The sequence below is a fragment of the Rhinolophus sinicus genome, linkage group LG10, assembly GCF_036562045.2.
Source record: "Rhinolophus sinicus isolate RSC01 linkage group LG10, ASM3656204v1, whole genome shotgun sequence".
Taxonomy (NCBI): Eukaryota; Metazoa; Chordata; class Mammalia; order Chiroptera; family Rhinolophidae; genus Rhinolophus; species Rhinolophus sinicus.
Window position 1 is genome coordinate 71,007,560 of NC_133759.1, and position 140,856 is coordinate 71,148,415.

Here is a 140,856-nt window from a genome sequence, read left to right on the forward strand (position 1 = left end):
GGACATAATTGACATTTATAGAGCACTTCATCCTAAAACATCAGACTATACATTCTTTTCTAGTGTACATGGAACATTCTCAAGGATAGACCATATATTGGGACATAAAATCAGTCTCAACAAATTTAAGAAGATTGAAATCATACCATGCATATTCTCTGATCACAAGGCTTTGAAATTGGATATCAACTGTAAAAAGAAAGCGGGAAAAAACACAAATACATGGAGATTAAACAACATACTTCTAAAGAAGGACTGGGTCAAAGAAGAAATTAGAGGAGACATCAAAAGATACATAGAAACAAATGACAATGAAAATACATCCTACCAAAATTTTTGGGATGCAGCAAAAGCAGTTTTAAGAAGGAAATTTATCTCATTACAGGCCTATCTCAAGAAACAAGAAAACTCCCAAATAAACAACCTCATGTTACACCTTAAAGAACTAGAAAAAGAAGAACAAGTAAAACCCAAGGTCAGCAGAAGAAAGGAAATAATAAAAATCAGAGCAGAACTAAATGAACTAGAGAACAAAAAGACAATAGAAAAAATTAACAACCTAGAAGAAATGGACAAGTTCTTAGAAACATATAGCCTTCCAAGGCTGAACCACGAAGAACTGGAAAATCTAAACAGACTGATCACCAGTAACGAAATTGAATCAGTCATCCAAAACCTTCCCAAAAACAAAAGTCCGGGACCAGATGGCTTCACTAGTGAATTCTACCAAACCTTCAAAGAGGATCTAATACCAATCCTGCACAAACTCTTCCAAAAAATTGAAGAAGAGACAGTACTCCCTAACTCATTTTATGAGGCCAACATTACCCTGATACCAAAACCTGGTAAGGACAGCACAAAAAAGAAAACTACAGACCAATATCTCTGATGAATACCGATGCAAAAATCCTAAATAAAATTCTAGCAAATCGAATACAACAATGCATTAAAAAGATTATTCATCACGACCAGGTGGGGTTCATCCCCGGGGCACAAGGATGGTTCAACATCCGCAAATCCATCAATGTGATACATCACATAAACAAAATAAAGGACAAAAATCATATGATTATATCAATTGATGCAGAAGAAGCATTTGACAAGATACAACATCCATTTATTATAAAACCACTTAAAAAAATAGGTATAGAAGGAAAATACCTTAACATAATAAAGGCCGTATATGACAAACCATCTGCTAATCTCATAATTAATGGTGAAAAACTGAAGCCATTTGCTCTATGTTCAGGAACACGACAGGGCTGTCCCCTATCACCTCTGCTTTTCAACATAGTGTTGGAATTCCTTGCCAGAGCAATCAGGCAAGAGAAAGAAATAAAAGGCGTCCAAATTGGGAATGAAGAAGTTAAATTATCACTCTTTGCAGATGCCATGATGCTATATATAGAAAACCCTAAAGACTCCCCAAAAAGCTAGTAGAAACAATCAACGAATACAGTAAAGTTGCTGGCTACAAAATCAACGCACAAAAGTCCATTGCCTTCCTATATACTAACAATGAAATCTCAGAAAAAGAAATACAAAAAACAATTCCTTTTGCAATTGCAGCAAAAAGAATAAAATACCTAGGAATAAACTTAACCAAGGATGTGAAAGACCTATATGCTGAAAACTATAAGACATTTTTGAAAGAAATTGAAGAAGACACAAAGAAATGGAAAGACATTCCATGCTCATGGATTGGAAGAATCAACATAGTTAAAATGGCCATATTACCCAAAGCAATATACAGATTCAATGCAATCCCCATCAAAATCCCAATGGCATATTTTAAAGAAATAGAACAAAAAATCATCAGATTTGTTTGGAACCACAAAAGACCTCGAATAGCCAAAGCAATCTTCAGAAAAAAGAACAATAATGGAGGTATCACACTTCCTCACTTTGGCTTGTACTACAGGGCTACAATAATCATAACAGCATGATATTGGCAGAAAAACAGACACATAGACCAATAGAATAGAATTGAGAACCCAGAAATAAAACCACATAAATATGGACAGATAATTTTGACAAAGAAGCTAAAAACATACAATGGAGCAAAGACAGCCTCTTCAATAAATGGTGCTGGGAGAATTGGATAGCCACGTGCAAAAGAATGAAACTGGACTGCTATTTGTCACCATGTACCAAAGTTAATTCAAAATGGATCAAAGACTTAAGCATAAGACCTGACACAATAAACTGCATAGAAGAAAACATAGGTACTAAACTTATGGACCTTGGGTTCAAAGAGCATTTTATGAACTTGACTCCAAAGGCAATGGAAGTAAAAGCTAAAATAAACGAATGGGACTATATGAAACTTAAAAGCTTCTGCACAGCAAAAGAAACCATTGACAAAATAAAGAGGCCACCAACTGAATGGGAGAAGATTTTTGCAAACAGTGCCTCCGATAAGGGGCTAGTATCCAGAATATACAAGGAACTCATGCAACTCAACAACAAAAAAACAAACAACCCAATTGAAAAATGGGCAGAGGACTTGAAGAGACATTTCTCCAAAGAGGACATACAAATGGCAAATAGACATATGAAAATATGCTCAACATCACTAATCATCAGAGAAATGCAAATCAAAACCACAATGAGATATCACCTCACCCCAGTCAGAATGGCTATCATCAACAAGACAAATAGTAACAAATGTTGGAGAGGCTGTGGAGAAAAAGGAACCCTCATACACTGTTGGTGGGAATGCAGACTGGTGCAGCCATTATGGAAGGCAGTGTGGAGGTTCCTCAAAGAATTACGAATAGAATTGCCATATGACCCAGCAATCCCTCTCCTGGGTATCTACCCAAAAAATCTGAAAACATTTAGAGATAAAGACACGTGCTCCAATGTTCATTGCAGCTTTGTTTACGGTGGCCAAGACATGGAAAGAACCAAAATGTCCTTCGATAGATGAATGGATAAAGAAGTTGTGGTATACATACACAATGGAATACTATTCAGCGGTAAGAAAAGATGATATAGGAACATTTGTGACAACATGGATGGATCTTGAGAGAGTAATGCTGAGCGAAATAAGTCAGACAGAAAAAGCAGAGAACCATGTGATTTCACTGATATGTGGTATATAAACCAAAAACAACAAAAGAACAAGACAAACAAATGAGAAACAGAAACTCATAGACACAGACAATACTTTAGTGGTTGCCAGAGGGTAAGGGGGGTTAGGGGTGGGAGATGGGGGTAAGGGGGATCGAATATATGGTGATGGAAGGAGAACTGACTCTGGGTGATGAACACACAATGGGATTTATAGATGATGTAATACAGAATTGTACACCTGAAATCTATGTAATTTTACTAACAATTGTCACCCCAATAAATTTAATAAAATAAAATTTAAAAAAAAATAAATGAGAATCAAAGGAGATCACATAAGGAAGGTGCATGGAATTCACTGGTGGTAGATTAAGGGGTCGAGAGAAAGTAAAGCAGGGGATCTCCAGGATTGGATAAAAAGCAAAATGGAGAGAGACATAGTTTTATGTTGACGTTGGTGGGTATAGGATAGTTAATAATCAACATTTTTGTTAACTTTTATTTATTTTAAGTGTGTTTTTCCAGGACCCATCAGCTCCAAGTCAAGTAGTTGTTTCAATTTAGTTGTGGAGGGCACAGCTGGACCATGTGGGGATCGTACCAGCAACCCTGGTGTTGCGAGCGTCTCGCTCTAATCAATTGAGCTAACCAGCCTTCCCTCAATAATTAACATTTACAGTACATGGACATGGTATGTCGGAAGAGATAACAATGAGGGTCTCTGGTGGTTTCGTGCTCTGATGGTCTCCTGATCTAGTGCTAGAGGTTGCGCCTTTCAGGGATCTGGAGAAGATTACTCTGATATGTCAAAGTATGCTATCCTAGATGCACACAGACAATGGACAGAGCTCACTTAAGGTAAACTCTGACCTTTGCTATGGAAGATATATGGCTGGGGCATGACTACCCACGATAGCCTGCCCACTTAGGATTTTGTGATCAGACAACCCTGTATGGTTTCTTTCTGTCACTGAGTTTGTCGGACCGACCATGAAGTCCCCTGAACTTGTCAGTTTTATTGCATATCTTCTTTTTTGTTCACACTGTTCTATTGCTTTGATTGTCAACTTGAATGAAAAGCAAAAGGTTACATATTATTTCTGAAGAACTATGATGAGGAAAACTATGCTGACACAACCCAAATTTTGCAAGCATTGCAGAGTTACAGCATGCTTCCCGGCTCACAGATTTTTTGGAGAAACTAGAAATGACTGGATCATTTCCTGATGGGCTCAGCCCACCATCCAGGGAAGACCCCAGACCTACATTTGTGACAACCTCCAGCCGAGCAGCTTACCCAGGAGAAAAAAGACTCACTGTTTCAAAACTGGCTTTCTCTTCTCTTTCTTTTATAAATCCTACGTTTGCCTTTATTCAAGAAAATCAGCCAGTGGAATCTAAAGAACAAAATCAATGAACAAACAAAACAGAAAGAGACTCATAGATACAGAAAAAAACTGATGCTGCCAGAGGAGAGTGGGGTTGGGGGTCTGAGTGAAAAAGTGAAGAGATTAAGAAATACAAATTGGTAGTTACAAAATAGTCACAGGGATGTAAAGTAAAGCATAGGAAATATCGTCAATAATATTGTAATAACTATGTATGGTGCCAGGTGGGTACTAGACTAATCAGGGAGATCACTGAATAAATTATACTAATGAATAATCACTATGCTGTACACAGAAAATTAATAGAAAGTAATACTGAATATCAACTGTAACTGAAAATAAGTAAGAAAATCAGCCCGCTGGTTGGGCTCTGTCACACTGATGGACATTCTCAACGAGCCTGGGAGCTATTCCTTGACCCTTCACACAGCCCCTCATTTTAACTGGTTGCAGTAATTCCTTAGACTGCCTTCTGTGGGTACAAGTAAAAGGAGCTTTTAAAGCCATCTGACGTTTCTTAGAAGGAGTTCTGGACAACCACCCAAAAGTATGTTTAAATGAGCTTCTTCAGTTTATTTCTTAAAGGCTACCTCTACACCACCCCTGTGGCCTATTTATTGGTCTTGGTTTAAAAGTCCATGAAAGTGGAGGGAATTATATGGAAGGAATTTATTGACATGAGAGTATGATAATCACATTTGTTGAGTATTTTTACAAAGCGAGTTACAAAACACAATGCAAAGTAGCTTTGCTAAAACAGTGCAGATATTAAAATGAGCATGGAAAGAGTCTGGAAAACTCTAAAGCAAAATATTAACAGTATGGGTGGCATGCTTAAGGGTGAATTTCATTTCATTTATGCTTATTTATGCTCATTTTTCTTCTTATGCCTAATTTGTTTAGGTAAGCATATATTAATGGAGTAATTTGTAAGTGTCTAAACACACAAGTAGGGAGTCCTAATGTTACCAGGCAAAAGGTCTGGCTGCTCACTGCACGAAAGCCAAAACTCAAGAGCCGAGGTTGGTGGAAAGAAAAGCAGGTTTATTCCAAAATGCCAGCATTAAGGGAAGACAGTGGACTCCTTATCACAAAGACTTCCTTCCTGCTCTTAATACCGCCAACAGGTTTTATAGGCAGTAAGGAGGGGCAGAACCAAGGAAAGAAGTTGGTCAGGCAGGAAGGTAAGGCCCTTTCCAGAGGCTGGTGTGCCTCAGGGTTAGGAGCGGATCCCTTACAAAGGCAAAAACCTCTCCCAAGTCACCAGGCCTAGCATGCACTCAGCCTGAAGTAAACAGAACCATTGGAACTGGTGGGTGTGCATAGTAAATGCATAGCAAACAGAGTTTGTGGTGGGGGAGCAAAGAGAAGACAAAAAACTTTCAAAGAGTCCCAAGCCTTTCTGGGACTTTTGATTCGATACTGTCAAATCGAATTACATCAGAGATTTAAATCTCAAAATGAAAGGTACAGGATCACTGTTACAGTGGCAGAGATAGCTGTGTGGAAGGTCATACAATCAAAATAACAGAGCGTGAGGTCCTGTGTTTAAAACACAAAATATTCAGCGTGAGACCATCTCTGCAGACCCATGAGGCCTGAAAGACACACACATTGGCTTAAAAACAGACAGCTAGAGATAGTTATAAGAATCACCCAGCAATCTTTACATTGAGAAACTAAGCAGCAAGAATAAATGTACCAGGGTACAGTGGTAACCCCAGTGTGCCCTGCTCTAGCACTGGGTACCCTGCTGTCTTCCAACTTCCCATTCAAAGTCAGGGCCCGAAGGACACAAATCAGACTACTTTGGTCTTCTAGAATTTGAGCCAGCTATTCAAATAGGGTTTGTGTAGATTTAATGACATAAAATTGTGGACAAAAAAATCCAGCCTAAGAGAAAATGTATAAAAGTTTATTTGAGCCAAACTGATGACAATTGCCAGGAAGCAAAATCTCAATGGATTGAGAAAATGCTCCAAAAAATGACCATTTTACAAATTATTTTATACATTAGAATCAAAGGAGGAGAGTTAACGTGAAATCCATTGGTGGTGGATTAAGGGGGTGGAAGAAAGCTAAGTGAGGCAACCTCTGGGATTGGATAAAAAGTAAATTGGAGAGATACTTTCTTTACATTGGTAGGTACAGGGTAGTTAATAGTTAGCATTTTACAGCACAAAGAGATGGTAATCAGGGGACAAGAATAACACTGAGGGATTCTGTAGTTTCCTGCTCTAGTGTGACAGGTTGTATCCTGTGGGGTCCAGAAAAAGAGATTACTCTGACATTCCAAGGGCATGTTATCTTAGATGCAAAAAATACAATAGACAGTCTCACTTAAAGTAAAGATTGACCTTTGTCAAGGAAGCTACAGGCCAATGATGTGACTACTGGCCTTGACCCACTTCTAGTTAGGAATTTTCATGTTCAGACCATCCTATGCGGTTAATTTTGGTCTCTGAGTTTGTAGGTCCTACCATGCAGGCCTCCCCTGAGCTTGTCAGGTTTAGTATGTGGCCCCTGTTTCGTCCACAAAATCTAAGTTTGAAAAGTATGATTCAGAGACAACCAAGAGGTGCAGTAGGTAGACGCTGTGTTTACCTTCTCTCACAACCACGTCAAAATTACAACTAATCTGCAAAACTACCATTATTGAAAATCACCTAAAATCAAGCTGAACTGAAGCCTTTCAACTAAGGATGTACAGAAGAAACCACCTCCAGACTGGTAGGAAGGTCAGAGATTCAGAACGGGTTGGTCCCACACAAAGATCGGGAGGTCTATTTCAGCTGTGGGGGTCCCCCCAACCCCTAAAGGAGTGAGAGATACCAGCCCCACCCCAGCCCAGGATTCCAGTGCTGGGGAGAGAAGTCCCCATAATTTTTGGTTGTGTAAAACAGCGTAGATTTTGACTGAGTGAGACAGTGCGGTTGCACTCACAGGTGCTCCTCCCGCTAGGTCGCCCCGGGTGGGGCACGGGCTGTGGCTGAACTTGACCTACAGTGGATCCCCTCCAAGGTGGTCCTGGGGCTGGCACCCCCAGCAGTGGCCAGCTTCAAAATGAGCTACAGCATCACGTAGCCACTTCCAAGTACGACACAGCCAAGGGACAGATTGGGCAGGCACCAGAGTCCTGCTGAGGCAGATCCTGCTCTGTAGGATCAGCCCCAGCACAACTCTTCCACTGTAGTCAAGGCCAGTCCTCACAAACAGTGAGCCCGAGGGTCAGCCCCTCACATTGATGTGCAATTATCAACCAAGGCTCAACTACAAGGGGAGGGCACACACAACCCACACAAGAAACGCACCTGGAATGCGTGGCTCAGGTGACCAGAAAGACTGTCACTGAACCCCACAGCAAACCTACTACATAAGGCCACTTTACTAAGACCGGAAGACATATCAGTCCTACCTAATATATAGAAACAAACACAGGGAGGCAGCCAAAATGAGGAGACAAAGAAACATGTCCCAAATGAAAGAATGGAACAAAGCTCCAGAAAAAAGAACTAAGGGAAACAGAGATAAGCAATCTATCAAACGCAGAGTTCCAAACGCTCAATGATCTCATAAAAATGGAGATGGAAACCATAAAAAAGAACCAGTCAGAAATAAAGGAAACAAAGAATATATTTCAGTAAGAAATAAAGGAAATAATGGAAATGAAGACTATATTACAGGAAATCAACAGTAGACTAGATGAAGCAGAGGATCCAAACAGCGATGTAGAAGATAAGGTAGTGGAAAACACTCAACCAGAACAGCAAAAAAAAGAAAAAAGAATCCAAAAACTTGAGGAGAGTTTCAGGGGCTTCTGGGACAATATCAAGTGTACCAACATTTGCATTATAGGGGTACCAGAAGGAGAAGAGAGAGAGAGAAAGGAATTGAAAACCTATTTGAAGAAATAATGACAGAAAACTTCCCTAACCTGGTGAAGGAAATGGACATACAAGCCCAAGAAGCACACAGAGTCCCAAACAAGATAAACCCAAAGAGGCCAACACCAAGACACATCATAATTAAAATGACAAAGCTTAAAGACAAAGAAAGAAGCTTAAAAGCAGCAAGAGAAAAGCAGTTAGTTACCTACAAGGGAGCCCCCATAAGACTGGCAGCTGATTTCTCAACAGAAATTTTGCAGGCAAGAAGGGAGTGGCAGGAAATATTCCAAGTGACGAAAAGCAGCAACATACAACCAAGATTACTCTACCCAGCAAAGCTATCATTTAGAATTGAAGGACAGATAAAGAGCTTCCCAGATAAGAAAAAGCTGACCCCAATAAATTTAAAAAATAAATAAAAAATAAAAAATAAAGAAAAAGCTGAAGGAGTTCATCACCACCAAACCAGTATTACAAGGACTCTTAGAGGGACTTCTTTAAGATGGTGGGGAGGGGGGTTAAGGATAGGTGAAATGGGAAAGGATCAAGAAGAACAAATTGGTTGTTATAAAGTAGTCATGGGGATGTAAGGTATACCATAAGGAATATAGTCAACAATATTGTAATAACTAGGTATGGTGCCAGATAGGTACTAGATCTATCAGGGTGATAGATGGGACTGTGGTTGGGGTCAGAGTGAAAAAGGTGAAGGCATTAAGAGATATAAATTGATAGTTAATATAGTATGGGAAATATAATCAACAATGTTGTAAAGATCACGTAAGGTGCCAAATAAGCACTGGGCTTACCAGGGTGATCACATCATAGAGTGTGTAGCTGCCTGACCAACGTGCTATACACCTGAAGAGCTGAAGTAGAATAATATCGAATGTTAAGTATAACTAAATATACAGGTATATACAGTCACGGGATGTGTAATACAACATACGGAAGATAGTCTACGTGGTATTGTAACAGCTATATAAGATGTCAGAGGGGTAGTAGCTTGGGGGAGGGGGGTTATCACTTTATGAGGAGTTTACATGTCTAACTATTACGTTGCTTTGTACACCTGAAACTAATTTTTAAAAAAGTATGATTCAAATCTATATCAACAGCAATATCACAACTAAGGAAACGGACATATTGGTGCAGGGCAAAAATCAACAGAAAAACAAAGTGGAGATTAATTCACCAAATGTTGGTGGTTATCTCTGAGATTTTGGCTTGCAGGTGAACTTTTTTCTATATGTATTTCCTGGATTTTGCTAAATTTTTAAAAATGGTTTTGATACATGCCAAATGAAAGCCTTCTCACTATAGAAACTCTAAGTTTTCTTTTCACTAGTGTTTTGGCTCCGTAGTCCCTGGTTAAAATCATTTTTTCAAATCAGTTTCTTAATCATAAATAATAGATTGTTTTTGACCTGAATCATAGAAATCTCCTACCTCCTGCTTTAGGTAATTACCCTAAAGCTTGTGATTAATGTCTGTTGACTACAGGCATTGTATCACAGTGCTCTTTCCAGGCCTAGCTCCCAGGTGAATAATAACTGAATGACCGGTTAAACCAGAAGAAAGGCCAGGGTCCATGAAGCTGAACAAATTTTCACCCCACAATCACCCTGTGCCAGTGGCTTTGAATCCTGCTTCTTGGGCCAACACTTTTAATTCAGTTTTAAATCTGTCTCTTCTCGTCTAGGGGTGGTGGGATACAAGCAATGCCCCACCAAGACTTCCTGACCAAGGAGGTCAACATGGTCCTCTAGGTGGATCATCTTGAGACCCCTTCCCCTTATCTAAGATCAGATAGGGTGAGAGTCGCGTGAATCACCAATAGGTCGGGACAACTGCCACATTCAGCAGGAAGCAGATACAGAAGAAATCTCCTGTCCTTCAACTTCCCATAGAGATTTATGGGGATCACGTCACTCAAGGGGGACATAAGGCAGGCAGTTAGAGACAGGAATTGGGTCTTCAAGACCCCTGGATACATCAGGTAGCATTCCTGCACGTCCAACATAGTCCATCAGAAATGACCGCCCAAAAGACCTCCCCTCTCTTCCCAGACTTGCCCTCGTTTACCATAACCATTGGACATTATCAATCACAGGTATCAATCAAGCAGCTCCACAATTGGAGAGGAGTAGCCCATTTTAGAAGAGAAGGAAATAAAAACTCCAAGTCCTGACCAGTCAGAGCCTTTTTGAGCCTTACTTTTGCTCGGGGCAGCTTCAAACCCTTGAAGTGTACATTTTCTTCTGATAATGAGCGCTTTGAGCTTTTTGAGCCACTCCTTTGTGCTCTGACTGCTCCAAACTCTTTGGAGTGCACTCTCTCTTTTAATAAACTTCTCTTTTACCACTTAACCTCTGTGTCTCCTTCAATTCTTTGCTCCAGACGCCAAGAACCTGGACAACGCGCTGAGGAGGGCCCACCTTGGTAAAGTATCAGCTAAGATTCCCAGTGTTCCTCCCGGAAGCCAGGATTCACCCCCAATGTGGGAATCTAGCCCAGACTCCGCTGGGTTGGACCCCGGGTGTAGGAACCAATCCCCTGCACCACCGGGAAAAGGGCCTGCTCTCCGGTAACAGTTTTTTTATAAAAGGGGGTAGGGAGAATTCTCACTACAGTGTTTGAGCAAACGAGTCTGATCAAGACCGGATACCAACAGCTGAAATACCTCTTTAAAGGGTGGAAATCTCCGGCGGCAGAGTTCCACCAATGGAGACCTGTGAAATCGCAACCACTAAAGAAACAGTTCTGAATGTGTCGGTGTTAATTTGCCAAAACAGTATTATGAGGTTTAAAACAAACAAACAATGGAGAGAGATAATTGAGGTTCTGTCCTTCCCTTTTTTAATTTGTAAAAACAATATACACTCACAGGTATTTTTCTGTTGTTTTTGTTTGTTTGTTTTAAGTGTAGAAGGTGTCCTGGGGTAAAATTAACCCCTGGTCCTTTGCAGAAGGTGAGAGAATTCAGACTCAGAAAAGTAGGAGAGCAAAGAAAGGTTTTATTAAAGGTTGGGCAGAGAGGGAGACTGCCCATGGCAATGTCTAAAGATGATGGCTGCCACCCCTTCTGTTTGGAAGATAAATGAGTTTGCCAGGGTAGAGTTTGATAGGGACCTAACTTTAGGTTAGCTATAGGAAAGGGGGGGGGGGGGGTCAGGCAGATGCAGATCTGAGGGCTGATAGCTTTCTTGGGGCCTGGTCTGTTTGAAGACAATGTTATCCCCAGACTTAGACCCAGCCACCGCCGCCTGAGACTATGCGTCACCAGTAAAAACTGCAAGGGAGTTGCAAATTGGATTCTGGTGTCGGCGCACCTGAGTATTAGAAAATTGCTCTTTTAAGGTTAGGATTCTGTTAATTAAATGGATTAATGAGGTACAGGTAACCTTGAGAAAGAGAACAGAATAGAGTTCTTAAGTTAGTCAGTGAGGGGAGAAACAAAGAGGAAATGGCTGAATATCAGGATGGATCAAACGGCAAACTAGCTACGTTTAACTGCGTTATTGATTTACCGAATTTCACCCTTACAGAAGGCTTCCTGTATGACCAAGCCCATTCCCCACCGGTGAATGGCAGGAGTGCATTCTTTAATGTCCTTCAAAACCAGGGCGGGGTCTGCGCCTAGCCTGGAGCTCAGATTCCACGCGTGGGCCTCCTGCCAAGTAATACTGCTGTTTGGGATGTACTTCTGCGCTGACCTGCAGACTAGCTCCAGCGCTTGGTTTTCCTGAGGCCACTGGAGTCGTTATCTCCACTGAAGTAAAAGACCCAGATTTCGTTGTTGGCAGGGTAGCGTGGCCGAGCGGTCTAAGGCGCTGGATTAAGGCTCCAGTCTCTTCGGGGGCGTGGGTTCGAATCCCACCGCTGCCAAGCTTTTGCAGTACTCCAGATTTTATCCCATGAATCACAAAAGAACAATCGTACGAAGTTGGACTCCAGCAGGCGATCCTGACCTTCCTCGGGTTTTAGGACTCCTATTAATGCGTGCGGCTACGGATTGGCGAGCTCAGTGCGCACTGGTGACCACCTGAAGGGTAGAGGCTTCAGATCTTAACACGTGCGGGTTGCCTGAGGAGGGGAAACCAGGGATTTAGATGCTATTTTCCTCCACGGAAGACTGCACATCTCTGTAACCAGGTGGAGATGTTGATGTGATGTCCTAGACTGGAACCATGTTTGTCCTAGAGTTCAAATTTACCCCCAAAAAATAAATTTTTAAGTAAAACAGGAAGACCAGATACACTGTTCCCGCCCGGTTTCGAACCGGGGACCTTTCGCGTGTTAGGCGAACGTGATAACCACTACACTACGGAAACCTACACTGTGTTGCTGTCGCAGATATACTATTAATTGTTAAGAAAGCCTCTTATGCCTATACAGTAATTCTACAATTTTATGGCAACGAAAGCGTGGGCTTCATGACCCAGATCAACGGAATCAACACGCTGGAGTTTCTGCATCCAACCTCTCAGAGATGGCTGTCCGTTGTGGGATCGCTCACTCATTCTCCTCCATGTTCTTCCATATCTTCAGCCCTTCCGGAACTCTTGGTAATTCCCTCTGCCCGTTCAGGACCAAAACTGTCCTGGACAAGGAATGTAATGAAATTTAGTTAGAAGATGAGTGGGGTGAAGGTGGAATAAAAAGCGGGCTCGTCCGGGATTTGAACCCGGGACCTCTCGCACCCAAAGCGAGAATCATACCCCTAGACCAACGAGCCAGCTGGTGACAGAAGCTTTCGTTTACTCCTTGATCAGATTCTCCGTAGAGTCATTCCATACCCAAGAAAATGGACTTTTATTTTTGGTATTGCAATGTTTCGTGATCTCAGAATTTTCCATGCCCATCCTATCCTATTCCTTTCAGTCATCTCGCTTCCGCCGTTACCTCTCAGCCGCAGATAGCTCGCTCAGTGCTCGGTACCGCATGGCCAGTCTGAATGTCCTGGAATCTAAATGAGCGCCTCATTGCTAGGGCTACTCAGGAAACTGGAACCGTCATCCTTCTTCTTTCGGCACTGGAAGCCCGGTCCAAACGAAGTCCGAATACGGTGCAAGCCTGGAGGCCCAGGGACGGACGTAGAGGCCGGGAGAGCCGGAGGGCTCCTGGAGAGAACCCGGCTCCGGGCTTGGAGAAGACGCGGAACCGACTGGGTCCTCAACCGCGACAATGGAAATGAAGTCCGGGTAGTCCCTTCATGTGGGGCGCCTGGTAAAGGAGCTGGGGTTTTTCTTCATTGTTGTATGAAAATATTAACAACACATACTTATTTGCAAAGTGTTCAGGAAATGTAGGGAAGTGCAAGGCAGAAATGAGGTGACGAAGAACCAGGCTCCCCGAGGCTGGAACCACTGCGCGCGCACCCGCGGTGCTCAAGGCAGAGGGGGCCGGGATCTTCAACCTCTCCTTTTTCTTCCAGGACTGTCCTGTAGCAGCTACCCGCACCCGGCGAACCAGAGGCCCGGGCTATGCGGGCGTTCTCTTCCGCGTTGATCTCGGACCTGCTCTCCACAAAGGGCTTAATTGCACTTCGTTATTTAGGAGTACAAAAGTGATTCTGCTACCCTGCTGGAAAATTGACGAAATTCACTGAGCTGGCCCAAAGGTTTATTTTTGTGCCACCCGCTGGCTGTTACAAAACAGCTTGAGAGACGCGAGTTGGCTGACCTACTCCGAGGGGAAAAGTACTAATTTTTCCGTTGCCACTCTCCGCGATTTTGCTCAGCTTTCTGAGCTGACGGCTCCACTCTTTGCTCCCCCTCTCGGCCTCTTCCTTGGGGACTTTATCACATTCGCAGTCTGTTTTTTTAACCATTCAGTTTTCCTTAAAACACACACACACACACAACCAATATATGCTGACCTCTGACTTTATTTATTCTGTTAAGGGAAATCAAATGTACAAATGAGCCTAAGTCCCCAGTGAACAACGGCGGGGAGCTCTGCCCGTGGGCAGAGCAGGCCCACTGGGGATCTCGGGCGCCCACCCAAAGCGACCTTCGCAGGCGTGACCAGCCCGAGCGGCCTTGTCAGAAGCAGAGGCGTGACCATGCCCTGCCGCGCCGTCTCAGACTGCAGGAGACCTCTCACCAGTCAAAGGGGATCCTCTGAAAGGCCTGAGCGAGTCGCCGCCCCAGGTGGGGACCTCGCTGACTCCCAGCAGCACAGAACCCGCGCCCGGTGCACCAGAAGAGAAATCACTCGCAGAAAACTGTATAGACTCCGGAGAAGGAATGAATGGAGTGGGTGGGGTGCGTGGCGAAGGGTGACGCGCTTCCCTCCCCCACACAGGCCTGCTCCCATCCAGAGTCAAAACTTTGCCTCAAGACAGGAACCAACTTGCCTCGTATAGGCCAGAAGCCCGCCGGCACGTTCCGGTACTTGCGCGCCGTCTCTCGCCATTCGTCGACTTCTACGAGTCTGCCTTAGCAGAAGGCCACCTCACTATAGAAGCCAGATTGCAGGGACCATCTACGAGCTATGAAGACTTTTAGTCTCCCTCTCAACTAAAACAGTAGATTCCCAGGGGGCGAGGGAGGGGGCGTTTACAGGTGGACCCCACGCAACCAAGAAGAAAGACTGAGACGAGGACCCGCCCCAGGAGGGGAACGGAAAGCTCTGCCTCGAGCTCCCTGGGAGCGGGCGCAGAAAGGAGCGAGCATGGGACCACGGGGGAGAAAGGGCGCGGGACTAGCAGAGCCAACGATCGGAAGGACTAGAACGCAGTGGGTGCGGCTCTTCGAGAACAGGCGACCGAAGGGAGGGGCCGTTGGACCACGAACAGGCTTCGCCAGGGTATACACTACCAGAAAGGAGAAATCAGTGTCGGCTTGCGCATCTTAAAATCTACCACCTTTTAGAAAAGTATTTTTAAAAGTGAGGTGGGGGGGAAAAAAAAGAACAGTGATGTAGGCCCCAGCGAGATTTGAACTCGCGACCCCTGGTTTACAAGACCAGTGCTCTAACCCCTGAGCTATGGAGCCTACTACAAGTCCTCTTTCTGCGCAAGAGTAGTTGACGCCGCAGCCGTCTTTGCGCAGTCGCAAACGAGTAAATTAAATGACCAGAGGCGTGGCCAGCGTCCCTTGGATCTTGAGGGCTCCGCCTCACCGCCACCTCTTAACCTGCGGCGTCTCGTCCACGCAGTAGGCGGAACCGCAAGTCCTGGGAGAGAACTCAGCTAGGAGGAAGCCGGCATTTCGCGCGAGTGTTCGGGCTGGAACTGTGAAGGACTGGGTGAGGGCCCTGCGCGTCCAGGTCGGGCGGGGTGTCAAGGTAGAGGTCCGGTTGCGGGGGGTGCGGGGCTCTTGGTATTCGAGGATCGGAGTGCCAGGTCTCGGCTGCGAGGGAGGAGTTAGGGAAAGGGTGTCAAAAGGTCTGTCGGTAGCGGAATCCAGGTCAGGGCTGGTAAGGGGTTGGGCCTCAAGGGAGCTGTTGGGGGATCAGGAGAGGGAAAGGCGGATAGAGTGGTGGGTTGTCCCGTCCAGCGCAACACGGGCAGTGAGGGAGCGAGAAGGGGCGGCATTAGGTTAAGATTTGAGAAAGAAACAGACTTAATGCAGTTAAATCTCAGAGGGCGAAGGGGTCTCACAGCCTGGCAAGAGACTGGAGCGCAGAATCAGGCCAACTGGTGGCTTTTGATAATCATACAAGGAAGTGGTATTGTTTTTTACAGTCTGTGAGACTCATTCATGTCACAAAAGTGAATCAAACCAATTATCCCTGTCCACCAGCAGCCAGAGCAGAAAGTCCTATGATGATTTAGGTGAGGTATGCACCTCCCTGGGGCTCATGTTGAAACTGTTCCGTTGAGCTAAGCGGAAAGAGCTGATCTTTATCGCTCTCATGACTTCTCTCACAATCAGGTGAGAGAGGAAAGCCAAAGTCAGCAGCGGCTTTTCCCAGGCAGGGGGAAGGGGAGGCAAGGCCCCTTCCCAGATCTTCCATGGCAGCTCATTGGGGTTCCCCACACGGTTCCACCTGGCTTGAGTTTCCCCCCCCCACCACCCGTAGGGAATCTTGTCATTGGCTGCAAACCATCTTTTGGGGACCAGACAGAGAGACATGAGGTGTAAACATCATGATAAAACAAAGTTCCCAAAAGGCACAGTCTCACAAACTCTTCATTCCTCAAGGAAAGACACGGGGGGGGGGGGGGGGGGGGACACAGTCAACTAGGCTGCTGTGTGACAACAGTGGGTAAGTCAGAAGGTCCGAATGTGAGGAGATGCTGGGCCAAGGACTGTGTCAGAGCACCTTTAGGCAAATTAGGAAAAGGCAATCCTTAGGGGCCCGCCCTGGAATCTTGGAGAGCTGGTTCTTTCAGGGCCTCCAAAAGGGCCTTCGGGATTGAGGTAAGGAAGACAGAGTGAGAGCCCAGGTGAGGGACAGGAGCCTTAGCCTGTCAATGGTCAGAAAGTGGCAGCTGTAGGTAGACTTTGGTTGGTGTCCCAACCTGCCCTATGGTCTCTATAAGGCCAGATGACTTAGGTCACTGGGTGGCCAGGCCAGAGGCAGGCCTTTCACTCTGGATACTGAGGAGCTGAGCGTCTGGTTGGCAGGGACCTAGGTTCTCACCGCTGTGCAGCTCACAAGGATCTGGGACTAATGGGTGGGGTGAGAAGGACCCAAGGTAAGCCAGTCATTGCTCTCAGAGGCCCAGAGATCTGAGCGGTCTTATGTTCAAAAGATGGGAGAGGAAAAGGCATACATGCACACACTGTCACACAAGCATTGTGAAATCCAAAGTCACCATGCTGCCCTGGTGACGGAGAGAACATCTCTCTCACTCTCCATGTGTAGTGTTATATAACTGTTGTTACATCAGATAGGTATCTATGTAGTTATTCTACAAACTCTAATAAGACATACAATCACAAACACAAAAGCTGAACATACACAGCAACCCCAGGAGTCCGCAGGCCTGGCCCTACAGGGCTTCCACCAGTCACTCTACCTTCTGTGACCTGTAACATGTTGAATACTTTGGCATAACTGCTACATGACACAAAGGGTAATTGTGATACTCAATTCAAAAGCCAGACAAGCCCAGATAACATTAGGACTTGATGATAACATTAGGCAATTTAAGTAGCAAATGAATTTTAGAAGTGGATTATCCTTATGGAAATCAGTGGTAGTCAAAGACATGGATTGGCTACAGTACTCTACAGCTATATTCTGTCGGAACAGGGCATAGAATTCACCCTCTGGAATGCTGCTGAAGGCTGGGCTCTTAAATAGTCCTGTCCCAAGCTCGTAGGACACTGGGTTGATTGCCTGGTGCCGTGTGCACTGGGTCTGTCTCTAGAGTGTTGTGCCTGCCCTACAAGAACCTTGATGCATGTCATGGGACAGAGCACAGCTCCATGACTTTTGCAGACTGAACTATTTAACTGTCCCTGTCTCTGCGTGCCAATACATGTCTGAACCTGTGCAGCACAGAATTAGTTCTAAAACTGGATTTCATCTAGCCCAGCAACCTGTTAGTGGGGGAGGAAACCTATGGCCCTCACCTAAGCATGGGGTGGCTAGTATTTCACAAGTTGGTAATAGGGTTACCACACTGACCTACGTCTGTTTCAACACCTAAACCCTATGCATGTGCTCACAAGTGCCCTCTCCCGAGACCACACACCCCTGGTCCCCACAATATGGTATCAACAATGTGTGCGTGTTCCTCACACACAGAAGCTCACATGCTCACCCAGCCTGGAGAAATGCTTGTTCACACTTGTGCTCTTGCACACAACTGGGTGAGTCAAGAATGAGCCAAGCCACCCTACAAATGAGTTCAGTCTATATTTCCATCTCCATCTCCCTTCCCTGGGGGACACTAAGCAAGGAACAGCCTACCACCAACCGCCCAGAAGCCCAGCCATACACAAGCCAGGGGAATAATTAGCCAAGGTGATAATGGCCACCAGGGTACAGGCTGAGCTGGCCTTGGCACCAGGGTCCGCTGTTCCTGGAATACATTTGGCAAATTCCAGAATCTGTCAGGGGTGTTTGTGCTCTGTGCATTTCCATGCTGGTGTTAGTTGCATCTGTAAAATTGTGCTGTCTTGTGTTTCAAAATTCCAGAATCTTTGGTCTCCTTCCTCAAAGGAGCCTGTACTTTGGCCCTTGAAAGGGATTTAGGCATCTGTGAGCACACATGGCTGTTACTGAGGCCAAAGATGTACATATCACTCTGTATCAAGTTAAGGAGGGTTGGAGGGTAGCCATGCCTATATACTGTTGTCCTAGGCTTGTCCTCATGTACAGGTCAAGGGTCTCCTTCCAGTTCTGGCCCAGACTATTCTCTGAGCTGGGAGTACAGTGCTCCTCCCTGAGTAGACAATTTGATCAGGCCACCTGGATTCAGGTCTCTGAAGGCAGAGCTGGCAGCTGACAAAGAAGGCAAAGCAGACATGATCATGAACCTGGCTGTTCTGGCCAGAACATGCCCCCCTGCAACTGAGGACAGCACAGGACCAGGGTTTGGTGTTGTTCCAGGGAGCCAGAGGCCCCGCTGAGTCTGGGCAGTAAGCCCCAGTGACAGAAAGCACCTCTGTCAACAGCTGGACTTGTCTTCACCTATCTCCACCTCTTCACAGCTGGGCCAAATCCACATGGGACCAAAAGGCAGGGGACAGGCCCTGAGGGTCCAAGGTATCTCTTCCTCTGCTCAGTTGACCACAGAGTCCCTTTCCCCTATCACCCAATTTCATTCCTCGGATGCTGTGGTCTCCAGAAACCCTTTGCAGGCAACCTGGGGCAGGAGAGTGAAGGGCAGACTCAAAGTCACCAAGAGGCTCCGAAGGAGAACATCCCTTCCCACTGGCAGCCAGGAGTTCACCCTTAACTGACCCACTCCCTCTGGGAGGCCCAGCAAAGCCCCCTCAAGGCCAGATTCGCAAGTACGTGCCAGTGGAGCAGACAGAGAAAAGGGGGAACACGCGCTCATGGAAGTTGACACGGAAGGTGTAAAGATGGCGCATGTCTTCCACGGCATAAAAGGACACGGCCCCCACCTCCAGGTCCAGCGCCACCCGCACACGCGACAGGTGCCCACAGCTGAGGGGTGTCCGCTCAGGGCTGGTGACAGCCCAGTACTGTCCGCTGTTGAGCTGCAGTGCCCAAACACCCTCCTCGGGGGTGAAAGGCGTGAGCCCCTTACGGCGCACACTCTCACGGGCCACACCGAAGGCCCAGCCGTCCTGGGAGCCCACTTCCACCTCCCAGTGGTGCCGCCCTGAGGAGAAGCCGCAAGACGCCAGGACTCGCGTGTTGGTGTCGAAGCGATGCGGGTGGCTGGGCAGGTCCTGGGCCCGCTGTCCCAGGCGCACGCTTTTAAGATCCAGAGAGAGAATGAGGCGGGGGTTGGCCGTGTCGGGGTCCAAGGTCAGCTCCACTGCAGTGGGGGAAACAGGGAGAGACAGCCCCTGCACCTTATTCCTGGGGCCCCGACCCTGCACCCCAGTATGTGTTGAAATCAAACAAATGCAATATACCGACCTCATTTGGATCCCAATTCAAACACATGGACAAAATCCAATTTAAAAGACAATTGGGAGATATCAAAAACTTAGATCCTGGAAAAACCATCAACTTCACTAATTATAATTTTGTGGGTTTTTTTTTTATCTCTGATATTTATGGACATGATATTATCTGTGATTTGCTTCAAAATAATCCAGTGAGAAGATGTGGATGGGGTATTTATGAAAAATATTAGCCATGAGTTTATCATTGTTGGAGGTGGGTGTTGAGTACATAGTATTTGCCTTGCTCGCCTCTCTACTTTAGTGCATGTTTGAGATTTTCCATAATGAAAAGCTCTAATATGCACAAGTACTACTGTGTTTCAGGTCCTGGGAATCCCAACCAAAGTTCCCTGCCTTACTGCAGCTTCCTTTCCGGGGGCAGGAGAGGCGAGACAATTTAAGTGATAAACATAGAAAATGAGAGGGATGAGGAGAGCAGGCTGTAATAACTACAGGGCCCAGGGAAGACCTCACTGAAAAGATACATTTGAGCAAAGACATAAAGGAGGTGAGAAGCCAGCTAGGCAGCTGTCTGGTGAAGCACTCAGGCCCAGGTAGGTGTTGTCAGGTTGGTGTATTCCTGGAGCAGCAGGAGGGTGTGGCTGCAAAGTACCATGGGGAGTGTGCAGTGAGGCCAGATGCCGTGGGGCCTGGAAAACCAATGAGGACTCCAACCTTTACTGGCTGAGAGGGGCCGGAGCAGGGTTCTGAGCAGAGGAGGGGCCTGGTCTGATCAGCTGGTTTAGATCCTTCCCTGGCAAAGTCTGACTTAGCTCCATCATCAGTATCAGGAATAAGTGCCCCTCCCCTCACTGTGGGTTGGATCCCACTCACCCCAGAGCTCTGCAGGAGTAAGAACCATCTCACTTCCTGTCCTCAGTCTCCTCCAGCTTCCCCTGACCACTGCACACAACCCTGTCCCAGGAGAGGCTTGTCCAGGTGAGCGACAAGCCCTCCCCAATCTAAGTATCCCGAGGTGCAGGGTACTTTTGCTCTACAGCCCTACAGGTCCCACTGTGGCCTGAGGGAGTCAGCACTGTGAGGTGAGGATGACAGGGAAAGGGGAGCAGATGGCAGAGTCACTGAGCCAAGCAGGCAGAAGAACCAACCATGCACAAAGCCCAGAGAGACAGTCACTGGCAGGAAGTGAATTCTCTCCATGGCCATATAAGGGGCACTCACTATCACCACCACCATCTTACCTTTCTCCTCTTTCTCCAGCTCTCCACGAAGATCCTCTGAGAGGGAGAAACAAAGCAGGATATGTATAAACCACACAGGAGATTGTCTATCTAGCAATGACAGTGACACCACCTACTGGCTCACTAACTCCCCAGATATACCAGAGGCACTAGGCCCAGTGTCTGAGGGGAAGAGGCAGTATTCTGACTCTTGCTGTCCTGCTTCCCCCTTTTGCCTGGAGCTAGTCAGAGCTGAACTCTCCTTTCTCAGCCCTTTCTGTCCCTGTCTGTCCCCAGGGGAAGCTTCGTACCCTGAGGGAATCTAAATAAATTAGCCACCATACACCCCAGCTCGTTTTCTCACACAGTTCTGGAAAGGCACATCCTCGGTACCCAAAACCACCAGCACCACAAGACCCAGCCCCTACCTTTGAACTTCTTGAGCAGCCCCTTTAAGACAAAGGTCTTGAGAGAAACATTCCAGACTTTATTCTTCATCTCAGAAGAGACTGTGCTTGGCTTGGGGGCAGGCACATTGCTGCACCTGCAGGACAAGGACCCTGAGGAAGGCCCACACCAACACTGTCCCATTCCGACAATTAGGACAGTGAGGTCCCTTTGGTGGGGAAAGGTGGGAAAAGGAGAGCCTGATCTCATGCCGATACCCATAGCCAGGCAGGTGCACATCTGCCTCAGAAGGCACCCAGGTGAGGCATTGGGAAGTTAGAGGTGAAGTCAGGGGTGGGGAATGAAGAGGGAGAGTACAGTGGAAAAAGGAACAAGCTTAGAGAGGCCCAAGGAACTATTAAGTCCACTCACCTGCTTAGTGTGTTTTTGAATTCCTGGAAAGAACAATGAAAGAAAACCAAATCAGCACTGAGTAACTTCCATTCACCTTTGAGAAAACAGAAGTGGCCCCCTGCCCTGCTTTCAGAAGAACAAGCAATAAGCAGGTGTACCACGTCCCACCGCCTGCATGGCCATGGGTGCCAAGGGCTTCCCACTGTGGCTGGCAGCTGGGCGTCTCATCAGTGTGGTGGGTCCCTCGACTCTGCCCACAGCTCTGCAAATGCTCCCCTTGTTAAAGAATTGTCACTGAAGCCTTCTTCTGGGACCCAGCATTCCCTCTGCTCTTGACACCACCAAGACAAAATCACAGCCTTTATGCAGCAACTGCTCATTCAGACCAGTGTCTTTTGAATGACTGTTCTTGAGCCATTTGTGACTTGTAACGTTTATTTAGCGGACAGTGATTATTTTTAATGAAATAGAATAGAAAACATCAAAGTGCATCACATGTAGTAAAGGTGTTATTTTCTCAAATTTCTGTCTCAATTGTGTATATACTGGAAAATGATATAAGATATATTATTGTGATTCATGGTCAAGGAAGTTTTATTCCATCCCTTTAGACCTCTAACCCTGGGAGAATGAGGGCACCTCTCCAGTTCCCTTCACAGGATCTGACTGTTCTCACTGCCTTTACCAGGCCTTATGATAAATGACTCAAAGCCCTGGGAAGCCAGACTCACCTGAAGAAAGTCAAGGTCAGGCTTGCGAGCTGTCTCCTTGATCTGGCTGCTGAGCTTGGAGAGCTGGGCGATCTCGCTCCCAAGCTGAGCCAGGTTCTCATTCTGCTTCTGTGTCACCTCCCGGGACAGCTCCTCCAGGCGGCCCAGAAGTCGGCCCTCCTGCTCCACCAGAAAGGCCCTCAGTGCCTGGAATTCCGCCCCCACCTTCTCTCGTTCAGCTGCCATCTGCTTCTGTCCCAGGAGAGAAGTTGGAGAGGTGAGGGGACATGGGCATCAAGGCTTGGCATTTAGACAGGGGCCTTTGAGCCGTCCCACAGGGCAGGCTCACTGCTCAGGAGTCAGAGGCTTACCCAGATGTGCCCACCCCATACACACTCTAATTTAAATATCCCAACTCTAAGCACACAGCAGGCTCAACACATGCTCTCCCTTTACCTGACACAGATGTGCCCGTGTGTCTCCTTACACCTGGGCTCTCCCACCAACATAGGATAATGTCAAACTCACCCCAGAACTACTGAGGGCTACAGTGTTCTCATTTGCAAAGCAGGAGGGATAAACTGAGGTCACTTTTTCTTCCCCAAATATATATATTCCGTGTTAAACACAAGAAAATAGACAAAATACTCACTTATGATAAGCCCCACATCACCAGATTTCATTCCAGTTTTGCTCTCCCAGAAATGGAGTCTTAAACCAGCTAATTGGGGATTGCCTTTGTTCAGTAATCTGCCTGATAAGCCTCTGCCATCCCCTATATGGAAAGTAACCTTGCAATAACCAACCTGTTTTTTTTGCCTTGTACAATTTCCTCGTTACCTCCCACTGCCTATAAAGTCTCTGCCTATAAAAAGGATAGAGCTCCTTTCTGTCTGCTAGACTAGATGCTGCCCAATTCATCAATAACTGAATAAAGCCAGTAAGATCTTTAAAATGTACTCGGGTCAATTTTGTTTCATAACATTCGTCAGCCCTCCAACTTTCACACCTCACTTTACTTCATTTTAAAAAGCACCATTTATGTTTAGCAATCACGAAGGTAACACATGCTGGTAATATAAAATCTGGAAGATGCAGAAAAGTAGAAAGAGAAAGGAAGATCAATGCCAGTGACCAGAGGTAACAGCACACCCACAATGACCCAAGTGAGAATATGCTGTGTGCAGGCTTCATATTCTATTCTTTCCATTACCATTATCCACAGGATTTACACTCCTGTGTTTTCAGACACAGACTCATGCTCCTGACTCTTTACATGAACATGTGGGGGGGCTGTACATGACATAACAAGCAAGACCTCTCTCTCATATAAAAGCATTTACTTTCTTTGTTATCATGCAGCAAGAGTCCTCTACCTCTGTTGTTTCATTAAGCAGGTATTTTGTAATTCTAAAGAATGTGAGGGCCAGAGGGGTAGTGGATTGGCAGAGGAAGGAGCGGAAAGTGCTAAGCAGTGTCATGGCCAGTGAAAAGTGAGAAGGATTCTGTTCCTCTATGACAAGCTCTACTGTCAGTTCCTCTTCCCTGAAAAACTCTAAGGAAGAGGAGACTGTGGATGGGTTTTGAAATCAGGAGACCTGGGTTCAGGCCATGGCTCCCCCAGGACCTTCATCACCTGGACACTGGGCAAGCAGGCAGCAGCAGCATGGGGCTTTTACAGGTGTTAACTCACTCACCTCTGACAACAACCCAATGGTGTGGTTGTACTCTCATCCCACTTAACAAATGAGGGGATAGAGGCATGTGACCAGTAAGTGGAAAGCCAGTATTGTAACCCCCGAGTCTGACACCAGAGTCTGAACTTCTTGCAACTATACCATATGGCCTCCCAAAGAAATATCAAGTAGAACAATATTAGCCAAAATACTCTAAATCAGGGTAACCCTGGTGCTATTGACATTTGAGACCACATAATTATTATGGAGGGCTATGCTGTAGGATGCTTAATCAGCACCTTGGCCTCTTCCACTAAGTACCAGTAGCCCACTGCCCCCAGACAATGAAAAATATCTCCAGACTTTGCTAAATGTCCCGTGGGGGGCAAAATGCCCCATTGAGAACCACTCCTCTAAATGCTAAGAGCATTTTCAAATAAAAGCATTTACTTTCCTTGTTATCATGCAGCAAGAGTCCTCTACCTCTGTTGTTTCATTAAGCAGGTATTTCGTAATTCTAAAGAATGTGAGGGCCAGAGGGGTAGTGGATTGGCAGAGGAAAGAGCGGAAAGCGCTAAGCAGTGTCATGGTGAGTGGGGTCAGAGACTGGAAGCTGCCCTCACTGTGGAAGTTCCTCTGGGTCACAGACGGAAGAGTCACACACTTACTCCTATCTCCAGTAGAGGAGGGCTGGGCCCTTCCTTACGGAGGGAAGTGAATGATCAGATGGGAAAGCTGGATGCACACTGGAGGCAGGTGCACCAGACCCAACTGAGGGTCAGGAAAGGACCCTGGGGCATCTGAACCCAGGGTCTTCCCCTCCACACCACCCCCTACCCACTGTGAGGCTAGGAGGGTCCTCAAGTTCCTCTTCCTCCAATTCCCAAATCCAGAATTGAATGGGCCCTGTCCTAACAGGCTCTAGTAAATCCTTTCATTCTTTTAACACCAATTTACTGAGCTAGGAACTTTATTTGCGAGGTAGAAAATTACAGACCGTGACCCAGGTTTGCCCTCCCTAACCAAAATGAGCCCCAGCTCACTTTCCTGTTCCATTGTAAAGACGACAAAAATATCGTCCCTACCAACCAGGGGGCGCTATGCACACAAAGCTGCTGGAAACCAGTCCCCAAATCTTTGCTCAGCTAGACCTTTAGCTAGACGGGAAGCAGCTGACAGCCACAGAGCCGCCTGCCACTTGGCCTCAATTTCAAAACTTCAAAACCTCTAAAATTGAAAAAAGGTTTTTTCATAACTCTTTTGGTGGCAAAACATGCCCTGGACAAACATGAGGCTATTTTACTGTATTTTGTCTCCACTTAGTATGAACATTCACATGTCTCTACAGAAACATTAATGCGTTCAAATACAAGGTGCTACCACAGGCCTTCATTGAGGTGTTACCTAACATTAAGGTAACTATACATCCTGATTCACTGGGATGGTTCCAGTTAAGCCAGCTATTCTAGAACGATTATTTTAGCACTTCTTTTCACTCTCCAAAGCTTTGGCTATAGAATCAAGTGTACGGTCACCCTATATAATATGAATCCTATTATCATTCTAAAGTCCACCTCTACTGTTTCACAGGCACACACTCCAACACACACCAAAAACAGCCAGGGTGGTGGGAGGCCAGCCCTCTGTTGTTGTGGGGTGGCTGTGGGGAGGCACCTGGGGGCACCCGGCTCACCAGGAGCTCCTTGCTCTCCTTCTCTTCGGTGGAACGAAACATCTCATAGTCCTCCAGATCCTTCTTCAAGATCTTCAGCCTGGACTCCAGGAGCTCCTAGAGGAGGGTGAGAAGGGAGAATTGTGAGGAGAGGATCCAGGAGAAAGGGAAGGCCCTCATAGAGGAGGTCTGGATCGGATGGATACTGTCTGAGCAGACTGCACATAGGGGACAGGGCAACTTCAGGGTGACTCCAAACGCTCCTGGGTCTCACTTCTCCAAGACCATCTGCGCACATTCTGGCTGAAACACAAGCACCTCCCCGGCCCCAGCAGCCCAACGCCTTGTCCTTCCTGCTCTCCTCTCCACTAGAAATCCCTCTATGTGGAAGGGTTGGAGGAGTGTAGGGAGCAAAGAAAACAAAGAAAGACTGGGAACTGTGTGCCCGAGGCCTCCGTGCACATCTCAGTTGAGGCCCCAGCAAGGACACAGGAAAGAAACGAGCCCGGAATTAGCAGCTTTGACACAGCCCAGACGGCTCTCTCCGCGCTCTACTCAACCCTGGCGCCACCCAGCCTTGCCGGATGTCTTGGGAAAAGTCGTCTCACTTAAGTAAAGAGCCGAGAGTGGGGGCAGCCGTTGTGTGGGTGTGCCCAAAACGCCACTGGAGGCCGGGAATGGACTGAAAGAAAATAGCCAAATCTGGCGGTCATTGCGCAGGCGGTCCAGTATGAGGCACAGAGGAAAAGGTGAGGGGGGTTGGGGGTAATATTGGTGTGGGGGTGACAGAGGGAGAGCCACGCTCGGTCCCAGAGCCAGTGTTGGGCAGCATGGAATAGCTTGGGATTGGAGAAAAGAAGCAGGGGCTGACCTGGGCCTCCTACCAGTCGTCCGCACTGAGTGGGCGGACGGCAGGACCAGGACCCGGACCGGGGGTCGCGGGGTCTGGCAGAAGTGGGGCCAGCCGCTCACCTTAGCCTCCTGCACTGCCTCCTCGAGCGGCAACACCGCGTGCGCACGGTGCTCGCGGGCGCGGTCGCACACCACGCAAATGGCACGTCCGTCGTCCTGGCAGTAGAGCTTGAGCGGTTCGCCGTGCTGAGCGCACCCGACTGCCACCGCCTCTGGGGAATCGCGTTCGTTTCGCGCGGCCGCCGGCAGGCTGAAGCGCCGCAGTAAAGCGGCGACTGCGGCCAGCTGCCGGTTGGGCCGCAGATGGCCGGGCCGCGCGGGCTCGCGGCACTGCGGACAGGGCAGCGAGCAGAGCAGCGCGCGGGGGCCGGCGGCAGACCCCGCGCCCGGGCGCTCCCAGCAGCGCGCGATGCATGCGCGGCAGAAGCTGTGGCCGCACTCGACGGACACGGGGTCACGGAAGAGTTCCAGGCAGATAGAGCACGTCGCCTCGCCCTGCAGCTCCGCCGCCAATGCCAGCGCCTCGGCCCCGGCGCCCGGGCCGGTCCGCAGCCCCACTGCCGCCATGCGCGCCCTCGGCGCACGCAAATCGGGCGGCGCTTGGGAGAACAGGGACCAGATAGTACGCGGCTGAGAGCGCCGAGGCCAGGGCGGGCCTCCCGGCGCCCACTGGGAGGATGGGCGTGGCTGGCGCCGGCGGGCGGACACTGCCGCTAGGGGCGCGCCCAGCTGGAAAACCCACCCGGAGGCGCGCCTGTGGTCCAGGAGGTGCAGCGAGGTGGTCTAAGTGTGAGCGTGCGCGCCCACTCAGGACCCCTCAGTCCCAGGCCTTGGCCCGCAGCTTCCTCGGTCCCACGAGGCCCTTTCTCCGCCTCCCTCCTCGCTCAGCCCCTCCAGACCGCCCCAGCCTGACTCAGTCAGCTGTAGGAAACAAGCCGGGACAGGTGGGTACACACGCCCAGCTGGGCGCCACTCCTGGATGGCGCCCTACGCTGACCCAGCACGGCCCAGGCTAGGGCCTGGCGCCCGGACCACAGTGTCAGGTTACCGGAGTGCGGGTTTGTCCCCGCCCTGTACTGAGCTAAATTTGGAATCTGAAACCTGGCTCTTGCCTCCCCAAAGTGTGGCCTTAGATCCACCTCTGTACCTACCTTTTTTTCTGTCCCCTCCCCCCTTGTTTATTCTTTAATTTTTGTTTAAGAAGTAATACATTTACAATAAAATTTCCTACTTTACTAGGTGTTATCCCCCCGAAAAAACCCAACCCTCTACTGTCCCTCCAAATCATCTTCACAGCCCCCCTCCAGTATTATTTGCTTCCACACCCTCTCTCATGCCCTCTGGAGGCCACTGGGGTCAAGCTTTCGCCCGTACCCTCCTCAGAAATCGCTCTTATCAAAGTCACCAGTGACCTCCGCGATCCTAACCCAAAGGCAAAGGCCCCTTCTTGCTACCGTGTTAAAGGTCCGGCTGCTCGCCCCATGAAAGCCAAAACTCGAGGGGCGAGGTTGGAAAGAAACAAGTTTATTCCAAAATACCAGTTAAGGGAAGACAGTGGACTCTTATCACAAAGACTGCCTGCCAGCTCTTAATACCGCCAAAAGGTTTTATAGGCATGTAGCTACAGGCCAAACAAAGGAAAGGCGAATTGATCAGGCAATTCTTGAAAAAGGCACTTCCCAGAGGCTGGTTTGTTTCAGGGATAGGAGGGGTCTTCAGATGATGTAAAAACTTCTTTCAAGTCTTTGAGCCAGGTTATGCATGCGGTCTGGAGTAAATAGAACCACTGAAACTGGTATACATAGTAAATGTATAATAAACAGACTCCTGGAGGTTTGGCAGGAAGGGAGGGAAGCAAAGGAAAAAACTTTCAAGAAATCCCAAGCCAAACAGTGCTTCCTCCTTCCTCACACCTTCTTAGCGCCTCCCAGGCTCTCCCAGCTAGCGCCATGACCTGCTACCTCCCTCTCCTCTCCCTGCCCTGGCTCAGTCCTTGAACCTCTGGTCTGTACTCACTCCCTTGTAATCTCTTACACTTTCCGGGCCTGAATGACCCTCTCCCTGCTGCCACCACAATACACAACCCCAGCCCAGGTCCCCCTAAGATGCCTGGATCCCACAACCAACTCCGGGTTGCATCTCCACCTGCGTGTGCTAAGGGGCGTCACACACTCACTGTGTCCACAGCTGTACTTCTGATCTGCCCCACCACATGCTCCTCCTACAGCCTTCCTCATTACAGCCTTCCTCATCCCATCCTATTTAACAGCAATTCCATCCCTTCAGGTGCTCAGGTCAAAACTGGGGACTCCTCTGTAACGCCAAGAGGAAAAAATTGTGCACAAACTACCACCAGTCTTCAGCATGTCCACACCCTCTCACCTCCTCCATTGCACCATCTCCAGTAGGCAACAGTCTCTCCCCTTCTGCCCCACTCCCCTGCCCTATCTTCTCCACTCAGTTGTGACAACAATTATGTTTTAGTCAAATCATGGCCCTCCTCTGCTCAAACCCTCAAGTGGCTCTCACCTCTCTTAGAGTAAAAGTCAAAGTCTTTACTATTGTCTAAAAGCCCTACACATTCTTCCCCATCCCCTGCACGGGGCCTCTCAACTCTCATCTCCTATCACTCTCAACTGTTGGCTCCCCTCCTGCCACATGGACCTCCTTGCTGTTCTGCAACATGTCAGAAAGATCCTACCTTTGAACTGGTTGTTCCCTTTAGTTGGACCTCTCTTCTCCCAGATACATGTATGGCTCACTTCCCACCTCCTTCAAGTCTTGTTTTAAATATCACCTTTCTCAGTGAAGCCTGCCAGGACCACACTGTTTAAATCACACCTTACTACATTCTCTCCCTCAATGCTCTAGCACTCTAACTCCTCTGGAAAACGAGCTGTTAGAGGATGGGCTATGTCAGTTTTGTTCACCGCTGGACCCCATTTTCTAGAGCAGTTCTAGGTACCTAGTAGGCGCTCTGTAAACTTTTCTTGGATTGAATTTATTTGGACGTGGCTCAAAATTCAGATATACAGGGCGGTTCACATTGAAAAGTCTGCCTATAGCCTGCACACCAGTCCCCTCCTCATCTCAAGTGATCCTGAATTATTTTACAAATAATTGTAAATGATTATTTGTAACATAATGATTCTGAATTATAATACAAATATTATATATATTTACTACACTCCCCGTTCTTTTTGTTTTACAAAAGTAGCGCCCTTCACAGTCTTCTTTTTTTCGGTTTATAGTTCATTTTGAGAACCTCGTCAAAAGACCTCCCCTTTTTCCACCGCTGCCTCCAGGTTTTCATCCCTGCTTTGTCTTCTCCCGGGCGTCTCTCGGTCAAGGTCCTCTCACCTGCAGTCACTCAATAGAGGACTCTGGAACTCCTTGTGACGCTGCCGGAGGGGTTTTGCGTCCTCGGGGTTGCTGCACCTGACCGATGCTATGCACCCCGCTGCACCCTGCCCCAGTAAACTGCTAACAGAACGCAGGGAGGCACTTTTCCATAAGTGGGGATGTAGCTCAGTGGTAGAGCGCATGCTTTGCATGTATGAGGCCCCGGGTTCGATCCCCGGCATCTCCAGCGCATGGAAGCGTTCTTTTTTGTTTGCTCTCTCCACGTTTCGCAATGTTATTTGCACAGCCCTGGAGGAAAAACTCCGTATCATGGCGTTTGCAACCGATTGCAGGTATCCGCTGCGACTCTCACCTACTCCCATCCCCTGACTCTGCCTTATAACTCTGGATTTTAAATAAATCAAAGGGTGGCATCAGGATGCGCACGTTTTCATTCCGAGCCGTGAGCTTCCCGGGGATGAAAAAGAGCTAGGTCGCTGGCTGACAGAGGACAGCAAGCAGAAAACGGACGGAAGTGGGAAGGTCAGTCAGGTAGGATCGTCAGAATGTGAGTTTCTGGGCTGCCAAGAGCCTTTTAATGGCCGGATCATACTCTTAACTAAGTCGAATTTGAAACGTGGAGGTGGATCTAGTCCAAATCCCACCATGATGTAACAACTATTACTAACATTGTTAAAAATTTTATTTGGTCCGCCCGGCTAGCTCAGTCGGTAGAGCATGAGACTCTTAATCTCAGGGTCGTGGGTTCGAGCCCCACGTTGGGCGAGAGTTGCATTTTTGCCCTTAACCTAAGGTCGTAGGAAACAATTCCATTGCCTGACCCGATCTCCGAAAAACAAAGAAATCCCACAGTGGAAATTTCCTGTGTATGGCATTCGTTTTGCCTTTTTGTGGCTATACACAGTACCTTGTTTATTCACTAATCTTGCCTGTATCTGCTAACAAAATGAGTTTTTAAAAATTATGTAAAATATGAGTAACAAAATTTACCATTTTAACCATTTTTTAAGTTCTGCAGCTTTAAACACATTCACATTGTTGTGCAACCATCACCACAACCCATCTCCAGAATTTTTTCATCTTCCCCAAGTGAAACTACTCAATAAACTGTAACTCTCCATTCTCTCCTTCCCCCAGCCCCTGGCATTCTACTTTCTGTCTCTGTGAATTTGACTACTCTAGGTATCTCATATAAGACGAATCATACATACTTGTCCTTTTGTGACCGGCTAATTTCACTTAGGGTAACAACTTGAAGCTTCAGATCAACGATGATTCCCTCATATGCAAACCCCACACACACACACACACACAAAAACACACCACAACTTGAAGCTTCATCCATGTTGTAGCATGTGTCAAAATTTCCTTTCCTTTACGGCTGAATAATATTCCATCGTATGTATATACTATTACATTTTGTTTATCCATTCATCTATTAATAGACACTTGGGTTCCTTCCACCTTTTGGCTATTGTAAATAATGCCATTATGAACTTGGGTATACAAATATCTGTTCGAGTCTCTGCTTTCACTTCTTTTAGGTATACACCAGAAGTGGAATTCCTGATCATATGGTATTTCTATGTTTAATTTTTTTGAGGAAACTCCATACCATTTTCCACAGAGTCTCCACCACAAAATGTGTTTTTAACACATCTTTTGAGTAGGTACACTAATATTGCTCAAAAACTGAACCATCTAAAAAAATATTCAGTGAAAAGCATCTAACTTCCACTGTTCCTTCTTAGGTAACAACTTGTGTATCTGTGTACATATTCTTCCAGAGTTTTTTGATGAAAAAGTAATTTTATTTTCCTCTATTTTACACAAAAATATAATTACAACTCTTATATTTTGAAGATCTTTCAATCTCAAGACAGAGAAAATTTTCTCAGTCTCTTTTTGCAGCTGCGTACTATTCCTCTGTAGGTGAAACACGGTTTATTTAACACATCATCTACGGTTTCATCTCTTGTTATCACAATTAATGCTGCAGTTAATAAGCATGTAGCAGTCGTTTTGCACTTGTGCACTCATATCTGTGGGACAAATTCCCAGAAGTGAGATTACTGGGTCAAGGCATATATGCTATTGTAATTTTATAGAAATTGGCAAATCACCCAGCTGTGGATCCTACAGGCTGATATTTCCTTTCACCAGCCATGAATGAGATTGCCTGTTTCTCCACTGTTTTGGTCGCAATGGGTTATGTCAGCAAAAAAGCTACACATGTGACACCCCTAATCCCCATCCCCACCCCTGCCTCAACTGTTAAATTTACCAGGGTTCCTTACTGCTGGTCCAGAAGGTAATATCCATTACAGGGTCTGCAGGACACCATCTGGCAAGGGAGAGGAACCCTCTTTTTGTCCCTCACAGGAGCATACTCAGACAAAAGATTGTGGAGATCACAGTGTCACTCTCATTTATGGTCTGTAATCCAATTCTATAGGAAAATATTATCATTTCTATTTTCAGTTCTGTTTCTAGAGAGGCCATCATGTTTTCTTCACTTGCAAAGCCACAGCATCATTGGAAATACCTACACAGTTATTTCTTACTCTGCAAATTTTCTCTCTTGGACAGGAAGAATCCAACCATATATAAGAAATGCAATTTGTATATGATTTTCTATTTGGTTGGTGTCATGGAGTATATACAAATATGCCTGTAGTTTGTGAAGTGGTCTTACAATGATATGTAATTTATATATAAATTATTAATCAACCATCCACTTGAATATTTTCATTTAAAAACCTCACTTGAAAATTATCCCCAAGTTTAATATATTCATGCCTATTTTCTAATGAGTCTATAAAAATACTCCGGTATCCGCTCTTTCTTTAACAGTCACTGGTTTCCTTTTACTAGACTTGCCCAGGTCATTCTCCCAGGGTCTGTGTAGCATCAGACTAGATGGTTCAACTGACATCAAATGCTCACCCCGTTATTTCATTGCCATTTATATCATATCACATGGGTTTAAGGGTGCAAGTCCCCCAGATAAAAGACAAGTCTCAGTCACATGCTGGTGTCCTGGGTGGTGTGAATTTTGGGTAAGGAGGAAGACAAAATGTCAGCCAGAGCAACCTAATTCTGGAGGACTGCCTGCAAAAGGAACAGTGGCCAAAAAGATGACCCCAAATGACCTGCTCCTCCATTCTGTGTCAGGACCAACTGGCTTAAAGTCACTGGATATTTTGGGAAACCCTCTCTGCTGTCAATTAAGTGGTTTAGTGTCTAAGGGCAAAGGGGAGGCTTTTGAATGTGGAAAAGAATGCATACTTTTGTTTGTGATTAACATGCAACACATTATAGTTGTAAATGTTGTCGATGAAAAAACATCCAGCCTCAGAGAAAGCTTATAAGAGTTTATTTGAGCAAAACTGACGAAAATTGCTGGGAAGCAGTCTCAACGGATTGAGAAAATGCTCCGGAAAACGGCCATTTTGCAAATTATTTTATACATGAGAATCAAAGGATAAAGGTTAACATGAAATCCATTGGTGGTAGATTAAGGGGGTGGGAGAAAGCAAAGCAGGGAAATCCTGGGATTGGATAAAAAGCAAAATGGAGAGATACACACTTCTTTTACATTGGTGGGTACAGGATAGTTAATAGCATTTTACAGCACATAGAGATAATATTTGGGGAACAAAATAACAATATGGGATTTTGTAGTTTCCTGCTCTGGTGAGGTGGGTGGTGCCCCCTGGGGGGATCGGGAAAGGGATTACTCTGACATTCCAAGGGTATGTTATCTTAGATGCAAAAAGACAGATAGGCTCACTTAAGGTAAAGATTGACCTTTGTCAAGGAAGCTCCAGGCCAAGGATGTGACTTCCCATCGTAGCACACCTTAGTTAGGAATTTTTATGTTCACATCATCCTATGTGGTTATTTTCAGTCTCCTGAGCTTGTCAGATTTAATATGTGGCCCCTTTTCCATGCACAATGTTAAAGCCTAGTTATTCTTAAGCTTTTAAATTCAACTTATAAATGATTTCTTATAACTAGCAATTTTTGAAAGAACAGGAACAATCCCTTCCACTGGTTCTTTCATGAATTAAGGAGTTATCTGGAACATCTAAAGCCATTGGTGATATTCTCTTAGACGTTTCAAATGGCAATTACAGACTTATCTATCTGATCCCTCATTTAGTGGGAGGAGAGGGACTCACTGGTTAGGTCACACCACTGGAATGCAGAGCAGGTATCTAAACCTCCATTTCTGCTGCAGACTCCCTCCCTCCTGTAACCGCTAACCCACAGCACTTAGAAAACCCAGTGTATTGTTTAATTGCAGTCTTCTGAATGAACCTATGAACCTATGTGCTCATCCATATGTTCTTAAAAACTCTGCATTGAGGTCCTACTGTGTTCCTCATTAGCCTAGGAGTCCTCTAAGACTGCAGATCCATCCAGTGTCCTCCACTCACTTTTCTATCCACTTGCGAACAGAAACAGCAAATGGTGCAGATGAGTCATCAGGATGCAGGGCCAAGGAGGTATAGCTGTGACTCCTTACCCTCCAAGCCCTTGGTCTTGCCTCTGTCCTTGAACCCACCAACCCCCTCCTATTCTGCTCCCTCTTCCCAAGTCTTGTTCCCTAGTATCTTTGGAAGGCTGGCTCTTTCTTATCTTCCTGACTCAGCTCAGTGTCACCTCTTCTGATGCATCTTTCCTGGCCCATCTCTCTCTAATGTTGTCCTCTTTATCAGACACTTGACTGCCACTTTATCAGATCACCCTCTCTAATTTTTTCACAGACTTTATCACTTTCTGAGATTACTTCTCTATGTGTTTATTTTAATTGCCTATCAGGCAATTAAGGTAAACAGGAGGGAGTATCTCTCACTGCATAATGAATAAATGGATGAAGTTTCCTGTTAGTACTGGAATACTTTAGGTTTGTTGCAAGGATGCAAATGAGTCATTATGTTTCTGGGCTGTGGTGATTTTCCTAGGTTCTTGTCTTCTTGAGGGAAAGAATTCAGTCAAGAGACAGACTTTTGTGCAAGTATAGGATAGTAAGAAGTTTATTATTAGTAAAGGCGGATCCAAGATGTGGAGCGGACTGATCCCAAGACGGGGAAAGACCTCTACATTGTAAGGAGACTTTTACTATGGGTAGAATTGCCTCCCCCTCTCCCTTCTCCTTATCTTTCTCCCTGCTGAGGTGCCCAGTCTTCCCTTTTGGTTCTCAAGGTAGTTTCTGTCAATTTTCTTTTTGTGATTTGTTCGAGCAGCTCACTAAAATGGTCCTGACAAGTAGGATGTATATTCTGATAAGCGGGATGTCTTCCTTCCTTCTCTGGCTTTTAACAACACATTTCTTTGACTCAGGGGCATGTGTGAACCTGGAGTCCTGCTGGGCTAGTAAAGCATTGGTGCCCTGAGAGAGGGCAGCTGCAAGGGGTCTTGACCCAAGTAGGAGCAGCAGCAAGGGGCTTTCTAACCGGGGCTAGGTCTCTCCTCCTGTTTATTTCTATCGATCTGATATAGGATCCTGGTGAGACAGGTTAGCATGTCGTTAGGTAGACATGGAGGTCCCTGGTGGAATAAACAAAAGACAGCCATATCTTTAAACTCCAGGTTCTGGAAAGCCTCCTTCACTCCAAGACAAAGATATAAAAACATGCCTTGAGGTTAATAAGTTATCTCAAATCCCTTTTGGCCAGACAAAAGAGCAGATCTGATAGATAGGAATAGGTTATTTCGTTAATCCCTTCAGGATGGGCAAACACGACAAACCTGATAGATGAATTCCATTAGAAGGCTCCAGCCCCCTTCCCCAAGCAGGCAAGGGAAGGTATAAAAGAATTTTTGCCTCAGTCATGGGGCACCCCCATTCAGGACCCCCTCCCACTCGGGAGCTCTGACCCTTTGCTTTCAATAAACTATCCTCTTTTTAAAACTCTTTGCCTCTCCTGGGTCCGTGTTTCCATTCTTTGGCTTCACGAGACAGGATCCCAGCACTCACTCACTCAAAAGTCCCCTACATCATCTGGGGACTCACAGAGAAATATTCCTGCATCACTGGTAACTGGTGTGTTCCCGAGATCGTGATTTCTCAGTCGCTTCAGATCGGAGAGGCAAATTTAAGCAGCAGCACACAGTTTTATTGTAAAATGCAAAAGAAAAGCTCTCCAGAGAGACTGGGAGATCCGAAAATGGAATGCCCCACAGGCTAAGCTGCGCCGGGGACTATATATCCTTGAGTCTGCAATCTGTAAGTTGTTTAGCAGCTGATTGGCCCCCCTGTACCTGGGCTGTTGTCCTGGCTGACTCTGCAGTTTGATGTGGTAGCCCCTCCTGTCCAGTTCCCGTCACATTTTTCTGTCAGCTGCTTTGAAACTTTTCTTTGGCCTTGATGTCCTCCACCATGGTTCCATCCCTGACTGCCCACAATTTTTCCCATCTCACTTTAAAACTGTTTTCCTGGGCCTTGATGTCCTCCACCGTGGTCCTGTCCCTGACTGCCTATGTCTTTTTTATCTCATATCTACCTACCCTATCAAATGTATGCCCAGCACCAAGAATCATGCCTAGTCCATAGTAAGAGCCCAATTCGTACTACCTATACTGTATTATTTCCTACACCTCAAAGGTCTGCAGAGTACCAGAGCAGAAGGGGGATGTCAGTAGACCGTAGAAGGATAGTCTGTGAAATCTGAGGATCATCAAGAAAAGAGTGAGTGGGGTGGGAAGTGGTAGAGATGAAACAGGAATGGTGGAAAGGAGAAAATTGTTGCAGCTGGGTGATGGCTACTTGGGGTTTCAGAATACCATTCACTCTAATTTCCTAATAAAAATGTTTAAAAATATAACAAAAAGTAATACAATTACTTTTTAATGAGAGATTAAAAATTTAGGTGCACACTTTTAGGGAACAATGATTTGTAATGTTTATTTGAAAAAAAAAGTAATGATCTAGCAAAGCTACAATTAAATAGAACCTTCAATGTGAACTCACATCCTTTAAACTATTTCCCTAAGGTAACTCGTGAGTGGAGGAGCCAGGGACCGTCAGCCCATGCAAGACCCTGGCACCATCTTTTCTTTTACTCTTCACTGAAAAAAAATTCGAGCTCCCTGAACATTCCCCTGCATCCTTGGGCAGGAAAAATTATAGCGAGCTCGGAGTGTGAGTTGCTGCCAGGAAACAAAAGATGCTTTCAAATTGTCAGGGCAATGCTGAAAGTGCTACAGTGTAAAGGTCCCACTGCTCGCCACACTAAAGTCAACACTCAAAACTCAAGATGTGAGGTTGGTAGAAAGAAACGCAGGTTTATTCCAAAATGCCAGCATTAAGGGAAGACAATGGACTCCCTGTCACAAAGACTGCCTTTTTCTCCTAATGTTGCCAAAAGGTTTTATAGACACACAAGGACAGGCAAAACAAAGGAAGTTGGCCAGGCAACTTCAGGAAAAGGCGCTTCCTAGAGACTATTCTGCCCCAGGGTCAGGAGTGAACCCCACACAGATGCACACAAAAAACCTCCCAAGTTACCTGGCCAGGTGTACACACTGGTCAGAAGTAAACAGAATCCTTGGACCTGGTATGCATAGTAAATGCACAGTAAATAATCATCAATGTTTGGGGGGGAGGAGAGGAAAGCAAAGAAAGGGAAATAAAACTTTTTTCAAAAAGTCTCAAGCCAAACCATTTGCAAATCGAATTACATCAGAGGTTTAAATTTTAAAAATAGAAGATATAGGGACACTGTTACAAAAGGACAAAGTGTAAAGGGGTTCCCATTGACAAGCAGCTACAATTTCAGCATCAAAAAGAGAATAATAGCACTAATTGAAACAAGACAAGTCTAGAAAAGATATAAAGTCATAATCACAAGTTAGCATTGTCGATGAAAAAACATCCAGCTTAAGAGAAAATCTATAAGGGTTTGTTTGAGCCTAAATGACAACAATTGCTGGGAAGCAAAATCTGAACAGATTGAGAAAATGCTCTGGAAAACGGCGGTTTTGCAACTTATTTTATACGTTAGAATCAAAGGAGGAGGGTTACATGAAATCCATTGGTGGTAGATTAAGGGGGGGTGGGAGAATGCAAAGCAGGGAAATCTCTGAGATTGGATGAAAAGTATATTGGAGAGATAAATACTTCTTTTACAGTGGTGAGCACAGGATAGTTAATAGTTAGCATTATACAGCACATACAGATGATAATTAGGGGACAAGAATAACAATGAGGGACTCTATAGTTTCCTGCTCTGGTGTGGCAGGGTTGTGCCCTGAGGGTCCTGGAAAAAGGATTACTCTGACATTCCAAGAGTAGGTTATCTTACATGCAAAACGACAGTAATAGACAGTCTCACTTAAGGTAAAGATTGCCCTTTGCCAAGGAAGCTACAGGCCAAGGATGTGACTACCAGCCATGACCTGCTTTTAGTTAGGAATTTTTATGTTCAGACCATCCTATGTGGTTAATTTTGGTGTCTTGAGTTTGTGGGGCCTGCTATACAGGCCTCCCCTGAGCTTGTCAGGTTTAGTATGTGGCCCGTTTTTTGTCCACAGCATTAACTGCAAACCAAAAGAAATATGACTCACACAAGCCTGTTGCCCAGCCCAACTAGTGCTTTCGGGTTAATTGTGTTTTGGATTTGTTTACTGTCTCCACAAGGAAGACGATGAGAATTCTTAATATTAGTTGAGGCACAGATCAAAATCCACCAGAAGAGTGACAGGACTGAGGGAAGGTCCTGGCCTCCCAGAGTCCTGGGGCCACCAACGAGATCAGCTTGGAGAGTGGTCAGGAGATACTCTGGCAATCCACAGCCTGGGGTGGGGGGAACTGTGCTGATTCATTTCAAACCAGTCAGTAAAACATGAGGTAAACAAAAGAAATTGGGTCAGCAGGGGAACCTGGAGAATTCTTCCAAGTGGGGTCCGGAATTCTTCACTCTTCACTCCTCTTAATCTCTAAGTTCCATGGCTGGGCCATGGCCTAATAAAAGTGTACCTGAAGAAGGACTGCCCAAGCCTGCATCCCCTCCCCAGGAAGCGCCCAGGCTCATCCCCTAGAAACAAATCTAAAATGCCTAAACCCTCATAAAAAGTTGATAAAACCCAACTGGTATTAATTGGTTCTTTACACTTGCGGGAATTGCCAAAGTCCATTAGTTGAACTCTAGCCTAATTATAATGCAATTAGAATGGAATGAACATTAAGGCTTGCCCCCCACCCTTATTAACCCTCTTCTGCCTCATCAGAAATGCCTTCCTTCTATTGATGTAATTGCTCCCCTCCTCCTTCTCATAAATATCCATTGCCTCTGTCTCCTAATGGGAACACTAATTGGGTTTCTATCTGAATCAATGCTTCCAGAATAGTTATTACTATTGATCTCAATAAATGCTTGTTACCTTTCACACTTAAAAGGCCCTTTTATTTTTATGTTAATTCCCATCTTACACATAGGTGTGACAATTAAGTTCGTGAACTTGTTGCAACAATGTTGCTAACCTTTTTTGATATCAGAGGGATTATTCCTTATGAATTTGTACCAACTGGACGAACAGTTAACCAAGTTTACTATTTGGAAGTGCTGAAAAGTCTGCGTGAAAAATTTAGACGACCCGACCTTTTCACCAACAATTCTTGGCTCTTGCATCACGACAATGCACCAGCTCACACAGCACTGTCTGTGAGGGATTTTTTAGCCAGTAAACAAGTAACTATGGAACACCCTCCCTACTCACCTGATCTGGCCCCCAATGACTTCTTTCTTTACCTGAAGATAAAGGAAATATTGAAAGGAAGACATTTTGATGACATTCAGGACATCAAGATTAATACGACGACAGCTCTAATGGCCATTCTAGAAAAAGGGTTCCAAAATTGCTTTGAAGAATAGACTATGTGCTGGCATTGGTGCATAGCTTTCCAAGGGGAGTACTTCGAAGGTGACTGTAGTGATTTTCAACAATGAGGTATGTATGTAGCACTTTTTCTAGGATGAGTTCACGAACTTAATTTTCCAACCTTGTATACTAAAAATCAATGTCAGGCCCATTTCTTTATCATTGCTCTATCTACTTATTTGCATACCTTCCCAGAATTTAAAGATGCATTCACCCAACAAGGAAGGCCATGGCCCAGCCATGGAATTTAAGAGATTAAGAGGAGTGAAGAGTGAAGAATTCCGGACCCCACTTGGAAGAATTCTCCAGGTTCCCCTGCTGACCCAATTTCTTTTGTTTACCTCATGTTTTACTGACTGGTTTGAAATGAATCAGCACAGTTCCCCCCACCCCAGGCTGTGGATTGCCAGAGTATCTCCTGACCACTCTCCAAGCTGATCTCGTTGGTGGCCCCAGGACTCTGGGAGGCCAGGACCTTCCCTCAGTCCTGTCACTCTTCTGGTGGATTTTGATCTGTGCCTCAACTAATATTAAGAATTCTCATCGTCTTCCTTGTGGAGACAGTAAACAAATCCAAAACACAATTAACCCGAAAGCACTAGTTGGGCTGGGCAACAGGCTTGTGTGAGTCATATTTCTTTTGGTTTGCAGTTAATGCTGTGGACAAAAAACGGGCCACATACTAAACCTGACAAGCTCAGGGGAGGCCTGTATAGCAGGCCCCACAAACTCAAGACACCAAAATTAACCACATAGGATGGTCTGAACATAAAAATTCCTAACTAAAAGCAGGTCATGGCTGGTAGTCACATCCTTGGCCTGTAGCTTCCTTGGCAAAGGGCAATCTTTACCTTAAGTGAGACTGTCTATTACTGTCGTTTTGCATGTAAGATAACCTACTCTTGGAATGTCAGAGTAATCCTTTTACCAGGACCCTCAGGGCACAACCCTGCCACACCAGAGCAGGAAACTATAGAGTCCCTCATTGTTATTCTTGTCCCCTAATTACCAAAAGCAGCAGGCCTTGCAGGAGGGAAGGTACAATGTAGCTTCGAAGGCTTAAGACTTGTTAACCTTGCCCATTATTTCTATTTTTTCTAGGGAAACAACTGTAGAGCTTAAATTTTCACATGATTTGTGCTAGATTGATAGCTATGAGCTAAAGGATTAAACCAGCAAAATGCATTCAAAGTATATAATATTTGAATATATTTTCGTCAAAATGTAAATTAAAATATAAATAGGTAAAAAAAGGAAAAAATTTACATATGCTTTCAAAATAATTGTTTTTTATAAATTATGCAAAATTATCTATTAAAAATAAAGGGGAAATTGAAGTTAATGAATATCAAATTTTAAGTCAATGATATTTAAATAAAGCTGAAAACTTTATTAAATTTTAAAAATGTAATTAAACCTTTTAAGTATTTTATGAAAATGAAACTCATCAATCCAGAATTGGGATGAGGTTTAATGCACGTTATATGTTTATCTACATATGTGCAAATTTAAGAGTAGTATCAATGGTTTAATATTGCAAAATGTTTTTCTATCGCCAAGGCTGATTCCTGTAGACCTAGGGAGCCAGGAATTGGAACTTTTTTTTTTTTTTTAATTGCTGGACGTGACTGTTTTCACGGCCCACAAACGGGTCACACTCTGCAGTTTGACAAAATTTATTACCCGGGGATACCGGGGAATTTATATTCTGGGGCGGACAGTTCTAAAGGCTGACCTGACAGGGGGAAGTGGCAGATGTGAGCAATGACTAGGATTATGAATCTTGTAAGAATCAGGGAAGGCTACCAGGAGGAATCTGTTTCCATAGTGTAGTGGTTATCACGGTTGCCTAACACATGAAAGGTCCCTGCTTTGAAACTGGGTGAAAACAGATGACTGAGACTTTTCTTTATACACCTCAAAAGAGTTTCTAATTAATGAATTTGTGTGCATCAGTCATTTGTCATTGGAGTGTTTATGTGTACAGATGTGTGTGTATTTTATTATAGCTTTATCCGTACTATAGTTTTATCAGTGCTTCTCAGAATGGCGGACAATTTAAAACTTATGAATTATTTATTTGTGGAATTTTCCATTTACTATTTTGGGACCATAGTTGACTAAAAACCATGGATAAAGGGGGGCTACTGTACTTCTTTCTCCTCTCATCTAAAGCAGAAATCTGGGAGCCCCTCTTCTGGTGAGGGTACAAACCATGCATCCAGCTCCGTCATCGGCGCCTGCCTCTCCTGTCTTTTCCAATCCAATACCAGTTCACTTAACCAGGATACTCCACGTCTCTAGGTCTGTGGTGCAAAGAAGGTGGCCTATGTCATTAGAAACTGCTTTCAAAGGACTTACAATCATGACCAATTAAAAAGCAACAGAAAGGCGGGAATGCCACACAATGACAAATGAAATATTAAAAAGTGCAAGAATGAGTTGGAAATGTATGATGAAAGTAAGGCCAGGGAAAAGTGTTCACAAGCAGATAGGAGCCGGAGCAATATACACACCATCAAGAGCACGTGGTGTGACTGTGTCCTGTGGTAGGTGCCTCCTTCAGAGGAACCTAACAATCCTCCTGGTTCCTTCAGAGGAACCTAACAATCCTGTTTATGGGTGAGGCTACTGAAACTGACACAACATATAAAGTGAGGAAACGCGGGGTTGGGGAAATAGTAGACAAAGGATGTAGAAAGGAAAAGAAACAGGGCACGGGGGACGGGGTAATTACAGTCAGCATAGCGGGGAAAGTAGCTAGCTCTGCCAACGGACTGCTGGGGACTGGATGGTTAAGCAGTAACCCGGCCGCTCCCGCCCCCCCGCGGACAGCGATTGCAACACCTCCACAGGACAGACACCACCACGAGCAGGTCTAGATTTTTCTACCCTGACTGGTTTTCTATCCTTCTTTCACAGCGCTTCTGCCTAACTTGAAAGTCAAATAAATAAAACATCATAGTGGTAAATCAAATTCTCTTTACCGTTTCATACATGGAAAAAATTTTTACATATGCTTTCAAAATAATTATATATTTCTTATAAATTATGCACAATTATCTATTAAAAATAAAGGGGAGATTGAAGTTAATGAATATCAGATTTTAAGTCAATGATATTTAAATAAAGCTGAAAACTATTAAATTTTAAAAATGTAATTAAATATTTTAAATATTTTATGAAAATAAAACTCATCAATTCTAGCATTTAATGTCCAGAATTGGGATGAGGTTTAATGCATGTTATATTTTTACCTACACATGTACAAATTTAAGAGTAGTATCAATGGTTTAGTATTGCAAAATGTTTTTCCATCGCCAACGCTGATTCCTGTAGACCTACGGAGCCAGGAATTGGAACCAAGGCTGAGTCCTACCAAAGGACCCTTGATATGTCTGTGACCTGGGAGCCCCTCTCCACCAGAGAGCCCAGAGCAGGAGGCCCTTCTTGTCCAAGTCTAGTTCAAGGTTAACAGGGACTTGCAGGTGGCCCAACCCATGGATGTTTTACCGCTTTCCCTTACTAGGCCATAATTGGATTCTACCAATCTGTCTCTCCCTTTTTGTACATTTTGACTCCCTTGGCCTCTGTGGAATCTTGGTTGCTGGCTTTCCTTCTCTTCCGACTTCTTCTCCATCTACAGCTTGACACCCTCTATTCCCACATCTGTGGCTCCAACAATGACAGCTTTGTCCAAACTTCTGATTCATGTGTCTTGGCCATGTCCTTTTAGACATCTCCTAACCTCTAACTGATTGAACTCATTATAGTAGTCCCCCCTTATCCAAGGGGGGGTATGTTCCAAGACCGTCAGTGGATGCCTGAAACCAGGATAGTACCAAATCCCATATATGTTTTTTTTCTATACATACATACCTTTTCACTTAAAGGAAGCACTTTACATCTTCTCTGTGGCATATCTGAATTGCCAGCATCACTACTCTTGCCCTTTGGGGCCATTATTAAGTAAAATAAAGGAGACTTGAACACAAGCACTGAGATACCCCACCATGCAGTCTGGTAATCCAGATGGCTACTAACTGACTAACGAGCATATACAGCATGGATACCCTGGATAAAGGGACGATTCATGTCTTGGGTTGGAGGGATTGAGATGGCATGAGATTTCATCATGCTACTCAGAATGGCTAACAATTTAAAACTTATGAATTATTTATTTGTGGAATTTTCCATTTACTATTTTGGGACCATGGTTGACTAAAAACCAAGGATAAAGGGGGGCAACTGTACTTCTTTCTCCTCTCATCTAAAGCAGAAATCTGGGAGCCCCTCTCCGGGCAAGAGTACAAACCATGCATACAGGTCCTTCACGGGCTGCTGCCTCACCCCTGCACCAGCCACCTTTTGTCTGGACTACATCTGCCCTTCCAGCCCCTCTCCCTGACAGAGCCTCCCTTCCCTCACACCTCGTGCTCATCATTTCTGAAGGATCTCTCTAAAATACAAATGAGAGCGAGTCCCTTTGCTTCTGCGGCCTTTCATTACCACTCTTGATAAAGACCAAAGATCTTACCAGGGTCCCATGCTTTTCCTGAACATCTGAACTGATAACATTGACTCCTCTGTGCCAAGAGCAGTGTAGGTCACTTACTCAGAGGGGGATTTCAAACCGAGCCTGGCGGGCGAGGCTGCAGTGGCATCTGTGGAGGAGAGAAAAGCAGGAATTGTAGCAAAAAGCTCCCAGGAGCCCTCAGTTTGTTGGGAGAAAGGGAAGAGAAATCTGTCCACTTTGTTTTCCTTTTAATGAGAAAGCAGCATTTTTTTGGCAATGTTTCCCAGTCACGATGGTGGAAAAAATAAAACAAACAAACCCTGAAACTACAATTTGCAAACAAATCCACAAGCATTTGTGCAAGAAGAAATGTCAAAGTTCACACTCTTCCAACACCAGCTTGTTAGGTCCATATGGTCCAAGATAAGACCTTGGCGACAATAACTCCCCAGAGACGCATGAGCCAGGACTGAATTAGCAACTGTCTATTTTACAAACTCTGACCAATTCCTCAGAACTCCCCTGCTTCCACACACTTCTGAGACTGAAGGCAATGCTAGCTTAGCAAGGTTAATAAACCAGCTTTATATGATCAGCAGAATTCTCTTAGGGTCTGCTGTGTATGTGGGGAGACTTCTCCAGCTGGAAAATAGAAAATGGGCTGAATTTTTAGGACTAAAGAAACAATCAATAAGAGGAATGAATTTCAACTGAAGTTAAGGAAAAATTTCGTGACAAGATCGGTAAACTGAGGATGTTTCTGTTAGGGTGTTACAAAACAAAGGATGTTTTTACATTCCTTTATGTGTGGGGGGAATGTAGAGGCTGGAATGTGTGGGGCAACATTTAGCAAAAGATCGACGGCTTAAAAATTGAGCATAAAGAAAACACACTGAAGATGAGGGTCGCACATCACAAAAGGCATTTCTTTCTTTACCCAACATCAGAATCAGGCAGTGGCGGTGAGAGCGCAGAATCCTGACCTCCACCTACACTAAGGTGCTACCACATCAGAGCTACGGTTTGGACACTCACGAACGTTCAGGACGGATTTGCAGTCCCATCACAGCTTTGGGAAGCTACCTGTCCAGTGCAACTCGTGGGGGCACCCGGGAGGGTTGTCAGGTAAAAAGAAGACGCCTCATCATTGGGCAGTAGTAGGTGGATTTTAGCAAGTGCAATGGCAGGAATTTGTTCCCCTCACTCCTGCCCTTGGGCTGGGTGCATTCCAACAAGGAGTCCTGTAGTTCAGCTATTGGCAATCACCTGTCTAGCTCTGACGCTTTCCTTAACCAAAGGAAGGAAGAGCACAGGAGATGCCTTTGTGTCAAAAGTTCATTTCTCAAAATGACCATCGCCCAACGTGGGGCTCGAACCCACGACCCTGAGATTAAGAGTCTCATGCTCTACCGACTGAGCTAGTCGGGCAACTCCCTGAGTACTTCTATTCTGTCTCAGACAAAGATTCATACACAGTAATATGGGCACACTTTAAGAAACGATTGATTCTACAAGTATTACGGAGCGCCCGTTGTGCGCCTGCTTTGTCCTAGTCACTAGGCCCCTCGACGTGGGAAAGATGGCCGAGAGGAATTTGAGGGGAAGAGCAAAAGATTAGCTGCGGTTCAAGACCGCATTTACATTACCAGTACTTATGAAGGGTCGGCTGTGAGCGCGGCTCTGCTGCCGTCCCACTTCTCTATCTGATTCCCCGAAACAGAGATATCGAGACATACACACGCCCTTCCCTCCTTGTGAGGACCACCTCTCCGGATGGTGGGATGAGGAAGCGACTGAAGAACTGAAAACTAGGCCAAAAAGCTTGTTTCCGCCCGGTTTCGAACCGGGGACCTTTCGCGTGTGAGGCGAACGTGATAACCACTACACTACGGAAACCGTTGCAGCTAAAGATTGACTGACACCACCCTGAATCTACACATAGCTCCGAATGCCGGGGCTGGGCAAACCCTGTTGCAGTGGGACTGTGGGCTCCTTACGCCGGCCGGCTGAACTGTGCCGCACTTCGCCGCACTCCTGGAATAGCCTACTATAGTTCACCCACGAAGTTTTGGCACCACACCCCTAGAAAGCACAGGTCCACTTGGAGTTTCCCCACGAGGCAGGGGGAAAATTCTGTGTGCCCAGCCCTGGCATCACACAGCGCCGGCACTCACTGGGGATTCTGAACAAGAATTACGACCCTATAACTTCCTCCGCAGTTTTTTTTTTTTTTTTTTTTTAATGAAAGGACATATTTTTAAAAAGCATTATTTCTATCGCACAAGTCTTTACTAATAAATTTCTATCTACATCCCGGATACGATTCTCTCAAGTAAAATTAATACCACAAACACAGTCTGAGCCCCTGCTCTTACATTGGGAACCCAAGAAAACAGATTTCGAGATATTTTCTTCACGGAGCAGGCGTAGTGCACAACTCTGAAAGTGTTGAATTAATTATGGCATTTAGAAAGTTTTTTTTCCCTTTAAGGTAACGTTGATTTGGTTCAAAATTCAAAAGATATAGAATATCATATACGAAAAAGTATCCTTTCTATCCCGGGCCCTGAGCCTTCCCAGAGACCCTCTGCTCCTACGGCATAGCATTCTGCCAGAGACAGATGGCCACGGTGATCATAATGGGTAGCTGAACCTTCTATCTACGTGCTAAGCAACATTCTAATCGCTTTGCATAATATTAACTCTAATTTCACAAAACCTTCTGAGATAGGAACTATTATCCTTATTTTATATAAGTAAACTCAGGATTATAAAAACATCAAATACACTTAACATCCTCTCATTCTTTTTAAACAGATGGTAGTATACTCTACACACTGTTCAGTACCGTGCTTTTTTCACTTAAGAACACAGCTTGAAGAGGATTCCTGTTGACAGCTAAAGCATGTTCCACTGTGTGAATGTGCATGCAGTGACTTGTCACTATCCCTTTACTGATGTGCAGTTAGGAAAGTTCTTCTAAATAATGAGACACTGACCGGACGGCAGTTCCTGAAATAGGTGTGGAAATGTCAACTATAGTGCGGAGGAGGGGGAGGATCTCCGGTCCCACTCCACCACACTTCTTCAGGCCCCTCCCCCGATCGTCTCCGAGGGACGTTCCGAGTCCTTAAACAACAAAGTCGTCCGCCTAGAAGGGCCGGAAATACTTTAGGGCGCTCACCCGGACCCGCCCCTCCGCTTCCGACACCGGCTGTGGAGAATCGCTGCTGCAGTGGTCCGGGTCCGGGCGGTAGGATGGCGCCAGGCCGATGCGGTCATAGCACCGAGAGCGGACGATCGCAAGGGCTTCCATTGTCTCTCAAAGTTTATCCCCGGTGGTGGGGGACGGAGGGGGGGGGCCGGTCCTTCTGTTTCGTCTGCGTTCCCCGCTCCCCCGCACCACAGAGAAGTGGGCCACTATCATTCTAGCCCTCCTGTCCTGTTCCCGAGTGTGTGCTAGAGCGTCTCCTCGCCGTTTCCTTTCATTCGTGGGCCTAGGGCGGAAAGGGGGCATTGGCGCGACCGTGGAGGGAACGCGGGAGCTTGAGTAGTTCGTAGGCGCCGGAAGTGTTGAGAGGGAGGCCGGAAGTAGGGGGCGGAGCCAGGAAGTAAGGAGGGGCGGGGTTTATGTGGAGGCGAAGGGAGCGTTGGGGCAAATTTGCACTCAGGGCCACCTGAGGGACTTGGCGGTAGCGCTCAGCTCTGTCCCCTCCCCTGGCAGAGACACGATTGTCGTCTGGGAGTGGGAAACCGTGGAGGGGTGGGTTGTCGGGAGGACATTTCTCTGGCTGCGCTTAAGGCAAGGTGTGAAGAGGCAGGGCTGGGGGTGGGACCGGGTCGCCAGGGCGTCTGAGGGAAGAGCCCCCGCCCCTACCCCCACCAACCATCTACACTAGCTGACTGGAGACTAAGATGGCTGCCGTTGCCATGGCACCCAACCCTGTGCAGACCCTTCAGGAGGAGGCGGTGTGCGCCATCTGCCTGGATTACTTCACGGACCCCGTTTCCATCGGGTGCGGGCACAACTTCTGCCGAGTGTGTGTAACCCAGTTATGGGGAGGGGAGGATGAGGACAGGGACGAGTTAGACCGGGAGGAGGAGGAGGAGGAGGACGGAGAAGAAGAGGAAGTGGAGGCTGTGGGGGCCGGTGGGGGGTGGGACACCCCCATGAGGGATGAAGACTATGAGGGCGACTTGGAGGAAGAGGTCGAGGAGGAAGAGGAGGATGTATTCTGGACCGGTGGCATGGGCGAGTCCAACTGGGACAACATGGACTACGTGTGGGAGGAGGAAGACGAGGAGGAAGACCTGGACTACTACTTGGACATGGAGGAGGACCTGAGGGGGGAGGACGAGGAGGACGAGGAGGAAGTGCTGGAGGAGGACGAGGAAGAGGACCTAGATCCCACCACGCCACTGCCCCCGCCTCCAGCCCCTCGGAGGTGCTTCACCTGCCCCCAGTGCCGAAAGAGCTTTCCCAGGCGGAGCTTCCGCCCCAACCTGCAGCTGGCCAACATGGTTCAGGTGATTCGGCAGATGCACCCAGCCCCTAGTCGGGGGAGCCGTGGGAATGAGCAGGGCGTTTGTCCCAAACACCAGGAAGCCCTGAAGCTCTTCTGTGAGGTGGACGAAGAGGCCATCTGTGTGGTGTGCCGAGAATCCAGGAGCCACAAACAGCACAGCGTGGTGCCATTGGAGGAGGTGGTGCAGGAGTACAAGGTGAGAGAACTAGAAGATGGGAATTTTGTGGGGGAGGAGAGGGAGGAAGAGGAACTGGGAAAAGGAAATGTCTCCCCCCAAAGAGCGTCATGTTCTAGTGAGCTGATTCTCCTTATCTAAGCACTTACTGGCACCAACGAGGGTTAGAGTGAGAAGGATCCTGTACACAGACAAAGCAGACGCAGTGAAGACCAGGAAAGATTGGCTTTCTCAAAGGAAATTGTGCAAAGCTGGCGATGCAATGTCACTGGACTGTGTGTCTCCTGGGGGAAAAGCCACTGCTGTTTCACACTTTCCAATGTTCCTAAGTGTAGGAGTGCAGGTGACAGGCCCACCGGTCTCATTTTCCTTTTGGTGAATCTTAAGCCTTTGACTGAGACCCTAGAGATGGGAAGAACTTGGGATCTCAAAGAACAAGAAAGGGCTCTGAGGAGCAGGAGCATAGTAATGACTCCTAGTATACACCCACATGCTCTGCATTTGCCTACTTTTGGGTTCCCTACCTTATGATGTGGCTTGGTTCTCTCCCTGAGGACTTTTGTTGGATCTGTGTCATTCAGATGTGCTGGCCAGAACTTACGACCTTCCTGGGATTTTAGAAAAAAGGGAGAGACTTTTAAATCATAAGTCCTGGCTCTGCACCTATTCACTTGGGCAAGTCCCTGAATGTCTTTGAACTTTAATTTGTCCATGATTGAAAGTTAGTATTTACTGAAATATACTGTGTACCTCTGGCACTGTACTAAGTACTTTTCGTAGACTGTATTATTTAAAAGAAAGAGCGATCCTGTGAGTTTGATATGGTTTCTATTCCCATTTCACAGACTGGGAAGTAGAGAGAGATTTAAGTAATATACACAGGGCCGCACACCTACTAGTTATGACACCCCCGTCACACACACAGTTATGACACCCCCAGTACTGTTAACGACACCACTCTTTAGATGTCTGTTAGTTTGACTTTTCTGACATGTAACTTCTTGGAGACAGATTCTACTTTGGTTAATATCTTGCCCCCTACTTCTGATCCTGACTTTTTGGACACAGATGAAGGAGACCTGGCTGTGAGACAGCCAGCACGAATAGCAATGCTTAGCGAAGTAGTGGGACCAGGAACAGGAGAGAGTAGCTTCCATGTGGTTGGTGTAGAGCTTTTTTGTTTTGTAACTTCTGTTTTCATACTTGTGTTTTCATACCTTCTCCTGATTCCTACAATAACCTCATTTAGGTATTATCATTACCCCAGTTTTAGAGAAACACGCCTAGAGCCTCTGATCTATGAAAAGTGCTATAGCTAAGACAGATCTACATCCCCTCATGACAAATTCACTAGACAATGATTGTCAAACTCGGCTGATTGTCTGAATTACTCATGGAGACAAATGAGTCTACAAAACTACAGTAGACCCTACCACTAGAGATTCTGAATCAGTGATGGGGAGAATATCTTTAGAAAGCCCAGCCTAGTATGGGACTCAGTGCATTGGAAATATTGCCCTTCATTATTATGAGCTCCTTTTGTCCTTCCCTTTTAATATCCCCTCAGTTCCTAGTTAACTGTACCCATCAAACAATGTGCAGTCACTTTGTTAACTCGATCCCAGGGTGGAGTATCCATGGGCATCCCACTCCTCCACGCTCCCCCAGCGGGACTCTTTTAAAGAACTTCTGAAACTGGATTTTAATTTGTGTTAGCCACATCTATTGAATGCCAGTCCAATGGGGAGGTCACATAGACACAAATAATCCGACACTTAACTGATCAGCAAATGTAAATACATAAGCTTTATTATATAGAACTAATTTGAGTGATTCTCTTTCTAACTTACAGGCTATTTTACAGTCAGATACTTTATTCCTTTCAGATACGTACATTGTACATACATTAACTAACACCAGCTTGGCACAGTATTTTGTAGAAATATTTCTTTATTGAATAGGTAATAAAACAAATGATGTATAAATAAAGCTCCAAAAAAGTGAAAGGTCCTTGAAAATTTCACTTAAATAGTACTCTATTTGGATTTGTACTGATGAATTTTTTGTCAACAATTTAGGAAATTTAAATGGGAAATTTAAGCATCATAAATTCTGTATCAATAGAGTTGAAATTATTGACACTACTAGAGAAAAATAGAAAGTAATATCAAAAGGCAAAATTTTACATAATTTGTTGTTTTCATGTTGTGGATTGGTTGTAATCTTATTCTTACTGTAATTTTTTTCTACAACCACTTACTCTTTGCAGCAACTGCCTTTTGTACCCTGCGTCAGTAACCTCTTTCGTTCAAGGGTCATCAGGCTGTCGTTGGCAGCTTAAGGCCTAGGTTGGAAATACTAGATCACATTTACTGATCTTTTGCTACGTGCTAGACACTGCTAAGCATACAGTCCATGAGGGAGATTGTGTGATTCCCAATTCCCATTTTTAGATGAGGAAACTGGAAGCATGATTTGGTTTAGGTCACCTGGCTGCATTCAGGTTCAGATTGGAGTCTAGGTTTGAGCTCTTCTGTCCTGTGTTAACCCCTCAAGGAAAAGGAGTGAAAACATAGACGTCATAAAAAAGAAAAGAGCAAACAGGTTGGGCTTATGTTCTGGTCTCTCTAAGAGCCCTTTAAAGAAAATGACTGCTATAAATTATTGGAACAGAGCTCAAGTGCATATTTGCTATGAAGGTTCAAACCTTAGGAGGAGAAGGTTTTTGTTTTCCATTTAGCAAGTAATTGGGAAAGACAGATGGAGATAGAGAAACATAGAAATTGAAATAAGTAAAATGGGGACCCTGCCTGGAGGCATCCCTGTGTCCTGCCGAAGGCACACTTGTAATGATTACAATGCCTGGGGATTATCTAAAAGCTGGTATTCATGTTCCTTGGGATTCCAGGGGAAGTTGGGGGAAGGGAGGATCAGGGCCTTGGTCAGATGGCTGGATTTTAAATTAAGAATGCCTTGGGCCAAGCAGAGAAGGGCATTCCCAGGCAGAGAGAACAGTGAGGATAAAGGTATGGAGTTATACTCAGAAAAAGACAAATTTTATTTGGCTAAAACTAAGAGTCTAGGTAGAAGGGGTAAGTATAGGAGGGGAAACTAGAAATGCAGGGCCAATGAGAGCCTTATATTTTGCAAGTGGTAGAGAACCACTGAAGGATTTTTATCATACGCACAAAATCATCAGAAGAGTATTTAAAGATGAAAATTATGAGGAAGATTGCTTATTAGGGGGAAAGGAACCCTACGTAGGGTCATATGAAAGGACTCTGAGATGAGGTGCTCAAGCCAGGCCCACCCCAACTCTGGGGCTCACTAGTCATCAGGGTCCTACCTTTAGAAACACATCATGGCTGTGGACATGAGTGCAGGTGGGGGGTTGGAGACTTTGTCATCCTCTGAAGAGAAGGAAGGGGAGAGGGAGTATGATACCTGTGATGGGGCTTAGGCTTTGAGCCCCAACTGCTGCAGGGAGGATAGGGGAGTGGATTCTGAGGGCAGGTACCTCTTCTAGCCCAGGCCGTTCACTTTCCTTTCTCCATTCCTTCAGGCCAAACTGCAGGGACACGTGGAGCCTCTGAGGAAGCACCTGGAGGCTGTGCAGAAAATGAAAGCCAAGGAGGAGAGGCGGGTGACAGAGCTGAAGGTGGGGGCATGTCCTTGACTAGGGCTGGCAGGCTCTGCAGTCAGGCAGGGAACATGGGCTGCTTGCTCTCACAGTGGTGACTAGATCTCCTGAAGAGGGGTTGCCGAGGCCTGAGCGAGGGCGGTAGAGGCTCTCCCAGTGTCCTGAAGGGAGAGGGGTGTTAGAAGATCCAGAGGTATGTACATCCCCAGGTTCCAAATGGGCTGAAAACAAGCCTGACTTGGAGAAGTTGAGTGTCCGGCTCAGTGCTGCAGAGCAGGCGTACCACCCCAGATACCTAACCCCAGAGGCTGTGCCCACCACACTAGATAGCACAGAGCAGAAGGGAACACTGCAAAATCCATGTAGCAGCCAACAGAAGCTCCACATCCCAGGATAGGGGGCAGGTAGCACAGCAGCCCTGAGCATGAGAGGGGGCCAGGGTATTTAATTGGAGGGGAGGAATTAGTGAATGTTAGTGTTGCAGAGACCTAATATCTTCTAGTCCAGTGTCTCTGAGCCGTTTTCATCATTGCTCACCTCTCCCCAAGAAGTAGTTTAAGATACATTTTTCCCCAACTCCCATCCCTCACCCCATCTGTATTTGTGAGGGCAGCGGGCACTGGAACGCCCTGGTGCTGAGCTTTCAGAGACCCAGTCCAGGACAGCCTTCCTGTCTGGCCTCTTCCCCATCCTCCATGCCTGCCTCCCCGGGCCTTCCAGTGGCTGGGCCTTGCCCTTCCCCAGGGCCTGCGCTTGTTGTCACCTGCACTTTAGGGACTCTGCTGCTGGCAGCTGCCAGGCACTGAGTGGTGGAATCCCTGTCTGGGGTTGAGGAGTCAGCCTGCCTCAAGCCAGCTGCCCAGATTGAGACTTTTGGGCTCCTGGGGTGCAGAGAAGGTGTCAGGATCTGAGTGTCACTGTTACTGGGGCATAGAAACTGTTTACTTCGCCCACTTGGCCAGTCAGGACTTCCCTCTCCACTCTGGCCTGTCATTCTTTGTCCCAAGAATGTCTCCAGCTACTGATACATGAGCAAAAAGTGTGATTACCATCCAGGATTGCCCAGCCCAGGCAAATGGGGTGGGACTGGACGGACAGAAGTTCTCTCTCGTTATACATAGAAGTACCTATAGAATAATAGCCTTGATTTTGCCTCTTGTTCCTTAAAGTGTAAAATATTATGTGGCCCTTGACAAGAAAAGTTTGCTGGTTCCTGATCTAGAATTGGGTCTTTTACAAGGTCACTAGTGATATAGTTAGAATCCTACCTTCATATTTTGATTCCTGAATTTTTTGTTTCAAAAAAATAAATTTGTTTTTCCCCTTCTTCCGCCTCCCCACACCCACTCCGATTCAAGCCGTTGTTTCTCAGTCTAGTTGTGTAGGACACAGCTCCCTGGCCCATGCTGGTATTATGAGCCTTGCGCTCCCACCGGCTGAGGCAATCGGTCACCGGTTGTCGTTCGGCCACTCACAGCAGCTCATGGCAGCTCTCGCCGGCTGCTGGCCACTCACAATGGCTGCCGGCCACTCACACTGGCCACTAGCTGCTCCTGGCAGCACACGGAAGCACACGGCAGCACGCAGCAGCCCATGGCCTCAAAAAATTCTTAACCAAGCACCTGCTCTGTGGTGGACACTGTACCAAGGTCTGAGGACCCTATGGCAAAGTTTGTGGTGCAGTGGGGAAAAGGATGTTAAAGGTACTCCAAGGGAAACGTAACATTTCAAATTGAGAACTGTGCTGTGAGGTCCTGACCAGACCTGCAGGCAGGGAAGATCTCTCTCAGCGAGTATTTAAGCTTAGACCTGAAGAGCGAGTCAAGTTAGGTAGCCAAGGTGGTGGTAAGTCCTGCAGCAGAGGTCGGTGAGTTTGCCAGGATTGGGGGGAATAGTGCCTGGTAGAGCTGGGAGGCAGGGAAGGGGGCAGGAGCCTTCATCCATTCGGGATGTGGGGCTCCTCTACCTTGGATTGGGGGCAAGCCGTTGCAGAATTGGAGGTTCATGCTTCTGTGTGTTGAGGTGTCCACCGTCCCCTTTGCATCATTCCAGAGCCAGATGAAGTCAGAGTTGGCAGCTGTGGCCTCAGAGTTTGGGCGGCTGACACGATTTCTGGCTGAGGAGCAGGCAGGGCTGGAGCGGCGCCTCCGGGAGATGCACGAAGCTCAGCTAGGGCGTGCGGGAGCTGTGGCCAGCCGTCTCTCGGAGCAGGCTGCCCAGCTGAGCCGCCTACTGGCTGAGGCCCAGGAGCGGAGCCAGCAGGGGGGCCTGCGGCTGCTCCAGGTAAGTAGCGTCCCCTCCCCTTCTGCTCCACAGCACCTTGTTTGCTGTCAGGCACTGCTTACAAACACCTGTCCAGGGCTGCCTCTTATTGGGAGGAAGCCACAGTGATTTAACCCAAAGACCAAAGGTCTTTTGAGGCTGGAGACAGTTATTGCCGAATGTGGGGTGTGTGTGATTATATCCAATGAAAAGAAAGAAGTTGTAGAAGGGTTTTAAATGAGTCGAGGAAAGTGACATCCTGAAAAATGACCAAATCATACTGTGAAAATTCTTGAATTGCTGTTGAAGTGTTCTGGGCTTATAGCAAGATGAGATGAGTTAGGTGTGCTGAGGCTTGGGGATGACTGAGATGGATGCAAGTTTACTGAGCGCCTTGAGGTGCTTTTTCTCACTCCCTGTTCAAGTTCAGTCCTTCTCTGGTTGGAATCAGACTGGGAGAAAGGAGCCGTCCCTGCACAGCTGACTCTCTGTTTGTCTCTTTTTCCCTTTGTGTTTCTGTTATTCCCAGGACATCAAGGAGACTTTCAATAGGTGTGTTTTCACCCTTTATCCTGTGTGACCCAGTGGCATTTGGCTCCCCACCCCTGCCTCTCTTGGCTATCCTGCCCATCCTTCCTTCCCCAGGACCCGTTTCTACCTCTTGCACCCTCCTATCCTTCCCCTTAGCTTTGGCTCTTCCCATGGGAATATCATGGTCCCACCCCCTGCCTGGTCCCCTTCCTCCAGGTGCGAAGAGGTACAGCTGCAACCCCCAGAGGTCTGGTCCCCTGACCCGTGTCAACCCCATAGCCATGACTTCCTGACAGATGCCATCGTGAGGAAAATGAGCCGGATGTTCTGTCAGGCCGCCCGAGGTAGGGAGGTCACCTGTATGACCTTCCTTTGCCTTTCCTTTCAGACCTGAGCTTGGGTTCTGAGGGAAGATGGGCCCCAGGGGCAGAGTGGGGGCTGAGATGGAGCAGGATACAGATAGGTCACCTGGGGCTTCAGGCCAAGAGTAGCTTCTGTCCTACCCCAGGTTGGTGTTGGGGGTGCAGGTGGGGTGGCAGAAGAGCCAGGGCCAGAGGGAAGACCTGTCGGGTGTCCTGAAAACGAGTGGGGAAAGAGGTGGTGCCCATAGGAACCTGAGCCTGGACTCTAGGATTGGGTGTGGAGCTGTGGACAGTTGGGGGTGGGGCAGAGGGGAGGGTATTAGGAAAGGCCGAACCTCAGAGTTGGCTGCTGACAGGGAAGTCAGTCCAGCCCTGGTGTATTTGTCCTCCCCCTCCCAAGTGGACCTGACGTTGGACCCCGACACGGCTCACCCGGCCCTGATGCTGTCCCCTGACCGTCGGGGGGTCCGCCTGGCAGAGCGGCGGCAGGAGGTTGCTGACCATTCCAAGCGCTTCTCGGCCGACTGCTGCGTCCTGGGGGCCCAGGGCTTCCGCTCTGGCCGGCACTACTGGGAGGTAGAGGTGGGTGGGCGGCGGGGCTGGGCGGTGGGCGCAGCCCGCGAATCTACCCGATATAAAAAGTTGGGCTCTGGGGGGTCCTCTGTGGGCATCGGGGATGCCAGCTCTTCCTCGCGCCATCACCACCGCCGCCGGCGGCTCCACCTGCCCCAGCAACCCCTGCTCCAGCGGGAAGTGTGGTGTGTGGGCACCAACGGCAAACGTTACCAGGCACAGAGCTCAACGGAACAGACACTGCTGAGCCCAACTGAGAAACCACGGCGCTTTGGCGTGTACCTGGACTATGAGGCTGGGCGCCTGGGCTTCTACAACGCGGAGACTCTGGCCCATGTGCACACCTTCTCAGCTGCCTTCCTGGGCGAACGTGTCTTCCCTTTCTTCAGGGTGCTCTCCAAGGGCACCCGCATCAAGCTGTGCCCTTGATCTGCCTGCCACCCGCAGGGGCCCCTCTGGTCAGCACTGGGGGGGCGGGTGGTAGTGGAAGGTGGCCCATAAGTTTGGGGGCTCAGAGGCTCCTGTGTGACTGCATTGCTTCCTGCTCCCCCTTGACCCCAGGGCCCTGCTTCTCCCTCTAGGAGTCTAAAGAACCCTCCTGGCTTCCTCTCACCTACTATCTGTCCAACAGGTCTGCATGGGTCCCAGATTAACAGCTTCCTGGTCTTCCCTCCCTCCATCTACCCAGGGCCTGAGTTGGAGTAGGGGAGGGCATATCATATGTCATTTCATTCATGTCTCTTTCCCCACCACTGCTCTTGAACCTTCACATCAGTTCCCAGGCAGGAGGATTTGGGCCAGACTCATGACTACGCCATTCCAATTACATTTTCTGATACCTTTTGCTAAGGGATTTGGGAGATTTTGCAGGGAGGCAGGCTCGAGTAGGGGCAAAGGTAGAGCTGGGTAATAAAGAACCATCTACTTTCTGGGGGAATGAGGAATTCTTAACTTTCCTTCCATCCCCAATTTCTACCTCCATAGACTTCCTAGAACTTAGCTTCAGTGAAATATCTGGGGTGGTCAACACGATTGCAACTATGTAACATTATACCACCCCCCCCCCCCCTTAAATTATTTTCTTCTCCCTTTTTCCAGCATTCAATTTAGGAGCAAAGCTCACCCTACTCTTTTCACTGCCAGATTTGAGTTCTTTCGTCAAGTCTCCATTCTCACATGGCCATGTCTTTAGTTCCCTATTTGGGTGAGCACTGATGGGGAATCTGGGAACCAGTCCAAGTTCCTAGGAGGAGCGCCTTGGGTATAATCTATTTTTCTAGTAACCCCTTGCTTTCTGTCACCAGCTTTAGTCCTGTGCTTTGATGGCCCAGGTCAATTATGTTCCTGGGGAAAAGGGAAATTGGGTTGTGTTGTGGAAATAAAATTTATTTGCTTCTTTTGTGGAGTCTGTTCCTTTAGGTGAGCAGAAACAGAATGTAACTCAGAACCACCCACTTGAATATCCTAGTTTCTCACTGACACTTCAGACTGTGTTTTTACAATCTTTTGCCACTTCCTATTACTGCTTTGAGGCTTTAGGACTAATTTTCCCAAGAATCTCCACTGTCAAGCCCACAGTGACTACATTTTCAGTGTTTTTTATATGCAAATATATCTAGTTGAAGCCCTAAAAAATTGAAGCCCAGGGAGGAAGAAATGGAAGGTACATACAAGCTATTTCAATATGCTGTTTGTGATTTAGCCAGCTGTGATTAGATTTAAGAATACCCCCAGACCACTCTGCACAATTTTTAATATCCAATTATGGAAAAGAGCAAAAAAAATTAAGCAGCAATTTTGGTGAGTTGCTTTTCCTTAAAATTTAAAACCTCAATTTTAACAAAATACCCAATTTGATGTACACTATTATAATCTTTTTGAAGGAATGATAAAGTGCATTTTTGTTCACTTCTCATGTATTGAGAGTTGGACCAGAGGATTCAGCTAATTATAAATCGACTGCAACCACTCTGGAATAATCAGTCTCTTTCAAGAACTACTTTTTCAGGCTTAAGGAAGGCCCTGAGACCTGTATCTGAAACAGGATTGTGATGAGGGGAAACCAACACGCTGACATCTTCCCCCTTCCTCCCAAAGCCTGTTTACTCAGCCCATGCTTTCTTTGCCAGTATCTTAACTGAGGACTTGTGTAAACCTGTAAGCAATACAGCACAGGAAGTGGCTTTTTGCTTATCAGAGAAAGTCAGAAAACCACTTTATTTCCAAAGCTCTGCCGTATATTTCTAGCGGGTACCGATGGTCACCTGCCACACTCGCACCAGGTTGTCTGTGTAGCCGGCAAAAAGAGTCTGCAACGGAGAAATGATAGTGATAGGTCAGACCAGCGGAACTTGGTATCACCAGCGCAACAAAGATGGTCCTCCTTAAGATCCCCCACTACCTGGTTGGGATTATGTATTCCTAGAAGAAGCGACAGCTGCTAATAAGGATTCATATGCTTGTAAACTGGTCAAGTCAGTAATTGAAGACAGGTAAACACTGCCCTCCAGACCAAAATCTTCCTTCCAATGCAGGAACACGTACTGTGTTCACTGACAGCTAAATAGGGCCTCCCAAATCATCCTGGCCAACCCTGTCATTTTGCTTTATGTCAAATATGCCAGTCTTGTTAACTAGCAGGTGATATGCTCACTTACCTGGCCATCAGCAGACCAGGCCAGAGAGGTACACTGAGGTGGCTCTGCCTTGCTGCTGGTACTGATAACTTCTTGCTTCAGTTCATCTACAATGATCTTGCCCTCCAAGTCCTGGGGAAGGAACAAACCAGGGTAAGGAAACTCTTAGTACTTTAATGCCACCGACACTAAAAGAACTCAAATTCCCCCACTCCCTCCACCCAAGTCCCCTTTATAACTCAGTAATCAACAGTACATATTTTTGCCACCCCACCATGTGGCAATGACTAGAGGCATTTTTGGTTGTCAGTAATGGAAGGTGTTTGCTATAGGCATCTAGTGGGGAATAAAGACCAGGGATGTTGCTAAACACCCTGACACGCACAGGACTGTCCCCTGCTCCTAAGTTATCCAGACCAAATGTCAACTGAGCGCAGGTTGAATAAGCTGCTGTAGCTGGCCATCCCTTTTTAGTAGGCAAAGATCTCCCAACCATTGCAAATTCCAGTCTCAGAAGTTTTGACTAGCTCTTTCTGAGTCTCCAAGGACAACCTGACAGCAGTTGTTCAGGAAGTTTGGATCTCAGCAGTAAGTCACATGACATACCAACCACAGTGTTACCAGGGCTTGCAGAGAACAGCTAGGTACTTGGCCTCAACTGTAGCCCACACTCACCCAGATCTTGATGCTGGGGCCGGTGGCCGCACAGAGCCAATAGCGGTTGGGGCTAAAGCACAGGGCATTGATAATGTCCCCACCATCAAGTGTATAAAGGTGCTTGCCTTCGTTGAGGTCCCACAGCATAGCCTGGCCATCCTGGGCAGACAGGAAAGGTGAGTTAGGGCAATGTGACCTCTTCCAGATGTTAATCCCAGCTGTCTCCAGATTCTGTCTTAATTCTTTACCCTCCCCCGCCCCCCATCTCGAAAGTCTCCCAAACTAATGACAAGTACCAATGTCTACCTCTCCCATACACCTTTCCTTTAATGCACGATAGATACCCCACCAACCCTACTTTTAAGTATTAAATCACACAATCAATTCTGAAAGCAGGATCCTAATCCCACCAACAGCTTTAAGGAACCAGCTTCACAGAAGACCATCATTTTAAACAGCGTGCTTTATCTATGTTGTTTTCAGAAAGCGACCTTCAGAAACATTTATTCTTGGATTGCTACCTCATTGTCTTAAGTCTTCTCTATAACAGTGTCCCCCACTGAGTAAGAGACTCCTAGCCCGAGTACCTTGCCTCCAGAAGCACAGAGGGACCCATCTGGGGAGACAGTCACAGTGTTCAGGTACCCTGTATGACCAATGTGATTAGTCTTCAGCTTGCAGTTTGCCAGGTTCCACACCTAAGACGGGGGAAGAAGTGGTCCATAGGTACAGAACCTGGCCCTGAATCCACAGAGATCAGGAGGGCTCAAGCCAAACAAAGTGCACGGAACCTTGTTTAAAAGCATTACTGGATAGGGCAGTCATTTTTTATTCCATCAATAACCAAAAATAGTGTCTTGGTCACTTAAGGATAATCAGGATTAAAACAGGTAACAAATGCTCTGTATGCTGCCTTACGAAGGACTTGAATTCATTAATTAGCTACTTCAGACCAACTAGCAAGAGAAAAAAGGTAAACTGAGGTACAAAGCTTAAATACTCATAACTAGAGCCTATGACCACTGGGGAGGCAGTGGGAACACATTCCGGCCTGCAAAGACCACGCACCCTGGTTCCAAGCTCACCTTGACCAGCTTGTCCCAGCCACAGGACACAATGATGGGGTTGCTGCTGTTGGGTGAGAAACGGACGCAAGACACCCACTCCGAGTGGCTCTCATCCTAGAGGATGGAAAGGATATTAGAGAAACCATCTCGTCCCACGAACCTCTAGACACCCACCCCTCCCGTTATGACAACCTTGTATTCACACCCCTGAATCCAAACCGTCAACATCAGTGGAACCCCTTTAGATTCCAGATGAGACTTGAAATGACCACGTAAGGCCAAGGTTAAGAAGGGTGACTTCAGTTTACCTGGACAGTGTATTTGCATACACCCAGAGTATTCCATAGCTTGATGGTTTTATCTCGGGAGCCAGAGACAATCTGGCGGTTGTCAGAGGAGAAGGCCACACTCAGCACATCCTTGGTATGGCCCACAAATCGGCGTGTGGTGGTGCCCCTAAGTGGAAGGACTTGGTCATTCTCTAGACAGACTTTGCAAAGTATTCTTCGTTAGACTGTTTCCTTGGCCTTGTTTTTGTCCCAGTGGAGTTGTATGTACTCACACAATTCTGTACATGGTTCTGACCACAGCAGGCCCTTGGCTGAGAATACACCAGAGGATTCCTTCAGAATTGCAGGACATGTCCTCACTCCCACGTGGGGATTGGCTGACAATGTCACCTGTCATCACCAGGATCCTCTATTATGCCCGACCACACCATGACTGAGCTCCTAAGATGAACCATGTTCAAATTCTCACCTACTACTGACCGCGCAATACCTGGTGAAACTGTTGAAACAGACCACTCCTCAGCAATTCAATTAAAAGCAACAAAGGAGGAGGCCAAACAACTGCATCTACCCTCTCTAGGTACTGACTTACGATGCCCACAAAAGACCTGACGGCCCCTGGGACACCACCTCCCAACAGTATCTACTTCATTTCTGCCCAGCCTTCTCCCAATGCCCCAGAGCTAAGTGAGCAGCTACTTGCGTTGTGAGATCCCAGAGGCGAAGTGTTCCATCCCAGGAGCCAGAGAGGGCAAACTGGCCATCTGAGGAGATGACCACATCACTGACAAAATGGGAGTGACCCCGAAGAGCACGCTGTGGGATGCCGTAGTTGGTCTCATCCCTGGTCAGCTTCCACATAATGATGGTCTTGTCTAAGGGTTAAGTAAAACAGGAAACACAGTGAGGAACCCCACAGCCCACTTGCTGACCTACCAGATAATCCAGGATGCCTCCATGTCTTTGGTGGGTTTACAATCTAACAAATTAAGGACATTTAAGGGGAGAAAGGAACTGCAGGCTATGAGAGCATTACTAGCCACGGCCAAGTGACTCACTATTCAAGCAAAGAGCCAAGTAGAGCTAAGTAGTACGGTGACAATATAACTCAGGTGTGCAGAACTTAGGGATGCCATTTTCTAAGATATGGACCAATTCAAAGTCTATTTCAGTCTGTCTGACACCTAATGCAAAACACAGCAGCTTGTGTATGAGACTAGTTATACGTCTCCTGCGACTACTGCAGAGAGCAGCCACAAGTGCTGTAATTAGTAAAATCGCTTTATATGCTACAGAATTGGACGCTTTCACTGAAACGTGTTCCACTGAAGTTTTCTTATTAAAAAACCTATTAAAAAACTGATGTTAGCTTCAGACGATCTTTAATCGCGTTGGCACAAACTAAAGGCACAAAGAGCCTCCAAACGCCGTCATGCACACAAGGATAAGAAAACAAAGGGCATGAAGGGTAGGGTCGGACCAGCCGGGAGGTTTGGGTTATGCTGTCCCCTTGTAGTCCACCCACTTCCCACCGACCAGAGGGCCAGGCGGCAGCTCAGAAACAGCCTCTGGATCTCAGCAAGGGCACTCAGATGGCATGTTGGTGTCATCATCGCCCCGCCAGACCCATACGATCCTAGGCACACTTAAACACACCTGCGGGTAGAGAAACAAGAAACAGAAAATCCCCAACCGTGCAACCCTCCTGGTTGCCACGGGTTCATCTATACTTCGGTGTCAGCACCGCACTGAGGCCTAGGCTCTGGTCCACATGCCCAACTCACGCCAGGAGTCTTCCGGGCCGCCAATGCGCGTGCCACTGGACAAGGGACGCGACGCGTGCAAGCCCCTCATCCTCCATTCCTCTGCCACACACCCCAGCACGTACCTCGGGAGGCGGACAGTATCATGTCTGGGAACTGGGGAGTGGTAGCGATCTGGGTCACCCAACCGTTGTGGCCCTTGAGGGTGCCACGAAGGGTCATCTGCTCAGTCATGGTGGCGGCGGGTGCGGGTGTCGCCAAAACGACGAGGATGGACCTGGATAGCTCCGAGAGACTCACAGAACAGCCGCTACCGTCACAGCCCTGCAGCAGAAAAGAGAGAGCAGCCCCCAGCCGGAACCGGAAATACCCGCCCTCTCGTGCAAAATGGCGGTCCCCATCATGCAACTTTCAACAAGATGGCGGCACCATGTAGTACGGTGGGCGAAGTGAAATAAGACTTCATGGTCCCCTCCGCCACGCAACATAATTTGGCAGCGCTGTGCGAATACATTCTGAAACTATATTACGACCGAGGGCTTAAAAAGCCTCTTCAAACGTTGACTGGGGCATGATGTCTAAGAGGAGGAAAATAGAACGTGCACGACAAATTCCCACGAGAACTGCCTAGCGACTTTCACTGCCCCTTCGTGCTACAGTGCGAGCCCCGCCCTTTCCGCTTGGTGGCTGGGCTGGCAACGCGGAGGGAGTTTGATTTCGAGGTCGTGACTGTGAGTAACGGTGGCAATATGAAAAATACAGTATTACATTTTTAACATAAACTGTGCCCAGGAGAATTAGAAAACTCTAAAAGATTTCCATGCTCAGTGGGCTGCTCTCCCCTCAAGATGTTTATGCTCTGATGGTACTGGTTGTGGCACTCTGTGTCCGGAATGACTTAGTGCCGCACTAAGGCAAGAATGGGTTACGGAGCAGAAAACCCGGGAAGAACGAAAAGTCCGTCTATGGGCTGCTGGGCAGCCACCCGCTCCGCCTAGGCAAGAGTGCGGAGCGCTCGCAGAGACTGAAAGGCCCCAAGAGGAGGGACCTCCGGTTCCTGATCTCTGGGGACCGCGGTGGAAAGCCGGCTCCGGGCTTAACCAACTCACAGAAAGGCCTGAGGATCTGGGCGACCAGACATGCTCTGAAAGAAGTGCCCCTGGACAGGGAAGCAGTGGAATATGGCTACCTGGCTGGCTGCCTGCCGGCCTCCCCTTGAATCGCTTGGTGCGCGAATTTGTAGCGCTTCCCACTCCAGCACATCCCTGATAAAAGAAAATGTTGGCAGCGCCAACCCAAGTGTTTTTTAAAGTGGGGGGTAGGGGGGTGGCATAGCTCAGGATGATAGCAGCCTCAATCTATGCAAAATAAAGGAAGGATTATACATAAGTTTGTTTTTTTCTTTGTAACATTAGTTTTTTATCTGTGAAATGAGATTGGAAATTATACTACCTCCCTCACATTGTGTTGTGGAGAGTAAATGAGTTACCATAGGTAATATGCCCAGAAGAAGGACTGGCAGAGGAAATGCACGCAACTTACTTAGCATCTTTTGGGGACCAGACCCTGTTTTAGGTCTTGGTGATACAGGACTCTTTTGGAGTTCCATAGGGAGGAGGGAAAGGGGTGATGTTCCCCCATTGGATCAAAGACCAGCAATTGTGGGATAGGCCCTTGGATAGAAGAGAAATAATGTTTCACTTAGAAGGAAGGTATATGGGGGGAGGGGGGGAATGTGTCTCTCAGAAAGAGCTGAATTGTTGGAGAAGCTGAGAACCAAACAATGAGATGGAGGTGGGTGGCCTCGCAGCCTTGGGGAAGGACCTTGGTAGCGCATGCTGGGAGGCTGCAGGAAGGAAGGCAGAATTTAGGTGAGGGGTGGTGGCAAAGTTGGCACACGCTGTGGCCACCCAGGTGTATGGAGAAGGCCACGATCCCTCCCTGGAGAACACCTGCGCTCCGGGGGTCTTGCAGGCTGTCCACCTATGCTCCTCCACAGCCTGATGATTTACCGGTTTGTATGCCACCTGCCTCCTTGGCACCCCCAACTAGCTGTCCTTTCTCTTTTCCAACATTGCACTCCACCCCAACCCACGTATCTTGTTTCTCCTGTGGTCGTGGTCCCTGCCTTCACCCACTGCAGTACCTGCTCACTGCCCGTGACTCGGCCAGGCCAGCGACTCGATGCATCTGGGTTTGTAAATGGGCTGTGCAAGCACTTCCCTGGCTGTTGGCCTGTAAGACAGAGTATTTCCTCTCCGCCCTCAAGCACTCTACCACCTCCCTCTGCTTCCCAAAGACATCAGAACTCAGTCACATTATTATATTTTTGCCCCTCTTTCAGCTATTTCTTGAACTTTGCCCAGGTAGCTCCTGTGGAATCAGCATCCCTGAGGTAGGGCTAGGAATCCAGGATTAAAAGGAGCCTTGCAGCTCCCTCACAAATGCATCTCCAGGAGCCTTTCCAGAAGCTGGCAGGTCCCAGGATAGTCCCTACCTCTGTGTCTTCCTGGATCGCTTCCTGAGAGCTGGACTGCAACCTCAATACATGCCTTTTGCCTCCCGTGGGTCCATGGGCCTCGCCCCACATGGGTCCCTTACTCAGACATGATTCTGGCAGTGCTCTGCCTATGGGGCCCAGGGAGTAATTCAGGTTTTGCTCTGGAGCCCACCAAGTCCGATCTGGCGATGCCAGCAGAGGAGACGGACAAATGGAATATAGTGGACTTCCTAGACAGTCAGAGCCTGCAGGATTTGGGCTTTCCATCTTCACTCCAGGGTCTAGAATTGGACTCTATATATGGAAGCTCTTTAATGATTGAGGCCTAAAGAATTAACTTCAAAAAGGTTGGAGACAGGAAACATGGGAGTATAATTATTGGTCTGTTCCATTCTTGCTAGTGAGGTGTAGGAGTGTGGCATTAAATGAATGCTGGGAACAGATCTTACAAAGAAATCACATGTCCTTTTTTTGTCTCTTGAAAAAGATTCAGTGTACATCATAGGCAGAAATCTGAGATCTAACGGTCCCCCAGAAAGCAGATCATAAGGCATTTGGTTTGGTCTTCCCTGGGAGATGGACTATGGGATTCCCCAGGCCTTGGTTGCTTCAGCAGATGCGCAGAGTCAGAGGCTGTGGAAGTGGGCATGGTCCCGCCAGGTGGCCTTAGCCGAGACAGGACTATAAGAAATGCAGGGAGAAGGCAAGCTTCTGGCCTTGATATTAAAGAATTGAACACAGCATTAGGTGGTAGGAAAAAATAAAAGATGACCCATGGTGTCTTTTCTGAGGTTTTTACCGGGAAGAGAATTTCATATGAACTAGGGTCGGGAGAATATGTTGAAATGGAACTTTGAGGCGGGCTAGCATACAAGATACGAGGGTTGAAGAGGAGACTGCCCTGTCTGCTCACACTTGGGCTACATAGCCGGCCTGCAGAGAAATTCCATCCTTTGCTGTAGGGGGAGAAGGGGGTTCTATGTGCTTAAGAAAAGGCAGACAAAAGGATTGTGTGTGGCCTCCAGCGATCCTCTTCCAGGCCACCTGGATCCCCCTTGATCTTTGTGGGCCCTGCTTTGGTGCCGAGTGGAATTGTCAACCAGAAGGCTCAGTCCAACTCTGGATCCGAGGCCTTCAGGATGAGGGAAAGGCGAGGAAGGCCTAAGGATGAACCTCAGTAGGGATAGCTATGGAGGAATGAGCCTCCCTGTTCTTTAATTCAAATCCCTGAGGTATCCATCCTCCCCCTTTGGAAGTGGAAGAGGTGGGGAGAAAAGTAGTAACTTAAAGGGACGTTTCCTTCTTTTGCAGGTCTGCTGGTAAGAGCACCTGTTGCATCTCCTACACTTTTCACATGGAGAGATGAGCTGTTTCCCCAAGCCCAGAAAGTTAATTTATCACCTCCTTTAGCTCTCCCGGTCTCCTTTTGGCCTTGTTATTCCTAGCACCTCTCACTTCTCTCATTAACACTGCCAGCACAAACTGCTTTCCCTTCTAGCACTCCAAGACCTCGTCACCACCCTGTCAGGAATTGCTGTGAAATGAGAAAGGGAAGAGAACAGAGTTACCTACTTTAATACCTGGGTTTTCCCCACATCCCATTTTCAAAAAGTCATTTCTTTATTTTATAAAGAAATAAACCTTATTTATACTTACATGCTTCCTATTTTGAGGACACAGCTAAGCTCTTTTAGGAAGGGGGCAATACAATTTATTTTGTAGCTAACTTCCATTAGTTTCTCCCCTGGCATGTCCTCCCTGCACTTGTGATGGACCACAGTGAAATGCTCAAGGCCGATTTGGTCTGATTTAAAAAAAAAAAAGAAGAAAGCCTTCTTTTAAATATTTTATCTTTTTATGCCTAAAAATATCATCTTGTAGCCTATTTCTTGTGATTGGGGAAAGAAAGTGGTCTCACCTGTTCTCATCTACCCTTATCACTTGGTACTACTCTTTAGTGTCCTAGGGAAGGACCAGAATTCAACCTGCCTTCTTTGCACAGAACTGTATAGTTCAACTTGATTTGATAGCCACCAGCCAAGTATGACTATTTAAAATCAATTAAAATTAAATACAATTACAAATTCAGATCCTGAGTTGCACTAGCTCAGAAGTATATGTAGCTGTACCTCCTGTGTCAGACAGCAGAAACTGAAAACACGTCCATCATTGCAGGAAGTCCTTTAGACCTGGTCTAGAGGACTAGTGGCCCTGCCTCCCCCCTTCTGTAATCTTAGCAGTAAATATTTGTAGTAACGTCACTTATAGCATAACTTTTAGAGGGAGTCAGGGCCTGGGGCTGGGAAATACATGGAATCTCTAGGTCCTATAAAAGTTCCAGGAGGCGTGGCATAGCGGCCAAAGGTTGATGGGCAACGGCAGGGGAACCTTGGCATTTAAGAAAGTACCTTAGGGCTGACGTTAGTGTGTATCGGCCCAGGGCCACCCCCACTCTGACAAGGGCAGGCTGACTTTGGTCTTGCGTGTTCTGCGTAATACTTAAAACCAAAACAGAAAAGACTGCCCTATGGCCTTGCTGAAACTGAGGAGTAGCTAAAGTGCCTTTTACTACTTATCATTTCCAGATCTTGATGTCATGTATCCTTTGTCTGCCATAGTCCTTTTCTCCCAAATGGCAGTTCTAATGTTTAAAAAACCCTTGCTGACCCTGCTACCTGCGTGCCAAGAACTGGGAGAAGTCTGGGTCCTATCAATTAATCGCTGATGTTAAGACTACATTTAATAAGCTTCCGGCTAGGTGAGGCTGTTCTTTCACTGAACACTTCTGAACACCTTGCCAGGCACTGGCTGTAGGGCCTAAGTGAGGCTGGAATGGCATGTCTGGATATGTCTGGTTTCCCTGAGTCTAGACCAGTGGTTCTCAACGCTCCCTCCCCTGACATCTGACAGGTCTGGAGACCTTTGTTGTCACAACTGGTGGGTGCTACTTGGATCTAGTGGGTGGAGACCAGGGATGCTACTAAGTAGCCGTCATTCAGGGTGTCATGCGGAGTCTCAGCTCCCGCTCCCCGCACAAGAAGGCAGGATACAATGAGGCCAAAAAGGAACACCCACGGAGTCATAGATAGGGGAGCCACTCCACTACACTCTCGCTGGCGGCTGGGTGAGAGACACAGGAAGCAGGGGCCACACTATCCGCAACCTGCCAGCCACTTCTCTGTCAACCAACCTCACTTGCTAACTACAATCTGCGCCTCTGCCAACCAACCAACCCCACTTGCTAGCTGCAGTCCGCCGTGCTAACTGCAATCACGCTTGTCAGCTCAGCTACCATTCGCTGCTAGCATAGCCACAGCAGTTATATTAGTGGCCAATGGCTCACTGGTTACAGCTGATGGCCAACTAGCCACAGCTGATGGCTATCCAATCACAATTGATGGCCATTTACTACCTGTGCCAGCACCTTTCCACGTGAGGCCGAGAGCCTGGAAACTGCACTCCTGGCTCTGTCCCCACCCTACTATGCACAGGACCCAACCCCAATAAAGAATTATCTCGCTCAAAAGGTCAGCAGTGCTGAGGTTAGAAACCTTGGTCCAGACCACAACATGCATCAGTTCTTCATGCCCAGACTAAGCGTGAGGTCCAGGCTCAGTGGGAGAGGAAGGAAGACTAGCAAGTATCTGACCAATTGGGAAGGAAAACAATTAGGAGTTGACGGAACAGTGACCTCCATACAGCTAAAGGGCTGGTATAAGTGGAGTGTGCTTAACTGCATCAGGGGCTAACAGCGAAGGTCATAGTGCAGTTGGAGTTGAGGATTTCAGATGTGTACCAAGTTGGTGAAGATGAGTGTGGGGACAGAGCCAGGAGTGCAGTTTCCAGGCTCTCGGCCTCAGGTGGAAAGGTGCTGGCTCAGGTAGTAAATGGCCATCAACTGTGATTGGATGGCCATCAGCTGTGGCTAGTTGGCCGTCAGCTGTAACCAGTGAGCCATTGGCCACTAATATAACTGCTGTGGCTACGCTAGCAAAAAAATGGGGGCTAGCAAGAAGATGGTGGCTGAGCTAGCAAGAGCGGATTGCAGTTGGTTCAGCGGATTGAAGCTAGCAAGTGAGGTTGGTCGGTTGGCAGAGAGAGAAGTGGAGGGCAGGTTGCAGGTCATGTGGCTCCTGCTTCCTGTGTCTCCAACCCAGCCACTAGCGAGACTATAGTGATATGACTCCCCATCTATGGCTCTGTGGGTGTTCCTTTTTGGCCTCACCATGTCCTGCTTTCTTATGTGGGGAGTGGGAGCTGAGACCTACATGACACCCTGCATGACAATGAGTTCCCAGGTACAGCCAGCCACAGGAATAGAGAGGAGTAAGGTTAAGTTTATATATTCGGACTTGTGACACAGCAGTCAACAGGTGAACCTAGCAGGGAAGACAGTAAAGAGAGGAGCATCTGGTGGACATGGGTATACCACTTTTTCTCAACATTTTTGTAACCCAGGCTTCTACTTATACCTAAAAATCTCACATTCTCCCTCCAGCAATATTTAAATTTTCAAGTTTGTCAATTAATCATAAATGATAACTTTGGGAGGCAAAATTTTATTCAGGTGTTGTGATAACCAGTTAAACTTTAACTTTTGTCCTGGGTGGTGTAGAAGATGCAACGCAACACAGCTGCCACTTTAACACATTCTTGCACTGTTTCCTCTTCACAGGTAGATATAGCCAAAAAAAGAAAAGCTTTTAAGATGTAAGGGTAAAATGGAATGAAGTTCTTCCAGTGAGGAGTGACATCAATGTAAAACACATTCTTCCCAAAAGCTATGACAGGAATGTTTTAAGAACAAGGTCAAGAACATATTACCCAAAATAGTTCTGGATATTTCACTTTTTTTCTTGAGATAACATTGACGAATGTGGTCCTCAAAAGATGGGCCAAGAAAATTAGACATTTTAAGCATGAGTTTGCTGTCCGTCGCTGTATTTTTGGCAAGTTTTGCTTAAAGTAGTTCATAATGAACAATGATCTTGGTGTTTGCCCGTTGACATTTCAGGGTCAATGTATTTTAAGCTGCAATGTGTTAAATTCTGCAGAAAGTTATAATTTTTGAATTTTTAAAGTACAGTCTTTTCCATTGGTGTTCCAAAGTCAGGGTTCTGTCATTGATGTTCCAAAATCTGTTCTGTCTATACATTCAGCTGAATCCAGTTCCTTGACAACCAAGGCATGCCTCAGTTATGTAACAAAACACTGAATGGCATTCAGATGTTCCAAAACCAACGCAAACTGGGGTTACATGTCTTGGTTTTCACAGTGGATATGCTGTCAGCAAGGCTGGACATTTCCAGTAGATTACGGGCCAATGGATGGAAGTTAATATTTGGTGGTGACTGCTGCAGTACATCTTGATGCCAGCTTTCTTCAATTTTTGTCCAAAATCCGGGTCTAAAACATGGCAATGATGTTGCACCATCAATGTAGACTCCTAATTTTCCCTCTAACTCACTTCATTTGATACAGCTTCAAAAATACTGTCTTTAGTGGTCGAGTATTAGGCTTGGGAAAACAGCACATCCACACTTTTGAAAGCTTAATGGTGATCATAAGAAAAGCACAATTATATTCATCAATAGATTCATATCAACCAATAACAAAGAAGGATGAGCTGATGTTTTTTAAACCTGCAGTTTGATATACTGAGTCATCAGTTCAGAGTTAAGACTGAAGAAGTAGATGAAGAAATTCTGGGATTCTTTAATTTCCTCTCAAAGTTGTGGCAGCACTCGGAATGCAGGGTTTCACAAGTTTCCCCATTTTTTTCTCCTTTGCAATTAAAAGGGCTATTTAACATTAGGCTTTCATAGCCTTCGTAGATTCTTGTTAATATCCTGATACTGTCCAATCTTAAAGCTGTAGAGCGCTGTGCTTTGCAGAACATTCCACTGTTTTTAATGGCATAAATTGAACAGTGTTTGGCATGGTGTCACTGCCCAGTACTTTCAGATAAATAACTGAAGAAGTTGACCCTATCATCTACACTATAACAAATATATACTTGATAAGAGCCTCAAAAATTTTTTTGGCTGTTATCTTTAGCTACCTGAAAGGAGAAAACAAAACCAAAGAGTACTGATGATGGAAGCATCTGGTCCTTTTTTTACCCCCTTCTTCTACCGGCCCCCCCCCCCCCCCCCCAGGCAGCTGGTTGCTGGTCCTTCAGCTGGCAGCCACTCACCTCACAGCATGGCCGCAGGCAGCCCACGGCAGCCCGGCTCCAGATAGAGCTGTTGTTCACAATCTTAGCTGTAGAGGGTGCAGCTCACTGGCCCTTGTGGGAATTGAATCCGCCACCTCAGGTGTTAGGAGCACGGTGCTCCCACAGCCTGCACCACCCTGGCTTGTCCGCATCTGGTCCTTCTTGCAGAGTGATGATTTTATGGGCAGCAGTGTGGTGGCAAGGCAATATAGGCATCCAGTTATGCCTGAATTTTCTTTATACACCCATCTGCTGCCTAAAACCTATACCATTTAATGGTGCCCTTTGGTCAAATCGAAATGATCTTTACTTTCATAATCCTCTGCTTCTAGCTTGAAGAGTCAAAACAAACTCTAACTCATGAGATGGACAAAATGGAAGATGTAAATAAGTAAGCTTTTTAGAAGTAAAAAGCCTCTTTCTATACAAAATTAAACTAAAAGAATATTGACCTGGAAACAATACAACTGCCCTGGATTTGTGATACAAATAGCACTATAAATGGCACCATATCTACACTGAACATCTGTGGCTGCCCAACCTGTCACACTCCCCATCAATTATAGGCCTTATTCTGAATACTTCTTGCTCTATCTTTGTACTCCCACCAGCCGAGGAGTTCTTCCCAACTGTGTTTATTATATTATGAAAAATTAACTTTTTTTCAACTTGACAACACTAAATTTGATATATATAACTCCCCATGCCCCACTCCTTTCAAACACCCTCATTCCCTCCTTATGCCTCTCACCTTGTACTCCTGCACCACCTCCTCCAATGGCACCACGCTGTGCTGTTTGTGGCTCCTGGATTCTCGGCACACCACACAGATGGCCTCTTCGTCCACCTCACAGAAGAGCTTCAGGGTTTCCTGGTGTTTGGAACAGATGCCTTGATCATCCCCCCTCCCCCCATAAGGACTGGGGCACATCTGGCGAATTATCCTACTGTGTTAGCCAGCTGTAAATTGGAAGGAAAGCTGCAACGTGTAAAGCTCTTTCGGCACTGGGGGCAGGTGAACTGCCCTGGAAGGGCCCGAGGAGGAGGCAGGTGGGTGTCAGGATACAGATCGTCGGTGTCCTCATGGTATTCTTCCAGTGTCTCTTCACGGTAGACGTCTCAGGCCACGTCTCAAGCCTCCCAGGTAATAGTCCCGATCTTCCTCTTCCTCTGGGTCCCACACATGGGCCATGTTGTCCCAATTCCTTATGCCACCGTCACCGACCCAGGGTTCATCATCCTCGGTCGTGGAACAACTCGTCAGCATTCCCCTGGTACAGTGCCTCTCAAATAGAGTTGTCCCATCCACCAATGGCCCCCACCACCTCGTTGCCGTCGTCCTCCTCCCATTCACCTTCCTCCTCCCGTCTTCCTCGTCCTCTTTGCCCCACAGCTGGGTCACACACCCCCGGCAGAAACAGCCGATCGACTTGGGGGGGTCTGTGAAGTAATCCAGGGAGATGGCGCACACCACTTCCTCCTGAAGGGTCTGTACAGGGCTGGGAGTAGTGGCATACCCAGCTATCTTAATGCGCTGTGGGCAGGTGTGAATGTGTCAGCTTAGAGCTGAGGAGGGGCTTGGGGGACGTGGTGACCTAAGACTCCTCGACCCTGCTCTTCCTCCTCAGGCCCACAGACAAGTCTTGCTCCCCTCTCTCAGGCTTTTCCCAGCTCGAGGCGCGAAGGCCCCGGGTCTGGATTCAAAGCTGTCCTCCGAGGGCATCGGGGGCAGAACCAGGTTTCAGCTCCCACTTGCCCTCGAGGCTCAGCGTGCAAACCCAGATTCCACCACGTTTCTCACCTCCCTCCGGGTTTGCCGGACCGGCGTCCTTACCCGGCCTGGGACGACCGAAAATAATATGGGCTCTCTAGCCCACCATGAGGGGGCCGTCTGGGCCCACAGAGGACAATATCTCCATGGTACCCCCTGGAGACGCTCCAGTGGGCTGCCACTGCGCCCATCCAACCGCCTCAGATAGCTTGGTGAGAATAGGCGGAGAGAGAATTGATTTAAGCCATTGGGGAGCATTAAGCACGCTTTAACCATCCAGACACAGAGTCCAGGGGCCGCTGGGGAGACTCGGTGCCTGGAGAAGGACCCAAAAGGGTGGTAAGTGCGGTAGGCCAAGTTCAGGTGCTCTCGTACACTTCCTGCTCTTCTAGCCAGAGACCTTTGTGGTAGGGAGGGCTCCACCTTGGCAGCGGCAGCGATCTGCATTGTGGTCTGCAGGAACCAGGCAGGACCGAGCTTGTGGTGCGGAGTGGCAGTGAGGTCAAAGGATCTTGCACGGGGACTTGTGTTTCTCCAACTTTCCTCTTCAAACCAGGGCACCCCTTGTCTTCTGCACAGCCTCGTCCTTCTAACCCTGACCTCTCCCACCTTAACTTCTGTGTTCATCTCCACTGTTCCACGACCCCTCAGACACTGCAGACTTAGCCCTACATTGACTTTTGTAGATCTTTTGGCCTCCCTCCATCCATACTCCTTACACGTATCAATGCATACATGCATTCACACACCCAACTACCCATTCATTTTTTCATTCTTCCATCTAGCCTTCCATTCATCCTGTGCATGCATAACCCATCCATCCACTTGTCCACCCACTTACATTTATCCATGTTATAGGAATAAACAAATTCTTTTAAAAAGAGGGAGACATGATCAGTCTCTTATGATGAGGCAGAAAAAGAGTTAATAAAAGTGAGCCCAAGCGGGACTGCCCAGGCCTGCATCCCCTCCTCAGGGACCACTGAGACTCAGTCTGTGGAGATGAATTTTTCTGTGGAAGCATCCTTAGAAAAAGGAGATAAAACACCAACCAGAAATATCTAGTTTTTGACACCTGCCCAGATCGCTGAAGCCTGCCCCCAGCATGAACTGCAGCCGCGTTATAATACAAGTAGAATAAAATGAACATTGAGGCTTGACCCTGTTCCCATGTTTTGCTGTATGCATTATGGGTAAGAGCATGCTCAGAAAGAATCTAGTTATGTAACCTGCATATGTCAATCAAATAATCTCAGTCTATACGTCACATAGCCTGCTGTAGGAAAATCTACCTACCCTTTCCTATATAAGAAAAAGACAACCTAAAGTTAGGTGCAGTTGTCCACTGGAGACTCTACCACCGGCAGCCTCTTTGCCAGCGCCTGTCTTCTTAAATAAACCTTCTCACTTCTATTCTTTTTCAGTCTGTGAATGCTTTCACTTTCTGAGAATGACCAGGGGTTAATTCTGTCAATTCTACACCTGTACACCTTCAAGTACAGTTATAGATGTGTGGTCATCCTTCAGGAAGTTTTTACAGGTTTTTTTCTATTTTTACTTGACCCTCAGTAAGAAATATATTGCACATATTGATCTGATATAGACATGCACATACACGTATGTAACAAACAGAATTTCTGGAAATTGTTCTTTCCCTTACGGCATTCAAGGCACCCTTCCTTATGTTCTATTTTACTTCAATTAAATGCTGTTCAAGATCCATTGTAGTGATTGCATCCCTCACTCATTGGTCACTGTTTGGTCTGAGGAACATCACCTGTCCTAATGGAACCTTCAATGCACCCTGAAACCCCTCCTCTCCGTCTCTGGTCCCAAACTTGAACTGTAAGTTCCACAGAGCAAGGATGGTAAATGTGCTATTCCACATTGTGCAGACAAGTCTTCTATCTTAGTGCTGAACATACAGCGAACGCTCCCTACATACCTGCTGAGTAAGTAAATGAATTACGTCCTGCTGATTTTTATCTTTTCAGATCTAGGCTGCCTCCTTCCCTGTGCCTGCCATCCTTCCAACTGGGCAAGTATCCTAAAGGCTCATTGCCCTCATTTCAGTCCATCCGGAAGCCACCAGAACCTCCACCTGAAATGAAAGTCTGACTTACAGCAGGCTGTTGCCTCTATGTCTGGACATACTGTTGTCCCACCTAGAGGGCTCTGGTCTCACGACCTCACCTAGATATAATTCCTAATTATCCTTCAGGTCTTCCCACGCATAATCTCCTGCAGGAGACTCTTACCTGACGCTGGACCAGGCTGTGTTAGGATCCCAACTCTGTCATTCTCTGTGTGACCTTGCATTAGTTTCTTAACATCTCTGTGTGGCAGTTTCCTATCTGAAAAGTGAAGATGATAGTAGCACACACATCATGGGTTGTTGTGAAGTTGGATTAACTGACATCTGTAAAGTGAAGCAGTGCCCACTGGAGTTATTTTTGTATACTCATTTTCTGCCACTATATTCCTGTCCTGTAGTAGGTGAGCCTTGGAAGGAACTCTTCCCCCATCTCCTTTTCTCTCCCACTTTGAATAGGAACCCTGTGGTGAAAGATAGCCTACCATATGCCGTCCTAGTTCTGAGAGACTTATGTCTGGAGAGGGAGGGAGTTGAAACCAAGGCCTGACCTGTCTAAGGTGGGACACCTATTGGTGGTGTTATTTGTTAGGGAACTAAGACTCCCAGCATACAATCTGGGAGCCTTCGTAGGGGTCATGTAGCCTGAGAAGCCGTGTATGGGGGTGGGGAGGGGGTGTCTGAGTAACAAGAACTGGAACTGAATGTCAAGGCTGGAATACTTCCCCCTCTGCAGGGTCTGCCCTACACAGAAGGGGTTGGAGGAATGAGCTGGGGAGCAGATGGAGGGAAGAGGGGGTTGCTCAAAAGCATGTCCCTGCCTGCCTCAGAGTAGCTGAGCCCAGGTGGGAAGGACAGCTGAAAGAAAGAGCAAGGCGGAGCATGTGGGAGAAGATGGTGAGAGAAGGCTAGAGGGGGCATCTAAGGAAGTGGTGGGACCTAAAGGAACAGAGTGAGCACCCGATCTCCAGAATACCTAGAATACCTAAGGGAATGAGGATCTGTAAAGTTCAACACCTATTTTGTCTTCCTTTCTTCTCTAAATTACCTCTCCTCAAATCCAAGTGGCAGCTGGGAGAGGGGCTTTATTCAGATTCCATCACGTTGTGAAGCTTAGCCGATCTTTTCCAGGGTGTATGGAAGGCTCGGTTTAAAGCTCTCTTGCAGCCCCCACATCCCCTACCAACCAGGCACACTCTCCTATTTGCAGGACTGCTAACTTTCTCCTGAACTCAGCTGGGAGCTGTGGGTTGTGAGGGTAGGCCACCAGGCACACAGGGCCTCAGGTGCCACTACTCAGGGGCACTGGGAAAATGCCGCAGTGGAGGGCAATCAGGCTAGGGCTCAGCAACAGGGAAGGCTGCCAGGGCATTTTTCTCAGGACTCTGATTTCGAAAACTTTATCTGTGGGAACTCACACCAGCCTTTTTAGGCTGGCGAAGCCCACACAGGAGTTCAGCTGCAGACGATGAAATTCCTGTTCCTGGTGAGGTAATCAATCCCTTGTCACACAGACACTGGGGACCATTTGTCAGAGGTACCAGGGAGGTGGTCTAGCATGGGCTCGGCCGCACAGGGGTTGGCAAATCTGGCCCTCGGTTCCTTTTTGTAAGGCACAAGAGCTAAGAATAGTTTTTAAATTTTAAAGGGGTGGTAAGAATATATAAAGAAAATGAAAATAACTATGTGGACAGAGACTGTATGTGGCCAGAAAAGTCTAAAATATTTACTATCTGACACTTTACAGAAAAAGTTTGTCAACCCCTGGGCTAGGAGGCTAGAGTGCCATCTGATGTGACAGTTTGGCGGGTATCTCCCCTCTGGGTTCCAGACTCAGGCTCTTCTCCCACCTTTGGCCCTCCCTGCTCCCAGTCAGAGTCCAGAGGTCCTGGTTGGAGACAGTCAGTGTAACCAGTGGGTCGGCCTCGGGTCTGGTTGTGGAATTTGGCTGGTCTCACTATTACAGATTATAGGAATACTGGTGGTCCTGTCTCTCAGCTCTGCTTGAAATGTAACATCTGCACAGAAATGGGTTGTTTCCTGTTTGGGGCTTATCATGAACAGTGCTTCAAACACTTGATTCTGTCCTTTTGTGAATATAGTATGCATTTCCTTCTCTTGGGCATAAGATTTAGGAGTGGAGTCTGTGGGTCAGAGGGACACATATGTTAGTTTTTAGTCTGTCTTACTTATTATTTAAACCTTGGAATTAAGGTCCCTGGCACTTTGATCATTTCACTAGGCAGGTTGGGCAGGACCGGACTGCGACGCTGAGGCTGAGAGGCTGTAACCCGGAATGCCGGAGGGCACCCTTAGGTCTCTCCTTGCTGGTCCTCTCTGCAAAGCAGGCCAGGCCTGCTGTACCACCAGTCCTCAGGCAGCACACGGATTTAGGGGACTTAGGAGCAGGATGTTCTGACCATCAGTGATTTTTGGGAAGACCTTGAGCCCAGTCTGTCACTGACTCGTTAATCTTAATGGGCTTTCTCTCCCGCCACCTGCCCAGCTGCCCTATGGAGTTGAAGACGATGAATGCCAGGCACCTATGTCATCTCCTGATGGGGATAGAGGCTGGATGGCAGACAGTTGAGCCAGGATAGTTCCTCCTGCACTCTTGCCCCTGGTGCGTGGGCAGGGAAGAGCACAGAGGATGTGTGCTTGAGAACCCATTGGAGAGCCCCTGAGGACAGCTCCGGGCCACCCTCCTCTTGGCCCACCTGATTCAGGGTCAGGCAGGGGTCCAGGCTTTAATCTCTGGATGGGAAACCCACCTGGAAGCCTATAGCCCACCCCCAACCCCCAGATGCCAGGGGAAGAGGGAGTTCAGCACAGTCTCACTCTCCTTGAACTCAACCCCACTGCAGTGCTGACGGCTCTGGCTCCCGGGTTCACTGTGCAGCAAAAGCCGGGAGTGGCCTGGCCAAATGAGGATCAGCCCTTTGTCATAGGCAGTGGGGAGGCTGACTCCCTCCTCCTTGGTTGTTTGCCTTAACGTGAGGCTGTGTGTCTCCATTCCGGATCTTACTGTTCAGTTATGGGGTAGTTCAGGGACAAGGAGAGGCTAAAAAGACACAGGTGAGACAGCCTATGCTCTCAGTTACTCTTGTGATTCACCCTGGTCTGTGAGCTTCTCCGGGAAGTTAGAGGGAAAACAAAGATGAGCCCAGGCCTGGGCCTTCCTGCTGGCCTTTGTTGCTGTCCCCATGGCCAGCCTGGGCACGCCCTGTGCTACTCATCATGGCACCCTGGAGTCACAGGTGTGGGTGCTGTGGGACCTCAGAGCAGAGATGTCCAGAAGGGCTTCCAGGAGGGCGGCTTGAGCATGAACTCTGGAGAGTTCCAGGAGGCCTCAGGGAGGACAGGCATGGTCAGAACAGTGAGGTCACAGTGAAGGTGGCTTGTATGAAAGCCTTGCCATTTCATGGGTATGGATCTAATCTTATTCACTGAATACCCACGATTCATTCTTTTTCACTAATGAATTCATTCATTCAGCACATCACCACAAACAGTAGATTCTGTCTAGTGTGTGAATCAGGGTGGGGGCTGCTCCAGCTGGCAAAGGGTTAGTAGGACACAGGAAACAGAAAGAAGACCCCCCAAGCCAGGCAGACACTGTAGCAGTATCCCCTGTGGACAAAAATGGGGTTCTATGGAAAGTAACCTCACAGGATTGTCATGCAGGGTGTCATGCGGGGTCTCTGGTCCCGCTCCCCACATAAGAACGCAGGACATGGTGAGGCCAAAAGGAACATCCACGGAGCCAGAGATAGGGGAGTCATACCACTATAGTCTCACTGGCAGCTGGGTTGGAGACACAGGAAGCAGGATCCACACGACCTGCAACCTGCCCTCCGCTTCTCTCTCTCTGCCAACCGACCAACCTCACTTGCTAGCTTCAATCCGCTGTACCAACTGCAATCCGCTCTTGCTAGCTCAGCCACCATCTTCTTGCTAGCCCCCATTTGCTGCTAGCGTAGCCATAGCGGTTATATTAGTGGCCAATGGCTCACTGGTTACAGCTGACGGCCAAATAGCCACAGCTGACGGCCAAATAGCCACAGCTGATGGCCATCCGATCACAGTTGATGGCCATTTACTACCTGAGCCAGCACCTTTGCACGTGAGGCTGAGAGCCTGGAAACTGCTTTCTGGGGCTCTGACCCCACACTCCACCCCTACAGGCTCTTGCCTCACCATCTACGCTACAAGTGTCTTCCACAAGGGGCCCTGTGCGAGGAGCCTGGAGGTGAATGCAATATCCTGGGCACAGCTAGGCTCTCTGGGCACAGCCAGGGTTTCTCAGGGCACCACCAGTACTTCTGGGCATGGCCAGACTTCCTGGGCTTCCTAGGGTACCACTAGTTTTCCCGGACACAGCCAGGGTTTCTCAGGGCACCACCAGTACTTCTGGGCACGGCCAGACTTCCTGGACTTCTTAGGGTACCGCTAGTTTCCCAGGGCACAACTTGGATTTCTCAGGGCACTGCCACTCTCTCTGGGCACAGCCAGACTTCCTGGACTCAGCCAGGGTTCTCAGGGCACTGCCACTCTCTCTGGGAACAGCCCGACTTCCTGGGCACAGCCAGGGCATCTCAGGGCTCAGCCAGACTTCCTGGACTCAGCCAGGTCTCTCAGGGTACTGCCACTCTCTCTGGGCACTGCCAGACTTCCCAGACCCAGCCAGGGCTCCCAGGGCACTGCCACTCTCTCTGGGCCTCTCAGGGTACCACGCCGGAACAACAGCGACCCACAGTGAAGGCGCCCACACACCCTCAACAGCGGCCAGTCAACACACAAAAGCAAATATCCCCCAGTTCCACTACATGGTGGTATGTTCCCAAACAGTCAAGCAGTCCATTAAATTAGGGATGGAAGGCAATTCCCCACAGTCAATAGTCATTCACCAGGGCTGTCCTGGGGGTGAGGGATGACCTTGACCTCACCCTCACTCCCACAGAGGACTCAGCAAGCGTTTCCTCCTGGGACTACAAGTCCCACATCGGGGCAACCTCAGCAAGAACTTCCCAGCCCAAAGGGCAGCAACAATCTTCACTTTCTCCAGCCTATGCTGGTTGGGGAACCGTCCACATCTTCCCACCCCTCCATGGGAGTCCAGCTCTCCTGCAGCTGCTCCTCCTGGTTTTCCTGAGACTGAGTGTTCACATGCACAAACTGCTCCGCCATCCTTTGGAAAGTTTTGACCAGTGCCATACCCTGCTCGCTGCACCATGTCATGCAGGGTGTCATGCGGGGTCTTTGGTCCTGCTCCCCACATAAGAACGCAGGACATGGTGAAGCCAAAAAGGAACATCCACGGAGCCAGAGATAGGGGAGTCATACCACTATAGTCTCGCTGGCAGCTGGGTTGGAGACACAGGAAGCAGGATCCACACAACCTGCAACCTGCCCTCCGCTTCTCTCTCTCTCTCTCTGCCAACCAACCAACCTCACTTGCTAGCTTTAATCCGCTGTACCAACTGCAATCCGCTCTTGCTAGCTCAGCCACCATCTTCTTGCTAGCCCCCATTTGCTGCTACCATAGCCACAGCAGTTATATTAGTGGCCAATGGCTCACTGATTACGGTTGATGTCCAACTAACCACAACTGATGGCCATCCAATCACAGTTGATGGTCATTTACTACCCAGCCTGGAAACTGCACTCCTGGCTCTGTCCCTACAGGGTGATCTGATCATAAATTCCTAACTTGGCTGGTATTGGGTGGGTAGTCAGGCCTCAGGCCTGTAACTTCTTTAGTAAAAGGCTTATCTTTGCCTTAAGCAGCCCTGCCCATTGTTTCTGTGCATCTCCGTAACACACATTTGAAATGCCAGAAGTGATTCTTTTCCAGATCCCTGGAAAGGTAACCACCCTCAAGGGAGCACATAATCTTGTTAACTATCCTGTCCCTTGCTTTCTCCCACCTTCATGCAATCTTCCATATGGCCCCTCCTTAATTTCAAATGGGTAAAAGAAGCTACAAAACTCATTCTCCAGAGCATCTGAGATCTTGCTTCTCAGCAATGTCATCAGTTGGGCTCAAATAAATACTTATGAAAATTCTCTACAGGTGTAGATGTTCTTACATTGACATTTCTTGGGGCACTTCTCCTGTCTACCAGTCCCCATTTCCCAGGAGCCCGAGGTCTCCATGTAGATGCCATGTTTTAGTAAGTCAGGTAGTCAGGTGGGCAGAGAAGGCACTGAGGTGCAAAAGACAAGGGTTTGCTGATGTATATCCAGGATAGATGTAGACGGGATGACCCTCACCCTCAGACAGTTCCTGAACCAAGTAGCCAATGAGGCCACTTGGAAGAGTGAAGTGACTCTACATTTGGTGGCAGGTGGGCAGGGCCCTGCTGCTGTCCTGTAGGGGCCACGGTGGCACTGTACCAGTCTACGGCCTCGTGGCCCTTTTCCCTCATCTGGAGAGATGGTCCTATAATCCTGCAGCCCTAGAGGTAAATATTCAGGGCCCTGGACATGGAGAAGTGCAGATCTGGACAGGAGCTTCCAGCCATTCTGCCCAGGAATCACCTTTACAGAGGCAGCCGGTCTGCTGACTCCCTGAGCTTATAAGCCCCTGCATTGAAGCCATGCAAGACGCCGGTCTAAGTTCTGTGCTTGCCTGGGCAGGACCAAAGCTGGGGGATGGGTCTGGGGGTCCGTGGAGAAACCCGAAGTCTTGGGTGGATGGGGGACAGAAAGGCAACACGGCTGTACCAATTCAAAGTGACACTGGTTGGCCAGGAGCCTCCTCCAGTCTGCTCCCCAAGCACACTCGGCCCCCACCCTTCCCCAGGGAAGAAGGTTCAACCTCAGCTTGGGAGGCACTAAATGCATCTGGGGCTGAGGGTGCCCTGAGGGCCCACCCAGGCACTCGCACCTCCATCGGTGGGGGTCAGACCCACCTCGCACCCCAACTCATCCTACCATGCAGCCAGACAACTGTAAAGAAAATACATATGTTTCTTACCATAAAACTTTATTAACACAGGTCCACGATCCCTTACCCAAAACCCTTGGGGCCAGATGTTTCAGAATTTAGAATTCTTTGGACTTCAGAAAGGGACCCAGGTGGGGATGCTGAATGAATATTGCATAACACTCCCACGGGTCTGGGGTGATACTTCATAATCAGATACATTGGTATTTATGTGGACAATTGTGAAAAGGCACACTAGAGGAAGTAAATAGAGTACAAACGCCAAAGTAGAAAGAAACTTCTAGCTTGTGGAGGTGTTTTGGATTTCAGAATTGCAGAGAAGGGACTGCAGGCCTCTACTTACTAATTGGTTGGCTGGTAAAGGAGCATGCACAGTCAGCAAGTTAAGAGAGTTTACTAAGAGAGAAGTCTACAGGGCTGTGCAAAGAGTGCTACAGCCCTGGAGGGAGGCGGTGTGGAGGGTTATATAGGGGCGGTGCTGACAGGGTAGCATTGTTTGAAAACAACTGACTGTCTGCAAGCCAGTAGCATTTTGGGGGCATTTTCTATTATCGCAAGTTTGGCTCTCTCTGCAGGTACAGACTAGCAGACATTTTGTTATTTTCTTGCAGACATGGCTCTATCTCTTAGTCAAGGTCTCTGAAACCTAACATTCAGAGACCTAACATTAAGTCAAGCTCTCTGGGACCTAACATTTAGAGACCTAACACTTACTTGCCCCTTTACAGAACGGCATGGTTGTCATGGAGGTGCAGTGGTGAAGTGCCCACACTGCCTGGTCTCATGTCCCGGCTCTGGCATGAACCAGCTGTGGACCCTGGACCTCAGTTTCCTCACCTGGACACAGGCGTGTCATGAGGATTAAACAGCTTAGTACACGTAAAGCACTTAGAACCCTGCTTTGTACAGGATCCCATGTATGGAACATGATGGCATCCCTGAGACAGACACACATTTAGGACACAGCGTCAGCACAATGTGGTAGTTACAAGCTTACTGCTGAGTTGTTGCAGGCCACAGGGCTGGCGGATTCTTTTTCTAATATCAGGTCTTCCCCACCCTAGGCTTAGCCTCCCAGGGCTGCAGACCTGGAGGTTTCCGAAGTCCCCACAGGATTATCTGTCAGCCTTGGGGTCAACTGAAGGTGAGGCACAGGGTGCCTGGGAGGGGCCCAGCCTTGTGTCCTTTGACAGTGGAGGCTCCCTGACCCTGTCCCAGCCCCTGGCACATCACGGCCATGGGATTGGAACTGTTTGCTGAGTAAACAAAGACAGATGGTCCCAGGGAGATTCTTGTTCACAAGGGTTTCTGCTCTGTTGATGTTCTGAGGTGAGGCTGGGCCTTCCCAGACACACCCTTGACCAGCATTCCCACAGAGAAAATGGTCTTTCCTTTATAGTAAAAGTAACTTGTGCTTACTGTAATAATTCAAACCATTCAAAAGGACAGGAAGGAAAATATGGACCGTTGTTTCCCATCTATAGCTGCCCAGGGCTAACTAACAGGTCCCTGAGCCCGAGTCCCTCTGAGCTCCTCCTGAGACACAAGGACACCCACACTTTTCTCACTCACACCACACCCACCCACACACCCACTCTCACCCTCATACCACACCCACCCACACAAACACACCTCCACCTTCACACCACACCCTCACACACACACCCTCACACAACCACCCAAAGCTACACCACACACACCAATTTCAACCACACCCACTCTCATCCTCACACCACATGCCCACACACCACACACCTACATCTTCACACCTCACCCTCACACCACCACCCAGTATCTACTCTCACCCTCACACTAAACCCTCATATTTTCACACCACACTGCACACCTGCACCCATACACACTCACAACACATACCCGCTCTCACCCTCACACGCACCCACACACCCCCTGGCACTCACCCATAGTCACACCACACTCCCCCACATACCACACACCCCTTCGCTGTCACACATCCTCACACCACACACACCCACAACCACACTCACAATTACCTCACACTTCTCCAACACTCTCATCTTCTTTATAAAAGGGTCACGTACATATAAGAACATACTCGTACAGAGAGGTAGGCATTCAGCCATTTCTCCCCGATGCTAGCAGATGGATGCAGGATGCTGCCCCCATAACTCCTGCACTGTTGTCCTGGTTCTCCCTTGACTGCCTGGAGCCTCGGTTCCCATGTTGGGAAAGTGGGGGTGAGAATTACATTGCCAAACTCACAGGGTGCCTGAGAGGCTCAGGTGGGATTTACAGTGAACATGAAACCATTCTGCTAACTGTTAAGTGTGAACGATCTGAGGAATTATTACTGACCCCTCCCCACCCGCCAAACAGGAAAGAATTACATTTTTTAAAGGACTTCAGGAAGATGACAAAACCATCTTAGTGGCACAGACCACTTGTGACGAGGCTGGTGGAGGTGAAGGGGCTCAGTTTGGGTGTGGGATGGCCCATCACGGTCAGACCACACCTGCCAGCCAGCTAGTGCAGGGAGCTGGCAGCCCCCCAAAACCCACAGAACACTTCCTTGGTCTCTGAGGGTGAACTTCTGTCACAGAGGAGCTGAGCAGCCCCTGCTTTTGCTGAGCGTTGGGAAATATGGGGGCTCCTCTCCACCTATAGGCAGAAAGGTGGAAGGTGACCCCTGTCCACTCCTGGCCCCCACAGAACCTGGTGTGGTTCCCAGGTAAGTACCCCACCCCTACCCCCAGTACCCCATCCACCTGGCTTCAGGACTGAGGGATGGGGCAGAGGCGGAAGTCAGGCTGAGACAGGGAAAGCACCGGGCCCAGTACCCCGCCTCCATCTTCTGTTTTGGGCACCTGGGGCTTCTGCTCCCAACCCACCCATCCCTCAATCACCTGGGGCTTTTCCTTCCATGGAGAAAAGACAGAAAACAAGAGATGAGGTGGGTGTGGGCACAGGTGGGACCCTGGGTCCCACCTTCTCTTTTCTCTCCCTCTCTGGGCCTTTTTCCTTGCTCTGGGGTAGCAGGGCCCAAGGACAGTGTGCAGCTGTGAGGCAGGGCCTCAGCAGTAGCTGCTGCTCCCCAGAAGGGAACAGCTGTAATGGAGGGGATGAGAGCAGAATGTTCCTCCCTGTAGGGCTGGACCAGCCGCTGGATCTCCCACTGTTTCTTCCCCACCTACCTTGACGGAACTTTTTGGTGAAAATCACAACTCCAGTTCCAACCACCAGCAAAAGCAGGACGAGGAGGAGAACCACGGCAATGAGTACATGATGAGAGGGCGGTCCTAAGGCCGGCAGAGAAAAGAGGGCACCCCCAGACCATAGGACTCTCTGTGGGGGCCTTGGACCCCCTCCCTCTTCAACCCCTCCCCGCCAAGCCCAGCTCCTCACCCCAGGCCACGGTGAGCATGTGGTTCAGCCCAGAGTGCTGTACGTGGCAGGTGTACTGGGCCTCCTTCCCAGCAGGCACCCGTACAGCTGCCCACGTCTGGTAGGTGCCGTCCCCGCTGGGGCGAGTCTCCACGTGCTCAGTCTCCAGGACCAGCTCCTCCTCGCCCAGCCACCAGCTCAGCGAGATCTCCCGTGGGTAGAAACCCAGGGCCCAGCACCTCAGCATGACGCCCCCATCCTGGGTGGACTGCCTTGTCACCTGTACCTTGGGGGGCTCTGCAGAGAGAGGTGGAGGGAGGAAGCCTGGCAGTGGCTGTTCTCTGCCCATCCCCCACGCTTGATCCTGGGCTCCTCCAGCATCTTCCTTGGAGGTCAGGGAGGAGATGGGGACCTACCCTCTCCAGGGAGGCACTCAACCAACACTGGAGGCAGGGACCACCTTTTGTCAACTGTTCCAAAGGGTCAAGGTACTGGGAATTCCTATGGGGGAGAGGAGATGTGACTCTCCTCCCCCCACCAACTCAAAGGAGAGTCCTGGGTGGGGCTATTGGTATTATATTGAAAACCCCCCTTCACGGAGACCCTAGGGTTTTCTCAGACTGCACATACGTCCCCTGTAACTTCCTGCACACAGCAGGTGTCTAATAAGAGGCTGGTAATGAAGGCACGAACAATGTCCATTCCATCACCTTGAATGAGCATGGTGACGAGTGTGGGCTCTGGAGCTGGACAACCGGGGTTTGAAGCCCAGCCTGACTCCTCTCCCCAACCCTCTGTCTGTCTGGGCCTAATGAGGATCCATCATTCCCTCCTCTCAGAGGTGTTGTGAATGACATAATCCAGGTGTGATGGTTCATTTTATGTGCCACCTTGACTGGGCCATGGGGTGTCCAGGCATCTGGTCAGTTTCCTGTGTGTGTGTGGGGTGTGTGTGTGTGTGTGTGTGTGTGTGTGTGGGTGCACGCCCTTCTGGGTGAGATTCACATTTGAATCAGGGGACTGAGGAAAGCAGATTGGCCTCCCCATGGTGGGTGGGCCTCATCCAGTCAGTGGAAAATCTGAATAAGACCAACAGGCCGATAAGAGGGAACTCCTCCTGCCTCACTGCCTTGACCCGGGTCCTCAGTCTTTTCCTGTCTTCAGACTCAAACTGAAACATTGATTCTTCTTGGGTCTCAAGCCTGCCAACATTCATACTGGAACAGTTGTCAGCTCTCTTGGGGTCTCTAGCTTGCTGACTACCAGTCATGGAACTTCTAAGCCTCCATAATCACATGAGCCAAATCCTTATTCTCTCTCTCTCTCTCCATATGTATATATGTATATATATATATATATATATATATATATATATATATGTATATACATATATATGCATACATATATATATACACCCTGTTGGTTCTGTTTCTATGGAGAACCTGACTAATCTACCAGGGGAAGGAGGTAGGATAACAACACCTGGTACTGAATGAGAGTTCAATACTACTCATTTAACACGTGCCAATGTGGTGCTATAGGGAAGAATAGGCTATTATTACCAACCTCATGATACTGATGAGAAACTGAGGCACAGAGAGGGCAAGTAACTTGCCCAAGGTCACACAGCCAGCAAGTCGTGGACCCCGGATGTGGCTCTGGAGGCTGGGCTCCAGTGCCTGAGCTCTGAACCACCACTCAGCTCTCATAATCACATCTTCTCTTCCCAACATCATTTGTCCTGTCCTTTCCCTTTGAGGAATATCTCCCCATTACCTCAGCTGACACACTCCACCACTCAATTAGCAGACATCCATAGTGTGCTGGGTGCTCTGACCAGTCCCATCCCCCAGCAGCCTGTGCGGCCTCCACCCTAGGCACCCCGAAGCACCCACTTTCCTTAGTGTCCATCCCAGCCCTCGTATCTCCAGCCCTGCTGGCCAGGTTCAGCAGCTTAGGGTGCACCTGGAGTTTGGGGAGCACACTTAGCATGACGGCTGTGTGGAGCAGCAGGGCAGGGCGAAGGGCCTCAGTTTCACCAGAAGTCCCCAGGGGTCCAAGCAGTGGTGGGGGAAGCGGTCCCCTGGGGCTCGGGGTCATTTCCCAAGGAGCAGAACCACAGGTCATTAACCTCCACGAGGACTTTATGAGTCACCAAGTTTACCCCACTTGCTCTACAGATGACGAAAGTCAGACTGAGTTAGGGTTCCCGCCCAGACCACACTGGAAATGGGGGGCTCCAGGAGTCCTCTCTCCACCTCACCTGGAGTCAGGGGGTGAGGTCTGGGCTCCCTTCCTGCTCTGCTGGTTGGCCGTCATTCTGAGCCCCACAGGGCTTATCCGAGCCAGGGGTTCACAGCCTGCTGACCCCCTGCCCCTCCTGGGGATTCTCTGTCACATGGGACAGTCTTGAGAATGAGAGCATGGGGCCACTCTCTGCATTGCCACGGGCTGGGCCTTACCTCTGCGGGTGAGGTGCTGGCCTCCCAGGTCCAGATACCTGCGCAGAGAGGTGAGGCAGAGACTTTCCAGGTAGACCTTGTCGTACTCCGCGTAGCAGGGCTCCGACTCCCACCAGGGCTTGCTCCGCAGAGCCATGGGCACGGCTGACACCCAGCTCAGAGTCTCCAGGTCCAGGATCAGGTGGTCCTGCCCATCAAAGCCAAACTGCCAGAAGCTGCCGGAGCGGCCGTCCTCCTGGACATCACAGCCGAACATGCGCTGAGTGCTGTGTGTGCCTGTGCACGTGGGCAAGAGGCTATGGTTAGTGGGGTCACGGCGCTGTGAAACACACCGCCCACAGGGCCCACCAAAGGGTGGGGGGCAGGGCATCAGTATTTCACAAAATGCTCCCCAAGTAATTTGTATGAGCAGCCAGGGCTGAGAAACTATTGGGCCCCTCATGTGGGAAGAACACTGGAGTTCAAATTTAGACACACAGTTACTTTCTATGCTACTGATGAAAAAATTCAGTTATTTATGGGTATAAGATGACCTCGTGGGTGGTAGGCCCAATTTCACAGATGTGAACAGGTGAAATCTGGTGCAGCGGCTGTGACCACTAACACTGGGGGCTGGTCATGCTTGTCCTGGGGTCCTGGGCTGAGGCACAGCCCCCCACTCTCAGTCATTTACCTCTAGTCCCTCAGGGTCTATGAGAACCCGAGGCTTTTAGTCATTTTGGAGTCTGCGCACACAGCAGGAAGGTGCTGTAAGCAACTCTGCCCCACACATCACTTCGCTCAGTGTCAGCAGCAGCCAGGCAGTGGCGTGTGCTCGCCCTGCTGAGGTGAGGAGTTTGAGGCTGAGAGAAAGGCTCCTGTCTCCCTCGCTGACATTGGGCAGAACAGGGGTCCTCACCTGGGTTCCGTCTCCCTTCCTGAACTGTCTGCCTCGTTCAAGTTCATCAGGCCTCCCTCCCCTGCCTGGCACAGATGGTGTCTGAGGGCCTGGAGTGGAGGAGGCGTGATTTGAAGGATTTGGGGAGAGTGAGGGGTGAGGTGGGGAATGGCTTCTCCAGGTCTGCTGACGTCTGGAACCCTGGTTGGCTAGGGGAGGCATCGTGGGCCCCCATTTCCTGTGGATTCTTGTTGCACTGGCCCATGGGCTGCCTGCTGAAGCCACAACTGATTCTGAAGGCCCTTGTAGCCCCTGCTTGTGGCCATCAGGGAAGGAGCTTGGGAAGAGCCATGTCACAGGAGCGTGCCTGACGCACTGACAGGATAGGAGGAGCAGCCCCTCTCCCCTAGTGGACAGGCATGGCTGCTGGAACTCAGCGTGCAGGCAGGGGGCTTGCCAGACATACCACCGCTCTGGTTGTAGTAGCTCATCAGTCTCCACGTCTCCGTCTCATGCACCTCTACCCAGGACCTGTGCTTCTGGGTCTCCTTCTCCCAGTACTGGGTGTCCACGGGCGCCATCCACAGGGCCTGCGGCTCAGCCCTGCCCACACGACTGTCATACCGGATGAAGGGCTGGTCGTCCACATAGCCCACAGCCAGAAAATGGGGGAGGCCGGGGCCTGGCTCTGACAGGGCCAGGTAGTGGTAGTAGAGGGAGTGCGTCCCTGCGGGAAGAAGGGCAGTGTCAGGCTCACATGCACTGCTAGGACCTGCACCAGGGTCGGGTGAAAACGTACCCAGAACACTTGCTAGCTTGAGCAAGAACTGGTAATTTCAGTTACAAAAACAGGGCATCCAAATGGTTTAAATAAAGAATCCGTCAAATATCGAGGCCTAAATGTTCATGCGCTGAGGCTTGTGACTTTACTCCTACACAGTTCCTCACTCAGGGCCTATTTACTCATACTTTACACTCATCTCTAGTAAGTGTGATCATCTGCTTTCCCATCGCAATTAACAAGGGTGTGATTTAAAAACTGTTTGTTTGGAAGCTTAATTTATGTGGAATTATTCCCCAGAGAAGCCAATAAAGGCCGGTCATCATTCTCAGCTTGAAACAGGGCTGCCAGGCTGGTGGCACCTTGACTGCACTCCCCACTCCCTCCTGTCCCACAGCACACATGCGAGTTGACCTCTTTTAAGTCCAAATGCTTCCTCAAGGTTATTCTCTACCGTGTTTCCAGAAGCACCAACTCATCATTTCAACTTGGGGCTGGAGACAAAATCAATTCAGCAGCCAGTCATGACTCAAGCTAGTAAAATAAATGCTGTATCTTTAAAAACTCTGCCCACCCTTTTCAGAGATAGACATGGCACTCTCCCTTACATAACTTTTAAGAGAAGTTTTGCTCAAATGCCACCTTCTCAGCAAGGCCTTCCTAGCTCCAACCCCCCAAACCCTGCCCCCCAGCACTCCCCTTTGAGTTACTGTTCTCTAGAGCACCGCCACCTCCAAGACAATATGAACTTGACTAATTTATCTTGTCACTGGACTGTCTGCCAAGGGCAGGGATTCCTGCATGGGTTGTTCTCTTGTTTTCCCAGCTCCTAGAACAGTTTCCCTCTGGCACACACTAGGTGCTCAGTGTTTGAATATTGAAACGTGAAAGGAGTCAAACAGAGCACACACAGCTCTTGTTTATGCTAACTAGGGCCCTCAGCACCCCAGGTTCCTTCTGCCAGAGGCCCTCCTCTCCTTGCTTCTCCCCCCCAATATCTCCTCATCATCCAGCAAGCCCTCCCCATTCCACCCTGAAATCCCAGAGGCGTCTCTGCACGCCCTGTGAATGAGTCTGGGCTCCATGAGGATGGGCAATGCAGCTGGCTGTGTCACTACGATTTCCACAGGCCTTGGGGATACATCATGCTTGGCACTTACTTCCTGTATTGTTGAAATGGACGACAAACAAGAGCATGAATGGCAGTGAAAATAATCAGATACCATTTTTGGAATGACCACTGTGTGTACTGCACTGTTCTAACTGCTTTTCATTCACTGTCTCAATTGAACTTGAAGATAAACCTAAGAAGTTGGTGTGAATGGCCCCATTTTGCAGATGAGGGAACTGAGGCCCAGGGGAGGCAAGCATAGAACCCAAAATCATTCATTAGAAATGTGGGAGCCCCACATCTCTCCCAGAGGCTGCTGGCTTCTTCTAAGCTGAGTAGAAGGGAGCAGTTGTCTCACAGCTGGAGAAACCTTATGGGGGCAAGAGAGTCAATGCTGAGTGTTTGAGTGAAGGGTTGACATCTGGCCTTGCTGGCCCCGGCCTCCTGGGAAATGACTAAATGACGGGAATCTCTGACAGGGTGTAGTTTCCTTACTAACCACCAGTTAAGATCAGTGGGGTGCTTCTGGGCTGGGAGCTGAGAACAGATACACAGGCCTTGTGAGGAACAGAGGCTGCCGCTTCTCTGTCAAGGTGCCCTCCGCTCCTTGGCTGTGACATGCAGCAGCTGTGCCTGCCCTGGGTGTGAGGGAGGGCAAAGAGCCTGTGTCCTTGGGTAGCTGCTGGGCCTCCAGGCGGTGGGGACAGTGTGCACACTGGGTTTCCTGTCCTGTCTCCCTCTCCACAGGAAGCCGGGTGTGGTGGGCTGAATAACGGCCCCTCCCATGTCCCTGGAGCATGTGCAGGTTACTTCTATGGTAACGGACTTTGCAGATGTGATGAAATAAAGGATCTGGAGATGGGCCGATTGATTATCCTGGATTGCCTGGGCAGGCCCTAAATGCGTCCTTATAAAAGGGAGGCAGAGGGAGATTCCATGACTGTCAGAGGACACGGTGATGTGAAGATGGAGCACCGAAAGACGCAGGAAGGTGCCATGAGCCAAGGAATGCAGCTCTAGAAGGCAGGGAAACGCATTCCTCCTTCCAGCCTCTGCAGGGAGCTGGCCCTGCTGACACCTTGGTTTCAGCCCGGTGAAGCCCATTTTGGAGTCTGACCTCCAGAACTGTAAGAGACTTAATGTATTTTGTCTCAAGACACCAAATTGTGGTCATCTGTTACAGCAGCTACAGGAAATGAATACACATGGTATTAGACTGAAGCCTGTTGCATCCTGAAAGTTTAGTGGCCAGTTCAAACCCGTGAACCCTGAAGGTCATGGCTGCTGCCCTGACACACAGAGGAGGATGCACAGTCTGGGAGGAAGGGCGTCCTCTGAAAGCTGCAGTGAGTCCAGAGTCTCTGAGCCACCGCCAAGACCGAGGCCCAAGTACAAGGAGTGGGGGTGCAAGGATCCTGGCATTCCCACCACGGAGCAAAGAGACTGCAAAGGTGCTTACTTGCTCTTCACCAGGTGTGGGAAGGTGACAAGGAACAGGTAATCCCAAGGCTGGGTTTGCTGGGAAAGGGAGCAACACACACCTCGTTGTTCTGTCAGGGCAGGTGCACAATCTGCTTACTAGGTAATGTTACTACAGTCATTCCCCCTTATCTGTGGCTGCACTTCCAGAGTTCCAGTTACCTTTGTCCACAATGGCCCAAAAATATTAAAGGGAAAATTCCAGAAATAAACAATTTATGAGTTTTAATTTGCACACCGTTCTGAGTAGTGCGAAAAATCTTGAGCCGTGCCACTGCATCCTGCCTAGGACGTGAATCATCCCTTTGTCCACGTTGTATAAGCTCCCGGCCTATTGGTCCCTCAGTAGCCATCTCGGGTATCAGACTGACTGTCGTGGTATCACAGCGCTTGTGTTCTAGTCACCCTTATTTTACTTAATGGCCCCAAAGCACAAGTGTAGTGATGCTGGTAGTTCGGATATGCCAAAGAGAACCTGGAAAGTGCTTCCTTTAAATGAAAAGGTGAAAGTTCTCAAGTTAATAAGGAAAGAAAAAATATCATATGCTGAAGTTGCTAATATCTACTGTAAAATCGAACCTTCCATTGTGAAATTGCCTCATTTATAAATTAAACTTTATTATAGGTAGTGTGTATAGGAAACACATAGTAAATACAGGTTTTGGTACTATGCCTGCTTTCAGGCATCCACGAGGGGTCTTGGAATGTATCCCCATGGCAAGGGGGTACTACTGAATTTATTAATGCTAGCTTCCTTAATGGGCAATTATTTTTGGTTAATAAGGAGGGGAAGGCTATCAGTGTATTATTTTTTCCATTTCTTTTTTTGTTTTTCTGGTTTTTTTCCTTCATTTTTCAGTTTTTTCTTTTTTTTTCTGTTTTTTTTTTTTCGTTTAATGTATTATTATTTTTTTAGTTTACAAAACACTTAGGTGCTGGATCCTGTCCCAAATACTTGACAAATTTAGGCTCAGTTCACTCTCCTAACAACTTATCAGGTACATAGTATTGTACCTATCTTTGACAGATGAAGAAACTGGGCCACAGAGAAGCAAAGTCACCTACCAAGCTCACCATAGCGAAAAGCCAGGCCAGACTGTACACATAGACTCTGGAGGTGGCCCCTGGCCCACACCCTCCCTTTAGTGAACACACTTCTGGCTGAAGCTCTGCCTACCCTGGCAGCCCAGTGGGGTCGTCCCCCGCCCCACTCAACAAGGACTTTCTGATACCTACTGTTTGCCTGGCCCTCTCCAAGGCCCTGGCAATGCTGCCATAAGCAGAATAGCCCCAAATGCCTGCTGTCAGAAAGCTTACATGAATGCAGGATGAGCAAGATAAATGAATACAATGTACGATAGGCAGGAGAGCAGTAAGTATTGAGGGGAAAAAAAGTAGATATGAAATGTTAGGGGAGTGGTTTAAAATTTTAGATAGAATTATCAGGGAAGGTATTCCAAAAAAGGAAACTTGAATACAGAGCTGAAAGAGCGAGCCATGTAAAGAGCTGGGAGCAAGCATTCCAGGAGGGAAAAGCCAGTGCAAAGGTCCTGAGGCAGGGGTGTGCTTGGGGTGTTCAGAGACAGCTGCAATAACAGGGGGATAATAAAGTGGCATGACTCAGGGCAGTAGTAGTAGGGGTGAAAGAAGGGGTTGAATGCCGACTCCTTCCGAGACTTGACCAGATGGTGTCTGGAATGGTCTGGATATAGCCTCTCATCCCCCTAACATGGCGGCTCTGGTTCTTGGCCTTGACTTCTGTTACATTCTGGGCTGCTTCACCCATGGCTTACGCCCTAGCACTTCATGCCCATCCCAGGAGTCAGAGACCTGTTTTGAGGACAAGCTCATGAGTGTAGCCCTTCACTCAGCTGACTCCCGGGTACTGCCTCGCATATACCCAGTCAGAGCCTGCCATCCCTCCTGCCCTGAAAATCCCACTGCTGTCTGCTCCACCTGCCTGATGGCTCTGGTAGCCCAGCCTGCTCTCTGCACACTGCCCACACCCCTCTTCTGCCCCAGGAAGACAGTCTAAGCTGGGATTAGACTCCCTCTTGCTCAGTGGACGTAGGAGGGCTCATCATGCCTCAGGCTCCAGCCCAGAGTGGGGCCAAATCAGTGGAGGGAGCAAACATCAGGTCACCGCCCTGGCTTTACAGATGCCAGGTGCCACCCAAGCCAGAAACTGTGGGACCATTGCAGGAGGGCCACATGGCAGCTGTGCAACGGAATCTGCTCCTGCTGTGACATGGCCTTAGGAAGTGGCCACATGCCTACTGCTGCCTCAGATCTTGTCCGTGTCATCAGCCCCCCATTGTCCCTTCCTGGTTACTGAGCCTCGTGGGCAGACCCTCAATGAGTCATCCTGTCCCCCTTAAAAACAGTCTCCACCTTCCTCTGACTGTGGTAGGGGAGGGAGGTGCCTGGCCCCTTTATTGCCCCCCCCACCCCCGGCAGGAGACTTTTTTTGCCTCTGCCCCATGTCCCCACAATCCATGTGCCACTGCCACTCTCTAGCTGTGTGGCCTTGAGACAGGCCCTGCTTTCCTCCGCTGTAAGTGGGAACCTCCACAGCAGTGAGACACTGAACCTGAGGCACAGGCACAGGAGTGGAGGAAGGGCCCTGCAGAAATCATTTTCCCGGTCTCCCCGTCCTGTCCCGAGGGGAGAAGCAGGCCTGGAAAGGAGAGAGCTGGGTGTGGGAGCTGCTTGAGCCAGGGGCCAGTCCCTTGAGGTGCTAGCCTGTCTCCCACCCTGGCAGAGTCCCCATTGCTGAGGTAGCCCACCAGATTCGCCCTCCTGCAGGCTGTGGGCTCCTGACCTGTGCCACCCAGTCCCTCCAGCAGGCAGGTGGGCCTTACCTCCAGGCCATGGCTTGTTTTCTAACTTCAGGCTGGCCAGGTCTGCCATCAGAACCTTTGCTAAGGAAGCTGGGCTGTTGGAAACTGGGCTATCAGAAGCTGGGCTTTCAGGCACCAAGGGCAGCCCCCAGGGACTCTCTGCAAAGGGGAAATGGAAAAAGGAAGTCTGAATCTCCAGGCATAAATATCTTTCACATCCTCATTTGCACTAAGAGGGTATGGAATGACAATGAGGCACTTGGAAGGGAAGAGGGATGTGGGGGCCTGGCCTCAGAACTTGACGGGAAACTTACCCAGCATGCAGGTGCAAAGCCAACATGGCAGGTTCTGGGCTTCAGTGCCAGACATGCTTCCTGTGCTTTACAAGGATTGATTAATGGCATTTTCACTGTGAAAATGTGAGGTGGGCCCTGGCGGTTCCCACTCAGAGAGGAGGGAAGCCTGGGCTGGGTGGACCCACTTCTACCAGCGGTTCTCCACCAGGCTGCCCCAGCACCACCCAGCGGCTCTGATAATCCTGCCTTGATATGGATTTAGTTGTTCTGAGGGACTGGACACTGGCAGGGGTTGGAAGCTCCCAGGTGACGCTCACGTGGTGCCAGGTGGCGAGCCCACCGCTCCTGGCTCAGCACACTCACTTGCTCAGCTGTGCCAGCCCTGACCTCTCCCCTTGCAGTATTACTCATTTGACAAATGTCTATTGAGCACCTACCACCAGCCAGGCACTGAGCCAGGTTGGGGTGTGGGGTGTGGGGACAGAGAGGAACTGAGGCAGACATGGCTCCGAGGGAACTCAGGTCTGGCAGGGAGCAGGACCACTGACCAATTAAACAAGCAGGTACAGAAAGGTGAGTGGGGGCTGATGAGTGTGGGGTGCAGGAGGTACCAGGTGCTGGGAGCACCCTGGCGCAGGAAGATGCTGGGCTCATGGGTCTTGTAGGCTGAAACCCGGCGGAAACCTCACCAGCTGTGGTTTCCAGGCAGTGGGGTAGTTGAGGAGGGAAGAACATTCTCAGCTGGGGGGGTCTTCAGGTGTAATCCCTGGACCAGCTGCATCAGTGTCACCTGGGAGCTTGTTAGAAATGCACATTCTCAGGCCCAGCCCTACTGAATCAGAAACGTGAGGGTGGGATCCGGCTTTCTGTAGTTCTACCAGTGTTCCAGGTGATTCTGAGGTGATTTTAAAGTTTGAGAACAACTGCTCTTGGCAAAAGAACTAGCAAAGCAGGAATGCCTGGAGTGAGAACTACTGTAGTGTATCCAGGAAAACCAAGGTCAAGGGCAGACTGAAATGCAAGAGATTGAAATGTGTGGGGAGCAGAGAAAGGGCTGGATGGCCTCTCCATGCCTTAGTTTCCCCATCAGAAAGTGGGGATAATAGGACTGTTGTGAGGGTTTACTAAGTTGATATTGTAAAGTGCCTAGAAAGTGCCTGACGTGAGGGGGTGCTGTTGGAAACATTTGTCAAATCAGTCCACGGGCGGGAGAGGCCAAGTCAGTGCAGGTCCTAAGGGCAGGAGTTCAAGGGAAAAGTCTGGGCCAGAGAAAGGACATGGCTGTGGTTGGCATGGAGGGACCCTGTCTTCCTGGGCTGAGAGGAGTGTGCCATGGAGGGCAGACCTGTGAGGAGGGGCAGAGTGAGAAAGGTCTGCAGATGTACCTGAGGAGGACAGAAGAGAGGGTAGAGGGAGACCAGAGGCCAGGGCTCACAGCCGTTGAAGTCCCACAGGAGCATGTCCTTCAGTGCCCCACATAGGTCTCTGTGGTCCCTCCCCAGCCTGCCCTTGCAATGCTCCCATCTCAGTGCCACAGCACACCCAGCTAGGTGATTCAGGTCAGAGACCCCAGTTTTCCCGTAGTAACCAGCTTTGTAATGACCGATCTTCATTCATCTGTATCTAGTGAACTTGGTCCCAAGGACTACTGATTAGTTCTGCCGTCTCGCCTCTCACCTGGTCAGGACTCCCTGCCTTGGCTCTTGCCCAAGGCAACGCGGGCTCCAGAGCCAGCCTGCTGGGGTCCACATCCTAGCCAGCTGGGGAACGTTGTGTGAACCTGGGCAGCCAGTTAACCTCTCTGAGCCTCAGTTTTCCTATGTTTACCATAGAATGCACTCGAATTATTGTCATAGCATGTTTATAAAGGCCAGCTCCTTGCTGCTGTACTCATGACATCTGTTCCCTGCAAGCCACTTCCTCACACCCTGCCTCCTGAAGGGAAGGCCAGCATCCAGGAGCATTGTGAGGGGCCTGTCGGGAAACTCTGGCTCGGTCCCCTCCATGGGCCATCTGCCTTCTACAGCTTGGCATACGCCTGGGGTTACCCCTCCCTCCCTCCCTTCCTCCTTGGCTTGGGGTCCCATCCCCCACAAGGCTACAGGGCCTGTGCCCACACTCCCATGACCATGCCTGCCATACACAACTGTAATCACTCAAGTATCACACCCGGGAAGGGCACTAACAGGGGCATGGGTTCTCACCCTGGGGCCCACAAATTCCCCCAGGGCTGCATGAATGTTAAAACTTGACTTTGGGGGCCTCAACTTAGAGGGAGAAAGTGACCTTTTTATTTTCACTACGCTCTAGGTGACATTTAGCCTTTGCTCTCAAGATGGATGGAGGCAACACAGCCCAGCAGGGTGAGCGGGACCTGACCTTTGGTCCCATACAAGCCATGCTGGTTTTTGAGTCACATGACACTTTTTGCAGACACCTGGAAACATGCTTTCCCTTCCTCACAACTTCCAAATTCTGGGCGTTGTTAGCCCTGTTGTTATGTATTATTCAGTGTAACGCAGAAGCATGTATATTACATATCAAAAACATAGTTATAATTTAAAAACATTTAATAGCTCTATAGAAACATAATTGGGTTCCTCTGTAATCCTATGTATTTCATTTTATGTATTTAAAACATTCTGAAACTGAGTCCAAGGCACAGAAAGGTTTAAGAACTCCGACTCGAGGTCCCAGTCTGCCACCTAGTGTCCTCTCTGGGCCCTATTTTAGATTTGTGGATTGTAAATCGAGGAAACTCAGACAAGCAGAAATGACTTCTTGTAAGTGAAGCACTAAGAACAGAGGCAGGCACAAAGGACGCCAGCTGTTATTACTGCCATGATGGTGGACACCTCCCTCCGCCTGTGCAAATAAACCTTCGGGCATCCGTGTGCCCAGTGGGCGGTGCCCTTGGGAGCAGTGGGGATTCAGGATGAGCTCAGGCCCAACTTGTTGTGCACGCAAAACTGAAACTGGGAAAGAATTGAAATTCCGAGACACTTTGCCCCTCCTCACCCTCCATCGACCCCCCCCCCTCGGGGCCGCCCAGGCTTCCCCAGAGAGCTGCCTGAAGAGACCAGCGAGCCCTTAGCGATCGTCGGGCGCCTGGCCGAGGTAGTGAGAAGGGGGCCGGCGGCCGCCCTCAGATCCCTGCCCCGAAGGAGTTTGCCCAGGGCCTTCCTGGAGGACACGGCGAGCGGCTTCCTTCGGAGCGGCCCATGGGGACCCCAGGAAGCTGTGGCGTCGGTTATGTCCCGGACCGAGGGCTCGCCGCCAGTCCCCCGTGCTCTGTCAGCCTCCCGCTGACTGCACCCACTGCCGGCTTCTCCAATCCGAGGGCCGCTGAGGGAGGCAGCAAACAGGCACCCTGCCTAGCCCGGGGCTCAGCGCCCCTCCACCCCCAACCCCACCCCCAGATCCTGGGTCAGCTCTAACTCACCAAACCCCCAAACCTGGAGGCGGCCTCCGCAGTCTCAGCCAATCTTTCCTTCGTCTCCCCACCACCAGCTGCATACAGGTGGGGGACGACCCGCTGCCCGCCCCACGACTCCCGCCCCTCCGCTCCCACTTACCTGCCACGCTCTCTAGCACCAGCTTCAACAGCAGCAGGAGGAGCAGCGGCGGCGGGCACCGGGGCCTCCGCAGGCTCCCGGCCTCCAGTGTCAGAAGCAGCCCCAGTGCGCTGAGCAGGCTAAGACGGTCTTCGGCTGTGGGTCCCTTGGCATTGCACCTCCGCGGTGGCCACACATTAGAGGATTTCTTTGTGGGGTCAAAGGAATTTAAGGCTCAGCTACGCCAGAGGGGCGGGGCTGCTGCGAGGCCCTGCCCTCCCCGGGCCCGGCCCCGCCCAGATTCGCTCTAGGTCCGCAGGGCCCCTGGTGCCCGCCGGTCCTTGAATGGCCCCTGTGCTGGTCTTCAGAAGGCGAAAACCAAGAAAGATATAAAAGAAAACCAATCGTGTTGATAATTATGAAATATAGCTTATTTCGCTTCTTCTCTACCTCATAAAACGGGACCCGGCATTGGAACTAAATAACCTTAGTCATTTGCAAAGTAGGGCAGGTGTCTGCCACAACTGTCATGTGACTCAAAACACCCCTCGTTTCTGTTGGGGACACAGGCCCATGTCCTACTAATCCTGCTACGCTTCGCTACCCCCAGTCACCAAGGGAAGAATGGCTAAATTTCAGCTAGAGCTTAGTGAAAATCAAGGTTATTTTTCCCATCCAGGTTCACAGTCCTCCTGAATTCTGACCGGGGACCCCAATGTTCAGGACAACAGTTTTCAGCTGGGCGGTTTCTCGTATTTGAAACTTCATAAGGAGGGCTCTGGTGGTCCTTAGTGGGGTGTGTGGGTGGAGCTCCAACGTCGGAGGGCGGAGCCAGGCAGGCCGGAGGTCCAGCCCTTCCTTGTCTGGAAGTCACCCTGCAGATGGTGTCCGTCAGGCCTTCAGGAGGGGAGAGGCTGAATTGTAAGGATCCGAGTCTAGAACACATTTGTCGAGTTTTAGTGCTGTCAAAGGAACACATAGAGAGGATTGTGACGTATCTGCAGACGTTATAATTGCAAAAATCGAAGAGTTATTTTTCAAGGCAATCAGGTTTATATTTGGGGGCAAAATCAGATAGAGCGACTCAGTTCGTTTTGGTTTGTTTCAAGGTGTAAAGGAGGGAGATCAACAGGTTCCGGTTTTAGTACTGAAAGTTCCCATCCTGGGAGCCCCCTCAGTCCCTGCAAAGCAGGACAGTTGGCTGTGGGACACAATGGGCCTAGTCAGAAGGAAGCAGGCAAACATTTTTGCTTGCACAGTATACACGGCGGATGGAAGGGTGGTGGTACTTTGTGTTGTGGGGTCCTTTACCCAGAGTGACTCACCTGCAGCGCTGTGTCACCGACACAGAGGGATTGGAAGATTGGCTGGCCCATAGGCACACTCCATCTGTCCTATTTATAGGTATTTTGCATATATATGAAAATGCCTATTTAATCACTGTTTTATGATAGTCAAGCTAAACATTTACATATTGATGTGTATGGTACTATTTTACTTTATTGAATTTTAAATACTTTTTTTATGTAACTGCAGCATTATATTAATTTTAGTTTTTTATTCTATGGATATGTAGATAAAATTGATTTCCTTTCACTGGAAAGGATGTTACAAAACCTTTGTAGTACAGAGAGCTTTTCTGATGCGACTCTGACATGCACCTACACCTATGACAGGTGAAACTAGGACGCTGAGCAGAAAGAGGGACCAGGCAGAGCCTCCCCAGGTGGTGCCTGCCCTTTGCAACAACATGGGTGCACCTAGAGGGTATTAAGCTAAGTGACATAAGTCAGAGAAATACAAATACCACATGATTTCACTTATGTGTGGAATTAAAAAATCAAAACAAATGAACAAACAAAACAAAAACAGACTCACAGAAACATAGAACAAACTGGTGGTTGTCAGAAGATAGGGGTTTGGAGGGATGGGTGAAAAAGGTGGAGGGAATATAGTTAATAATAGTGTGAGAACTTTGCACGGTAACTGGTGGTTATTAGACTTTGTGTGGTGATCACATTGTAAAATATGTGAATGTCGAAACACTGTACTATAACCTGAAAATAATATTGTATTACAGCTATACTTTAATTAAAAAATCTATTATGTTTCTAAAATATCTTCATTCACTCTCAAAAATCGTCACAACCACTTTGTGACGTGAATGTAATTACAATGCACAAACTCTTTAATTCCCTCTTTCCTTGTTTTCAAATAGAAAATGATGAAGAGTAAAGAAGGGAACAGATCCAGTAACCCCTGAGAGGCAGGTGGGCAAATGAATGTCTATAATCCACAAGTTTTACAAGTTAGCAATTACAATTTAGATCAAGTTTTTAACACCCACCCCCACCCCTATAGAGAAAAGAATTAACTCATCAAATCTGGATTGTCCATTCCAAAGAAGGATTTGGACCTTGCCCTGCTCCTGGGAGGTAACCTCAGCCCTTGGAGATAAGAATGATGCTGTTTACTCAGGGACCTTGAGTCACATCGGACAGGCTAGGCTAGCATGTGATTTATAATGGGACTTGAACTACCGTGTTTCCCTGAAAATAAGACCTAGCCGGACAATTAGCTCTAATGCGTCTTTTGGAGCAAAAATTAATATAAGATCCAGTCTTATTTTACTATAATATATGACCAGGTCTTTAATATAATATAATATAATATAATATAATATAATATAATATAATATAATATAATATAATATAATATAATATAATATATACTGGGTCTTGTATTAATTTTTGCTCCAAAAGACACATTAGAGCTGATTGTCTGGCTAGGTCTTATTTTTGGGGAAACAGGGTAGGAGGTATCACCTTGACGACCAGAGAGGCAGGAGACCAAAAGTTAGTCACATGGGTGGCAAGCTAGACCTATGTGATCAATGTCCAAATGAAATCCCTGGACACTAAGTCTCAGGTGAGTATCTCTGGTTGGCAGTGCACGTTGTCACACATCATTGCTGGAGAATGAAGCACTGTCTATACAACAACACTAAGGAAAGACATCTGGAAGTTTGTACCTGGCGTCTCTGGCACAGTGCCCAATGGGTCTTTTTCCATTGCTGATGTTAATCTGTATCCCGTTGCTATAATAAACTGTTACAATAAATATCATGGCTACTCAGTTCTGTGAGTCCTTCTAGTGAATCGTTGAACGTGAGGGTGGTGCTGGGGACCTCTAGGCACCTGCTGCACCCTCAGTCATATCTCATCTCCACAAGCTGTATTTAGGACTCTTCCATTCTTATTTAGGAACAAGACAGACAGAAACGAGATGTGTGCATAGATGGGTGGCTGACAGGCCCAATTACAAATCATATTCCCCCACAACTCCACCAAGAGTGTGGAAAATTAGCTTCCAGAATGATTTAAATGCTGTGACTGTAGGGAGGAAGGGGAACTTCAAGACATCAAAGATAGAAACTTCAAGGGAACAAACCCTTCACTTCCTATTCAGTAAGGACTAAAGTCATGTTCTCTTTTTGGAGACATTACCAGCTACCAAAGTTTGTTATAATGGTGAAAAGCTTGATGAGAACCAGATATAGTAAAACAAACAAATGTCAAAAACGGTACCATGAAAAGTTCCAGATTGTGTGAAAAGGCAACCAATGAGGGGAAGCTTACATTTCTGATTTAACTATATTTTAGGGTGGCCAATGAAAAGTAGAGATTGACAATATGAGATGTGCATATACAGAATTCTAACCTGTACATGAAACTTTATTAATTTCCATTATGTAACAAAATCAGACTGGAGTTAATTGGATTGCCAGTTACAAGGCAGTTTGGAGAATTTCTTCTCAAAGCAGATGGCTGTGATCCATATTACCCCCATTGTGTCTCCTGAGGCTTCCCAGCAGCTGTGTACTGCAAGGAGAGGGCTTTAGCCCTGGTGGCCACTCCACTTGCCAAAGAGGAAATATAGTCTGGAGCCCTGTGTGGGGACAGAGCCAGGAGTGCAGTTTCCAGGCTCTCGCCCTCACATGGAAAGGTGCTCACTTGGGTAGTAAATGGCGATCAACTGTGATTGGATGGCCATCTCATTGGTGGCTGGGTTGGAGACACAGCTGTGGCTAGTTGGCCGTCAGCTGTAACCAGTGAGGCACTGGCCACTAATATAACTGCCATGGCTATCCTAGCAGCAAATCGGGGCTAGCAAGAAGATGGTGGATGAGCTAGCAAGAGCAATTGCAGAGAGGCAGATAGCAGTTAGCAAGTGAGATTGGTTGGCAGAGAAGAGGATGGCGGGTTGTGGATAGTGTGGCTCCTGCTTCCTGTGTCTCCAACCCAACCGCCAGTGAGAATATAGTGGTATGACTCCCCTATCTATGGTTCCGTGGGTGTTCCTTTTTGTCCTCGCCATATCCTGCATTCTTATGTGGGAAGCGGGACCAGAGACCCCGCATGACACCCTGCATGACACCCTGCATGACACCCTGCATGACACCCTGGATTGGGGGCCCTTAGCTCACTGGGCCTTGCCTTCCACAGGAGGGGCCTCTTCAGCACCCCTCTCCCTCAGCACCTTGGACCTGAGGTCAGTAACATTGGACTCCCAAGGTTGGAGTAGGGGGAAGCCCAGTCTGGGGGAGTGGAGATCTAGGAGTGAGAGAGAGGGGTGTGGGCCCAGGGCTACACCAGGAGTTGGTAGCTGCTGGGAATCCTGGCACTTTGGAGCATCACCATACTGTCTCAAGGCCCAGGAAGCAGCTCCATACACTTCTGGGGAGAAGAGTGGGGTAAGGCTACCACCTGGAGACTGGTCCTCACTATGTCCCACTGAGGACTAGGCAGCGAGGATTAGCCATGTGGTGTCCAGTGCCACTCTCAGGACACGTGGCCTGGTGGTGGTCATGACTCACTGAGGATGTCAAGCAGTGACCAACTCTCATAGTCCCCAAGAAGGCCAGCCAGTTGGGATGGAGTGGAAAAGGTGAGGTGCGTACCTGGGTCCCTTTCATGTGATCCACCCCACCCAACAAGTTATGGGGTAGACACACCACAGGTGGCCTGCAGTCCCTCCTTTCTGCCCCACCCCCAGATCTAGAAGCAAGGAAGGCTTTCTGAGATCTGAACACAGGGAGTAAATCCCTTACCATAGGCAGCTGCCTCCAGGAGTAGGAGGGGCAACCTAACCGGGGCCAAGTCCCCTCTCCAGGCCCAGTGAGGCGGTTCCCAGTCCCTAGGGACAGGGAGTCGGGGCACTGCCTTCATTCCCCTGCTGGACCAGATGTCTCAGGCCCAATGTCTGCTCAAGGACTACTTTCCTCCTTTCATGGCATCACTGCCTACTTCCCAAGATACTCTGTACCCAAGGGGAATGGGTCCCAGAAAGAGACAAGGTAATATGAAGGAGGAACAGAGGGAGGCAAAGGCGATTTACAGCCACCCCACACTCCTGCCTGGTTTAGGACTTGTGGCTACTAAGCAGGACTGAGCCAAGGTCAAGCAAGGTTAAAGCATAAATGTGGGAGAGAACAGGGAGGGGGCAGAGTGAACCTGGGGAAAAGGAGGGAGAAGGACAAGTGCAGAAAACAATGAGGATGCAAGGAGAGACGCCCTCTCACAGGCCTGAGGTTAGGAGGCCAAGGTGGATGGACACGCCACAAGTCTTTGGAGTACGTTCTGCCAACTGCCAGAGGCAGCAGTCACTTATCTTCTCGAGGGAAAATAAAGATTTGCCTTGGGCACCTAACCAGCAAAGTGGGGTACTTAGGCACACATCTGGGCTCGGGTCTGTACAGATACCCGGACTGTGCCGAGAGCCCAGGGTAACGGGCACAGTCAAAAAACGCAGGATCTGCTCTTCCTGCAGCTTCGTCCCCCACAGGGCACGGGGCTTCCCTGAACAGGGTGTTGGAGGTATGAGGGGGCCCCCACACTCCACTTTTCACAGAGCAGCAGTTACCCGCACCCATGCCCCTGCCCTGGGTCAACGGGATCTCCGCAGCAAGTGTCCACGGAGATTAGGCGCAGTCCCCCGCAGGGAAAGCAGGACGTGATTTCCACCTCCCAGGCACTGGGGTCCGGTGACGGGTGGCTTGGTCTTCCGGAGTCCCGGCAGGATTGCGAAGACCTCCGCTTACCTAGATGTGGACTCCATGGGTGCTGCATCGCCCTGCCAAATGGAGCATGGATCCCTGTCTGTAGTCTCTCAGTCCTTAGGGACGATGCCCAAGTGCCTGCGGGGGCTCGGAGAGGAGGTGGTTAGGGAAGGGAGTGCCCCTGGGCTTGCAGTCGGCCCTGGGGCAAATTTGCATTTTTGGACACTGAGTTCCTGACCGGAGAGGAATTTCGCAAGAAACTTTTCTGTTTTATTTGGTTTGCTTTGGTTAATGAGGTAAGGGGTGCTTAACAGGAAACATACAGATCAACCAAGCCACTTTCTCCTTCCGGACTGGACATGGTTGGGTCGCGCCCCTCGCAGACCCTCAGGAACCTGGCCAGCCGCACCACCACCCCCTTCCCGGTGCTGGACCTCTGTCGTGCAGGAGACCCTGCTCGCTTCGCCTTTTGTCGTGCAGGAGACCCTGCTTGCTCCGCCATTTGTCGTGCAGGGCGGCCTGCGGGGTCTCTGGTCCCGCTCCCCACATAAGAATGCAGGATATGGTGAGGCCAAAAAGGAACACCCACGGAGCCATAGGTAAGGGAGTCATACCACTATGATCTCACTGGAGGCTGGGCCCACCGGACGCACGACCTGCCGTCAGCCTTTCCGCCAACCGACCGATGACTCTCCTCCACTCTCCTCGGCTCTGTTCCTCTCCTCTCTTCCGCTCTCCTCGGCTCTCCTCTTCCGCTCTCCTCAGCTCTGTGCGGCTCCTCGGCTCTCCTTGGCAGTCCTCGGCTCTCCTCCGTAGCCGCAGCAGTTATACCAGCGGCCAATCGGCTAACAGGCCACAGCCGACGGCCAATCAGTCACAGCCGATGGCCATCCACCACCCGAGCCAGCACCCTTCCACGTGAGGCTGAGAGCCTGTAAACTACTCTCTGGGGCTCTGTCCCCACACTCCACCCCTACAGGGTCTCGCCTCACAATCTACGCGACAAGCATCTTCCGCGAGGGTCCTTGTGCCGTATTAGCCTACTGACACATGCAGACGAAAAGAAACAGTAGTCTTAGGAACCAACAATGGCAAATCCCTTCCATCTGGGAGGATACATGCTAGCTTTTTGTCCTGGGAAAGGAGGGTCGCTGCCACTGGCACCTTTCCCGGTTTGTGGTACCAGACCTTTATGGCAGTACCTGGGGTCCCTTGCATAGTTTCAACATGTAACAGAACAGTGCACCCCATAATAGGCCATAGTGAGAGCACATAGTTTCCTCGCAAAATCATCCCGGTATCGGGGCCTCTGTATACTACAGTCACTTGTGGTGGCCACTCAGCCACCACCCCTGGCGTCACTTGCAAATCATGAGTCAAATCGGCCCCCCCATGGGGCTATCAGACCCAACCACCAACAGTGGGGGCTTTTGACCTGCCAGGGCCAAGTCCATTGCTGCCGTTCCCCTGCTTTCAAGCATGTGGGTGCTGGCAGCAAAATGTTCCCATTTCTGCCGTAGCCTGGCTTTAACAGAGTCTCACTGGTGGTAACTTGTAATTGAATGGGAGCGGCCGTTCGATGTAGCAGAGCTTCTACTGGTGCGGGCCCTCCCTTCCATGGTCTCTCATTCAGGACTCTCAGGACGTCCCATAGACACGAGGCCCAGTCACGCATCGTGGGAGGGTGTTTTGACACCCGGAGACCTTGCTTCAAAAGGCCATTATAGCGTTCAATCATGCCAGCTGCTTGTGGATTGTACGGGGTGTGAAACAACCATTGCACGTCCACCCTGGCAGCCCAGCGCTGCACTTCTTGCCCCGTAAAATGGGTACCCCTGTCACTTTCAATGACTTGGGGGCGCTCATAGAGGGCGCACAGCCATGTAAGGGCGACCACTGTATGCCGCTGATCCGCAGCCGGACAGGGCCAAGCAAACATCAACCCTGTAGCAGTGTCCACTGCTGTAAACGCATATATCGCATTGTGGGCCTTAGGCAGGGGTCCAATGTAATCCACTTGCCAGCGAGTGAGGGGCACCCTCCCTCGCGTAATCTGCTGTGTCTCCCAGGGGAGCCTCCGCCTTTGGGGGCTGTCCTGGGCACAGACGGCACAGTCATAGCAGGCATCTGCTATCTCCTGCCATTTTAAAGGCAGGCCCCAGCATCTGCTCACCTGCCACATGGTTCGGCTTCCGGTGTGCTGCAATTTCCTATGCAGCCAATGGGCCACATCAGTGGCAGGAGCCAATTCTAACCATCGTACCCGTGCTAGGGCATCTGCTTCATCATTACCTGGGGACACTAAGGGGGAGTGACCTGTGACATGCATTAAGGTCACCTCCTTTCTCTGCCCTAGGTCCCAGAGGTCCTGCCACATGGCTTGACCCCACAGTGGACGGTGTCCCACCAACCAGTTTTGGTGTTTCCATGTAGGGAGCCACAACGTTAGGCCCCGGAACACCGCCCAGCTGTCAGTGCAAATAACTAGGGGCCCAGGCTCGTGGCTGATTACCATCCACACAGCCCGTAATTCAGCCCACTGGCTACTCTGGCCCGTCCCTGTATCAAACCAAATGGTGTCTGCTTTGGGCTGCACACCAATAGCCGTCCAAACAGCTGCAGCCCCTCGGCTAGAACCATCAGTAAACCAGGCATCCTCAGGTACTGGGGACTGTGCTTCTTTGTAGGGCGAGGGCTCCAAGTCCTCCCCTCTAGGCAGAGCACTTGATTCAGCCTGGGCTACAAGCTCCACAGGCCCCAGGACCTGTTGTAGCTCTGTGCTCAAAGGGCTTGAACTAAGGGTGCTACGTTGCTCCAAGTAGGCACCCCACTTGGCGAGGGTGGTGGTCTGTGCCACCCCCGTTTTGGGTCCCTGGGTCCATGTACGGACCCACCCCTGGACAGGATACGTTGTTCGAACCAACACGCATGCCAATCCTGTGATGGCTTCTGTGGCCAATAGGGCTGCGTACACAGCAGCCAGCTGTTTCTCTATTAGAGAGTAGCGGACCTCCGCTCCTTTCCATAATTGGGACCAAAATCCCACTGGCAACCGGAGACGCTCCTGACGTTGCCAGAGGCCCCATCCGCACCCTTCTTGGGTTACGTGAACATCAAGTTCAAATGGACAGCCGGGGTCCACTACTTGCAGAGCCTGTGCCTGCTGCACTGCCCATTTCATGGCAACGAAGGCTTGCTCTATAGCCTCAGTCCAATCCCATGAGGCCCCCTTTTTTATCATATTGTACAAGGGCCTTGCCATTTGTGCTAAATGGGGTACAAACACCCGCCAATATCCTAGCAGACCCAAATACATCTGCAGTTGAGAGACCTTGGTCTGCCGGGGAAAGGCTTGTATCTTATCAATGATTGCCTCAGGCATAACCTTTGTCTTACCCGACCACACAACACCCAAAAACTTGACAGATAAGCCAGGGCCTTGGACCTTTTCCTCATTCACCGCCCAGCCGTGTGACTTCAGGTGGCGGAGAAGAGAGGGAGCTGCTTGCTCTAAATCAGAAAGAGAATCTGAGGTTAACAGAATGTCATCAACATAATGAAACAAGGCCACAGAGGATGGGTGATCCCACTGTGCCAAATCCTGGGCCACGAGCCCATGGCAGATAGTGGGGCTGTGCAAGTATCCTTGCGGAAGGACTTGAAAAGTCCACTGCCGCCCGTCCCACATAAAAGCAAACTGCTCTTGACAATGCAATGTCAATGGAGAAAAAAGCATTGGCCAAGTCCACTACATAGTGATATGTCCCCAGGCGGACAGTCAGACGATCCATTAAATCATGAATTGAAGGCACTGCAGTGTGCAAGGGTGGCGTCACCTTATTTAACTCCCTATAGTCCACAGTCATTCGCCAGGTCCCATCTGGCTTCTTGACAGGCCATACTGGGGAGTTAAAGGGACTGTGCGTTGGCCTCACAATATGTGCCTTTTCCAATTCCAATATTGTACGACCAATCTCCTCCTGTCCTCCTGGCAGGCGGTACTGTCGCACTGTAATCACGCGCCAGGGCTGTGGCAACACTTGAGGAGGGTGGTGAGCATGCCCGCGTGTCACCGCTTTCACCACCCGGATCCGGAGACGGAACTCTCCTACCGACGTCTGTAAGCTGAGGCCATGTAGCACGTCCACCCCTAGAATGTACTCCGGAACGGGGGAGACATAAACCTTGTAGGTACGAGGAGGAAGCCTTCCTATACCCAGTGGTAAGGAAACAGCTTTTACAGTCACAGTTTTTCCCCCGTAGCCATCAATGCAGACTGCTGGTCCAGGGAACAGTTCTGGATTCCCATAAACGAGACTGCAGTCGGCGCCAGTGTCAACTAGAGCCAAATCCCTCTGTACATTCGAAGGGGACCAATGTATGGACAGTTCCACGTGGGGTCTCCGGTCCCTGCTCGTCCCCTCTGACCGGGTACCTTGGCCCCACCCCTAATCAAGCTGCAAGGGTCAGCCTCAAGTGGCTGCATGAAGTCCTGGAGGGACATGGGTCACGCTTTGCCAGACTCCTCCTTTATGCTTCTCCAGAATTGTTGTTCCGGACACAACTGTTTCCAAAGTTCCAGCAGGAGTGCGTTGGGTTGCTGGTCTATTTTCTTCCTATCGACCCCTGCTGCCACGAGATCACGCCACATCTGTGCGCGTGTTACTCTCTGAGGCCCGCGACCTCGCCCCTTTACCTTTGGTTTGGGCTTCCAGGTCTCAACGGTGCGTACCTCCTGTCTTAATTTCCTTCGCCTCCGGCTTTCAACATCCCCTAGGGTGGCCATGGCAGTTTTAACTTCGTGGATCCGTCGCCCTACATACGGTGTAAGAATAGCAACCAAGGATCCAAAAGCACTCTCAGGTGCAGTATCCAAAACCAGATCTCTCATGCTGGCAGTAAAAAGCTCGTCATCTGGGCCCTGCATGTTGAGGTTAAAAACAGCATGTCTCATACCCATTTCACGGATTATTTGCGTAAGTTCTGTATATGACTGCCATTGACTCACAGTGTCTGGCAGCTCGCCAGCCTGTTCCCATACAGTGCGTACTGCAGCCGTGAGCCACGCCATTAGAGAATGGTTGCCCTGGTTGTTGGCCAACCTATGGCAGTTTTGTAACCTTTGTCGCAGGGATGGATGCACTGTCACGAAGGCTAGCTTTTCCATCTCACCTGGGGAGCAGAGAATGCTGTCTGCTCCCTCATCCCATAAACGTAATAGCCAAGCCAAGACTGGCTCTCCAGGGCGCTGTCTGTACCGCCTCCCCAGCTCCTGCAACTCAGTGGGAGTGTATGGGGTGTAGGTCGTGAACTCAGTCACACCTGGGTTGCTGGCAGCAACGCCCCCGGGGCCCAAAGGTTGCTCATGTTTTACCCTTTGCTTCAAGATTGGCCGGGCTTGGGGGTTGGGAGCTACATTGTCTCCACTCGCTTCCTCCGCCTCTGCCTCAGAGTCTCCACCTTGGGGCCCCTGTTCTAATAGGCGGACCCGGGCTTCCAGCGCTTCCAACCAGGACACCTGGTCAGGCAGCAGGTGTCCTTTCATTAAGCGCATTTTCCGTGTTGAGACTCAAGGCCGTGAGGAACATCCAGCCCACGCCGCCGGCTGTAGCCTTCTCCTCCTCCGGCAACCGCTCAGCCAGAGCATGCAGGGCCCTCTCCACACTGGCCGGAGAGCCGTCCATGTCCTCCCACCTTTCCTTGGGGGTCCAACTCCTGAGAACAGTGGCCACCGGACACCATACACTGTGTGGGGGCCACATGTCCTCCTGCCCAGAGTCAAACGCCATTCCTACCTGGTCAGAATCTTGCTCACCGTGCCAGTTGTCTGAGTGGGTGGAGGCCTCCTTGTAAGATGTCCACCACCCTAGGAGCTTAAGGCCGCAGCAGATCACCAAAAGGAGGACAACACCTTCTATGGCCAAGAAGGTGGTGTGCCAGCTGGAGGCTTGCGTCTCCCAGGCAGAACGCGCCTCCCGTTCCCGGTGTCGCTCCTCATGGGCGTTCCGAAGCTGGGCTCTCACATGAACAAACCGCTCCACCATGCTTTGGTAGGTTTTGGCCGGCACCGTATCCTGCTTGCTGCGCCATTTGTCGTGCGGGAGACCCTGCTCACTCTGCCATTTGTCGTGCGGGGCGGCCTGCGGGGTCTCTGGTCCCGCTCCCCACACAAGAACGCAGGATATGGATATGGTGAGGCCAAAAAGGAACACCCACGGAGCCATAGGTAGGGGAGTCATACCACTATGGTCTCACTGGAGGCTGGGCCCACCGGACGCGCGACCTGCCTTCAGCCTTTCCGCCAACTGACCGATGACTCTCCTCCACTCTCCTCGGCTCTGTTCCTCTCCTCTCTTCCGCTCTCCTCGGCCCTCCTCTTCCACTCTCCTCGAGTCTGCTCGGCTCCTTGGCAATCCTCAGCAGTCCTCGGCAGTCCTTGGCTCTCCTCCGTAGCCACAACAGTTATACCAGCGGCCAATCGGCTAACCGGCCACAGCCGACAGCCATCCACCACCCGAGCCAGCACCCATCCACATGAGGCCCAGAGCCTGTAAACTACTCTCTGGGGCTCTGTCCCCACAAGCCTCCCCTGCGCAAAGACTTCTTATTTCCAACGGGGTCCCTGGAGGTCAGGAATGGGTGCCTGGGACCCCCTGCACGGCCTCCAAGGAAGCAGCAGCGGGGAGGCTCCTTGAATGATAGACTTGCGGAGGCGGGACTGCTGGTGGCGCCCAGAGCCCCACAGCCCACTGCCGAGGAGGTGCTGCTGCCCAGTAGCTTCTCACGCGCGTCCCCTGCTGACACCACCTGCCACGGGGTTGGGCTAGTGAGGCGGGCACGGGGCACTAGGTGAGCCAGGAAGATGCCTGGGAAGCCCGCGAAGATTAGGTCTTCAGAGTCGCCACCGGGGGAGATGAGCACGCGACGGTCCCCGCCCAGGCGGCAGTTGTACACCCAGAGGTTCCGGTCCAGAGTGGCTGAGTTCCAAGGGCTTTGGCGACAGGCTTCTGAGGGTGCCTGTCCTGAGCTGGGGTCGCCGCGACTCTCACGTTCTTTCCTCTCCTCAGCTCCCTCCACTCCCTCTGCCCCCTCCACCCCAAAAACCAGGGACAGTGCCTGCGGGTGCGCTGAGAAGTTCAGGACAGCGGGAACAAGGTTTCTGAAGTGTGTGTGTGGGGGGGTGAGGGGTGAGAATCCCCTCTCAGCCTTCTTTCCTTCCTCTGTCTGTCAGAGGCTGGCTTCACATGGTCCTCCTTTCCTGGTATGTCCCAGGGCCTGGCAGGAATTTCTTGGATTCAAGATGAATCTCCGGCCTCTCCCACCTTGGCATTATGTAGGTGGCCAATAAATGTCTGCACAGAATTCTAGCTTCCATATCTGAGGAGTCTAACAAGAAAGCAGAAGTGTTTTAACAGTGGAAGGGGAAATGGGAGCGGGCGTCCTGGGGACTGAGCAGTTTGCCCTTCCCCCAGCTGCTGGGGCAGGTGGCTTAGTCAGGGGTCAGTTCTATTCTCTGGAGATGGGCAAGAGGACCTGACTTCTTCATTATCTCTGTGCCCAGCAATCCTGTATGGTGGAGAGGCAACTGTCTACATCCCTGCTACCCCCTCACTTGGGCCCCATACGCGATTTCCTGAGGGGTTTGTGTCCTCCTCACCCTGGGGCACATGAGTCCATCTCACCCTAGAAAATGCCAGCATCTCGATAGGTGTTCTAGCTGCTAGTTGAGACACCCTACATCAGCTCCCCAGGTCCCATTTGCTGGTACAGGAATGCCAGGGCTCACATGGACCCACGAGTCCTGTAATCAAATTGATGGGGCACACAGTTTGAGTACCTGGAGCCCCAAAGCCTTCCCCATGTGGCTTCCCAGGCCTATGCAGACACTATAGCCCCAACACACACACACACACACACACACACACACACACACACACACAGTGAATTACCTGTGGGGCTGACCACTACCCCATCCAGCCTTGGGCTTCTTAGTTGGGTGCCAGGAGAGCAGTAAGGGACCCCTAGGCATTTAGTGTTGGGGGGAGAGAATCTGAGGGCAGGTCCGAGAGAGTGGAGGAGCGACCTCAGTGGAGCAAGAACTTGGAAAACACTGAAGCTAATTGCCCAAATTCAAGAGGCAGTGTCTCAAAGTTCCTGTTCAGCTTTGGCTTCTAGCTGGGAAGAGAGTGGACATTTTACTTCCCGGGGAATTTACTAAAACCTGGAAAATAGCAGGAGGATTGGTTGGGATGAGCCCCTGCAGAGAAAACCCTCCTAGTAAACTCTTTGAGCCTGGCACAGAGACCCTGCTCCGGCCCAGCGCTTTCAGAAGCCTCTCTAGTCCTCTTCCAGCAGTGCCCATGTCCACCAGGTGCGACGTTCTCAGGGTCCAGCGTACTTACCACTCAGAGCCCTGGCCCCTTCTTCAGCTTAGGTCTCAGACCTAGGCCCCCATACCATTAGATAGCACAGTATTTTGCAGATGCAGCTGTAAAAAGGATGAGCTTGACAAAACCCAACTGATAAGAGTAGTCAGTTACAAAAGAAGAAATCAATAGGAAATTAACCAAATAGTGTGTATAAGCAATGACTAATCCTCCCTTCCAGGAGACAGAGTTTTGGATGTGAATTCCATTTACTTTACTTGCTGCAAGTAAATGAAACTACCTAAGGACAACTACTACCCCTTTTTGAATACAAGACCTCCAGCGGGGAACCCCTTGACTTTGGTCACAATCCTCTGCTGGAATGGCACTGATACCAGTTCCACCCTCAAAGGGCAGGCTGAGCCTGAGTCCACAAGGAGCCAGGGGAGGGTGCCTGGCTTTAGAGTCCTTTACTCGCAGAAACAGAAACTGGAGCAATCTCTCTATAGAGGAAGTAGGGACTGGGTAGAAATGCCAGGCAAGCTTGGTCCTGGGTGTTCACGTGTCCTCTTGTCAATCTCTGGAATAAGGAGCCCTGGCTCTAAAGGAAAAACCAAAGATTGGCAGGGAAGGACTCTTCTAAGACCCAGAGTTCAGGCGCAATGCGTAGTCCAGATTGCAGGATGGGGAGCTCAGACTCTGGAGAGCTCCTCCCGCGAAGGAGAAGGTCCCTTTGCATCCTGAAGGTGCAGTTAGCACTGGGCAGACAGCCCACGGGCTGGGCCGGAGATGACGAGAACTGTCCGAAGCACTACAGTCCAATTCCCAGGAAAGTGAGGATGGTAGAACCAGAAGCACCCCCATCTCGAGTCCCCAGGTGTTCCGGAGGAGGCCCTGCGGGTTCCAACAGGTCCCTTCATAGAATGTTTCCAGCAATCCAGATTTCTCACAGAAACTGAGTGTTTTAAAACCTCAGCTTTTTAAGGCATGGTGCTATATTTTGTCCCTCAAGGTGATGGCCCAGGCCTACGTTTTGCAGAAACTCAGCTGCAGCCAGTAGGGCCCATGCTGGTCCGCGCATACACGCCCCACGTGCTCCTGGACTGGACCACAAGGGTCCCACCACCACTCCTCCCTACCCTCCCTTGGAGCCCGTTGACTCTGCGGTCCAGCCCCTGGGTCTTCAGTAGTGACCGACCCCCCTACTTCACTCCATCACCGAGAGCCAGGCCACCCCAGGGATCCTGCCCACTACATCCCACACACCCATTTTGGGCTCCAAATCTTCATTTTCTGAACTCGGATTTGGATCCTCCCAGGAAAGGATCTTCCTGAAAGACCAGGGATTTTGATTTCCCAATGCAAAGACAATTCATGACTTCTTTACCCTCACGTGGCTGCATTTCCCCTTTGGTTGGTGGGGATGAGAAGGATGTCACAGTTTGAAGGACAGTTCTTTTTCTTTTTGAAATCCCAGTTGGAGCAAAGACTCCAACCCCTGACAGTTTTATCTCTGAGAGTATCTCTACTCCCCAGAAGTAAGAACAGGGGAACCTATATGAATTTAATTTATGATATACGATAAAGATAGCAACTGGATTCGATGTGAGAAAGGTAGTTAGTTCATTTAACATTTGACTGTTGATCTAGAAGAATCTGAGTCTCCCGATTGTCAGCATATACAAAAATAGGTTCCATATTCATTACAGATTTTTAGAAAGTGAAAACCATTCAAGAAATATTAGAGGGAAGTTTCTCTAGTCTTAAACTAAAAAACAAAACAAAACAAACAAACAAACAAATAAAACAGGACTTCATCCTAAACTACACATTTTGGTAAATGAATCAGGCAGTACCGCTCACAATTTTAAATGCACATAACCCTTAATACAGCAGCCCTAACCTTGGAACAGCTATCCTACAGAAGTAAAAGCACCTGAACAGGAAGAAACTAGGGGACAAAATGTCATTCAGTGAAAATCATGCATTGTTTGGGCCCCTCCATTCCAGGTTTTTGACTTTGATTCTAGGTAGGCTGAGGCTTTCTTTGCGTTGGAGCTAATTTACAACTTCGTAAATTGTAGATAACTGATAGTAGTGCAACTACATTCTTATGTATAGCCGTGTACATAAATCTTGACCCCTGGAGGGTCAATTGATTTCCCTCCCCAACAGTGAAGGAAGCCAATTTTGCCTCCATGTATACATTTGTTTCACTATTCCTTACCCATAAATGTGTCTGTTCTTTAATGGTCCTTTGAAGTGGTTTTGACATCTTTATCGTTGCCTCATTAACAATGAGTTAAATGAAATCTTTAGGACATGGTTATACTTCAGAAGTCACGGTTTTATCTTTTTATTTTTTATTTTTTTAAGAATTATTCTTTTACAAAACAACTACAGTGGCCTTTGTGGTGGCAAAGCCAAGTACCAAACAACAACTCTGACTCTTGAATGATAAGGGAACGGTTGAGTGGCACATGAAACTGCCACTTAATGAAAACAGTAAAAGCTATATGATCCACTTGAAAAGTGTTCATAGGTTATTAATTCTAAAAAGGCATTAAGAAATATTTATGAGAAGAAAAAAAAATTGTGTAATGACGTCACAGAAATGGTCGAACGAGCAGTGATTCTTGAAATCACCCTTGGAAGTACCACCTGAGACTCGCATTGTAAGTCAGGTGAAGATGGGCATATCAGGTGAGTGGGGAGGAGGGGTGGAGGAAATGTAAAGATGTGGGCCTCGGGCCTCAGGGTCTCAAGACGCAGAAGGGTGCCATCTGCGGCTTGGGAGCGGGAAGAATTCAGGCTCCAGGCACACTCCTGAGACACACAGTCCTGCCTGAGGGATCGGCATACAAAGTGGCTGAATCCAGCTTTAGAGACAGAGAGCTCAGGTGAGAAGTGATTTAAGCCCTCAAGGCCAGACAGAAATCAGAAAACAAAGACATAGAGCCTGGCTGCTTTCCTCCACCCTCACAGAGCTCATCTCACCCCCACCCTTCCCAGAGTTAGAAGTGGGCTTCAGAGGAAACAGGTAGCAGAGTCAGATTAAAGAACAAAATATCAACAAGCTTGAGAACTGTACCAACAGTCCCATGCACTCCTGCTGACAGGGAAACAGCTGAGGCTGGGGGTGGGGGTGGGGAACAAGGAAGCTCTGGGCTGGTCGGAGCCACAAGCACAAGCTGCCTTCCCACAGCCCACCCCACCCCCACCTTTCTGGGTGGATCTCTGTCGGGTAATCAGAGCGGGATAGCATCAGGCTGCAGAAGAAGCTTTGAGATTTCAGAAGCTCTGGCTGTGGTGTTCTCAGAGGGTTTTCCCTGCTGGGGCAGAAACTGCACTGACTCTGTAGAAACAACTGACCACACCCCACAGCACACTGGAAGCCTGCCCTGCCCACCCAGAGCTGCACTGCCCAGGGTACTCTGGACTCCTGGTGGCCGCCCTCTCTCTGCAAGCTGTGCAAAGGAGGTTTTTTACTGAGCAGGACAGCCAGCAACATCCTGGGGAGACTGCTAGAGGGCGTTAATTCAAGACCTGCTCTACAACATAGACAGGTGGTGATTGGATTTAGTGAACTCTTCTTTTCTTTCTCTTTCTCTTCTTCTCTTTCTTTCTCTTTCCTTATCTTATTTTTTTTCTATTCTTTTTGTTGTTCTTTTCTTTTGTTTTTTTTGGGGGGTGTTTTTTAGTTTTTACTCCTTTTTGTTTGCTTGTTTGTTTTGCTTTTGTTTTCCTGTTTTGTTTGTTTTGTTTTTTTGTATTTTTGTTTCTTTTAATTGTTGTGTGTGGTTTTTGAGTGTGCGCATATTTGTTTTTTTGTTGTTGTTGTTTTGTTTTGTTGGATGGTCTCGGGCCCAGTACCAGTCCAGGAGCCGAGACTACACCAAATTTGTAGAAACCACTGACCACACCCTGTAGTCCCTGTAACCCTACACTGCCCACCTACAGCTGCTTTGCCAAGGGCACACTGGGCACCTGGGTGACTGTCCCTGCCCCCACAAAATGAAGAGGAGGTTTTTTTAGAGCAGCAAAAAATCCACAACTGCCTGGAGAGATTTTGGTGGTGAACAGTGACCCAAAAACTGCACTGCAACCACTCGGGAGCAGCTCTCGGAATTTGTGAGCATGTAGTGGAGGTTGGCAGTGTCCTCGGAGCGCGATACAAGGTGGTCACAGGCCAGGTACAGGTGTAAGATCTGAATCTGAATTAACGTTATAAAAACCACCAGTCACATTTTGAACTCCACCCCCACCCGCCACCCCAGCTAATGCTGCATTGCTGAGGGCACTCTCAACATCAGGTCAACCAGCCAGACACATGCTCCTAAGGTGTCTCTTTCAACAGTTGGGCTTTACGGGCAACTGACAGGTGGCAACAGGCATAGGGAGCTCTGGGCCTTTTGCTAAGCTGCCTCAAGCCCAATATTGGGGGCAGCCAGCCTCAGTTCGCCGAGAGGCCACCCCCACATGACTCCAGGTCCAGCAGGGGCAGCAGCCAACCACATACAGCTTTGAGGCACCTACCAGGTAGCCATGGGCAAGTAACAGGCAGGGCTCAAAATGTCCTGCATAAGAGCCCTGCCCAAGAGACACCAGAAACAACATGCCCAGAAGCCAGCTTCAGACCACACCAGAACACTACCTGGTTAGATTCACAAATGGCATACCAAAACGGTGTTCTCAACAGGCACAAGAGCCCGCATGGATGAAACCTCTGCTGAGGTGTTAGCTCCCACACAGCAGCTCATGCACTGCGGGCATTGCCAATCCTCATACCTAGTTGGCCTGGGAGTCAATCCCACCCACTGACACACCAAAAGCAATCAAGGCTCAACTACAATAGGAGAACAGTCACAACACAAGGGACACCTCTGGAACACATGCACAGGAGGTTAGGGAGATTGAGCCATTCAATTACAAAGGATACCTACTACATAAGGTCACCCAGCAAAGACTGAGAGACATAAGTGATCTACCTAATACATAGAAGCAAACAAAGAGTGACAACCAGAATGAGGAAACAAACAAGCATACCCCAGATAAGAGAACAGAAGAAACCTCCAGAAATGGAAATAAATGAAATGGAGGCATTCAACCTACCAAATACAGAGATTAAAATACTAATGTAAAAATAGTGAAGGAACCTAGTGAGAATGTCAACAAAGACAAAGCAAGCATAAAGAAGGATATAGAAACCATGAAAAAGAACAAATCAGAAGTAAAAAATACAATAACTGAGTAAAGAATACACTAGTAGGAATCACCAGCAGATTAGATGAAGCAGAGGATCAAATCAGTGATTTAGAAGACAAAGTAGTAGAATTCACCCAATCAGAACTACAAAAAGAAAAAAGAATAAAAACCAATGAAATAGTTTAAGAAACCTGTGGGACAACATCAAGTGCAACAGCATTCGCATCATAGAAATACCAGAAGGAGAAGAGAGGGAAGAATGGATAGAGAAGATACTTGAAGAAACAATGGAGATTATGTCACAAAAATGGCGGCATGACCTGAGCCCCTGGAAATCTCCCCTGGAATTTACAACAAATTGAACAATTATAATTCCACAAAGGACTCCCTGCGTAGCAGACAGGCAAGACTAAGAGGTGCACAACTGAAATCATCTAAAGGTGGGCAAGTTGGGCAGGTGTCAGGGAGGCAGGAAGGGGGAAGTGCAGAGACCCAGGCCACACAGGCGCAGGACCAGACAAGAGCTCAGAGCTCCAAGCTCCCTGCATCTGGAGCTACCACAGTCGCGAGAGAGAAAATAATTTGGACTGCTACTGTTCTGTTTATGGCCCACAGTCCCGCCTGAAGGACCAGCATATAACACAGCTGAACCCAACGCTCACGGCAGAGACCTTGAAGCAAAGACTGAGGGAAGAAGGGTGAAAACAGCTGTTTAAGCCCTCACTGCTGAGCAGAGGATGGAAGCCTTAGGCACGGAGTCTAGCCAGCCCTTCCCCACACTCACAGAGCTCGCCTCACCCACACCCTCCCAGTGCTAGAAGCAGAAAGGTAGCAGTGTCAGATCCAAAGAACAGAATATTTGCAGTTCACAGAACTGTGGCCTGCGCCACGGACTTGCAGCCCAACTAGTTCTGGTGAAGGGAAGAAAGTCTTGGGTGCAGGACTGACTGTGCTGGTGGTCGCTGCTATTGCTCTGGGCCATGTCTCACAACCCATCCTGCCCCTGTCCCCACCTATCTGGGCAGATCCCTGCAGGAGTAAACAGAGCCACTGAAACACACAGGCTCTGAAACTGCTGCAGGAAGAGCTTTGGAACCTCAGAAGCTCTCCACAGCCCCCCATGGAGGCAGTGGCCTGTGACCCAGGCAACCTGTTCACAGAGAAGAAACCCGCCTTCCAGGGAACCTCCCCCCCCCCCCATTGTGTAAGAAGCCGGAATAGTTCAGAGAAAATATTACACTACAGTGTGAGAGAGAATAAAAGGCTACAGTCAGAGAGAAAATAAAACATTCTACCAACACCTACTGGAAAACAAAAGAAAGACCTCTTCCTATCAACCTGTTGCAGAACCCACTCTTGTAGATGCCTAGGAAGAGAAATAATAATTCATTAATTACCATGACTAACCAAAGTAACAAGACAGCTCAGAAAGAAAATGTAAAGTCTCCAGAAAATGAACTTAAAGACATGGAAATATGTGACTTAAATGACAGAGAATTCAAGATTGCAGTTCTGAAAAAACTCAACGAGATGCAAGAAAACACAGAAAGGCAGTTTAATGAACTCAGAAACACAATCAGAGAACAAAATGAACATTTTACCAAAGAGATTGAAATTTTTAAAAAGAACCAAATAGAATTTCTGGATATTAAGAACTCAATAAAAGAAATGAAGAATGAAATAACTAGCTTAGGTAATGGAGTTGACCAGATGGAGGAAAGAATCGGTGACATCAAAGACAGAAATCTGGAAATGACACAGATGGAAGAAGAGAGAGACTTGAGACTTAAAAGAAATGAAAGAACTCTACAAGAACTTTCTGACTCCATCAGAAATAGCAATATATGAATAATGAGCATACCAGAAGCAGAAGAAAGGGAGAAAGCAATAGAGAGTATATTCAAACAAATAGTTGATGAGAACTTCCAGAATTTGTGGACAGAACTCGATCCTCGAATCCAAGAAGCAAATAGAACACCTAACTACCTCAATCCCGACAGGCTTTCTCCAAGGTACACTGTATTGAAGCTGTCAAAAATTAATGACAAAGAAAGAATCCTCAAGGCAGCCAGGGAAAAGAAGATGGTAACCTACAAAGGAAAGCCCATTAGATTATCATCAGATTTTTCAGCAGAAACTCTACAAGCCAAGAGGGAGTGGAATTAAACATTCAAACTATTGAAAGAGAGAAATTATGAGCCAAGAATACTATATCCAGCAAAGATATCCTTTAGATATGAAGGAGGAATAAAGACCTTTCTAGACATACAGAAGTGGAGGGAATTTTCTAACACAAGACCTGTACTACATGAAATACTGAAGGGTGCTATTCGACCTGAAACAAAAAAGCAAAAGAATGCAAAACCATGAGTAGTATTAAAAACAGACAGAAGCAGGAAATGACAACACCTACACCAAATAGGACATTATACAATTAAACATAACATACAGGGTAAAGTAGAAAAAAAAAAACACACTTAAAAAAGAGGAAAGACAACTTACTACTGAAGTGCAGAAATCAACTCACAGCAAAAATAAGGATAATTCGTGACAACAAAAACATAAGAGGCGGAGGGTATAGGTCTGAACCGGCACAAGGGAATGGAGAAAGTAAGCATACTGAAGAAAATGAAATACTCTAAACATGAACATTTCTTTTAAATAAATTTAATGGTAACCACTCAAAAAAATCCAGAACTAAAATATATAACATAAAAAAAGAAGAAACAGTGGGAAAAATCATAGAATACCATCACATTGAAATAATGTACAGCAGCAAAAAGTCAAAGAAACAAGGAAGACACCATCCTACCAGAAAACCAGAGATAGAATGATAGGAAATTCTCAGATATTAATAATCACCCTAAATGTAAATGGACTGAACTCACCAATAAAAAGGCACAGAGTAGCAGATTGGATTAAAAAAACCCTAAACCCAACCATATGCTGCCTCCAAGAAAAACATCTCAGCTACAATAACAAATATAGACTCAAAGTGAAAGGGTGTAAACTGACCTTCAAGCAAATGGTTTTCAGAGAAAAGCAGGTATAGTCATACTGATATCAGATGAAATAGACTTCAGGTAAAAAACGTTACAAGAGACAAAGATGGACATTTCATAATGCTAATGGGGACTATACAACAAGAAGACATAGCAGTCATCAGTATTTATGCCCCCAATCAGGGAGCACCGAAATATTCTAAGCAGCTACTAACAGAACTAAAGGGAGAAATGGACCAAAAGACAATTATAGTAAGGGACTAAATACATCGTTGACAGCTATGGATAGATCATCCAAACAGAAAATAAATAATGAAATAGCAGCCCTAAATGACACATTAGATGAAATGGATATAATTGACATTTATGGAGCACTTCATCCTAGAACATCAGACTGTACATTCTTTCCTAGTGTACATAGAACATTCTCAAGGATAGACCATATATTGGGACATAAAACTAGCCTCAGCAAATTTAAGAAGATTGAAATCATACAAGCATATTCTCCGATCACAAGGCTTTGAAATTGGATATCAACTGCAAAAAGAAAGCAGGAAAAAACACAAATATGTGGAGATTAAACAACGTACTTTTAAAGAACGACTGGGTCAAAGAACAAATAAGGGGAGAGATCAAAAGATACATAGAAAAAAATGAGAATGAAAATACATTCTACCAAAATTTTGGGGATGCAGTGAAAGCAGTTTTAAGAGGGAAATGTATATCATTACAGGTCTATCTCAAGAAAAAAGAAAAATCCCAGATAAATAACCTCATGTTACACCTTAAAGACTAGAAAAAGAAGAACAAATGAAACTCAAAGTCAGCAGAAGGAAGGAAATAATAAAAATCAGAGCAGAACTAAATGAAATAGAGAACAAAAAGATAAAAGAAAAAAATTAATGCCACAAAGAGCTGGTTCTTTGAAAATATTAATAAAATTGACAAACCCTTGGCTAGACTCACTAAGATAAAAAAAGAAAAGATATAAATAAACAAAATCAGAAATGAAAGAGGGGAAGTTGCCACGGATGCCACAGAAATACAAAGGATCATCCAAGTATACTATGAAGAATTATATGCCACCAAATTCAACAACCTAGAAGAAATGGACATGTTCTTAGAAACATATAGCCTTCCTAGGCTGAACTACAAAGAACTGGAAAATCAAAATAGACCGATCAACGGTAACGAAATTGAATCAGTCATCCGAAACCTCCCCAAAGCAAAAGTCCAGGACCAGATGGCTTCAACAGTGAATTCTACCAAACCTTCAAAGAGGATCTAATACCTGTCCTACTCAAACTCTTCCAAAAAATTGAAGAAGAGACAATACTCCCTAACTCATTTTGTGAGGCCAACATTACCCTGATACCAAAACCTGGTAAGTATAACACAAAAAAAGAAAATTATAGACTAACGTCTTTAATGAACACAGATGCAAAAATCCTGAACAAAAGTCTAGCAAATCGAATGCAAAAACTCATTAAAAAGATTATTCATCATGACCAAGTGGGGTTCATCCCAGGGGTGCAAGGATGGTTTAACATACACAAATCCATCAATGTGATATATCACATAAACAAATTAAAGGACAAAAATCATATGATTATATCAATTGATGCAGGAAAAGCATTTGACAAGATACAACATCCATTTATGATTAAAACACTTACTAAAATGGGTATACAAAAAAAAATACCTGAACATAATAGAGGCCATATATCTCAAACCCTCAGCTATTATCATAATTAATGCTGAAAAACTGAAGCCCTTTGCTCTATATTCAGGAACATGACAGGGCTGTCCCCATCACCTCTGCTTTTCAACATAGCAGTGGAAGTCCTAGCCAGAGCAATCAGGCAAGAGAAAGAAATACAAGGCATCCACATTGGGAATGAAGTTAAATTATCACTTTTTGCAGACAACATGATTCTATATATAGAAAACCCTAAAGACTCCACCAAAACCTATTAAAAGCAATAAATGAATATAGTAAAGTTGCTGGCTACAAAACAAATGTATAAAAGTCCATTGCATTCCTATACACTAACAATGAAATCTCAGAAAAATAAATTAAAAAACAATTCCTTTTGCAATTGCAAAAAAAGAATAAAATACTTAGGGATAAACTTAACCAAGGATGTAAAAGACCTTTATGCTGAAAACTATAAGACCTTTTAAAAAGAAATTGAAGAAGACACAGAGAAATGGAAAGACATTCCATGCTCGTGGATTAGAAGAATGGCCGTATTATCCAAAGCAATATACATATTCAATGCAATCCCCATCAAAATCCAAATGGCATTTTTTAAAGAAATAGAACAAAAAATCATCAGGTTTGTATGGAACCACAAAAGACCCTGAATAGCCAAAGCAATCCTAAGAAAAATAACAATGCTGGAGGTATCAAAGTCCCTGACTTCAGCTTGTACTACAGGGCTACAATAAATCAAAACAGTATGGTATTAGCAGAAAAACAAGCACACAGACCAATGGAATAGAATTGAGAACCCAGAAATAAACCCACATAAATATGGACACATAATTTTCGACAAAGAAGCCAAAAACATACAATGGAGAAAAGAATGCCTCTTCAATAAATGGTGCTGGGAGAATTTGAAAGCAACGTGCAAAAGAATGAAAATTGACTGCTGTGTGTCACCGTATACCAAAATTAACTCAAAATGGATCAAAGACCTAAACATAAGACCTGAAACAATAAAATGCATAGAAGAAAACACAGGTACTAAACTTATGGACCTTGGGTTCAAAGAACATTTTATGAATTTCACCCCAAAGTCAAGGAAAGTAAAAGCTAAAATAAATGAATGTGACTATATCAAACTAAAAAGCTTCTGCACGGCAAAAGAAATCATAGACAAAACAAAGAGGCTACCAACTGAAAGGGAGAATATTTTTGCAAAAACGCCTCTGATAAGGGGCTAATATCCAATATATGTAAGGAACCCATGCAACTCAACAATAACAACAACAACAAATCCCATTAAAAAATGGGCAGAGGACCTGAATGGACATTTCTCCAAAGAGGACATACAAATGACAATAGGCATATGAAAAAATGTTGAACATCACTAATCATCAGAGAAATGCAAATGAAAACCACAATGAGATATATCCCCTCACGGCAGTTAGAATGGCTATCATCAACAAGACAAATAGTAACAATTGTTGGAGAGGCTGTGGAGAAAACAGAACCCTCATACACTGTTGGTGGGAATGCAGACTGGTGCAGCCACTATAGAAGGCAGTGTGGAGGTTCCTCAAAAAATTACAAATAGAATTACCATATGACCCAGCAATCCCTCTGCTGGGTATCTATCCAAAAAATCTGAAAACATTTATCCATAAAGATATATGTGCTCCAATGTTCATTGCAGCTTTATTTATGGTGACCAAGACATGGAAACAACCAAAGTGTCCTTCAATAGATGATTGGATAAAGAAGTGGTGGTATATATATACACGGTGGAATACTATTCTGCCATAAGAATAGATGAAATAGTACCATTTGCAACAACATGGATGGATCTTGAGATTATTATGCTGAGTGAAATAAGTCAGACAGAAAAAGTAGAGAACAATATAATTTCACTGATATGTGGTATATACATCTGAAAACAACAAAATTACAAGACAAACATGAAAACACAAAAACTGATAGACACAGACAATAATTTACTGGTTACCAGAGGGTAAAGGGGGAGGAGGGTGGTAGATGAGGGTAAAGGGGATCCAATATATGGTGATTGAAAGAGAACTGACTCTAGGTAGTGCACACACAATATGATATATAGATGATGTATTACAGAATTGTATACTTGAAATCTATGTAACTTTACTAACAATTGTCACCCCAATAAACTTTAATTAAAAAAAAAATGACTGGAAACTTCCCTAACCTGGTGAAGGAAAATGACATACAAGCCCAGGAAACACAGAGAGTTCCAAACAAGATGAACACAAATAGGCCCACACCAAGACACATCATAGTTAAAATGGCAAAGATTAAAGACAAAGAGAAAATCCTAAAAGCAGCAAGAGAAAGACAGCAGGTTACTTATCAGGGAGCTCCCATAAGATGAGCAGCAGACTTTTCTACAGAGAGTTTGCAGGCCAGAAGGGAAATATTCAAAGTGGTAAAAAAAAAAAAAAAAAAAAGCCTACAACCAAAATTGCTCTACCCAAGAAGGCTATCCTTTAAAATTGAAGGAGCAATACAGAGCTTCCCAGAAAAGAATAAACTAAAGGAATTCATTACCACCAAGCAAGTATTGCAGGAAATGTTAAAAGGGCTTCTGTAAGCTGAAGAAAAGTGAAAAGAAACTGACCAGCAAAGACCAGAAATGCAAATAATAAAATGGCAATAACTATATAGACCTATCAATACTCACTTTAAATGTGAGTGGGTTAAATGCTCCAATCATAAGACACAGGGTAGCTGAGTAGATAAGAAAACAAGACCCATGCATATGCTCTTTACAGGAGACCCATCTCAGATCAAAAGACACACACAGCCTGAAAGTAAAGGGATGTAATAAGATATTTTATGCAAATGGAAATGAGAAAAAAGCTGGCATAGCAATACTTATATTGGACAAAGTAGACTTTAAAATGAAGACTGTAATAAATGACAAAGAAGGGCACTACATAATAATAAAGGGATCAATCCAACAAGAGGACATAGCCCTAGTAAACATCTATGCACCCAATATAGGAACATCTAAATATATAAACTAGACATTGACCAACATAAAGACAGAGATCAGGGGCTGACAGTTAGCTCAGTTGGTTAGAGCGTGAGCTATGGGCGGCGGAGCTGCCAGTTCGATTCCCACATGGGCCAGCGGGCTGTGCCCTCTGGAACTAGAATGAAGTCAATGAGCTGCCGCTCTGCTCCCGGGTGGCCAGGTGGCTCAGTTGGTGGAGCGCGGGCTCTTAACCACAAGGTTGCTGGTTGGACTCCTCGACATCTGCAAGGGATTGTGGGCTCACCCCCCCCGGCCCCGCAATTAAGATTGCACAGGGCACCTTGAGCTGAGCTGCCACTGAACTTCTGGATGGCTCAGTTGGTTGGAGCACAGGCTCTCAACCACAGGGTTGCCGGTTCAAATCCTCAATTCCCGCAAGGGATGGTGGGCTGCTCCCCCAGACTGAAAGGACAACAACTTGACTTGGAAAAAGTCCCACAAGTACACATTGTTCCCCAATAAAGTCCTGTTCCCCTTCCCCAATAATTTTTTTTTTTAAAGAAAGAGATCAACAGTAACACTATCATAGTAGGGGACTTCAACTCCCCACTGACAACAATGGACAGATCTTCCAGACAGAAAAACAATACAGAAACAGTGGCCTTAAATGACACATCAGACCAGTTGGATTTAATCGATATATGTAGAGCACGTCCCCCCAAAACAGCAGAATACACATTATTCTCTTGTGCACATGGAACATTTTCCAAGATAAACCACATGGTAGGCCACAAAACAAGTCTCAATAAATTTAAGAAGATTGAAATCATATTAAGTGTCTTCTCTGACCACAGTGCTATGAAACTAGAAATCAATGACAAGAAGAAAACTGGAAATCCCACAAACACATGGAGGCTGAATAACATGTTACTAAATAATGAATGGGTCAACAATGAAATCAAGGAAGAAATCAAAAGATACCTTGAGACAAACGAAAATGAGAAGACAGTGACCCAAAATCTATGGGATGTAGTGAAGGCAGTTCTAAGAGGGAAATTCATAGCAATTCCCTAAGAGGGAAATTCATAGCAGGCCTACCTAAAGAAACAAGAAAATAAGAAGCAAGAAAAATCTCAAATCAACAGTCTATCTTTACACCGAAGGGAAATGGAAAAAGAACAGCAAAATAAGCCCAAAGGGGTACAAGGAAGGAAATAATAAAGATTAGAGCAGAAAGAAATGAAATAGAGACCAAAGAAACAATACAGAAGATCAATGAAACCAAGAGCTGGTTCTTTGAAAAGATAAACAAAATTGACAAACCTTTAGCTAGACTCATCAAGAAAAAGAAAGAGGGGACCCAAAATACCAAAATCAAAAATGAAAGAGGAGAACTGACAACAGACACCACAGAAATACAAAACATTTTAAGAAAATACTACGAGCAACTATACGCCAACAACTTAGGCAATCTGGAAGAAATACATACTTCTAGAAGCCTACATACTTCCAAAGCTGAATCAATAAGAAACAAAATCTGAACACGCCAATTACTACCAACACAACTGAATCACTAATGAACAAGCTCCCAACTAACAAAAGCTTTGGATCAGATGGCTTCACAGGTGAATTTTACCAAACATTCAAAAAAGAATTATCACCTATTCTCCTCAAACTATTCCAAACAATCCAGAAGGAGGAAGGCTCCCAAGCTCATTTTACAAGGCCACTATTACCCTGATCCCCAAACCATATAAAGACACTACAAAAAAAGAAAACTATAGGGCAATATCCCTAATGAACGTAGATGCAAAAATCCTCAACAAAGTATTAGCAAACCAAATTCAGCAATACATTAAAAAGATCATAGCGCACCACCAAGTGGGATTCATTCCTGGTGTGCAAGGTTGGTTCAATATCCACAAATTAATTAATGTAACGCACCACATTAACAAAATGAAAAATATTATAAAAATCATATGGTTATATCAATAGATGCAGAAAAAGCATTGACAAAATGTCTCTTCCTGTCCTCTACCCATTTTTAATTGGATTATTTGTTTTTTTGGTGTTGAGTTGTATGACTTTTTTATAAATATCAACCCCTTATCAGATGTATCATTGACAAATATCTTCTCCCAGTCAGTAGGATGCCTTTTTGTTTTATTGAATGTTTCCTTGCTGTGAAAAAATGTTTTAGTTTGATGTAATCTCACAAGTTTATTTTTTCTTTTGCTTCCCTTGCCCGAGGGGACATATCAGTAAAAATATTACTAAGGGTAATGGCTGCAAATTTACTTCCTGTATTTTCTTCTAGGAGTTTTCTGGTTTCTGGTCTTCTTTTTAAAAGACTTTCAGGATTATCCTCAGTTTCTCCGTGGCACCAACCTCCACATCCTGCCTATGTCCCACTTGTTTACAACCTGTAGATTGGTGTGTCCATTTAATCCAAGAAAATGGAAACTGAACAGCCAGAGGAAATGTTCTCCAACACCAAAACCAGTGGTGAATTTGGTAAATGCCCTGCAGAGATATGGAAGAGGAATAAGCTTTTAAAAGATCTCGAAACACTGGTGAGATGGTAGAATTATGCATTCTGCTCAGAGCAAGAATGCTGGGGCAGTGATTGGAAAAGGAGGCAAGCATATTCAGGCTCTGCGTACAGAGGACGGTGCCAGTGTTTCAGGCCCAGACAGCAGTAGCCCGAGCACATGTTGACTATCAGTGCTGATGATGAAACAATTGGAGAAATTCTGAAGAAAATCATCCCTACCTTGGAAGAGTTGTCATCACCCACTGCCACCAGCCAGCTCCTGCTAGAATCCGATGCTGTGGAAGGCTTAAATTACCAACACTATAAAGGAAGCGACTTTGACTGCTAGGTGAGACTGTTGATTTATCAGTCTGGCAGGAGGAATTATTGGAGTCAAATGTGTTAAAATCAAAGAACATTGAGAGAACACTCCAACAACAATCAATCTTTTTCCAGGAGTGCTGTCCTTATTCCCCTGACAGAGCCGTTCTCACTGGAGGAAAACCTGATAGGGTTGCAGAGTGCATCCAGATCATCCTTGATCTTACATCAGAGTCTCCCATCAAGGGATGTGCACAGCCTTACGATCCCAATTTGGTGGACCTATTATTACTTACCAAGTTACTAACTATTCCCAAGGATTTGGCTGGATCTATTATTGGTAAAGGTGGTCAGCAGATTCAACAAATTCATCATGAGTGTAGAACTTCGATCAAAACTGATGAGCCTGTAGAAGGTTCGGAAGATCAGAACATTACCGTTACAGGACCACAGGACCAGATCCAGAATGCACAGTATTCACTGCAGAACGATGTGAAGCAGTATGCAGATGTCTAAGGATTCTACCGCAAGACATTCTTTTTTTGTTTTTTATAGTGTGAAGCCATATTCCGGAAAGTTTTTCTAAGACTAGTGAAGAACTGAAGGAGTCCTGCATCTTTTTTTTTCTTTAATCTGCTTCTGTTTAAAAAAACCTACATCTTCTGCTTCCTAGGTATTCTGCATTTGAGGTGTAGTGAAATCTTTTCTGTTCACCAGATGTAATATTTTAGTTCTTTACAAACAGGGTTCGGGGGGAGAGTGTGCAAACACTTACATTGAAATTTTGAAACAGCAGCATAGTGAGTGAATTTGAATTTTTGTTCCTTGTTAGTTAAATGGGAAAATTCCCCTTATGTAATTATTGTGAACACTTTTCTTTGTGGTACTGTAACATTTGGGGGCGGGGAAAACATGAAAGAAAAGGAACAATAGTCCATATGTCCCTGGCAACTATTCAGAGCAGTGTGCAGAATGTAATGCTCTTTTTTAAGAAACGTTTTATGATTTAAAAAATAAATTTAGTGAGCCTAAAATAAAATAAAATAAAAAAAGACTTTCAGCCATGGAAGTTACCATTTTTTGTTTACTGTATATTGACTATATATATATATATATATATATATATATATATATATATATACACACACACACACACACACACACACACACATTAAGGAATATATATATGTGATCCCATTTTTATTTTTTAAAAGGAAGAATGTTAGTGTGTGTATGCATATTTTTGTATGAGTATAAATAGTGTGGACAGATACACACTATTAATGTTGTTTATCGCATGATGTCCAGTTGGATAGGGAATGGACAAGATCATTAATTTACATAATTATTATGAAATATTTCAGATATTCCAAAAAGTCTTAGGACTAACTAATGTAACGAATGCAAATGTGCCCTAGAAGAATTGGATATCCTGGATCACACTGTGCTTTTTCCCTCCTGAAATTGTACATCCTCAAAGTTTAGTTATATATATGTCTCCTAATATATAATATGCAAAAGTACACATATTTAAATTTTTGGTCACTTTTAACATTATTTTGCATATTTAAAACTTTATATAAATGGAATGATATATTGAAGGTATTTCTTTGAAAATATTTTTTTTGCCCAACATGAGGCTTTTGTGCTTAAGATTAATCCAGGTTAATATATATATCATATATGTGTACATATATGCTATATATGTATGTGTGTGTGTGTGTGTGTGTATATATATACACACACACATATATGAACTTTTTCTTTTGCATTGCCTTATTACAAAGAGCATTGGATAAGAAACCTTAACACTTTCAAGGTATCAATAATCCTTAAATGTTTGGTAATTGAAACAGTATGGTACTGGTGTCAGAATAGAGATGTTAATTGATGGGAAAGAATTAGGAGTTTACAAATGACCTGTGTATATATGAGAACTTAGTATATGAAAAAATATGATTTTACAAATCAATATTTGGCTATTAAATAAATTATATTGAAAAACCAGCTGATTGAGGGGAAATTACATGTCTATTTTACTGTACATACTAAAATAAATTTCAGATGATTCAAGGCATAATATTTTGATCCAAATGCAGAAAATATGGGTGAAACCAGTAAAAACAGGGGAGGTTTTTCACCAGAGGTTCCTCATCTGAACCACAGAACACAGAAAAATGAATTGATCGACTATTTCTCAATTCTACCAATTCTACATAAGTGGTACCATTCGAGATGCTAATAACAGAAGTTAATTCATTACATACAGTAGGTACCCACAGCATTCGGATTTAATTCTTTTAGGAAACCCTTGTTTAAAAAGGCTCAGATACAAATAGGAAAAGGTGAAAAATAGTTGCAACATATATGAACAGGCATCTATATCCCCACTACACAAAGAGCTCTCAAACACTATTAAAAGATAACTATATCAATATACAAATAACTCAGAGAAGCAATGCAGAAAAGAAAATACAGATATTGCCAATAAACATGAAACTATTTTAAGTCTCCCTAGCAATTGATTGAGTGAAAACTTAAAAATAAGCAACAAGGAGACATCATTCTCAATTAACAAATTGTCAAAAATGATAAAGGTTGACAAGGACGTACTGAAACCAACACTCAGGTACTTTTGGAGGCATACAAACTGGTACGTATAATCTTTCTGGAAGGCAGTCTGGCCCAAGGCCGTAATTACATGGGAGTGAAAATGTGTAATATAGAAATTTTGATTCCAGAATTTTTTAATAATGCGAGTATATATAAGAAACTACAAACAACATGCATATTCATCTCTAGAGACTTGTTTACTCAGAATTCTTCAACAGACCTGCCAATAAGTGAGGCAGGCCTATACATAAATAAGTAATGAGCAAAACAAGTACCTTATAAGCAAGATGGATATACCAAATGGTGCCACCCACTAGGCCACATGATGTTTCTGTTGGGAGGGCTCAGATCAAGGCCCTTCACAGCAGGTTCTTTCCTGCGAAGGAGTTCTTAAGATCCTCAAGACTCTTAGTTTGCTCTTGGGAAAGTTTGCTCAAATGAAACTTCTCTATCAGAAACCACATATGTTAAAACATGAATGTTGAAGACTCTTACAGGCCAAGTGAATCAGATGTTATTTATTTTTTATAAGACATTGAAGAGACATTCTTTGATGATTGGATTTGCAAGGCCTGTTGGAAGTGGGAAAGACTGGAGCTAAGGGAAACAACGAAGATAATTAGAAAATAGGGCCCAGAAAAAGTGAAGTGTCTGCTGGAATGGAAATGAGAAGAATAAATTCGAGAGATATTTCTAGGATAGAATGAACAAAAGTTAATGACTTTTGTTCTTGAAATCAGCTAGAAACAGCTGGGATGAAGACCTTCAATCATGATGTCAATGAATGAAGCCCTGCAAGTTCTATGTCCTTCAACCATTTCCATCCACCAGCAGAAACAATTGCTTCCATCAGTACCACTCTTCTCCAGTCACCTCCACGGAGGTGTACGTATATCTTCCAGTAGGTTCACCTCCCTAAATTCTCTCATTTAATCACCCCAATGAGTCTTCATCATGATCTCCCTTCTTAAATTCCCAATCTCTGAGCTGCCCCTCAACAGTATTTCTACTTTAGCCTTAGGAGGAAAGGAAGCCACCTAGTTTTCTCTGTGTTTCGCGAGGGCCACAGTCTGGGAATTACCTTATCAGCACCTATTTGACCTTAGTTCCAGGACTTTGGTGGCTCAAGGTTGAGGGGAAGCATGGATGGAGGTGGGGGACAGGGCAGATGACCAGCAGGGTTTGGGTGCAAGGTGGGATACCAATCTTCAGACTGGTGGGGTCGAGCAAAAGAACCACCTATAGAGGGCTGAGAGGGAAGGGCATGATTGTAAGGGTGAGGAAAGCAGGTCACCGGTGGAGATGGTGTTGAGTAGGAGTGGGGGCAAGCAGGGGACTCGGGCACAAAACCAGAGAAGGTGGCAGGCGATAGATGGGCCAGTGGCTGGAGCAGTGACCGCTCTTGCTTCCTCTGCTTAGCTCTGCGGTTCTGGAACCAGACCTGAGGAGTAAGGAGAATAGCCACATCAGAGCCCCGCTCTTAAATAGGGGGCACTGTCACATGCAGCCCCGCTCTCCAATGACAGAAGGTACAGGTACAAGGCATAAGTCTCTCCCACATCGTCAGAGGAAGTAAAGCTCTCCAGAACGCGTGTCTGAGCCAGGCCCACTGACCAAGTGAGACCCGTACCAACACCCTCAACTTGGGTGCTGGAATTCACATCACTATTAAGGTTGGGGGGAGGTGTTGAAATTCAAGCCACATTAGGTTAGAGCTAGGCTTAAACTCAAGTGGCAGTCCCGGGGTAGATGAGGTTATGTTGACTGATGGATGAGGCTATGTTCTGATGAGTGTCAGGTTGGGGTTATAATGCCTATGAGAATTTGTGTCTCAATAGTTCCTGAGCCCCCAAACCGCACTTCTTTTCAGAGGAAGGGGGGATCCTGGGGCATCACCTGGATTCTGGCCTCACTGAGACCTGTGTCCCGGGCCAGGCACTCTCGGGCCCAAATGTCGGGATACTGGTTCCTCCCAAAGGCTGACTCCAGCTGTTCCAACTGTGCTGGACTGAAGGTGGTGCGGTGGCGGCGCCGGGAATGCGGGTGACCCGTCTGTCCTCCTTGAGGGGAAAGCCTTGGTCTCCCCACTCCTACACCAGAGAGGTTTCTGTAGGGCTGAGTGCTCATGTCTGAGGATGGAGGGGAAGGGAGAGGTTGCTGCCGAGTGGATCTATCCATCCACCCCTGGCCACATGTGCTGGTTTCCCCCAGATTCTACTCAGTGCCCCTATGCTGCTCATACACTTTGCTCCGACCGGCAATCCTTCAGCTTTCACAACTCGCTGAAGACAGCTCAAGTTTGGCCCTGCTTCCCTTCTGAGCCTTCTAACCCAGGCTGTGCTCTCCACACAGGGTACACCTCTCAGACACCTCACCTCGTGGGCACTCACGCTCTGTCAGCCTCACATCCCCAGTGCACGCCCATCCCTCTTCTATTTCCTCAGATATATCCCCATGTAACATGCCCTCCATGTGCCTTTCACCTCTTTGAGCACACATACTACCCTCCTGGTGGATCTTCCATTTGCTCTGACATCCTAACAAACTGTCTAGTTCTCTAAGACTCATCCCTGCTCCCAAATTCACATTCATGTTAAACCTTCTTTATATCACTCCCATCCTCCTACACCCCTCACCTGGGAGGATGAAATATTTCCCCCTCTTCCGCTCAGACACACCCTACCCTCTTGTACATTTCATCTTCTCTCTTATTCCGGCCCAGCCTGGCCTCTAGGCTGCAGGAACCTGAGCTCGTGGGAAAGGCTTGCCTGTCCTTCCCACAGGCTCCCTAAGCCGCCACACTAATTAGTCTGAGAGCCAGCCGGGGAAGAGAGAACAGGGAGCAAAAAGAAACACCTGGAAGTCACACACTGAGAAAAGGAGATGTCTGCAGATGAGGCCCCCATCCCCCTGGGGACCTGGGGTGTGGCCCCACCCAGTGCTCACTGTCTACCTTGGGAACACACATGCCTTGAGCCACTGGTCCCCTGCTTTCCTCACATTGGCCCCTCCAGCTCCCTCCTCAGAGAAGGCAGCCACACCAGGGCCTCAGTCTCCCAGTCTGTAAAGCGAAGGGGTTGCCCCAGGCTTTCCAAGGTTCCCATGGTTTTAACATTCTAGGATTCTGGCTTTTATTTCTCGTTTTCACCTTCCTTGTGGCAAACCAGTGCCCTACAGAAGCCCAGGCATGGAGCCCCCACACCTGCGGCCTCCTTAGGATCACCCCAGAGATGCACTCACCCACCGTGGAGGTCCGAGTCCCAGCGGCTGGGCAGCTCTCAGGCCAGAGGCTGCTGCAAACTTGCCCCTTCTTTTGCTGACCCTGCTCAGCCCTCCCCTCTGCTTCCATGTCTAACAACAAATACAGTCCAGTGTCCGGTGCCCCTGAGTCTCTAATTCTGGGTCGGTTCTCTGTTCCTGCTCTTCCCGTCTATGCCTGCTGTCTCGCTCCTTCTCCCTCTGTTTACGCCTCTCTCTGAGTAGAAATAGATATGGATATCTTTGTCTTTTTCAGTCTCTCCTTTTTTCTAATTCCCCGTTCCTTCATTTGAGTATCATCTCTTTCTCTCTGTCTTGCCCTCTCCTTGTTTCTCTGTTTTTGTCTCTACTTTCCTCACCCTGTCCTTCACTCTGGTATGCCGGTATGCCGTGCTCCCCCTTTGCTCTCAGCTGCCTACTTTCCCAGCTTGCAATCCCACACCACCTCTTTCTCCCTGAGTCTTGAAGGAGTGACCTCCTCCTCGCCCTGTGGGCCTATCCAATCACTGCCTGGTCACCAGAGCCCCATCATCAGGGGAGGATCACAAGCCGGATGAGGGAAGGTGCTCTGTTGGAGGGTCCAGGGACTGGGGCCAAGAGCTCGGATTCCCAGAGGACCAAATTCTTTTGTCCTGTTAAATCTTCTCCTGGGAGCGGGTAGGGGAAGGAAGAGAAAATGCATTCCTCCTAAGACCCCTCCTCAGAACCCCACCACGGGGGAGGGGAAGCAAATGGGAGCCAGGAGCAGGGCCCGCCTGGCATTTCAGCCTGTGGGGGACACTCAAGGGCCTGTTGCTAGAAAAATAAAAAAACTGAAAGACGCAAGTGCGTTCTGGCCCCTCCTGGATACTCTGATTCTCAGAATACACTAGACTCCTCCTGAGATCAACCTGAACCATAAGATGAGTCTCTAGGACACCATGGTTCTCATGGACTCACTGCTTTCCTCCCCCAAATGTCACCTCCTCATTCACCAGCACCCCTAGGTCTTCATGACCTTCCAAGGTCACCCAGACATTCAGAAAATCCTGATCCTCAAGAGCATCTGAATTTCTGGTACATCCTGACCCCCTCGGACTTCAGGACTCTGCAGGAGACTGATTCCCATGACATCCTGACATTCTGATTATTCAAAGAAACCATGACACACCTAGAATCCCTGAGCAGTCAGGACACCCTGACACCCACATCACTCTGCTTCTTACATAGACCCAGGAAGTATATTCTGACATCCCTAGGACAGTGTGACACTTTAAAGACAACCTGATACCCCAGGACTCGGATCCTCTAGGACACACTGAAACCCAGAATATTTCACCTCTACTAAAAAATCCCCTTGCCCCTACCATGAAGTTCTAAGCTCTCAGGACACACTGACCCAATGAGGACACCCTAACTCCCTTGGAACACATGATACCCATAGAACAGTCTGACCTCCCAAGGTCATGCTAACCCTTTCCACATATCCTTTAAAAGCACCCTGACAATTCAAAACTGAAAATCATCACAATCCTCTAGGATCTTGACACTTACAATACAGTCCATGGATCAAAAGCATCAGCAACATATTGGAGCTTGCCAGAAATGTAGAATCTTGGCCCTACCTCAGTCCTACTGAATCGAAATCTACATTGCAACAAGATCCCCAGAAGAATTGAATCTACATTTGTACATTTGCAGCTCAGGCTGCCATAAAAAAATACCAAAGGCTGGGTGGCTTAAACAATAGATATTTATTTCTCACAGTTCTGGAGGCTGGGAAGTCCAAGATCAAGGTGCCAACTGATTCAGTTTCTGGTGAGAGCTCTTTTCCTGGGCTGCAGACAGCCATCTCCTGTGTCTTCCTTTACAAGGCAGAGAGTGAACCAGCTCTGGTGACCCTTACTCTTAGATGAGACCCATCCTCATGATCTCATCTAACCCTAATCCCCTCCCAAAGGCCCCACCTCCAAATGCCATCACATTGGGGTTAGGGTTTCCACTTATGAACTGGGAGAAGACACATTCAGTCCATAACAACATCAAAGTTGAGAAGCACTGATCCAAGACACCAATCCCTCCCCCTTACCTCAAGATATACAGTCTGTGACCTCCTAGAGCAACCTGAACCCCATGACAGCTATGACTTCCTGAGACCATCACATGTAGTCAACTTGGACCCACAAGCAAACATCGAATTCCAGTACACCTTGCTACCTCAAGCTACCCTAACCTTTTAAGGGAACTCTGACCAGCCATCCAGGACAGCCTAATTTCCTAGGACACTTTGATATATTACAAAGAAACTCTGACTCACTACCCTGCTCCCTGAGGACATTGAGATATTATACCTTCGACTTGACATTCCAGAATATCATGATCCCTTAGGAGGCTGGGAGATTTAGAGGCATTTGTTTTTCCAGGGCAGCCTGATTCCCACCCCAACCCTGACCTTCAAGGAAGCCTGACACCCAGGAATCTCTCATTCTGTAAGAAGCAGAATCCTGTGGTGGGGAAGAGCATAGGTTCTGGAGCTAGACTGCCAGTGGGTCAAATCCTAGCTCTTCTACATACTAGTTATGTGATCCTGAGCTTATTACTTAATATCTCTGTGCCTCAGCTTTATGTCCTGGGGAAATTAATACAGTTGATTCTGTTTATTTGAGGTGGTTAGTTATGTTGCATAATGTCACTGCAAGCACTGAATTAGTGAATATTGAACCATTGCTCCTGGGGGAAGTAGGTTCCTGTTAGCCTCTGGACACATTTTTGTTAACTGGTCAATACATAACCTTATTGAATGTGTGTTTCTGTTTAAAGATACCTTGTTTAATATATATTGTTAATTCATTAACATAGAACTCACAGCCAACAGCACTATATCTCATGCCTGAACAAAGCTCATCTAACACATATATTTTCTCCATAAGGCACATCATGGGCTTCCTGCACTTGGGAACACCAGTCAACACTTCAGCATTTATGCATTTTAAACAGCAAAATTACCCACTCCCCGCAAAACACAAAAGTATGCAAACTAGTGGCACTAAGTAGAATGCAAAAAGTCTCCTGTATACAGTATGAGAGTTGAAACAAGAAGGCAGAGCAGTTGCCTTGTTTGACCTCAACTAGGAATGTGGCAACTCAAATGTTTCATGCCTCTGTGCATGCGCATGGCTGCAAATAACCACGGACGGCCAAAGAGAATTGCAAAAGAGTATCGGTGTTTGGGTTTCAAGCAAATTGTAGTGAGTAGCTGAATTTGCAAATACAGAAACCACAAATAATGAGGATCGACTCTACCTACCTGATGGAGTTGTAATGATTGAGATTTTTATCTTTCCTTTTGTTAATGTGGTATATCACATTGATTAATTTGCATATATTGAACCATTCTTGTGTCCCTAGAATGAACCCCACTTGCTCATCATGTATTTATTATCCTTTTCATATGTTGTATTCAATTTGCTAGTATTTTGTTTAGGATTTTTGCATCTATGTTCACCAGACATATTGGTCTGCAATTTTCTTTTTGTGTGTTGACATTGCCTCGTATTTTTATCAGGGTATCTTGGCCTCATAAAATGAGTTAGAAAGTATTCCCTCCTCTTGAAGAGTTTGAGAAGGGTAGGTATTAAGTCTTTGAATGTTTAGTAGAATTCACCAGGGAAGCGTTCTTGTCCTGGCCTTTTTGTGTGTGTGTGTGTGTGTGGGAGGGGGAGATTTTTGATGTCTGTTCCAATTGCCTTACTATAGCTCAGTCTATTTAAGTCTTCCAGTACTTCATGGTTCAATGTAGAAAGGTTATATATTTCTAAGAATTTGTCCATTTTTTCTAGATTATTGAATTTGTTGGCATATAGCCTTTCATAGTATTCTTGTATAATGTTTTGTATTTCTGTAGTGTCCGTTGTAACTTCTTCTCTTTCATTTCTGATTTTATTTATTTGAGTCTCTTCTCATTTTTCTTAGTGAGTTTAGCCAGAGGTTTGTCAGTTTTATTCATCTTTTCAAGGAAACATCTCTTTGTTTCATTACTTTTTCGATTGTCTTTTGTTCTCTATTTTATTTATTTCCACTCTAATTCTTATTATTTCCTTCCTTCTATTGACTTTCGGTTTTGTTTGTGTTTCTTTTTTTTTTCTCTAGTTCTTTAAGGTATAATGTTAGATTGTTTATTTGAGATTTTTCTTGTTTCTTGAGGTACGCTTGTAATGCTACAAGCTTCCCTCTTAGTACTGCTTTTGTTGCATCCAAAAAATTTTTGATATGTCATATTTTCATTTCCATTTGTCTCTATGTATCTTTTGATCTCTTATTTATTCTTTGACCCAATAGTTGTTGAGTAGCATCTTTATACTCACATTATTTGTGTGTGTTTTTCAGCGTTCTTCTTATAGTCAATTTTCAGTATCATACAGTTGTTGGAAAATACGTTTCAGATTATTTCAATCTTCTTAAATTTGTTGAGACTAGTTTTGCACCCCAATATATAGTCTATCTTGGAGAGCGTTCCATGTGCTCTTGAGAAGAATATATATTCTGTCATTTTGGAATGACAAGTTTTATAAATATTGATCATGTACATTTGGTTAAATGTGTTATTAAAGGCTGATATTCCTTATTTATTTTCTGTTTGGATGATACCGTGTTTCCCGAAAATAAGACCTACCTGGAAAATAAGCCCCTAGCATGATTTTTCAGGATGTTTGTAATATCAAATAAGCCCTACTATGTTTCCCCCAAAATAAGACTGGGTCTTCTATTAATTTTTGCTCCAAAAGATACATGAGGACTTATTTTATATTACGAACATCCTGAAAAATCATGCTAGGGCTTCTTTTCTGGATAGGTCTTATTTTCAGGGAAACACGGTATATCCACTGCTGTCAATGGCTATTCACGTCCCCTACTATAATTATATTTTTGTCAGTTTCTCCCTTTAGTTCTGTTAGTTATTGCTTTATGTATTTTGGGGATCCCAAGTTGGATATGCACATACATGTTAAGTGTTATGTCTTCCTGTGAAATTGTCCCCTTTTTCGTTTTAATAGGTCCACCTTTTTCTCTTGTTACCTTTTTTATCTTGAAATCTATTTGATCTGATATAAGAACAGCTACATCCACTGTTCTCTGGATGCCATTTGTCTTTAATTTCTAAATCATTTGGTTTTGTTTTCTTTTTATTTAAGAATTATGAAGAACACGGCTCTAGATTTTAACAACTGGACATTTCTTTTTACCTTTGGATTTTTAGTTTCTAATTTTTGGCTTTGTGATGGAGGCTGTAAGAGAATATACTCTATGAAACCAATAGCTGGGGACTCTATATCAGTTTTGTTGTACCCAAGAAAATAAACAATATTTGTAATTGTTCTCTGGACTTCAAAGAAGAATGTGTATTCTCTATTTACATAATAAAA

The 140,856-nt window shown here is 47.4% G+C and overlaps 6 protein-coding genes, 10 non-coding genes and 1 pseudogene across 24 annotated transcripts; 5 read left to right on the forward strand and 12 right to left on the reverse strand.

The window, feature by feature from the left end:
• Window positions 1–6,364: 6,364 nt before the first annotated feature.
• TRIM7 (tripartite motif containing 7) lies at window positions 6,365–27,925 on the reverse strand. 9 transcript variants are annotated; one of them, XR_012489755.1, is made up of 9 exons: window positions 26,909–27,925; window positions 25,958–26,053; window positions 22,610–22,840; window positions 21,897–21,919; window positions 21,506–21,621; window positions 21,099–21,134; window positions 13,256–15,708; window positions 12,834–12,953; window positions 6,365–12,436 (listed from the first exon to the last, which is right to left on the reverse strand). XR_012489755.1 is itself a non-coding variant. In XM_019719420.2 (7 exons), exons 1-7 carry the CDS (start codon window positions 27,413–27,415, stop codon window positions 15,545–15,547), a joined length of 1,173 nt encoding a protein of 390 aa, XP_019574979.2. In that variant the 5' UTR covers window positions 27,416–27,925; the 3' UTR covers window positions 6,365–15,544. The 9 variants fall into 9 exon arrangements, 3 of the variants coding, with proteins under 3 accessions (XP_019574979.2, XP_019574978.1, XP_019574980.1); XR_012489753.1 differs by having other exon boundaries at window positions 6,365–12,953; XR_012489754.1 differs by having other exon boundaries at window positions 12,834–15,708.
• Window positions 12,157–12,238, forward strand: TRNAL-AAG (transfer RNA leucine (anticodon AAG)). Its single transcript has one exon. It is a non-coding gene; the product is annotated as a tRNA-Leu (tRNA).
• Window positions 12,612–12,684, reverse strand: TRNAV-AAC (transfer RNA valine (anticodon AAC)). Its single transcript has one exon. It is a non-coding gene; the product is annotated as a tRNA-Val (tRNA).
• Window positions 13,017–13,088, reverse strand: TRNAP-UGG (transfer RNA proline (anticodon UGG)). Its single transcript has one exon. It is a non-coding gene; the product is annotated as a tRNA-Pro (tRNA).
• On the reverse strand, window positions 15,279–15,351 carry TRNAT-UGU (transfer RNA threonine (anticodon UGU)). The gene has a single exon. It is a non-coding gene; the product is annotated as a tRNA-Thr (tRNA).
• A 2,440-nt stretch (window positions 27,926–30,365) lies between the features above and the next one.
• Window positions 30,366–30,437, forward strand: TRNAA-UGC (transfer RNA alanine (anticodon UGC)). Its single transcript has one exon. It is a non-coding gene; the product is annotated as a tRNA-Ala (tRNA).
• A 466-nt stretch (window positions 30,438–30,903) lies between these two features.
• TRNAK-CUU (transfer RNA lysine (anticodon CUU)) lies at window positions 30,904–30,976 on the forward strand. Its single transcript has one exon. It is a non-coding gene; the product is annotated as a tRNA-Lys (tRNA).
• A 14,994-nt stretch (window positions 30,977–45,970) lies between these two features.
• Window positions 45,971–46,043, reverse strand: TRNAK-CUU (transfer RNA lysine (anticodon CUU)). The gene has a single exon. It is a non-coding gene; the product is annotated as a tRNA-Lys (tRNA).
• Window positions 46,044–46,438: 395 nt separating this feature from the next.
• Window positions 46,439–46,511, reverse strand: TRNAV-CAC (transfer RNA valine (anticodon CAC)). Its single transcript has one exon. It is a non-coding gene; the product is annotated as a tRNA-Val (tRNA).
• Window positions 46,512–48,169: 1,658 nt separating this feature from the next.
• TRIM41 (tripartite motif containing 41) lies at window positions 48,170–58,083 on the forward strand. Its single transcript, XM_019719418.2, has 6 exons — window positions 48,170–49,337; window positions 52,879–52,974; window positions 55,009–55,239; window positions 55,748–55,770; window positions 55,966–56,093; window positions 56,512–58,083. Exons 1-6 carry the CDS (start codon window positions 48,531–48,533, stop codon window positions 57,111–57,113), a joined length of 1,887 nt encoding a protein of 628 aa, XP_019574977.2. The 5' UTR covers window positions 48,170–48,530; the 3' UTR covers window positions 57,114–58,083.
• A 799-nt stretch (window positions 58,084–58,882) lies between these two features.
• RACK1 (receptor for activated C kinase 1) lies at window positions 58,883–63,464 on the reverse strand. The gene is made up of 8 exons (XM_019719424.2): window positions 63,223–63,464; window positions 62,038–62,209; window positions 61,353–61,500; window positions 61,063–61,158; window positions 60,565–60,675; window positions 59,996–60,136; window positions 59,342–59,452; window positions 58,883–58,993 (listed from the first exon to the last, which is right to left on the reverse strand). Exons 1-8 carry the CDS (start codon window positions 63,329–63,331, stop codon window positions 58,928–58,930), a joined length of 954 nt encoding a protein of 317 aa, XP_019574983.1. The 5' UTR covers window positions 63,332–63,464; the 3' UTR covers window positions 58,883–58,927.
• LOC141567427 (small nucleolar RNA SNORD96 family) lies at window positions 61,665–61,740 on the reverse strand. The gene has a single exon (XR_012490007.1). It is a non-coding gene; the product is annotated as a small nucleolar RNA SNORD96 family (small nucleolar RNA).
• LOC141567363 (small nucleolar RNA SNORD95) lies at window positions 62,886–62,953 on the reverse strand. The gene has a single exon (XR_012489959.1). It is a non-coding gene; the product is annotated as a small nucleolar RNA SNORD95 (small nucleolar RNA).
• A 690-nt stretch (window positions 63,465–64,154) lies between the features above and the next one.
• LOC141567353 (E3 ubiquitin-protein ligase TRIM41-like) lies at window positions 64,155–73,733 on the reverse strand. Its single transcript, XM_074314102.1, has 5 exons — window positions 73,692–73,733; window positions 73,169–73,348; window positions 72,566–72,685; window positions 65,244–65,332; window positions 64,155–64,362 (listed from the first exon to the last, which is right to left on the reverse strand). The coding sequence occupies exons 1-5, from the start codon at window positions 73,731–73,733 to the stop codon at window positions 64,203–64,205; spliced, it is 591 nt and encodes a 196-aa protein (XP_074170203.1). The 3' UTR covers window positions 64,155–64,202.
• An 8,911-nt stretch (window positions 73,734–82,644) lies between these two features.
• LOC109439173 (H-2 class I histocompatibility antigen, Q10 alpha chain) lies at window positions 82,645–99,596 on the reverse strand. The gene is made up of 7 exons (XM_074313373.1): window positions 99,408–99,596; window positions 95,558–95,695; window positions 89,792–90,052; window positions 88,449–88,724; window positions 86,008–86,283; window positions 85,797–85,901; window positions 82,645–85,263 (listed from the first exon to the last, which is right to left on the reverse strand). The coding sequence occupies exons 2-7, from the start codon at window positions 95,604–95,606 to the stop codon at window positions 85,199–85,201; spliced, it is 1,032 nt and encodes a 343-aa protein (XP_074169474.1). The 5' UTR covers window positions 95,607–95,695; window positions 99,408–99,596; the 3' UTR covers window positions 82,645–85,198.
• Window positions 99,597–129,185: 29,589 nt separating this feature from the next.
• LOC109435674 (heterogeneous nuclear ribonucleoprotein K) lies at window positions 129,186–130,099 on the forward strand (annotated as a pseudogene).
• Window positions 130,100–132,834: 2,735 nt separating this feature from the next.
• Window positions 132,835–135,545, reverse strand: PROP1 (PROP paired-like homeobox 1). The gene is made up of 3 exons (XM_019713706.2): window positions 135,437–135,545; window positions 134,093–134,325; window positions 132,835–133,637 (listed from the first exon to the last, which is right to left on the reverse strand). Exons 1-3 carry the CDS (start codon window positions 135,543–135,545, stop codon window positions 133,299–133,301), a joined length of 681 nt encoding a protein of 226 aa, XP_019569265.2. The 3' UTR covers window positions 132,835–133,298.
• Between the last annotated feature and the right edge of the window lie 5,311 nt (window positions 135,546–140,856).

Excerpts from the sequence above, each read along its gene's own strand:
- TRIM7 (XM_019719419.2), bottom strand. The coding sequence starts at position 27,415 with ATGGCGGCAGTGGGGCTGCGGACCGGCCCGGGCGCCGGGGCCGAGGCG. Across the intron at positions 26,054-26,908 it reads AGGCAGTGCAGGAGGCTAAG|GAGCTCCTGGAGTCCAGGCT; the intron begins GTGAGCGGCTGG and ends ACCCTCCTCTAG. Across the intron at positions 21,135-21,505 it reads GCTGCTCAAGAAGTTCAAAG|AGGATCTTCGTGGAGAGCTG; the intron begins GTAGGGGCTGGG and ends TCTCCCTCTCAG.
- TRIM41 (XM_019719418.2), top strand. The coding sequence starts at position 48,531 with ATGGCTGCCGTTGCCATGGCACCCAACCCTGTGCAGACCCTTCAGGAG. Across the intron at positions 49,338-52,878 it reads AGGTGGTGCAGGAGTACAAG|GCCAAACTGCAGGGACACGT; the intron begins GTGAGAGAACTA and ends CCATTCCTTCAG. Across the intron at positions 56,094-56,511 it reads GTTCTGTCAGGCCGCCCGAG|TGGACCTGACGTTGGACCCC; the intron begins GTAGGGAGGTCA and ends CCCCCTCCCAAG.
- RACK1 (XM_019719424.2), bottom strand. The coding sequence starts at position 63,331 with ATGACTGAGCAGATGACCCTTCGTGGCACCCTCAAGGGCCACAACGGT. Across the intron at positions 61,501-62,037 it reads CGCCTCTGGGATCTCACAAC|GGGCACCACCACACGCCGAT; the intron begins GCAAGTAGCTGC and ends CCTTCCACTTAG. Across the intron at positions 58,994-59,341 it reads CCTGGTCTGCTGATGGCCAG|ACTCTTTTTGCCGGCTACAC; the intron begins GTAAGTGAGCAT and ends TCTCCGTTGCAG.
- LOC141567353 (XM_074314102.1), bottom strand. The coding sequence starts at position 73,733 with ATGGAGATATTGTCCTCTGTGGGCCCAGACGGCCCCCTCATG. Across the intron at positions 72,686-73,168 it reads AGGAAGACGGGAGGAGGAAG|GAAACCCTGAAGCTCTTCTG; the intron begins GTGAATGGGAGG and ends TCCAAACACCAG. Across the intron at positions 64,363-65,243 it reads GAGTCACGGGCAGTGAGCAG|GGATGTGCTGGAGTGGGAAG; the intron begins GTACTGCAGTGG and ends TTCTTTTATCAG.
- LOC109439173 (XM_074313373.1), bottom strand. The coding sequence starts at position 95,606 with ATGGCAGACCTGGCCAGCCTGAAGTTAGAAAACAAGCCATGGCCTGGA. Across the intron at positions 90,053-95,557 it reads AAACAAGCCATGGCCTGGAG|GGACGCACTCCCTCTACTAC; the intron begins GTAAGGCCCACC and ends TTCTTCCCGCAG. Across the intron at positions 86,284-88,448 it reads CCAGCACCTCACCCGCAGAG|AGCCCCCCAAGGTACAGGTG; the intron begins GTAAGGCCCAGC and ends CTCTCTCTGCAG.
- PROP1 (XM_019713706.2), bottom strand. The coding sequence starts at position 135,545 with ATGGAAGCAGAGGGGAGGGCTGAGCAGGGTCAGCAAAAGAAGGGGCAA. Across the intron at positions 134,326-135,436 it reads GACTCGGACCTCCACGGTGG|ACATGAGCACTCAGCCCTAC; the intron begins GTGAGTGCATCT and ends CTCCATCCTCAG. Across the intron at positions 133,638-134,092 it reads TCAGTGAGGCCAGAATCCAG|GTCTGGTTCCAGAACCGCAG; the intron begins GTGATGCCCCAG and ends CTTACTCCTCAG.